Source organism: Orussus abietinus, unplaced genomic scaffold, assembly GCF_000612105.2.
Source record: "Orussus abietinus isolate OABI.00-Male unplaced genomic scaffold, Oabi_2.0 scaffold13, whole genome shotgun sequence".
NCBI classification, from domain to species: Eukaryota; Metazoa; Arthropoda; class Insecta; order Hymenoptera; family Orussidae; genus Orussus; species Orussus abietinus.
The window spans coordinates 947164-1084250 of record NW_019394887.1 but is presented as its reverse complement, the minus strand read 5'-3'; the positions used below and the strand labels follow the sequence as shown (position 1 = coordinate 1084250).

The 137087-nt window shown below is 47.0% G+C and overlaps 14 protein-coding genes across 31 annotated transcripts in view; 6 read left to right on the top strand and 8 right to left on the bottom strand.

Moving 5' to 3' along the window:
- The window catches only part of LOC105697344 (long-chain-fatty-acid--CoA ligase 5), a 7341-nt gene extending 1763 nt beyond the window's left edge, over window positions 1-5578 (bottom strand). Inside the window, exons 1-5 of the mRNA XM_012420594.1 lie at window positions 5299-5578; window positions 4512-4635; window positions 2633-2969; window positions 2021-2489; window positions 1466-1756 (exon numbers count right to left, since the gene is read on the bottom strand). Of these exons, the coding sequence (XP_012276017.1) occupies window positions 1466-1756; window positions 2021-2489; window positions 2633-2969; window positions 4512-4635; window positions 5299-5370 (1293 nt within the window). The 5' untranslated portion in view covers window positions 5371-5578. The remainder of the gene's footprint in view (window positions 1-1465; window positions 1757-2020; window positions 2490-2632; window positions 2970-4511; window positions 4636-5298) is intronic.
- Window positions 5579-5759: 181 nt separating this feature from the next.
- LOC105697350 (endoribonuclease LACTB2) lies at window positions 5760-7765 on the top strand. Of its 7 annotated transcripts, none has more exons than XM_012420615.2 (5): window positions 5917-6201; window positions 6327-6384; window positions 6456-6708; window positions 6832-7468; window positions 7546-7765. In XM_012420615.2, the coding sequence occupies exons 3-5, from the start codon at window positions 6581-6583 to the stop codon at window positions 7660-7662; spliced, it is 882 nt and encodes a 293-aa protein (XP_012276038.1). In that variant the 5' UTR covers window positions 5917-6201; window positions 6327-6384; window positions 6456-6580; the 3' UTR covers window positions 7663-7765. The 7 variants fall into 7 exon arrangements, with proteins under 7 accessions (XP_023289177.1, XP_012276064.1, XP_012276038.1 ...); XM_012420607.2 differs by having other exon boundaries at window positions 6310-6384; XM_023433409.1 differs by lacking the exons at window positions 5917-6201; window positions 6327-6384 and adding an exon at window positions 5760-5895.
- Window positions 7766-7853: 88 nt separating this feature from the next.
- On the bottom strand, window positions 7854-38174 carry LOC105697323 (nuclear factor of activated T-cells 5). 5 transcript variants are annotated; one of them, XM_012420564.1, is made up of 8 exons: window positions 26464-27091; window positions 17988-18289; window positions 16496-16790; window positions 14492-15010; window positions 13866-14327; window positions 12441-13280; window positions 11941-12356; window positions 7854-11800 (listed from the first exon to the last, which is right to left on the bottom strand). In XM_012420564.1, the coding sequence occupies exons 1-8, from the start codon at window positions 26615-26617 to the stop codon at window positions 10817-10819; spliced, it is 3972 nt and encodes a 1323-aa protein (XP_012275987.1). In that variant the 5' UTR covers window positions 26618-27091; the 3' UTR covers window positions 7854-10816. The 5 variants fall into 5 exon arrangements, with proteins under 5 accessions (XP_012275987.1, XP_012275978.1, XP_012275969.1 ...); XM_012420555.2 differs by lacking the exon at window positions 26464-27091 and adding an exon at window positions 37964-38174 and having other exon boundaries at window positions 11941-13280; XM_012420546.1 differs by having other exon boundaries at window positions 11941-13280.
- Window positions 38175-38578: 404 nt separating this feature from the next.
- On the bottom strand, window positions 38579-49613 carry LOC105698067 (stress response protein NST1). Of its 2 annotated transcripts, none has more exons than XM_012421968.2 (7): window positions 49487-49613; window positions 49014-49060; window positions 42714-43072; window positions 42156-42296; window positions 41844-41984; window positions 41328-41480; window positions 38579-40716 (listed from the first exon to the last, which is right to left on the bottom strand). In XM_012421968.2, exons 2-7 carry the CDS (start codon window positions 49048-49050, stop codon window positions 40606-40608), a joined length of 942 nt encoding a protein of 313 aa, XP_012277391.1. In that variant the 5' UTR covers window positions 49051-49060; window positions 49487-49613; the 3' UTR covers window positions 38579-40605. The 2 variants fall into 2 exon arrangements, with proteins under 2 accessions (XP_012277391.1, XP_012277401.1); XM_012421978.2 differs by lacking the exons at window positions 49014-49060; window positions 49487-49613 and adding exons at window positions 43878-43970; window positions 45996-46199.
- A 1602-nt stretch (window positions 49614-51215) lies between these two features.
- On the bottom strand, window positions 51216-62247 carry LOC105698057 (breast cancer anti-estrogen resistance protein 3). The gene is made up of 6 exons (XM_012421955.2): window positions 61727-62247; window positions 59173-59398; window positions 56076-56190; window positions 54277-54516; window positions 52674-54096; window positions 51216-52495 (listed from the first exon to the last, which is right to left on the bottom strand). The coding sequence occupies exons 1-6, from the start codon at window positions 61767-61769 to the stop codon at window positions 52164-52166; spliced, it is 2379 nt and encodes a 792-aa protein (XP_012277378.1). The 5' UTR covers window positions 61770-62247; the 3' UTR covers window positions 51216-52163.
- Window positions 62248-66489: 4242 nt separating this feature from the next.
- LOC105696490 lies at window positions 66490-69140 on the bottom strand. Its single transcript, XM_012418999.2, has 4 exons — window positions 69126-69140; window positions 68757-69020; window positions 66944-67204; window positions 66490-66643 (listed from the first exon to the last, which is right to left on the bottom strand). The coding sequence occupies exons 1-4, from the start codon at window positions 69138-69140 to the stop codon at window positions 66521-66523; spliced, it is 663 nt and encodes a 220-aa protein (XP_012274422.1). The 3' UTR covers window positions 66490-66520.
- A 6795-nt stretch (window positions 69141-75935) lies between these two features.
- LOC105698826 lies at window positions 75936-93788 on the top strand. Of its 2 annotated transcripts, XR_001103958.1 has the most exons (6): window positions 75936-76044; window positions 87717-88042; window positions 88113-88315; window positions 90079-90392; window positions 90887-91271; window positions 93740-93788. XR_001103958.1 is itself a non-coding variant. In XM_012423417.1 (5 exons), the coding sequence occupies exons 2-5, from the start codon at window positions 87718-87720 to the stop codon at window positions 91014-91016; spliced, it is 972 nt and encodes a 323-aa protein (XP_012278840.1). In that variant the 5' UTR covers window positions 75936-76044; window position 87717; the 3' UTR covers window positions 91017-91363. The 2 variants fall into 2 exon arrangements, 1 of the variants encoding a protein (XP_012278840.1); XM_012423417.1 differs by lacking the exon at window positions 93740-93788 and having other exon boundaries at window positions 90887-91363.
- A 59-nt stretch (window positions 93789-93847) lies between these two features.
- Window positions 93848-97112, top strand: LOC105697400 (zinc finger protein 341). Of its 2 annotated transcripts, XM_012420680.2 has the most exons (9): window positions 93851-94162; window positions 94294-94368; window positions 94513-94780; window positions 94863-95136; window positions 95254-95448; window positions 95527-96090; window positions 96168-96437; window positions 96500-96703; window positions 96797-97112. In XM_012420680.2, exons 1-8 carry the CDS (start codon window positions 94132-94134, stop codon window positions 96638-96640), a joined length of 1818 nt encoding a protein of 605 aa, XP_012276103.1. In that variant the 5' UTR covers window positions 93851-94131; the 3' UTR covers window positions 96641-96703; window positions 96797-97112. The 2 variants fall into 2 exon arrangements, with proteins under 2 accessions (XP_023289179.1, XP_012276103.1); XM_023433411.1 differs by having other exon boundaries at window positions 93848-94162; window positions 94863-95448.
- Window positions 97113-99123: 2011 nt separating this feature from the next.
- On the top strand, window positions 99124-104938 carry LOC105697376. Of its 3 annotated transcripts, XM_012420650.1 has the most exons (10): window positions 99124-99397; window positions 99516-102542; window positions 102628-102872; window positions 102946-103132; window positions 103195-103355; window positions 103507-103676; window positions 103782-103893; window positions 104176-104358; window positions 104446-104688; window positions 104802-104938. In XM_012420650.1, the coding sequence occupies exons 1-10, from the start codon at window positions 99148-99150 to the stop codon at window positions 104880-104882; spliced, it is 4659 nt and encodes a 1552-aa protein (XP_012276073.1). In that variant the 5' UTR covers window positions 99124-99147; the 3' UTR covers window positions 104883-104938. The 3 variants fall into 3 exon arrangements, 1 of the variants encoding a protein (XP_012276073.1); XR_001103824.1 differs by lacking the exons at window positions 104176-104358; window positions 104446-104688; window positions 104802-104938 and having other exon boundaries at window positions 103523-103676; XR_001103823.1 differs by lacking the exons at window positions 104176-104358; window positions 104446-104688; window positions 104802-104938 and having other exon boundaries at window positions 103195-103372.
- Window positions 104939-105059: 121 nt separating this feature from the next.
- Window positions 105060-110755, bottom strand: LOC105697425 (39S ribosomal protein L10, mitochondrial). The gene is made up of 3 exons (XM_012420737.1): window positions 110631-110755; window positions 105505-106017; window positions 105060-105432 (listed from the first exon to the last, which is right to left on the bottom strand). Exons 1-3 carry the CDS (start codon window positions 110650-110652, stop codon window positions 105185-105187), a joined length of 783 nt encoding a protein of 260 aa, XP_012276160.1. The 5' UTR covers window positions 110653-110755; the 3' UTR covers window positions 105060-105184.
- Window positions 106412-110284, bottom strand: LOC105697391 (partitioning defective 3 homolog). The gene has a single exon (XM_012420670.2). It carries the CDS (start codon window positions 109849-109851, stop codon window positions 106990-106992), a length of 2862 nt encoding a protein of 953 aa, XP_012276093.1. The 5' UTR covers window positions 109852-110284; the 3' UTR covers window positions 106412-106989.
- Window positions 110756-111038: 283 nt separating the features above from the next.
- Window positions 111039-114565, top strand: LOC105697406 (UBX domain-containing protein 4). The gene is made up of 7 exons (XM_012420695.2): window positions 111039-111503; window positions 111854-111988; window positions 112095-112525; window positions 112602-112874; window positions 112942-113253; window positions 113330-113556; window positions 113661-114565. The coding sequence occupies exons 1-7, from the start codon at window positions 111422-111424 to the stop codon at window positions 113785-113787; spliced, it is 1587 nt and encodes a 528-aa protein (XP_012276118.1). The 5' UTR covers window positions 111039-111421; the 3' UTR covers window positions 113788-114565.
- Window positions 114566-116368: 1803 nt separating this feature from the next.
- On the top strand, window positions 116369-123585 carry LOC105696482 (homeobox protein MSH-D). Its single transcript, XM_012418986.2, has 5 exons — window positions 116369-116546; window positions 116709-116813; window positions 120401-120633; window positions 123000-123136; window positions 123253-123585. Exons 1-5 carry the CDS (start codon window positions 116369-116371, stop codon window positions 123470-123472), a joined length of 873 nt encoding a protein of 290 aa, XP_012274409.1. The 3' UTR covers window positions 123473-123585.
- A 99-nt stretch (window positions 123586-123684) lies between these two features.
- Window positions 123685-125755, bottom strand: LOC105697411 (cyclin-H). 3 transcript variants are annotated; one of them, XM_012420717.2, is made up of 7 exons: window positions 125626-125755; window positions 125348-125450; window positions 124959-125183; window positions 124702-124875; window positions 124381-124606; window positions 124187-124298; window positions 123685-124102 (listed from the first exon to the last, which is right to left on the bottom strand). In XM_012420717.2, the coding sequence occupies exons 2-7, from the start codon at window positions 125429-125431 to the stop codon at window positions 123958-123960; spliced, it is 966 nt and encodes a 321-aa protein (XP_012276140.1). In that variant the 5' UTR covers window positions 125432-125450; window positions 125626-125755; the 3' UTR covers window positions 123685-123957. The 3 variants fall into 3 exon arrangements, with proteins under 3 accessions (XP_012276140.1, XP_012276148.1, XP_012276131.1); XM_012420725.2 differs by lacking the exon at window positions 125626-125755 and adding an exon at window positions 125532-125600; XM_012420708.2 differs by lacking the exon at window positions 125626-125755 and having other exon boundaries at window positions 125348-125525.
- Window positions 125756-137087: the final 11332 nt, after the last annotated feature.

The following is a 137087-nucleotide window of genomic DNA, read 5'->3' as shown; positions in this document are numbered from 1 at the left end:
ATCAACCTGTTCCCTCTTAATCGATGAGCTGGCACCGGCAGAGGTGGTTTCGTTTTCGTTTACTCGCGTCCACGTGGTCGAGCACGTGCTGTCATTTCTTTTTCAAGAGGGATTCCAACTACGAAGCGAGCGCGTGTTCCGTTCGATAACGCAACCGACATCACGGTGCTCGTCCCGAAAATAACTAGAGCACTCGATAAGCCGATTTACGAGCTAGGTGCGCAAATGCAATCGAAGTAGAGACTCGGACGAAGAGTCGAATCGCGAGGAGCTCCGCAAGGTCCTCTTCCTCTGCAATAACGAGAAATCCGCCCACGCGAATCTCGAGAACGGCACCGCTCTATTTCCGACGCGATCATACATCTCGTAACATGTAATAGCAATTACTCCTTGAAATTTCTCCTATTCCCAATCATAATTAATTGCCTAGATCACTGCCATTCGGTGTCTCAAACAATCGCGCATTTTTTTTTTAATTTTAAGATTACTTTTATTATCAACACCAACGCGATCATACATCTCGTAACATGTAACAGCAATTACTCCTTGAGATTTCTCCTATTCCCAATCATAATTAATTGCCTAGATCGCTGCCATTCGGTGTCTCAAACAATTGCGCATTTTTTTTTAATTTTAAGATCACTTTTATTATCAACACCAGCAGGGGAAAAATATATAAGCATTTTTCTGGATTTTCCTCGTATCCCCTTTTTTCCTGGTTTTTTTTTTTTAGACGGGTATAATTAGAAAATGCTTTCGTGATAACGTGATCCTCCCGAAAATAGACCTCTAGCGAGCGATAAACCGAGGTAAAGGGGAGTCGACAGGTTCCGGATAAAGAGATCGACGACAGGGAGGGCTCGGCAAGGTCCTCTTCGTCTCCAATAATCGGAGGTCGCGATCCGCCCACGCGAATGGCGAGACCGAGCTCTATTCCCGTCTCGTTTATCGGCTGCTGGGACATGTTTAGGGGCGCAACATGCAAACCCGAAATGCCGCCAAGGCGACGACACCTAGAGGACCGGTCACGAGGAAAGTCGATCTTGGTCTTGGACTGGAAAAAGTGCAAGTGCAAGACCAAAACTGAAGATTGGATCGTGCAGGATGAAGATTGGGCCATGTAAGATCAAAATCAAGGTGGGACCATGCAAGATCAAGACCAAGATTCGACCATACAAGATCAAGACCAAGATTTGACCATGCAAGATCAAGACCAAGATTCGACCATGCAAGATCAAGACCAAGATTCGACAATACAAGATCAAGACCAAGATTCGACCATGCAAGATCAAGACCAAGATTTGACCATGCAAGATCAAGACCAAGATTCGACCATGCAAGATCAAGACCAAGATTCGACAATACAAGATCAAGACCAAGATTCGACCATGCAAGATCAAGACCAAGATTCGACAATACAAGATCAAGACCAAGATTCGACGATAACAAGGTTGATATCGCGCACCTGGACAGTAAGGGTGATGGGAGCTGCACACTCGGTCTGCCCGTAGCCCTCGACGACCATGCACCCCAGGGTGCACCTGGCGAACGTCAGGACGTTCCCCGCGAGGGGGGCCGAGCCTACGATCATCAACCTGAGCCTGCCTCCCATGCTGTCCTGGATCTTCTTGAAGGCCACCCGGTCCCAGAAGCTGTTGTTCCTGATGATGCGCTTCTTGATCTCCGCCTCCTTGGCGCGCAGTCCCATCCCGAAGACCAGCCTCTTCAGGCAGGAGCTCTGGAGCTCCGTCGAGACCTGGATTAAAGCGAGGATAAATTAATTTACAGGATTAATCTCTCCATGATCCATCTCTTCGAGGTCCCCTTCGGCAATGGGGACTAGACTAGTGCGATAAAAAAATCCAACTCCACCGTGACAATGGGGCTCTCTTCGGCAATGCATAGGGTGCACGTTAAGAAATCCAGCTCTATGGTGGTAATGGCTCTACTTATCGCAATCTAAAGCTAGGTAAGGACATCCAAGAGATAGGGAGGATCCACTCCCTGAAGAGACGAAGACCTTGTCGTAGAGTCGATTGAGCAGTCGGGGCACGGCGGGCATGACGGTCGGCTTCAAGGCCTTCATGTCTTCGGTAAGTCTCTTAATGTTCCCGCTGTAAAACCCGACGGCCCCGCCGACCATGTACATCCCGTTTTCGCAACACCTCTCCAGCATGTGCGCCAACGGCAGGAAGCTGATCATGGTGTCCCTGAAGGTGGGTCTGTGTTCCCCCAGCTGGAGCACGACGGCGCTGATGCCTGCCATGACGTTCTGGTGGGTCAGCATCACTCCTTTGGGGTTCCCCGTGGTCCCGGAGGTGTAGCAGATGGTGCAGAGGTCGGTGCTCCTGGGCGGCATCTCAGGGTGGTCCTTCCTGGCCCCGACCCTCTCGACGTCGTCGAACCTGAGGAGCTCCACGCCGCGATTTTTCGCCCGCTGGTTCGTCGCCGGCCTCGTCTCCTTCACGACGATCAGCTTCCTGAGGCACCTGGAGAACATTTACACGGTATTAAAAAATTCTCGATAAAGCTATCGAAGACGTTCAATTTATTTATTATAAATTTTTTCCCCCCAGCACTGGTGGATCTCTTTGACCTTTCTTAAAGTCGGGGAAAAAGGATATCCGGTCACCTGGGGGCCTTGTCCAGCAGCAAGTTGCACTTCTTGTCGTCCTCGCAGACTACTAGATTAATCTCAGCCTGGTTGATGATGTAGGCACAGGCATCCGGCCCCAGGGTGTCGTACAGAGGAACCACCACCAAGGAGTAGGTGTAGCAAGCCTGCTCGGTGAGAATCCATTCTGGACAATTCTGACTGTAGAGACCGATTAATGTCTGCGGTCCAGGAGTCAATCCACAAGCGATTAGACCCGAGCCTAGATTTTTCGCCCTGAGGAGGGTCTCGTTGTAGTGCAGCCACTGATAAGGCTTTGTTGGCCCGTCCCTCCACCCCAAACACGGTCCATTATCTGTGGACCAGATAGAGAAAATCAATAACTAAAATCCTCTCCCCTACGCAATGATTTATGATACAAATTAGTAAAATAGAAAAAAAAAAGAAAATAGTACAAAAAAGTGGAGGCCATCGCGATGTTCTTTACAATTAATGGAATTCCTAAGAAATGTACGATTCAAGCATTTTCAATTTATTCGATCGCTTGTTTCTTAATAGAGATAGTGAATCGAGAAAAATTGTTAAGGGGACGATGGGGAAATCGGCGAAAAAAGAATTCATCTGTCGACGAAATCGTACTTGTTAATAGAACGATTAAGTCTGTTACGCGGCTCGAGAACGCGTAGGAAAAACAATTCGTTCGTTAACGCATCGTGGGTGTCTTGCGTGCAAAAATAGCCGGCACGCACGTCGTGTAAAACAATTTTCCGCGAGAACATAAAGCGTGTAGTAAATATCGACGTAATGACTCCCGAGAAGAGGGAAACGTAATTCGCAATTGTTGCTTCGACGTTAATGGGAACTAAGTGATGTCGTTGCGACGTCTATGTCAAATAATTGTCTTATATGAAAGGAAATAATATCCACCGAGATCTTCGCAATTCCCCCGGATCGTTTTATAAAATAATAGCTTCCGCTGATAATCCGGAAATATTTTTAAATCGACAGATCGTCGCGACTGTACATTTTTTTTTGCCTTTTAACATTTTCTGCAAAGTTACATTGCCCTCGTGAAATTGTATGACTATGTTCTGTACGTCAGTCGAACGATAGAAGAGTTACGATTTATCGTCAATGTACAATCGATGATAACGGTACGTTACTCGACTTAATTAAACAAATTACAAATCGCTGCGATTTATCGTCACGGTGCAGCCACCCATCCTTTATAAAAAAACGGCGCAAAGTTTATAATTCTCCCAATCTCAGGATTTATTTTGTGGAAATAATTAACGAGTGACGTTAGAGGGCTCGAATTAATTGTATAAATTCCAAATCGCTACGATTTGTCGTCACGGGTGCAGCCACCCATCCTTTATAAAAAAAACGGTGCAAAGTTTATAATTTTCTCTATCTCAAGATTAATTTTGTGGAAATAATTAACGAGTGACGTTAGAGGGCTCGAATTAATTGTATAAATTCCAAATCGCTACGATTTGTCGTCACGGGTGCAGCCACGCATCCTTTATAAAAAAAAACGGCGCAAAGTTTATAATTCTCCCAATCTCAGGATTTATTTTGTGGAAATAATTAACGAGTGACGTTAGAGGGCTCGAATTAATTGAATAAATTCCAAATCGTTACGATTTATCGCCACGGGTGCAGCCACCCATCCTTTACAGGATTACGGCTTAAAGTTTGGACGGCGCGTAATCTGCCCCATCTCGCGATTTATTGCGACGAAGTAATTGCTCGCGTCGGAGGAGGTTCTTTCGTCAGGTGATGCAAGCGAGTTATTCTCGTATAAATTTAAAGCGCATCTCTGCCAGCCGGAGCTCGCGGCCCGATCGGCGCGATCGGGCAGATCGATGGCCGATCGATCCCTCGAAGGACTCACTGGACTCTTTGGCTCCCTTCCTGAAAGACTCGTAGAGGGTCCTGGCGTCGTCATGGACGTAGCTGATGAACCTGCCGTCCTTGCAGTCCTTGAAGAATTTCGAGACCCTGATGATCTCGGCGCCCTGAAAACGGCGGCTGCTTAGGGCTCTCCTTGCGCACTTTTTTTTACCTTACATAAGCACTAAAGATAGCCGAACGACACCCCGAAGACGAGCTTCGAGAATTTACTTCAACCGCTCGCCACTAGCGTCTCTTTATCGTGACTTAAAAAAAAGGAAAAAAAATAAAGACTAAACTCATTTTTCATCCCCGGAAATCCACTCGCCCACGCGACACCACAGTTTACACATGTTTCACGAGGAATCTCGTTAATATGGGTCCACGCTGTCCATACAAAAAAATATAAGGAGCAGTCAAAGGAGCCGTAAACCGTAAACCTCGATCCGTAAACAAAGATATAAACAAAGCTATAAAAATTCCAGACCGCGAGTATTCGTGACTCCCATCTAGGTACCCCAGGTAATTACGAATTTCCCTCAAAACTACCGATGCCACAAAAAATCCCCCTCCAGGAAATATCTCGAGCATAACAAGCCGAACAATTTTCGTGACAACAATTTCTCGCTAGGAAGTACCATAGAGGCAGAAAATCGCGAATTCCCGAAGCGCTCGGGGCAGTTCCTCGAGGATCTCGCGCGATGTTTCCTTCGACCGTTTCTGATTATTCTTTTTTTTTTTCGTGTAAACATGGAGTGTATCGATTAACCGGAGGTTCTTAAACGAACCTTGAGTACTTCCGACTGCTCGTTAAGGTCTATCGGTAAGCGGAGCGACTCGTGAAAGAAACAGCCCGACATTTTGGAGGCTCCTTCGCCTCGGCGAAGGAGTCGGCGTCGTTTTCCAGGTGTTAGCGCCTGGCTGGGATTCCGCTTGCGATGCGACCGAGTAATTACAATATTTCCAAATATGGCGCAACAACGGACTAAACAAATGAACGATGATTCTATGAGATATCGAGGAACGAGCTCGGCGTGTTCGCACGCCCGTTTACGCCCGCTCGGGCAACACTGCGCTCTTCCGAGAGGTTTGGCTTTGGCCAAGCTTGTCACGAGGGTCGCGTTTTCGGTTCGCCTTCGCCGTAAGCTCGAGTAGACCAAGCGATTTAAATATAGAGAGCGGGCCGAAGGGAAGGACGCCTCGCGTCGCTCCTGATGGCAGTCGGCGACTCCCTTGGACGATGGCCAGCCAGCTGGTAAACATCCACTCTTCTCTACCGCAAACCATGACGGTGACGATTAAGCTTGGGAACGATCTCGACGCACTTTCCTAACTCCGGAACCTGAAATAGATGGATTACTCAGATTTTTCGCCAGTTCCTCGAGGTAGGAGGCTCATACGCTTTAATGGGACATATCGACGCTTCGTTGGTGCCATTTAAGGGTATTAGAAAGTGCCTTTGCGTAAAAAGTGGTTATTTTGAGATGGATGCATCAGAAAGCGAAAGTAGACTGTTATAGTTGTGTAGAGAGTTGGGGGTTTCGAATGATTCCCGCGGTCGATTCTATCCGCCAGTGACGCCATCTGTGAGCGTGCCTCGGAAACTGGTAGTGGTTTCAAGCTCCACGGGGAACGAGCGCGTCGGGTGTCATACAGAGCGCGGTGCGTCAACGCGTCGATTACAAGTGATGGTAAGTCAATTTGATCCTCGCCGCATAGACGCGCCGCGTTTTGTAGGACACTCGACGCGCTCTAAGGGGTCTTGGTCTGAATAATAATTTTATACAATTGATAACAAGGAATATTCTATGCTAAGTGTGGAATAATTTCGGTGCTAAACGACGACTTATACTGATTGTTGCGAAGTATGCAATGTAAGCGCTCTTTACTATTAAGTACACGTTATGTATGAATATACTAATCATGTTTATTTTTCTTACCAAAGTGCAGATCAAAGAACGTCGGAGAGTCACTGATTAGAGAAGTCATTATCATGCATTTCGGTGCAGTGGTATGCTGAGAGAGAACTGTAATAACATGTGCCGTCAAAATTATACGTAATTCCTGAAAATGACATCGCTTACTGTAATTCCATTGGTCACAAAGTTATCGAGCAAAGTCATTCGCATTCTAGGATGCAATCCAGGACCGATGACGTTACAAGGTACCAACACCTACCTCGTTGGCACTGGACACAGGTAATGACAATTCTATAAATAATTACAAACACAGTCATAGATTTACATAAAAAAACAAATACTCCGTAATCGTGCAATTTAATTTACATGGGTACACATTGAAAATAAGTGTCATTATTTCAGGAGGGTGCTAATCGATTCCGGAGACGAAGACACTGCACCACAGTACACTAAATTATTAGAAGACGTGCTTGAAAAGGAGAAGGCAACGATAGAGCACTTGATCGTGACGCACTGGCATCACGATCATATTGGTGGAATAGAACCGGTTCAGAAGCTACTGGCAAGCAAAGCGCAGACAAAATATCAATCCCTGAAAATCTGGAAATTACCCAGATCGTTAGCTGACAAAGAGAATAGCGAGAATGATTGCAATGAACAGTGGACTTCGCTACAGGATAATCAATTGATCGAAGTAGAAGGTGCCAAATTGGTCGTAAAACATACTCCTGGGCATACGACAGATCACGCGTGTCTTTTACTTCTGAATGATAATGTTTTGTTCAGCGGGGATTGTATTCTGGGAGAGGGTACTACCGTTTTTGAAGATTTGCATGATTACATGTTATCACTAGAAAACATTCTGAAGATGGCTCCGTATGTCATTTATCCTGGACATGGTCCTGTCGTAGAGGATCCGGATTCACGCATTCGACAGTATATCGAACATAGGCTCAAGAGGGAATCTGCGATTTTAAAAGTTCTTCAAGATTCTAAGAACCCTATGACTGAAATGGACATCGTCAAATGTATATATAAGGTAGCATCCTTAATTATCAAGTATCATTATTTCTACATAAAAAGGAAGTTCATTTTAAATAAGTAATTTGTCGTTAGGAAACTCCGGAGTACCTTTGGCAAGCAGCAGCTTCAAACGTGAACCATCATCTCCAAAAACTGTTAAAGGAACATAAAGTTCTAGGTGAAACTGGCAGTTGGTGCATAGTTACATGATCGAGACAAAAAGTGCTACCTAAACTGTGAAAATATATAAACATTGTTATATTGTATATATTTAAGGAAAGAATTGTAAATATAAATTCGTTGCTTCCTGAAATTTAGAATCAAACCGTGAATTGTTTTTATATTTTTATATTCTCGTCGAGCTGTTTGTCGATGAATTAGGACGTGATAGAATAGCAGAATTGCTGTGAAACATTTATTCAACTTATAGGATTAACGATGATACATGTTTACTCTTTCTGCAACAAATAGGCTGTAATATACCACTGACGTGTGCGTTATGGATGTTACAACAGATTGTTACGAAGTATTACAGAGTATACGTACACTACATGGCATAGCAAGTCTTTACTTCGGTAATGCATCGACCACATAACTAACAATTTCTTGGCCATCATATTTGTTATTTTTTGCAACTGTCCTGTCTGCACCACGATACACATCGAGCCAAAATACCTAAGTGCTTTGAGTATGGACAAATATAAAATCTATACGTTATGTATGCCTACGTACTTCATTACAAAGGTACAGTTCTGAATAATAGATGTTTTAATATTTCATATAAAATCTGTCTTCAACTAGTTAGACTTGGCGAGAATTTCGTACTCTTAGTCGGCCTTTTAGGTTACGGAGGTCTGTTGCGGAGCCTATAAAAAAATCATCGGTTTTTAATAAAACCACTGATATCAAAAGATGTTTAAACAGTCTTCGACGGTGACCTCGCTGTTTTGTCTTCAATATTTTTTATAGAACCGACGTAGATCTAAACGAGAGTAGTTTACCTCGACAGGTAATCGTAACGTTGTCAAGGACATGTCCTTCGGAGGACTCTGAATAATATAAGCTCGCTTTTACATATATATCTGAACGATTTTCTCTCTATCTCTGTTTCTCTCTTTGGGTACACGTAAAAAATATATATATATAGATTTATATATTTCTGCTTTGACGTATATAATATACTTTCATTTACTACTCTCCCTTTGTCTCGCATATAATATAATCTCTCTGTCGCGTTTCTACTTCTCTACTGTCGTTGATAGTATCAACATATAATCACATTAATCTGCACTCAGTTATCAGCATAATAATTAACAACAAATTTTTTAAACAAATAATATATATATATATATATGAAACAATTCATCATTTACGCTCAGAAAATACCATTGGAAACGGAGTCAAATTAATCATGATTCATTGCATTGAATGCAATCAAGTCAATGTGTTCATATGTATGTGTATGTATAAGTGTCGTGTACGTATGCGTATATATGTATACAAGTGTGAATATGTATGATCGATTAACAATTAATTCATAGTCATTATCCTTATAGGTACGATTAGCATGAAATGGCTGCAGGATTCAATTCTCTCTGGCTCTGGATTTTCCAGTAATTTTAATCCATTTACCTTTAATTAAGGCGAGTCATCAAGATCCATTCGTTACGATCAAAAGATACATCTTCGAATCGCCAAGAAGAGGACACATCTAACCTGTCGGAGCTCCTTTCCGTTTGGATCTTGAAAAAGACTTGAAAAAAAAATTGGCATTCAACCGTAATAACTTCCCCCATTCACGATCCGAAGCCTTCGCTCGTCCACTTTCATATTTATACAAATCTGTACAAAATCGATTACATTCCTTCTGCCAGCCAATTAATCAATTCAAAGCTGCGCAACACGAGGGCCTTATAAAAGCATTCGATTCCCAGTTTAAATTGCCTTGACGTTTGCTAATTAAAAGAAATTCATTACACTCATCCGGGATGAATTAATTCAGATTAACACCACGTAGGGACGTTGAAAATCCTTAAGCATCCAGCGGAGTCAATATTTCAATGACATTCCAGAAGCCATTTGAGGTTAGGTTGTTACCAAATTGTTGATTTTAAGTATTACAGTTTTGCGAAATCCTTTCCAGGGATCTCGTGACCAAATTTCTTGGATTTCTGGACTCTTCTTGACAATCTCGATACACAGGTGACAACGGATCTTCCAGTACGTGGTTAAACGAGCCTTCGTCCACACATCGGTAACAGGACACGTGAGACACTAATGAAACTAGTGAGCTCAGTCTTCCTGTTCTAGGAGAAGCGGAAGGAACCAGAGTTCGACACGGGTTACCACGAAGAAAGGCACTCTTTCACTCATCCCTGCTGCCCTGCCACCGAAGAAGATACATTACTCCGGTGTCCCGGTCTAACGAAGACAGAAGAAACATCTATACATTATACAAAAAGGAAATCTAATTGTCGCGCTCGCGTGCGTCCGTCCTGACTTACGAAAATATAGGGTGGTGCTCCTTTAGGGTCGCGCAGCACCGAGTCAATCGAGATCATGCCTTGAGATCTCACTGATCATCGATGAACAAGAGGGAGAAAGATGAAAGAAATCGCCCGGTAATTTCGAACACAGAGCGTATTAAAACACCCTGCGACATAAATATCAAGTCGCATCTCCGTCAGCCTCGGCGTCGGTAAGAATTTCCAAGACCTCCATTCTTAAAAAAAGGTTCGTAAAGAAATTTTTAATCTGCAGAAAATTTGGAGAAAAGTCTCAGAGTCCTTCGACAGGAATTTCATATCGCCTTAAGAGACTGTCTGCATTTTAGAAGACCTTCTACGAGGGGGGATTCAATTGGGAGGAAAATCCCACCGAGGCCAAGACCAAGATGGCGGCGAAGAAAAACCGTGTCCTCGTGATAACGCCTGATAAATCTCTCGCGTCCAAAAATCCGGGCGACATCCTGCATCTTCCCCTCGAGGAGTTAAGGAGACAGACGACCTGTACTCCCACATCATGAACCAGACACTGGCGGTTTTCCTGGTCCAAGAGTGGCCTCCGAAGAGTGCCACCGAAGGGGCCATATATCATAAAATACATAGCGTATAATAGATGAAGGCTTGCTCCTTGCATTTCCCTCCACACCGAAGAAGGTGGACAATCAGTCCTTCCCCCAAACAAGCCGTAGACAGGGGTTCCCCAAACATGATCGGTGATCCCCTAAAGCTACCACCCGCGAGAAGCGTCCCACCAAAAGGTGCGCCGTCATCGGCCAGGAAGTCTCCCAGGAAGCTGGTCTCCTCTGCTACCTCGTATCCAGCAGTTTCCCCATCACGCTTCAGGCGATGCCAGCTGGATACTACATGAGAAACCCGCCCTGGGGGTCGAAGCAGCTAGGATTAATGTAGCTGAGTAGGTCCTGCTCCGACATGTCGCTGAGTTCCTGAGGAAATATATCGGCCGAGTCTTCTGTCTTCCTGACGACCGGTGACCCGTTCGCGCCAGATGGATTGTTCGTGGTCAACGGTGGATTACCGGGCTGCCTATTGTTGGTGACGTTCATGGCGACGGACGGCGACTTATTGGCGACCTGTTCGACGATGTTCCCCTGACTGGAGGGACTCTTCGGCAAAATGCCCTCCATGGCGCTGTTCATGAGCTGGGCGCTCTGGGTGGCGACGCTGTTAAGTATGTTCTTCGTCGCGATGATGGCATGCGCGGTCGTGGTGGTGATGGGTCGGTTGTTCATGATGTCCTGGGTGGCGTTGGTGATGACGGAATTGATGGCCTGCTCGGCAGCATTGGTCAGTCGCTGCTGGCAGGGTTCCTGAGCGGCTCCACTGGCCAACGCGGAGCTGGCCTCGGCGACGAACCCTGCAGGTTGGTTCAGCATGGACCCGATATCCTGCTGCACCGCCTGCTGCATAGCCTGGGCCGCCTGCGCCTGCTGGACCGCCTGTTGGACGGCCTGGACCTGCTGCACCACCTCCTGCGTGGCCTGCTGGACCGCCTGCTGCACCACCTCCTGGGTCGCCTGCTGTACCGCCTGCTGCACCGCCGGCACCGCCTGGACCTGTTGCACCGCCTGGACCTGCTGCACCGCCTGCTGGACCACTTGGGCGTGCTGCACCACCTGCTGCATTACCTGTTGCTGGGCCTGCTGCACGGCCTGGACCGCTTGCTGCTGCGCCTGCGCCACCACCTGTTCTACCTGCTGCTGAGCATGCGCCACAACTTGCTCGACCTCGTGCACCTGTTGCTGGATCGCTGCGTCCGCCTCTTGCTGTGCCAGAGCCTGGATCTGCTGCATGTGCTCCGACCGAGAGATGCTCTCCGCCGGAACCTGGAAGAGAAGCGGACGTTGAAAATCGGCTCACGCCGTTCTAATTATCGCTACCCTGGCTATCCCAAGGTTTGCGCTCGCTAAGTCAATTCCAAACACGAGGAATAAGATTATCGGGTCCTGGAAATGCATCTAGATACCTGCATCTGCACGCCAGTGGGTGCAGTGACGCTGACACTGGGACTCGTGCTGGCCGCGCAAGCGGTCACGACGGGCGCGTCCTGCATGGCCGGCATCAGGGCAGCGTTTATGGTGGTCAGCAAGGAGTCCCCCGCGGAGGGCTCGGGCACGACCCCAGGGCCATTCGCCACGGCGGTTGCGGCAGTGCCGGGTATGCCGGGGACGGGGGCTGGAAGCAAGGCCTTCAGGAGCATGGTCTTAACGGGAATGGGCGGGGTGGTCCTGGTGGTCTGAGGACTGGCCATGCCACCGTCGTGCTCGGGCACCGAGGTCACGTGGCCCATGATGTCGTTGGGAGTCGCGCTAACGGCTGTCATCGGCGAAACGGGTATCTGGTGGGTGTCGGCGGCGGAATTGACCAGGGCGTCGAGTTTCACTGTAGCAGGCGTAGGCGCGAGTATGGCGGGTGTCGGGGCCTGCTGACGGCCGTTGGCAATAATGGAAGCTCTCTGTTGCATACCTACGAAGGCACTCTCCTGGTCCTCGGCGTCCTTCGAGGCCTGCGAGGACTCTATGTGGTTCAGGTACTTCTCCACGCTGTGGCCGCTCTGCGCAGGGAGCGGCTGGCCCGCAGGGGTCGCAGCAGGGGGAAAGTACTCCGACTGATGGTGCTTCATGCGTAGGTCGACGACCCCCGCACCCTGAAGAGCGCCACCGGCGGAGCCCTCGGAGGGAAGGATGGCCGAGGTGTCCTTGTTGATGTGGTGGGGGCTGAGGACCTTGACCTGGCCAGGCTCGTGTAGGCTGGCGAAGGGACCCTGGTGAGGGGGAGTCAGGCCCAGGGGGTGCTGGTTCCTCATCAGGTCGACCACCCCCAGCAGATTCGCGGCCTCCTGGCCCGGGGAGCCGTTCGACGCGACCGGGACCGAGCGGATCAAAGGCTGGGACTCTCGAGAGGTGTCGGAGACCAACTGTTGGAGAGGACTGGTACCCGAGGGTCCGCTGGGGGCCGAGCTGGGGAGGCCCTGGAGGCTGCTGTCGCTCAGCATGCTGCTCTCGCTGCTGTCGTCCAGCACCTCGGTCTTCAGGTTGTCGGGCAGGATCAGCTGGAGGTTCGACGAGGACCTGCGGTTCATCAGGGGGTTCGCCACCAGGGAGGGCGGTGGCATCATCACGTCGGCCGAGGACTCGGGGCAGTTCGTCGGCTGGGAGGTCCACATCATCACCGGGGTCACCTGGGGGGTCGCGGGGGCTGGTGGGGGGCTCGGCTCGCTCTTCAGGGACTCCGGGGACGTCTGAGGAGGGGGTTGCTGCAGACCCCGGAAACCGCTCGTGCCTGTCGTTGCTGCTGGGATCAGGGCTGGAAATTCGAACACGAGTTAACCTTCACGGGGATCTTCCTTCAAGGCCTCGATAAAAAAAAAACCGAATTTAGTCCAACGGAAATTAATGTACCCACGAGACATACGCGAAGGTTAATACCAAAGTGCAACTGCTGGGTAACAAAATCCTAGGTTATGGTTGCTCAAAATGACGTCTGTACCAAACGACGCGTTAAAAAAATCAGGGTTCAAGTTACTCTAAATGAAGCCACAACGAAGCATCACTTTGACGCAACGCGGTTGCGTTAATCTTAGTTAGGCGACAGCAAGTTTAATCAGGTGTCACGTCCACGTAATACCCCTGCGACCACGATTTGCACCTGAGCAATTACATGGTTACTTCACGCCATTGTTAATAAGTTATTCCCGAAACCGGGCGCTACGAGGGCATGTCACACTTAATAGATGTATCACGTCTATTTTTGGGCAGCTAAGTCCTCGGGAAGGCGTTCAAATAGTAAATCAAATGTAGAATCGTGTCCATGTCTCGTCGGGTCTTTCTCTTTTCTTTTACGTTTCTAATTTCTTTTTTTTAATTCCCTCTGTTCTATCAAATAACCCACCAGTACTGGTTACACCCGCCAGGGGGACAGCAGCCGCCGAGGACGAGAGGGCGCTGTCGCCGGCAGGGGTCGACAACGGTGGCGTCGAGGGTTCCACTTTCCCCACCGACGGCTCCGGCGGGGTGGAAGTCGCCGTGTAGAGGAAGGTGTGAGGCTCGCTCGTCTTCCCCGAGGAGACGGCGTAGAGTTTCACGCCGACCGACTCCGTAGGTGCCAGGTCTTGTCTTCTGTAGGGCGGTACCACGCACACGAGGTGCGTCTGCTGGAGGAATTCTTTGTCCGGAAGAACCGCGCACTCCCAGTGCGGTTCCAGACTGCTCGACAGGTCCTCGTTGTCCAGCTGAAAGACTATGCGAGTATCCTTCAGGAAGTTCTTCCCCAGGATGAAGAGCTCCAGCCCACCGGTGCAGGGGCAGGATGTCAGGGACTTCTTGCAGATCTCCGGGATCCCTGGGGGTTGCGCTGGGAAAACCAATCGTCTCATGAAAACTGCAAATTCTCTCCACGTGGTTAAGGACATGTTTCACCAACGCTTCAGTAAACATAACATTTGATAACTAAAATGCATTTTTTAATCGAATGTCGGTTGGTGGAACGAGTCGAAAATGTCAACGACAGAAACTAACTGCAGACGATTGGCTGCGAGCAGACTTGAAGAGTCTCGGTGGTGTTGTCGGGGTGCGTCAGGGTGGTTCTGAAGACCATGCGACACCTGGTGGACTTCTTTTTGCTGCGACCTTGAAGAATGCCAGCCTCCTGGGGGAATCTGTGCTCGACGTCCACGTTCCTCTCCTTCAGGATGCCGACACAGTCGCAGGTGACCAGCATGTCCTTAGACGGGTCCATGTCGACCTCGATGACGATGGTGCCGTCGATCTTCCTCTCTATACAGGGGGTGGAATTCTTCCCACTAACCCGACATGCCTGATAGAACATGTGCGGTGCAACGCGACCTAGGTCAGTCCCAATGAAGACCTGAAGAGTCGCCGGTTTCTCGTAGCCAACCAGACGAACTATAGGGAATCCGTTTCCTGTCCGGTCCTTGACTGCTCCTCTGGACCCTTCCGTTTGATATCTGGCTCGATGTTGCTGTTCCGGTTGACAAATTATCTGTAGCTGAGTCTTGCCGTCCCGAGAGACGCTGCCTGAAAGTATAAATACACTCATTAGCCCGGAAACTCGACATCCCCCGGTAACAATCGACACATATATTCCCTCTTACACGCCCAAATATAGAATTTATTGCACCGAAATAGGTCCAGAACGAAAGAGAAAGAAATTTCAGTGATACCGGAGCTGAATATCACGACATTCCGAAGTCTTATACAGGAATTCCACGCGTTTAAAGAAAGTTAGATGTCCATCACGGCTATAACTGACGTAAAGGGACTCGGTAGGCGAGGTCCGTGATCTTGCTCGAGACGCAACCGCGTCTTTCGGTAGAGTTAAATATTATCTTAATTTAAAATCGAAATAACCTATCGCGTGCCCCGAAGGAGAAGGTACGCATTTAATTCGTCCTTAAGGAGATTTAAAAAACGGCGCGACGTAGAAAATGGCGATATTTAAAATCGCGTGTCGCGATCGCCGAGCGATACGAGGGCAAAGGTTCTCGTCTCCGGTTATGAGGCGTAAATTCCCAGGCCCTGCGGATTGATGGGGGCCCGCAGGTGGAAAAAGAATAATCGCCGGTCATTAATTATAATTCAACCCGTCCAGTGGCGACGCACCTACTCCTCAACTACGCACTTCGAGGTCGGCGTTAAAGAGCGCCGGGAGAAGCGTAAACAGCGGACCGGGGGAATCAGCTGAAATCCCACCGAGGAATTATATGCAACTGGTGCAACAAGAGGAGATATTCCTCCGTGGAGGTATCAAGAGGACGGTCGAAAATGCCGAAGAAAGAAAACAACGGCCAAAGGATTCGTCTTTGGCCCGGAGGAGTCTTAAAACATGCGCAATCCTCCGGGTGACGTCAAGCCGGACACGTTCTCGCTCGAGATATGGAAACCATGGACCAGAAATGATATTTTTTTTTTCCGCCACGCAGGGGGAATCGCATCGGGATGGTCATTTTATTCCTCGGGACGCGACCTAGAACTCTGCTCGCAGTTTCCCAGGGGAAAAAATGGAGGAAAGCGGGAGATAAACCGCTATCGAGGAGGACTCTTCTTCGTTACCGTCCACCCGAGCGAGGAATAACAAACTATTATCTTTCTAAACAGATTAAAATTACATTTCTTAAAGGATTGCAATTTAACGGGGGTCAGTACCTTCCTCATAGCCTCCGCATTTACGTAATAAAGTTTCAAACGATTCGATACACTAGGCTCGAAGAAAAGCTTCACAAAGAGACTTCTTCGCCGCCACTTTCGTCCCACCTTAAGGGGATGCGAAAGTGCCATCCGAGGGGTCGATCGTCCATGACTTCTCCTCGAACAGGGTGTACCGAATCGTTTCAAACTTCACAACGCAAATCTGAAGACCATAAGGAAGGTCCTGACCCTCATGAAATTTCATTTCTTTTTTATAATAAATTGAAAAAAAATACCTATATATAATTTAAGAAATTTTAAAAATACCTATACACCTATAAATATGATTGGCCTTAAATACCGATATCAACGTACAGAGTTGCGAGGTAAGCGTGACGGGGCCCTGGTGAGCCGTAGGGGGCCTCTTGTGGAGGACGCCCATGGCCGGTCGGGGCCTGGTGACCCCGACGACCCTGCCGACCGAGCTGCCCCCGTTTCCGCTTCCGATTCTGCCGATGGGCCCCGCGATCCCATTGGCCGTGTTCCTGGAGCCGGTCTTCGACTCGCTGCCACGAGCCACCTCGGGGAACGCGAAGTTGGCGTCCTCGGACTCCAACTTGATGTCCATCTTCCGCCTCTTCGAGTCCTCCTCTCCGCCGGCGTTCCAGGCCTGCGAAAATAGGGCATCTTTTAGGTTAGTTATTAAAAAAAAAAAAAAATGGAGACTGGGAGAATACATACGAAAAAAAAAATAAAATATAATAATTGCAAGACATAAATATGTAAACAGGGTTTAGACGATTTAAAGGATGAGAACCAAGAAAATTAAATTCAATCGATTTTTATTTCCTTTTAGAGAAATTATTCCTATCGACCCTGTACGTTCGTTCACGTTTTCCTTATGAGTGTGTTATGAAGAAAAAAAAAAAACCACGAGAGATGCCGCATTCGAAGAGACTTGGGAATTTCTTTCCTTTCTACGGAATATATAGTCAGCCTTCGCAATACATATCTAGCGTTCTCGCGGTGTTCCTCGAGTCTTTGAGGAAGACTTGCTGTAACCGAGGGCGTAAACAGCGCACCAGGAGATACGGCTCCGGCGAGGAGGATAATAAGACTGCGTCTCCCCCACGTAGGAAAGGTACATCGGAAAGTCGGGCAGCGATTGGCTGGAGGGGTTTAGTCGTGCCCGACCCCCGAGATAACCCCAGAATGCAGCAGGGAGAAATAATCAGCTTCACTCGGCCATCCGAGAGGCCGCAGAGGATTAATATAATTCCCCGTAGTTAGAAATTGCCAATACAACGGATATAGTATACCGCGATATCTGTTCCCAAAACAAAAAGAAAAAAAAAAATCGGCACGCGGCAATTCCCGTCACGTGACCTCGCGCGTGGCCCAAAATGAAAAAAAAAAAACAGAGCTCCCAGCAACCTTTCGATTTTCCAGACTTTTTTTTCCTCCNCCCCCCGATCGTTAGATCATCTCGCCAGACTCTAAGATCGATATTTCGAAATCATCGCCACGATCGCGAGACTCCCGACGATTAATCTCCCTCACCTCCCTCTCTAATGTCAACATCCTCGGGAGATTCGTCCTCTCGCTTATCATCCCCTAGGTCATACTTTCCCCAGGTTCTCCAGTTCCATCCCTCTCCACGATCTCTCCTTATCGTCCTCTTAGTCATCAAACCAAATCCCGCTCTCCCGTTAAATTCCTTCCTATCCCGCTTTTAGACTTCCATAATCTCGACCTTAGGGGGAAGAAAGAAAAAGAAGAAAAAGAAAAAGAGAGACAATGAAGAAAAGTCCCGAGTAAGACTCGACAGAGGAGGGGGGTCGCTCTTTCGGGCCACCGGGATACTGACGGCGGTGGTGCTGCCGAGGTGTTGCTGACGCTCCTCGAAGCCGAGGCCCGAGTCGTTGGAGTTCTCGCAGCCGCCGTCCTGGTTCGACCTGGGCCCGAGTTCATCCGAGGCCCTGGAGGCCGCGGCGAGCGCCAGGGCGGCCTGGCGGTGTTGCTGGTGCTGGTGGTGGTGGTGTTGCTGGTGCCGGTGGTGGCGTTGCTGGCCGAGCCTGCGTGCCGAGTGCGGCCTGCTGCCGCTCGCTACGTTGCCTCGAGAGACCGTCGTCCCTGTCACCGAGGTTGACGCGCCGCCTGCCGTGCTTCCTGAAGAGAGAGATCGCAAGGTCAACCGGGTGCCGGCCTAACGTCGTTATCGCGATTGGTTCTAATCACCCGTCCCGGGGTGCAATGGAACCGTCTGAACGTTTATAACTCCCAGACTCTTTCCGATCTCTTCCGACCTGGGACAAAGAGCTGAACGAATTGTTGAAATTTTAAAAAAAATTTCAAAGTGTTTGGAGATTTTCGGGATGTCGGCCTAACTTCGTTATAACGACTGGTTCTAACCACCAGTCCCAAGGTACACTGGGAGACATCAATGCCCTCCCGTCCTGCACAGGCGATGTCGTATCTGCAGAGGAGGCATTCATGTCCGCCATTGTACAATGAAACCGTATGATCGTTTATGTCTTTCAGACTTTTTTCGATTTCTTCTGACCTGGGATAAACAGCTGAACGAATTGTTGAAATTTTGAGAATAATTTCAAAGTGTTTGGAGATTTTCGGGATATCGGCCTAACGTCGATATCGCGACTGGTTCTAATCCACCAGTCCTGGGGTACGACGAAACCCTTATTTTTTTTTTTAATGCCTCATGGTCGTTACATTTTTTTTATGCCTCATAGTCATTAAATACAGAAATGGTTAATATAACTAGGAATAATAGGTGTGCTTGCTGCGAAAGGCCGAAGAAGCGAACTCCCTCGAGTTGGAAAAAAGATGGGTAGGTTGCGGACGTGGAAAGAACGCGAAGAGGAGATCGACCGCAGTTCCCGTATAAACAAGTATTACACTTCCACCCGCGTTTCGCTTATTTTTAAGAAACCAGAGCAACAGGTTTCTCCTGGTCATAACCCACCTCCATTTCTGGCCGTATCGCGAAACAATGCGAGGAATAGTAAATCGGTCCCACGTGACTCTCGGTGACTCTCTTGGGTAAGGGGAAAAAAAAAAAACAAACTCAACAAAACTCTCAAGATCTTTTCGGAAATCATTTTCCACGCCCAATCGGAAAAACCCGACGTCCAAGAGAATTAAATTCCCGCGATCAACTGCGCAGTCCTTAATTCGAAAAATAAAAGAAAATGAGAGGAAAACAATCAGGACCTCGAAAAAAAAAAATATCCCCAGCTCAGGTGGAATCGAAACCGAGAAAAACGATCACATCGATCTCCCCCACCTGATTTTCCCGTTTGACATTTGGAACGACCATAAGTTTTATGTTTAACTACGCACCGAGGTTACTTGCAAATAAACAATAAGCGAGATAATGAAAAATGGCGGATCGAGATCCTTGGGATAACTCGGGCCGAAAATCGGGAAACAGGTGAGCACGGTATCAAGGTGACATGTATCTTGACAAGCGATCGCAACATTTGGAGTAACAACGAAACTTATGAATTACCCCCGAGAATTAATGTAATTATTGATTGCGAACAAAATCTCGCTCGTACGTACGAGTCGAGAATCTCGAGATCGAAGACCAACCAGACCTTCCGAAGGTGGAACACCTTGACACTCGAAGTATAATTATACAGAGAGCCGATGACTGATCAATCGAAAATGCCGTTCGTCCTTTTTTCAATGAATTTTCGAGGCATTAATTATTCCCGATGACGAGTAAACACTAGAATGTCGAAATAATGCTCCAAACGACATCGTCTAAATATTTCTACAGGTTGGCATGTTTTACATGTCTTTATTACATGTATACATATATAANTATATATAAAGAAATTCATGGAGCTCAAAGATCGATCCAATCGATTCCAGTTCCTGTTCCTTCAAGGTGGGACACTCGAGCCTTCCTAATTACCGTCGTCCATCCTTGCATTGGCCAACCCGAGCTCGGGTTGGGCAAGTCCGAGACATTCGAAATAAATCGATTACCCCGAAGGCAGTACTAATACTAACACGCCGCGGGGGGATTACGCGATATACCCCGGCGCGTGTATTTACAAATACAGCCGGAAGAGAGGGCCGACGAGCCACCTCGGGATTTTCGGTCGCGCTGCTCGGTTCCCCGGTCGTTAAAACTAAACGCGACAAAAACCAGAAGAAACCACGGGAGGGAGGAAGAGGAGATCTCCTCGGAAAAAGTGCGTCCCGACGCGAGGGACGGGAGAAAAGGAGTAAAAACGAGACGGCGCGGGTTATCCAAGATGGCGGCGGCCCCAGTGACGTACTGCCGCGGGTTCAAGGCCTCGGGGAAAAGGTCGGCGATTCTCCTTCCCGGTTTATTCCGGCTTTCGGAAAGTTTCTGCTTTATTTTCGTCCCGAAAACCGGACCTCGAATCGCAGTTGCGTCGCGTCCTTCCCTCGGCATGTTTTCCTCCATTAAGTCCTCGACGAAAGTGGCGTGAAAAAATAAAAAAAGAATAATAAAAAAATAGGGATATCTCTTTCACGACACTTTTCTCTCCGATCCAGGTGCACCGAACAATTTGAAATCCTACCACGCGAATCCGAAGGCCCCGGGAAAGGTCTTGACCCTCGTGTGATTTCATTTTTTTTTAAATTTCATTTATCAACCATTTGAAAGTCTGTTATAGTAAATGGGAATTTCAGAGAAAAAAAAATGGAGTGTCTCCGATAAACCCCGTTTTTGTATTCAACCGAGATTTCATTTAGCTTCGGATTTGAGCCCTCTTATCCGCTCTCGAGTGTTCAGTGTACCGAGGTTGTACACGTTGGATAATAACCGCGATACCAATGCAGAAATAACGCCGGTGGTGATTTACGATACGGACGGCTTACTCATCGATAGTTGTTATCGACCACCGCGGTCCTTGCTCGGCGAGTTATCCCGATTGCGGGCCGAAATATCATATCCGGTAAACAATAAATAAATTACTCTCAAGATAGGGCAGCAAGATCTCAAAGTGACCGTGTACCCCACAGGGGTAAAAAAAAAGAAAAAGAGTACTTTGAATTTCTTCAGCCCGAATTGTCATCCGGACCAAAGCCTCCACGTGGTAATTTCGATCGACGTCACGACAAACAAATATCGTCATTAATCGTGAAATTAAATTAATTAGGAGAAACATCCGCGACAACGAATTACACTCGGCAATAACGACGATAAATTTACCTAAAAAAATCGGTGGAATTAATTAAGAGGAAGATATTAATCAAGAAAAGATTTTCGTTTCTTCTCGTGATTTTTTTCCCTCACCCTCGGTAAATTGAACTTATCAATATTGTACAGAATCGGAGTTGAAACGGAGAGCGATCCTCTTTTGAAGATCACTCTTTCGGCTTTTGGCCGGAGTTTAGGGGTCGGGGGTCATAGGCCAACGTTCCACGAGCCGTTGACATGTAAACGACGCGTAATGCCCGGCGGCGTTATCGTCATGAATTAGTATCGCGTCATTCGCCTCGACGTCTATTCGCGTCTTTAAGGTCGCGTTATGCGAGCGAATCTCCGCTTCCGAGGGACTCTCCTCGAATCCAGATGAGTCCTTTACACCGACCCGCGTTATCTCGATTAACCCTTTCTACTATCAACGTCCATTATCCCAAGCGTCCCAAGTACGCCAATTGCGCTTACGGGCGTTTCAACTTTCGTTTCGCGTCCGCATAGATACAACCCATCTGACTTTTCTCGACATCCCAAGGCAGGTTTCGTCGCAAAGGGTCCGCCATCTTGTTTTGGCGCTCAAGACGCGAAATTCGACGTAGATCGAGTAAAATGGGAATTTTTCTCGACACCCCCCGGCAGATTCCCTCGCAAAGCTTCCGCCATCTTGTTTTCGCACCCAAGACGCGAAATTCGATATGAATTGACTAAATTGGGATTTTTTCTCGACATCCCCCGGCAGATCTTCTCACAAAGCTTCCGCCATCTTGTTTTCGCGCCCGAGACGCGAAATTCGACGTAAATCGAGTAAAATGGGAATTTTTCTCGACACCCCCCGGCAGATTCCCTCGCAAAGCTTCCGCCATCTTGTTTTCGCGCCCAAGACGTGAAATTCGATATGAATTGACTAAATTGGGAGTTTTTCCCGACACCCCCCGGCAGATTTCCGCCATCTTGTTTTCCCACCCAAGACACGAAATTCGACGTGAATCGAGTGGGGTGGAAAGTGGGAGGCGAGAGGGAGGAGAACCGTCCGTCGTTTCTAACTATAGAACGCCGACTACTGGGTGGAATAATTGCGTGGGCGAGGGCAGGGGTGCAGTTGCAATCGCGACGCGGGGGTGGGTGGCCCCAGGGGGTGGCGCACGGCGTAATGACCACATGCACGCCTGCAGGTGCATCGGTGTTAGCAGGGAGGAAAATCACGGGACGATGTCAACGACCGGGCCACGGAATTTTGCGACGAGTCCATCCGCATGAACAAATTTCAAATTTTTTTTCTCTTTAAAATCTGTACCTTACAATTGACCGCGACTATAAATAAAAATACCAGGATAAGAAGGGTCCATCGATCTAGCCATGAAAGAGTGACGCGCCATCTTGAACCCGCGTGCAAAAGTAAAGATTAATAAAGCGTTACCTCATATTTCCCCTCCTCCATCGAGGAGACACTTTTAGCGCATCTTCCTCGTCTTTCATAAAATCGATATATAAAATGAACGGGAGTAAAATAGAAGATGAGGTTTCGAGAGGGGCTTTCGCAATCCGTCGGCTGCGAGAGAGCTTTCGAGTTTCGAGAGTCCTCGAAGAGGTGACGAGTCGATAACGGCGACGATAAACAATGTATCGTCGAGCCCCGATAGCGATCGATAAACATCGATCCGTCAAAAATCGATCGTTAGATTCCCCGAGTGTCCTTAGAAATTCTACATAACCACAATTGCCCCACTCCGGACAAAATTGACATTTTTTAACTTTCAGGGTACACCGCACCTAGCTCGAGGAAATTATTAAATGACCTTTTTTTTTTTTCCTGAGATGGATCAGAAATTTCAATAATATTTTTTTTTTAATCTCATCGACTCGAGAGGAATAAAAGCTGGGCGGGAAATCTTACCCTGGGAATGTTCAATGTAATTGACGGGGAATCGGGCATTTCCAAAATCGAGGACGAGCACGGAAAGAGAAAAGGAGACACTCGTAGAGTGTTGCGACAGTCCCTCGTATCTTCGGGGTATCTCCTTAACGGTAGCCCGTGTATACTTAATGACATCGCTGATAGCCTACTTAAACTGGGTGATAACGAGAGAGGAGGATGTACAGAGGCCAGAGAGCCACACACACTCGCTTTCCTGAAAACATTTCGTCCCGGAGATGGTATCGCTCATTCGGAGACATTCCACGGTGCACTAACTGCCAATTGACACCCGATGATGTCAATGACGACTAACTGACACTCGTCAAATCGGCCAAAAAAATCTAACCACCCTCGTGTAAAATTCGCCTTTCCGCGATCGCCGCAAAAAGTGACGAGAACGAAATTCTCATTTTTATTTCATATAAAAACGTATAAGAACGTATTTTATTAAAATGACGATTAACTAATCGAGCTCGATTAAATCGGTAATTTTCGCGCTCATACTTTTGTCCAGCAATGTGGGATAAAAATTAGCCTCGACCGATAATTAATGAATTTAATTTCCGAGCGAATATCAAAGGCGGCGACCGATTGTAAAACGTGTATCTCGGGTTTACGCGTGTCCGGATATTTTGCGGCCTCTAAGACGCGGAATTACCAGCTACGCACGCGGGATTTAAAACACCCCGACTATCTAACAACAGGTTAATAAATATTCATGCCGGGCATCGGCTGCTCGTCGGAATTAGATTCCGCTCTGGCGTCGACTCGCGATTCGGATCGGAACGGCGGATGCTAAAAAAAGATCTCATTTATCCCGCGTCCCAATGAAGTGCACAGGTAAACGGATAAATAACCCCCTCTCCCTTATTCCCAAACCACCTCACAATAGCCGGCACAATCGAAATCAGAATCCACTTCACGACTTGGGATTTCGCCGTCGCAATTGTCTATCACTTAAGTTTAAAAAGAAAAAGAAAGAAAAAAAAAAAAACGCACTAAAATTCATCGACCACAAAATCTGGTAAGAAATTAAAATCGAGAAAAATTTAATAACAACATTTGGTAAGGAATTAAAATCCAGAAAAATTCGATGACCACAAAATCTGGTCGGAAATTAAAATCGAGAAAAATTCGATGACCACAAAATTTGGTAAGAAATTAAAATCGAGAAAAATTCGATGACCACAAAATTTGGTAAGGAATTAAAATCGAAAAAAATTCGATGACCACAAAATCGGGTCAGAAATTAAAATCGAGAAAAATTCGATGACCACAAAATCAGGTAAGGAATTAAAATCCCGGATAATTAAGAGAGATTTCCTAAGTTTCAATGTGAACGAAGGAAAATAGTCGCAATACGGGCTGACTAATTAGGCTTATTTCCTTCCCCCGGAAATCGGGACCCGGGGAAATATACTGAGTCGGTCGGATTCCAACCAGGAATTGAAAATCCGGCACGGAACGGCCGGACAATTTCTACGGGATAGTTGTGGAATGCGAGAAGCCGAAAGAGGGGATCCGAAAACTGGTACCAGGTGTAAGAGTGTAATGGTCCTACACGCGCGCATGTACGTACATTCCCACACACCCATACACACACACAGGACCTGAGCGATAAAGTCGAAGTCGGGTACTCGCTTTCGAAAATTCATTGCCGATCGCGCCTTCACGATATATCGGCTAAAAGCGGAGGTTCGATCGACCTTATCGATACTCGTGCGTACTTAGCGTACCAACGTACACCTATGCAGGCAGATAAAGTCAAAATACTCGCTTTCGAAAATTCGGGGCCGATCGAGCGTCCACAACAAAGGTTCCCCAAAAGCAAACGCGCCGATCGATCTTATCGATCCCCGGGATTCCGATCGATCCGAGCCCCGGGGCCGACGTGAAAAATTTCCTTAGAGTGTTCGCCCGGGAAAGAATCGACCAAAAAGAAAAAGACCGCCATCACATACACGTGTCAACATGCGCAGCAACAGGTTGTCGATAAGCCTCTTCCCGATTTTCGCAATCCTCCCAGGGGAAGTTTCTCCCTCCCGGAAATACCTTCCCAAAAAATAGGAAAAAAAAGGAAAAAAAAAACCTACGAGTCGATAACGAACCCTCGAATCGATATACCTTGATAGCCCCACGAGAAGAATTTTTCCACGGTTATTAATCGGTCAACAGATTTTAATTATTTCCTCGGGGTGATTACACGGCGGTGGAATCTGCGATTTAGATTATCTAGAGAGGTCTGGATCGATCGATCTACCAAGGTCGCTTAAAAAGAAAAAAAAGATCTGTTCCAAAATTAAACGGAACGTTTTTAATAAATCCCTCTTAGGAATTTAATGGAAAAAAAAAATCAGGCTTTACGGTTTGAACCCCTGGATGATTTAATGTTTCTGTAATGGGGCGTAAATAGTGAATACCACGAAATCGTATATAAAACCGTATATACTACGAAAGCATACATTGCAAACCGAAGACTACGGTGAACCGTGGATTTATTATCGGCACGTGCATACATTAATTCCCCATGATTACAGCCACGAGAGATACCGCCTAAAACCTTTTCTAAGTATTCGGATACAGACTCGAGATATACCTTCCCCTTGACGGTTTAACCTTTCGTAGTCACAACTCACAACCAGACAACTCGAATTGCCAAACGCAACAGGTATCTCGATTTCTCTGAAACGTCCCAGTCGAATGGAGTTTCGAGTAACGGGTTAAAAGACACATGTACCCGGTCTCAAAGATCATCGATGAAATAAATAAATAAAAGCAAAGAATCCAAAAAAAAAAATATTAACAGCTCCCCTCGCGACCCCAAACCCCTAAAAATGTAAATATCCCCCGCGGAACACCTGTTGCTCGTGGGCTCCCAATCGACCCTAGTACTCGATTCGATATAATCGATCGACGAATGGTAATCGAAGTCCCTCAGTTACCCTCATTTTACAGGTATACCCAACGCCATATGGCGACTGAGAGCAAAAAAAAAAAGAATAGGTTATCTCCTTTCATTTCCATCTCATCGATACGAAGGTTAGACTTATTATATGATATTTCCCACGAGTAGCGTTAAAAGAATAATCGCGTACTTATACAAAAGATTACATCGACAAGTATAGTCGGTGCCGTAATCAAGTCGTAGTTAGAGGCGTTAACAAGGTGTCCATACGTCCCAACGGGTATACAGGGTGGGGTGAATAAAAAATGCATATCTACCATGGCGATACAGATCCGTCAGCTGATCGGCGTGGCACCTCAGGAGGAGCATGCCCCCCGCGGGGGCGGCGTGGGGTAGGCAGTGGGTATTGGAAGTCGCAGAGGCGTAGCCAGGCCTCCGAGGGTCCCTCTTCTTCTCTAGGTCAGGTGCCATTCAATCCGCGGTTGATCCAGGGGGCGCTCGGAGCGAGAGGGACGGACGAAGGGGGCTCAGGCGCGCGGGAGAGAGAGGGCGCGACTGGGGCCACAGGGGCGGCGTAGATCGGCCATGCGGGTGTCGGCCACGAGGGCAGAGAACGAGTATAGAGGGGAAACCTCCTGATAGGGAACGAGAGGTCGATATCACGGATCCGTGAGCATGAGTATCGTAATGACACAGGTGGCACAGGTGAGACAGGGAGAAGGGGGGGCGCCTTCTCGTGCCAATCGGGAAACCAGGGCTTATCAGGACCGGGCAGGGGGCTTCGCTTCAGGTGGACGAGGTGCAGCGCCAGTCCGTTGCGCTTCTTCGGGTGCGCGGGAGATCCATCACGAGCGCCTTGACATAGCACGAACGTCCGCCGAGGAGAAACTGGCCACCGAGGGCCGTTGCGCGGGACGCGAGAGAGAGAGATGCTTACCGCGCGACCGCCGGACACCGACTGACGGTCCCGCGCGGCCGCGCGGCCTGCGCGCCGAGTAAACAACCCCCCCCACTCCGCCGCCCCTCCTTCCCCGCCGAGGGAAGGTGACCAATCAGCGCGGATAATTAGCGCACTTCGACGCGACGGGAGGGTGGAATTCCAAGAGAGGGAGACGTTCAATGGACAGGACCCTCCGTATTTTCTCCTATCCTCGAAACCCTATTACACATTATTGCCGCCACTTTCATGGTACTCAAATGCGCGTGGGCATAAAAAATGTATTATTATCAATTAAATGGCGTATCACTTAATCGTTGGAAATTGGACTTAACGTCCTGCGAAATATTTAATACGATGCGGGGGTAGAGGTTTATCCGCAGAAATGGCGCCGAAGGATGGTGGGATATTATGGGAAACGATCGGTCCAGATCGAACCAGCGCAGAACCGGTCGGGATATCAGCGCGAGGCATATCAGTAGGATAGAGGAGTTCGCGACTTCGGCTCGACAATTCCCTCTGACGCGATTAATATGTTAATGCCATGCTGATAAACTCCGATCCGTCCTTCCTAACGAGACACATTGTACCCCGACCGTGGACTTCGACGAGCGATCCTCGCGGTGCACTGCGTCACTCTGGATTTCCGCACGCGGACGGAAATAGTTATTAAGGTGACATGAAAGTGTCCTATATATATACATATAAACATCAAAATGTTAATAATACTTTTCCCCAAACAGAGTGCACCGAATAACTTGAAACTTCTGCATGTGATTATGGAGACCCCGAGGAAGAACGCGACCCTGGTGAAATTTCATTTTTCCACCCAAAACATGTGTCCAGGATACATTAAAATTAAAAAAAAAAAAGTTTCTTCGACATTATTCACAAGTTCGCATTTTTACAGGGAATAAAATCCACCGTTGCCTTTCCTGGCCCTGGTGTAACAATCCCAGGCACTATATTTAGGAATCCATGGACCCATCTACTTAGGAAGATTGTTATCTCTGCTCCGAAAATATCAGCACCTCCCCCCGACCCTGGCGTGTTGATAATGAAGAAAAGCCGTACATCTCAAAACCTCGGAGCGGACGCACACACGCGTGACATGATTCACCCGGTGCCATGCGTGTGCGTCACGTGCGTAGGCACGTAGGCTTTCAGTTGATGCATTGCGTAAGCGGAGGGAATTCGCGGTGAGGTTAGGTTCGCGGTCGATCGCGGACGCGGGACGTCGAGACGTTCCTTCCCCTGATATCTCGCTTAGGTGTGATTTCTGAGAGAAATTCGGAGGTATTGAAAAAAGAAAAAAAAATTCAGACCAAACTCCGTAAAAAGTATTTGCCGCTGAGAGAATTGCGAAAAAAACACATTTCGACCCTCTCGTCGATCAGTGCAGGTCGGAGATAATTTTTTTTATGACAAATTTGCATGCAGCGTATTTTCCTATCGGAGAGGCCGTGATAAGAAATGAGAAATAGGGATAACAAAAAAAAATAAATTCATCCCCTTGATGGGCAGAAAATCATGTTTAGAGGTTAGGTTCGACCTGTCGCAGCGCTAAAGGTGGCAAAGGGAGGAAAACTATGTATAAAATAAAAAATAAAAAAGAGAGTATTTTGCATCGTGCTCGTTCTTGTTAAGTTTCAAAATTACGGCGGCCATGACAGTTCTTTGAAATATCCGTGGCGACCGGTCCTTGACGTCGCGACAGGCACGCGTGAATTTTGAGAGGCACGCATCCGTGCACGTTACCAACGCACGTGATATCGGATACGCGTGGTGTAAACGGAATCGAGCCAATCAGGAGCCGTGAAAAAGAGAAATCACTTATTGGTGCCAGTTCTCTCACGTGGCGCCCTGGCGTCACTCGATCTCCGGTGAAAGAAGGAGAGAAAAAGAGAGGGAGAGAGAGAGAGGAAACGAGGCCGAAAAAAGGAATCCCACGAATGCAAGTATCTCGTCCGAAAGTGTACCGAACGAGGTCGTAATAATACCCCATAGAACGGAAATATCGCTGCGATAATTAAGCGAAGGGAATTCAAGATGGCGTCGTCCCGGAAGAGAGTCCAAAGCGAAGTACATATGTCCCATTTACTGGCACATGTACTACAAGGTGAGGTAGAGTCCCGCGCCAAGTCCACACACCCCCGAGTAATGTGATATAAAAATCAGGAATGACAGAGGTTTAACGTAACGCTTCTTGCGCAAGACCGGACATGTGACTTTTTTTTTTTTATTCCTTCGAGACGGAGAACCCCTGTCGGCATTAGATAATCGTACGTAGCAAGGATCAATTAGCGTACAGGTAACGCGGCATAATTCCTACTGTCAATCGTGACGTCACGGCCGTGGGTGCGCGCGCATCGGCCGCGGACCTACCTCGCCTAACCCTCCCCACGCGGATCCGTCGCGATCCAGGCGAGATTGGATTACGTCGGCAATTAAATATTGAAAGGGAAATGGAGAACAAAAGTCGCTCTCTTACGTTACGCCAATATTTCGGCACTCCAGTGGGCGATGCGGATACTCTGCGCCGATGCGATAGGTACGTTCGGATCGGCGAATCTCGCGCTCGGGCGCTACACCTGACGATCGCCCGGGTGTAAACGAGAACTAGACGAGCCTCGCGATTCCACATACTCGGCCGCGTCGCGCACCTGCCCGCGGGCCGCGCTGATTGGCTCCCGGCCGCGTCCACGTGACCGGCCCAGAGCCAATCAGAGCGCGCCTAGCTTGGGAATTCCGCGATGGAATTGCATCGATCGACGAGATAAAAACGATCGAGACATCTAATCTCCCTCCTCTCGTCTATACGTGTTTATATGCTCGGGGTGATCGAAAAAAAGGTGCGATAATATGCGCGCCGGCCGCCGAGAAGAATTGCCTCGCCTGGGCCGTCTCGTCCGTTTTTTTGAAAAATCGTTCCCGAGAGAATTGCGCGGAATATCGATATCTGTAGATCTTTCCTACGGGACTTTTCTGTAGGATCGATAGATGCGGAGTTATGAGGGAAAGTTGTCAAAATATGCACGGTGGCGCTCGCCCGGGCGGCCATCTTGGTTTTCTCGTCGCGTCAGTGCGGGCATTTAATTCACCGCTGTTATTAGCGATTATATCGCGCCGTAGTTTTCGGACTTCGTTGGAACTAAATCTGCACACCAGACGTACGACCCGGCACCGGATGACTCCACTTTTTGCACATCTTAATTCGAGATAAAACGAGTTATCTGTCGCGGGATTCTACGTAACATTTACATGGTCGGTTTTTCCGCGAATTCCGGAGTTTCGCGGGAAAATATATCTACTACGCATCGGCGCTCGGATATCGCTTCTTGTCGAGATAATCCACGGGGAGGTACTTCGGCTTCGTAAATGGTTTCGAATCCGCCATTTGAAATTATTTACAAAGAAGAGAAACACGGCTTAGCCGGAAAAACAATCGAGCTTTATTATTTGACTCGCGACGCGGTTACACTTTATCGATGTTTCGTCGAATTAAAAAAATTCAGGGGAAAGGGGACACCCGTCGAGCTCGGGAACAATCGAGACACTTAATATCCCTCCCATTGTACTTGTTTACATGTTCGACATGATCGCTAAAAATGTGCGAGATAGTGCGCGGCCGGTCGCTGCACTCGGGCCTGCACCGGCGGCCACTGATTGCACTTTTCCTCGGAACCGACGAACATGTCGAAAAATACACCTTAACAAAAATTCTTCACCGGGAATCGCTGGCGAGATCGTCTCCTATAAAGTTTTCCCAGAAATCGACGCATCGCGAGATAAGGAGGAATGTTCGAAAAATAAAAACCGCCTGGATTCCGATTACCTACTTAGCGTTTTTATTCGCCGTATTCGAGGGAACTCGCGAGGGGAGAAAAAAAATTATCTACTAGGAACAGATTTTGCAGAAAGTAATACCCTCGAGATAATATCGGTGTCTCGTCGATGGAAATAATTTCATTCCGTTTTTTTTTTCTTCTGCCATTTACTGGACGCGCGCTCGAGGAGGAATTCCGACTGCGGATCGTTGAATTAATTTTTCCCCACTCCGCGAATTCAGAAATCGCACAGTACGGGAGAAAAATCGAAACGTGCAATCTCCCTCGGCCATTCCATTTGTTCGATTGTTCCAGATCGAGAAAAAATGGCCGCGATAGTGCCGCTCGAAGCTCCTCGATTGAACACGTGGAAATGTATCGATCAACAACGACTCATTCAAATGTATCGATCAACAACGACCGATGACCACGATGACGGTCATTATTTGTCGTTCGGTTGACTAACACTGTTATTTAGTAATCTCTGTCTCTCAACGGTATCTGGCTCCAGATTTATGGCAGCCTACCTTTAGTCATCCCCTAGGAGAAAGGGACTAAATGGTTATCGCTCCTCCCGAAACTCTCGAATAATGCCCGAGAATGCGCGCGACCGGCTCTAAGATAAATAAATAAACGATAAAGGTAATCGGGCCGCCGAGTCACTGGGCCGTTAATTACGGGGCTCTTAACGAGGCAAGAGTCAAGGAAGAGGTCGATATAAAAAGAGCGACCGTGTATAAAAGAGGTAAACGGCGTACAAAGGTCCGTGGCCTTCTATTGTCTCGCCGCGGAAATGTTCTCGTGGCGTTTCGACTTATTGAAAAAGAAAGAAAATAAAAAAAAAAAAATAAACCAACGAAAAAATGCCGAATTCTAATCCCCTATCATGTCGATGTGAAAAAAGAAAAACTCCAGATTTATCCCGTAACACGCCGACCGGTAGTCGATCGAAACGACAATCGGTCTCTTATCGCGGTCGACTCGATTTTCTATTGACATTAGCCGTGCACGTTCCTCGGCGATACCCGAAAGAGACCTGCCCGTCGTTGTATCGCGCCCTGCTTCTCGGCTCGCATAAGCATTAATGCGAGCGTAATTTAATAAAATTAACGAAGACAAGCGGGGGTTAAAGTCCGCCCGCCATGTCGAGCGAGGGCTCGAAGAGAGGCGAGAATCGGCCGGCGGTGTCGTTGTACTCGGATTGGTCCGCGATCGCGCCGGACGTTATCACTGGGTGGACGGCCGACTATCGCCGTGGTTCTCATTGTTCGGCGATTGCGGGCTGAAAGCCGATTTCCGACGTATTAACAAGAATATCGGACCAACCAAACGTATACCGAGAGCGTGAAACATTTCAAACTTCCACCTCCGGCGCGGGAAAGATGGTCTCTTGGAGGTTATGCATGGGCAGAGGGTCATAAAGCATGCCATGAAAAATTAAAAATGGCGTTAAAGTAATCGATTCCCATATGGAGAGTGCGATTCCACACCTCTATACGGTTCCACTTTCAAATTGGCGCGCGCCAGCAGGGGGACCGCATCTCGCGCCGGCGAGCCACGTGATTGGTCGAGCGCGAGGCGCCACGTGATTGGTCGAGCGCGGCGCGTCACGTGACTGGTCGAGCGCGACGCGCCACGTGATTGGTCGAGCTCGGGCGCTCCAACGGCCGCAGCCAATAGGCGTCCTCCTGCCGTCGCGCGCACCACGAGGCGCGCAATCGCGGGAACATCTATAAGCGATACTCGACCCCTCGACTCCTCGACCTATCGAATGCTTGCACAGGTTATCATCGGTTCAAACGACACCAGGGCAAACACGGAGCCTTAACGGTGAGCCTTGGAATGTGCTACGGAGCTATCAGCCCGAAGAACCCTAACCTCTTTTATCGGCACGAAGTATGGTAATCGTCCATCTCGATTTGAATTTCAAAACTAGACGTGAAGAATAATACGGTACAGGGTTTTATCGATGATTCCGTATATAAGAATAAATTAATCGCGCTTTAATAACGTGGCAGAGAAATCGGTCGCATGTCCCCAACGTGTCGTGTCACATGACAGGCGTTAAAAGACGGACTCCTCTGGCGAGTCCTCCGGTTTCGCCGCGTTTGTTTACGCCTCTCGTTGCGTCAAACGTCGTTTCCACCGCGTCATAGAATCGCTTAACCCCGGGGATATATCGCGTGCACCCCGATTCCGATCGTCTCGACTCGAGTCGATCGATTCGAGACCGGTTTCCCGATCGATTCTCCCAGGGAATCGACATGTATCGCGGCAATAAATACGAACGCATTGACGCCGGCCATTTCGCGCCTACCACCGATTTGCATGACCGACTTGCATGCATTTCAATAATCGCAAGAAGTACCGCTTCGGAGAAAATCTTCGTAGATTTCGAGAGAGAGAGAGAGAGAGAAAGTTTCGATTTTTTTTGTTTTATTTATTTATTTTTTTTCATTTTATTCTTTCTGAAGCAGAACTCGCGCCTCGAGGTTCTTCGGGCTTAACGATTAGGGATGCCCCCTTCGCGACCTCAGAATTTCATTAAGGCCTAGGAAAGGGACTCAGGCCCTGAGGAGGAATTAACTTCGATCAAGCCGATTTCCACAGAGCCGATGTCGAAATCCATCCGGCGAGGCCTCGACCTCTCTAAACTCGAACGAATCGCTTTTCGAGAGACGGGAACGCCCGAAGATGCTTCATTTTTTTTTTTTTTTTTCAATCGTTCTAAGTAGTCGATAACAAAAGAATTAGAATGATAACGAGAAAAAAGCACCCTTATGACCGACCAAAATCCAAAGAAATTGACCCCGAAGGCGATAATAATAATAATATATAATAATAAAAAAACCGCTTCAGAGTGAAGAAAAACCGAAGAAATTCCCACCGCAAACAATGGTTAAAAAAATCTCTTCGGGACGAAAAGATCTTTCGGGGAGAAAATTTGCCGTCGAAATAGGTAAAGGATAGAAAGAAATTCAAAGCGCATCGTTATCAGACCATTTTTGTAATTATCGCCTCGAATTAAAAATCGCTCTCCTTATCGGTGATCACCCTGAATCTATATCTGTTCTAGGGGACAAAAAAGGCGCCTTTTCAAGGTACTCCCGATTCCGAATAGCCCGTTAAACGGAAAGAGAGTAACCTTCCGCGAAATCCTAACGCAAACGTTGCGTAAGGGCACGTCCCGGCGAACGACCGGAATTTATTTCGCCGGCTGTACCGTCGCGTCTCGTTTCGTGCGTTTGTTTCAATTAATCAAATCCATCGGCGTATACGCGGTCGCAGGGACGTGCCTCGGAATTACAGGGCCCGAGTGGTCTCGATAGATTCCCAGTCCCTTAAGAGAAAAGGTGGCCCTTGGGCCTAAAAATGTGGAAAAACTCCGAAAGTGTCTATACGAGATATATCAATCCAGTATGATAAGTGATTATCACCCTGACATGTGTGATCGAAAGTGCGACCGCGACATACGGGCGAGATTCGCCCGACCGTGCAGGCAATATTGGACCGAACGTCTCATAGTAGCCAAGGGTGAAAATAGGAAGGAAGGTAAACGCCCCCGAAGATGAGCCTCGAGGGAAATAAAAATAAAAACGTGCAGACACGTGACCGGGCCGCAACCGCGGGACAAAGCGACCGAATAAGAAAAGTAACGAGCCCGGCCCGAGTGAAAAGAGTAAAATCAACCGAGTCGCTCGTTGTCAATGGACAATTAAGCCCGAGTTATCGCGCTCCGCGAAATCGAAGCGCGCGCCGTGTCGGCGCGTCTCTCTCACCTTCCCTGATTGGTCCTGGAATATTTCCCACCTTTCACGTGGAAAACTCCCGAGACCTGGGGCCCCTCTACATACATATCCCCGGGATATCCCGGTCGCCTTTAATCGCCATAAAAATCGCGATATATATTGTTAAAAGGTCCCCTAAATTTCCCTGGCCCTAGCGGCAGTCATACCACTGTAAACTAAAATACACGGCCAGAGTAAGGTTATGTTCCCAGGTAACAAAAAAATAAATAAATAAATAAATAAAAAAAATAAAAAAGAAAATTCCACATAAAAGTTAGAGGATAAAGTAACGCTCTAACTTCGGATATACGAAATCACGACCCTTTTCCTTCGCTCCGAAATGCCGATTGTCCCTGGGGATAACTAGTCGGCGACAAATGAGTTTTCCGGAGGCGGGCGCGCGTAATGAAGGGGGCGGGCTTCCGAAAAAAAATGTCGGAATTGGAGTGGCGATAATTGCGCGTGTCGACGCGAAATACGACAATGTTAACGGGAGGCGATGGGACGGTGGCGGGCGTCGCGGCGCCAGGCGCCACCCCCTTCACCGACCGACGACCGAAAACTACCCCTACTGTTCGACCTCGCCATTGAGTTTACCCCTTTTACGCACAATTAGGACCACGACTACCGATCCTGGGAATTGAAGACAAAAGAGGGCAAAAAGGGTATAAAAATAAAAAAAAAAGATAAGAGACCGCGATACTGGTTAATAGTAAAGGGGAAAAAAAAAAAGGGAAATTCTATCGGAAAAAGGCTTTAACCTCGAATTAAGAAATTCCCTCTCCGTGGAAATGATAATTCCAAGCATATAGTACGTGTATAATATGTAAATAGGGATGCAAACGACCCCTTTATTCCTATCTCGTCCGCCCCGATGCACACCTCGGTTTCTTAGAGTGGCGCATTAAGGGGATGTGAAAATGGCATCCGAAAGCTGAATCGTTCATAAAACATTTCATAGAACTGGGTGTCTCAAATCGTAATCGTCTCAAAAGTTTTATAAACAAAACCTCTTCGATGCCACTTTCTGTTCACCTTAAGGGCAGGTTCACACAGAGAGGCCCCACTAAAACCGTGGCCCACGATAAATCGGCGTTAAAGTACGAGTAGATTGGCGGTGATTGGACGTACATTGTAAAGGCCTTGAGACGTTTAATGTCGGCTAACAGTGCCGTCGAACTCGTTTCCCAGGAGTCAGACCACCGCGGGGAACAATTCCTCGTGAAAAGTAACGCCACTCGGTCTCTACTAATTGCAAAGTGTACAGCATCACCGGTGTACCCGAATACTCTGTGTACCCAACGTCTGGACCGAAAGGGAGTCAAGGGAAGCCGAATAAATCTTCGCCCCGGTCGAGCAAGCCTTGAAATTTAATTTTTTTTTTTTTTTATTTTAAACATCCGCATCTCCCTCAACGCGAATAAAATATCCTATTAAATAACACCACCTCCTAATCATTAAACCGTGCCCAAAAAATATTCCAGGTTCAATTCAGAGGTCGAAAAATTCATTTTCCTTTTTTTTTTCTCTCTCCAATCCGCCACGTCGCAAATGTGTTTTTTAGAGATATTCCACGTAACCTCGTAATCATTAAACCGTGAAAAAAATTCCAAGTTGGATTCATAGGGGCTCAAGAATTATTTTTTCTTTTTTTTTTTCAGGCTTTTAAATACATTTGCCGCGAAATCCCTCGAAAGATCTCTTCCTGGTCCGATTTCTTATCAGCGCTCTGCAGAAGACTCGAGGCCCTCTCGTCGCCGACCTAACCTCTTTTCGATCTTACGTAACGATCGATACCGGCACTTCCTCCCTCTTCGAGGAAGCCGCTTCCCCCTTCCCCCCCGCTTCTACGCATAAATTTAGTTTAATCGCGGAACCGCGAATCGCGAGCGTTGAACCGTCGTTACATAATCGCCGAGTGAAAAGGCCTAAGCCCGGTTTCCATACGAAGAATCGCATCGGCGATAATTTCTGACATTTCTTCTATTCCCCAGCCTTGGGGGGCACTTTTCCATGGACCCTTTATCATTGTAAACAATCCTAGACCTTTTTTTCCGGAAAAAACGCGCCGCAATTCGCTGTAAAAATCGAATCTTTTCCCGCCCCCAAACTTGGCCGTCTGAAAAACAAGATGGCGGCCGCGGGGGGTCACGTGACGCGCGCGGGAGTCTCGCCCGGCGATTCTGAAATATCTGCGAGGATATCCCCGAGAATTCGGGTGCACCGACCTCGATCAAACGTACGAATACGAGAGAGAGACCGTAACCCCGGCACCTTAACCCGCGAGGGTCGAGTAATTAATCTCCTAATCGGTATCGTTCGGTATCGATTATACAACCGCGATGTACCATCGGCATCACCGACATTCATAATTGCACCGCTAAGCGGTAACCGCTTGACTGACGATATCTCCCGCGATGCATGTTTAGCGCGATAACGTCGCAAGTAAACAGAATAGATAAACGGTGCATTGCGAAATTCATGGCTGACACGCGTAGATAAGAATCTTTTCGCTATTATGCCAGGAGAAGTGATAAAAAAAAAATAGAGAAGAGGGTTGAAAAGAGCTTCGATCGGCGGGAGTACCACGGCGCAGCCGCGACGCGCAGGGCCCGACATTCCGATCGGGTTTAAATAGGAGACTCGCGAGAGAGAGAGAGAAAGAGAGAGAGGGAAATAAAAAGCAAAAGGAGTCGAATAATAGCGTGGCAACGACTTACGTCCTCCTAGCGACTGTCGCCGAATTACCGTCGTATCCTAACGTAAACATCGCTATCGGGGCGCGAGGTCACATGACTACGGCTCGCCACCGAAATAGCCGGCGGCCGTTAACCTAAAAATCTTCGATGACTGCAGTCACGCGATTAAGTGCGCCGCCCCGCCAAGGTCGTTCGAAAGAGAGAGACGGGTCGCGAAACCGACACGCGATGTCGCCTCTACCCCGGGTATGCGTTCTCGGGCGTGTAGAAAGAGAGAGATGGAGGGAGAGAGAGCGGTCGTTCTATCGAGTCGCATAGGCACGGGTCCCGACCGCTCCAAAGTCCCCGGTCGAAGTTTAGCGCGACCTAACCTAGACGGGCCGTCGGCTGGCCCCGAAAAGTAGATGCGTCGAGAGATGCGTGATGCCGGCTTAAACGTTAACGGGCACCTCCCCTCGTGCATCGAGTATGCGCGTCTACGAAGGCGAGCGCCGACATTTTCTCGGGCCCGCTCCCACCTGCGCGCTCCGCGGTCGAAAGATTCGCTCTATCGATGCTTCACTTACCGGCCGTGGCCTTGGCGTCTTTTCCATGGTGCCTGCGTGCCTTCCTCTCGCCGGTCCGGCCCTTCAGTAACATCTTTGGCGGGTCGCGTCGCGTGGTCAAGCCCATACGGCGGGACGGTTGCGCATTATTATTCACTCGCGACCGGCAGCCATGTTACCGCGAGCACCTTCGCGGTGCGACTTCGCCGGACCTCCTTCCCAGGCTGGCGGCCATCTTTGTTGAGGCGCGACGCCATTGGCCGAGAGGCTCGCCGAGTGCCAGTGGGTGCCCCGGTTGGTCGCCGAGCCTCGTCTCGGAGGGTAGGTCGTATCAACGGACGCTCCTTCTTGCTTATTTTCCTTGTTTACCTTCTTCGGTAACCGGGTCTGCCGGCTTTTCCCGAATTATGAGGCTTTGATCCGCTCTGACCGCGAGCCCGACTACATCGAGTACGCGACAGAGGCAACTGGCGCCATCTGTCGGGGAAGTTTAGAAATACGAGCTACGCTAATTTATGACATCGACGGTGGATAATGGATACCCTATACAGAAACTGTTTAACCCGCAGGTTAAACTTTGGACATGTAATGACATGGTTATATATGAAATGTTGTCGCAAAAAAATCCCACCTTGATCTGGTTTTATCATAAATCCATTTATTACGAGGCTGGCCCAAAAATGCACAAGGAAATGACGTCATGTTCACCGTCTGGTAAGTTGTAACCGATGCAGTCATACCAGAGATGAGTCGCCCGATAGCATCTTGTGCTGTCTTCTGGTTTAGTATGTTAACTTTCACTGTTTTTTGCCCCCAAGCGGAGTAACTTTCAATTTGACTCTTCAATTATGACCATTAAAAGAAAAGAGATATCCTATTCAATTTTGATACGGTAATTAGGAGATAGGCTTACAACGCAGGTTTAAATCTCAATCGTATCACCCGACAGCCAATCAAAATTGAAAGTCACCGCTGTACAATTGAATTGTCATTCCCTAGTAACCAAGTCTTGTTCCTTTAAAACGATCAATCTATTTCAGACTTCGGTAGAAGGCCCACCTCATAAATAGACTCGAACGGTGCAAAGGAGTTTAGTGACGTTTCTCCTGTTCGACACATTCTGTCAGAAGTAATTAGTTCCATTATTATTGAGTAACCACCCGGTGACCAAATTAGCAATATAGTAATCGCTTAGGTACTAACATCTCGCCAGACAATGAAATCGATCACAGAAGCATCGTGTTATCATATTAGATTAGACTACATATCTCATCTCCTTTAATCTTGCTCGGTTAGCGCAGTAATAATCACGACAATCGAGTATAAAATGGTTTTCTTGTAAGATTCCTCAAGCCTAGTATAAAGCACTGATATATAATATCGTGTGATCACGCTTCTTTATATGTGCCCAAATATCATATGCATGTAATCGCCCAGACACGCTTATGATCTGCGCATATATATACGAAGCAATTGCGGTACATGGTTCCTTAAACTCTAATTATAGCGATAGTAATATAATTTTCTTTAACCCTAATCAACGAGTAATTTCACCGAGGATAGATGCGTTCGTAGAAAAATTTCATGACCCTCTCAATTGAGACGACCGCGAGTGGCCATTTTTTTTAAAGAAATCGCAACGATACTCCGCAAAACCACGTTCGCCATTTTATATCGCGAGAAACTTCTCATACTTTTAAAGCCGACGACAACATTTCACTAACACTTGTTTGTAGTTATGTTATTAAAGTAAATGGGGGAAAAAACAAAAAAAAGGTAATATAAAGGCCCGACAAGGGAACGCATTAAATTAACGAGATGAATTACTGTAAAAAGAAATAAACAAGATAATAAATGTAATCAAAAAAAAAAAGATAATAGTAATCGAGACCAACGTCTCGAGATCGTTAGTCATGGATTCGCAAGATATTCGGGAATCTACTCGAATTCTTTATCCAAGGAGAACCTTAAAACAATTATGTATGGTTATTAAAAACGAATAAATGCAAACTCTCGGACTTTGAACATATAGCAGTCTTCGGGACATCTTGGAATCGATCGAAAAGCTTAGGAATAGATTCTTTTTACTAAGAGCCTTCAGTCAGGGTCGCAAGCCGACGAAGCGTAACTCCAGTAATAACGATATGCGATATTAGTACAGAAATAAATGAATCTACATGACTTAGCCGTTAAAATGACCCGAGGTTTCCGTGAAATCATCAAATTGTCTCGACATTCCCGCTGGTACTTTTCGAGCCATACATGTATTTATGTACTAATACCTGATTAGAATACGAGGTGGGTGGAATACAAGGTACGGTGGAAAAAGGGGATAACCGGCGCGATTCGCGTAAATTAAGGAAAACTAAGATCCGCAAAAAATCTAAGGGGTGAATTAAAATGTACGTAATGGCACGATGCAATCATCGAGGACCCCGAGAAAGGCGCGGGCTCGATTTCAATTTTTTCTACCGAGCGCTTCGATATTGACGTTTGATAAATGGCAAAAGCTGTGCACACGTCGCACGAGGCTGTGAAGATGTCCGCCTTCGTATCTTCCGCCCCGTGACGTCTCCCATTAATTGCGATGGCGAGTTTTTCTTCTTTTTTTTTTTCTCTCGGAAAGGAGGTCCCGAGAATCGAGAGGCATCCGATGGAGTTTCTTATCCGGAGCTGGCGGTTTCGTTCTCGAGGGGGGCATCCTTTTCGCCATCCTCCTGGCTGTCCGAAGAGACTTTGTTCCTGTTCTGCCTCACCATCTCGATGCGTTTCTCCTACAAGAAACGAAAAGACTCATGACTTCTAGGTAAAACCGGAAAAAATGACCGAAGGACGCGACGAAGGATAGGCGTCGCCCGAATCCCGCCATCTTTCGTCGTTCCCTCTTCTCTCCTAGCGTAATGATTAAATGAAATAAAGAAAAAACTGAATCTCCCAGAAAACCGAGCCAGGGTGTACGAAAAGTGTTAACTGCAATTAAAGTCGCATGACCGATGGGCTGCAAATTAAATGGGGGGGGGGTAAGTGCAGGAGTCGCGAAATTTCGGCACTCAATCTCTTTGGCACGATCGACTCTTCGGGGTTAAATATCGCCCTGCATTATTTCTTTCCGCAATGAAATATATCGTTAATTTAACAATCGTGCCGAAGAGCCTGACCATGAACCTAATAAGCAGGTGTCGCAAAATTAGCGATACAAGTTATCCATAGTGGCCGGTTTCTCAGGCAAGCCATGGAGAAACCCCATTTTACACATTAATTATTACCAGCTGATAGTGTTTACGGCCACCTGCCGCATAAGTATCATGTCACCGATAACGCTAAGAAGCCAACATACGATAACGATCGGGGATGACAACGACGAACTTGATAAATGTTAAATTACATGCTGCCGTATAGCTTGTAAGCGACGTTGAATCTCCCGTTGTCGGTTCAGCTCCGCGATGGCGACCTTCGTGTCAAATTCGTGCTTTTTCGCCTCTAGCTCCTTCATGCTCACGTCGACGGTCTGGCGGACCTGTGCGATCTTGACGGTGTTCTGAACGAACACGATTTCAGAGATTTTATTTTATCATTTGCCGGTAACGGTCACCCCCAAAAATCATTCTCCGCATCGTTACTAATCCTACGACATTCGTTTGCATTCCCATCTTTCTTTCCTTTTGTTCAGAAATACCGCATCAAAGTCGGCGAAAAAATAAATCAATGTTCAAACGACCCCGAGGAGATCGGTCACTTTGGTCGGAGATTAATAATATATTTATTTGCTTATTCTTCACCTTATCGGAATGACCAGGAAATAAAGGGAACCCGATCACAGACCTCGATCGCAAACGTTTTACGGCGGCGGCTATCTGACCGGAAGTTACACCAACAACTCAACGCTTTTTTGCCGACTTACATGATTGCGAAGCTTCTCTTTTTGCTCGCGTTCGATCGTCTCGCGACGTTCCCGAGCTTGGTCGAGTCTTCCCTGAATCTGGGTCTCCAACTTGTTAACGCGCTCCAGCATGGTGCTGCGAACACGAGCAACTTGTTCCTCCTGAAACGTAGACAGTAATACATGTTTCGAATTGCGATTATACCCAAAAAGGAAAAAAAAAAAGTTCAACGAGGAGAGTCTCACGGTCGACAATTAAAACCATTTAATTATATCCTACTATATATAACTAAAAACATTAAAACTATTTAAATCGCAGGTGGTGCAACTAACGTGTTCCTTAAGCCGCTCCACCATCATCTTGATGTTCTCGTCGCGCTGTGCAGTAGCCGTCAGCAACTTGGCCTCGACGTCGTTCCTCACCTTCTGGGTCTGTTGCTCGAGACTCAGACGGATCCTCTCGATGCTCTCGAACTGGAAACAAGTAACGCCGTCGGTCATGTTCTCGAGTGGCAGGATGCAAGTCGAGTTGCACGAGTAACTCGACCCGCAAAGGGGGGTAAAAAAAAAATAAAAATAAAAATAAAAAACGAGGGACAGTCGGACCTCTCGCGAACCTTCCGATATATCCCGTTTAAGGGATTCGTTTATATTAGGAAAAATCGAGAAAAAGAAAAGATCCGCCGATAGTTCCAGGGTTAAACTCAGACGAATTTTAAACTCCATCCACCGTAAGCGGCCCTTTAAACGCGGAGGCATTTCGACGTATGGGCGAAATTCCCCTGACCGTGCAGGCAATATTGGACCAAACGTCGACCGCCTTTTGGCGCTCTTGGTAGCCAAGGGTTAAATAATTATGATATCGTTGTAACGTCGACATAAAGGACTCACGTGCTCCTTCAGCCTGTTCTTAAGCTCCGCGATGTGCGCTTCTCTCTTCTCCTCAGTATTGTTCATCTTCGCGTCGAGGGACTTCCGGGTCGCCGCGACGAAGGCCGCGCTGAGCTCGTCCTTCTTCCGGGCCGCTTCCTCGATCTTCTGGAGCTTGGCGGCGACCTGGGAAAGCTTCTCGGCCTCCAAGGACTGCCTTCTTTCCTCGGCGGCTTTCAGCTTGTTCTCGACCGGTATCGATTGCTGGGTAGGACTTCGCTGAGCCGGATATGACGATCTCCTCTCCGCCGTGGGCTCAGCCAGGATCACGTCGTAACGCAATCCTCCCTTGGTCTTCTCCTGGCATCGGATTTCCGTGGCTGGGGGATTAATTAAACTCACTTTAGGACGGTGAACGCTTGCCCCGGCTAAAAAACAGCTAAGCCGATCGCGAGAAGCGATCGAAATGAAACCCCACCTTAAAATCCTGATCTTTAGAATTATCCCAATTAATTGGAATTATTTAAACAATCGCCTGGTTTAATTTATAGGTATTGGGTTATTTTTTTAACGTTACGCCGATCTCGGGTCGGCCGATATTTATCATGGACTGGCTGTTGTCGAGGGAATTAATTTAATTGATTTGTAGGAATTAAAAAGAGATCCTACGATTAAGGGGGGTCGAGACTTTAAGGGCGGAAGCTTTCTGCCCTGCTTTCCGGGTTTTTCTCTTTTTCGATCGGGCCAAGAGAGCTTACATAAGCCACCAGTATGAGTCAGAGGCTCGCGAGGGATCGATCTGACCAAGGGACGATTGTCTCTAGGCGCCACGACGTCTAGCGTCGGCTCACGCACGGCGTCGCCACCCACCGCCACCCACCGCCACCCACCTCGCCCCTCTCGTTCTTTTTTCCCCCTCTGCAAAATCATCTTTTCCAGCTCTCTCGGCCGACTTGCTTAAATAATTCGACCCCATTTCTACCAGCTGCGAAAATTAACATTTCGCACGTTTCTCACCTTTTGCAGAAATTCACAATTCGTACGTGTCGCGCACCTTCGGGGAGAATAAGGGAAAAAAATTCTCACACCTCGTGGACAAGTACGAAAATAATAAAAGCGAGCGAGCTGCATTCAGGTAGGATATATTTCACATTTGCTGAAAAGGTAAATCGTTCGAGTACTTACTGATGAACTTCACCTTTTTCGGCTGTTTGGTTCGGGGTTTGCCTTTTCCAGCAGGCTTCTTCTTCAGGGGTCCCGTGCCCCTGCGCTGACCAGCTTCAAAAGAATCGTTTGCAACTCGATTATCGTTTCCCTTAGACTTCATAAAAATTTAGGAGATCGCAGGTGCACTCTTATAATGAGAATACCTTCTCGAGGGAGTCACGTTTAACCGATAAAGTGTTATCCCCGGGAGCTAAAATTCCGTACATAAATCAAGGTAGCCGGAATAAAAGTTTCCTCGGTAATGATTCTCCATTTTAGGGGAGAAAAGGGCGAAATACCTTTTCAAGGGAGTCCACGGTGGCCATCTTGGGCGGAACCCTTAATCGAACGTCAGCTGCCGAACACGTGGCGACGCTAACCGAAATTAAATCCCCTCGAAATTTCAGACGGACACCCTAGACCTCATAAAAGAAAGACTAAAGAGTAATATACCAGAACTCTGGTCATAGGAACGAATGGGACGGCTAGAATCTGCGAACGCGCCGAATCTGCGAGAGAAAACGAAGAACCGTCCACCCAATCTCAAGAACTTCCATAATTTCCACGGCAAACCTTTCTAAAAAAAAAAAAAAAAATTCTTTAAGAAAAAAAAAAGGGAAAATCAAAAGAGACCAATGAAAGCCTCGTCGCCTCTATTTATTTCATAATTAATGTGAAAGGAAATGTGGGAGGGATCCGAGCCCGACACCTCTAATAAGCTAAGGTCCCACTTATCGCTGCTTATCAGCGACATCCAATCGCGATTTCCACTCCGGATCCACTTTCCACAGATATATCAAAACCTTTACAAGGTCTCCCCGATCGATATCTCGCGAATTAATCGACAAAGTGCATCGGATAATTGGAAAGGGCGATGGAAACATATACGGCCGCGCGAAGCCAAAGGTCGCGTACTTGGATAATGTCCCGACATGAATTTAATATAAAGCTCGATCGAAGCTCGGCTAATAAATCCCGGGGACTTTTACCGGATCGATCCCGCTTCGATTTCGGGATTACCCGGAAGTGGGGTTCGAGTAGCCTTTAAAATAGAATTGCCGATAAATCGATGCATCCCGCAAATGCCTTCGCTCCGAAAATAGACCCTCGAGAGTTGCCAATTGGAATTAAATCGCTAAAAAAAAAAAGGGAAGGTAAACGCAACCTAACCTTAAAAACATCTTTAAATGAAACATTTCGGCGTCCTTTTCCTCGCGCTATATGAAGTTAAAACGATGTCATAAAATATTTGGAAAATTATTAGACGGCGATATATAGTTAATTGTGTACGCCAAAGGGGTATAGTCGAGAAGACTATTAAACGAGATGAGAGCGACTCCGTTCACCTGTGAGGACCCGGCAAGGTGACGAACCGCCCTTGAAGAGCCACCGGGTATGAAATCGGCTCCTTCCACTAGGAGGGCTGTGATAAAGAGACGATCTGGAAAGTCTCTTAACACCCTGGGTGTCCATCTTGTCCCGGGCAACGATCGGAGCGAACCGGCGAATTTACCGACCGAGGCGCTTGGCGACAGCGCTACCGAGAGATTAAATAATTAATGCGATGCTTCAAATACTTTTCTCCGGTATATAAAGATATAACATGCTTAGATATATCCGAGATAATCCAGGGGGAACCGAGTAAAATCGACCGGGTCGCCCCGGGAGAACCCGGCAAGGTGAAGGTGCACCACCCTTTGTAAGTTACGGAGAGCTTACGTTTGTTTCGAAAATAAATAAAAAAAAAAATGGTAATTAAATCAATTCAATAAATCCCCTTAAAAAAATCCAGAAACTCCTCGTGCGTGTCTTCGACGATGGCAAATAGAATCTAGCACCAGGGTAACGACCGCTTGAGCTTGCACCACCCCGGAGTAGGAACGAAGGGTGCGTTAGCTCCGAAATGAAAAAAATTCGAAAAATTGTCCAAAAAAAAAAAAAAAAGAAACTAAAAATTCGACCCCAGGAATACCCGGTAGGGTAACGACTCCTCGAGAAGGTACGAGGAGAGTAACCTCCGAAATGAAGAATTGGGGGAAATGAGACGTAAGAAAATTTCGCAACCCATCAAGGGGTAGCCGATAATCGGTCACTCACCTGCAAGGCTAATGGGGGCCTTGCAACTATGGCAGAAGCACTGCAGCATGGATTCGCGTACGAGTTCTATCAGCATGGCTGCAGTCGGGGTGTCTCTCAGTCTCCGGGCCCGTGACCGATGGGTTCCGGTTGGACCAGCGTGGGACGTAGGCGGGACGTCCTCGAGGCCGCGGGACGGAGATAGAGAGAGGAGAGAGAAAAAGAGAGAGAGAGAGAGAGAGGTAGGAGAGGACCCGGAAGAGACGGCGTCGGGGTCGTGGGAGTCCGGGGCGGTGGCTAGTGGACGACTGATACCCGTTACCGGCGCGCCACGGCGCCCGGCGTCGCTCAATATCCGCCCTGCTCTCTTCTCGCCCCCTTCGGGGCCACCCGCCCCCGCCCACTCCCACCCACCTCCCACCCACCCTATCCACCCTGGCGACGAGACGGCCGCCACCCGGAGATGCGTCGAGAGGCGGCTAAGAGCCGGACCACGTGCGCCGGTCACGAGAGTCTCTTCTGGGGAAGCCTTAAGGAGATACGAAAGGGTTCTTTTCTATATATACACATATGCTCAGCACAGTAAGGACTCGTTTCTCCTTGAACTTCGATGCACTTAGAATGAGTAAGGTGGATTGAACAATATGGACTTAGTACGCGATCTGGTAATTTTTCTTTTTTTTTTAATCGGCTCGAAAAGTGCATCGATCTCCGGCAAGCAATTCGGTATTCAAGGGGCGATGCAAAATCTTGAAGAGTGATCGGAGTAACGTGAAAGCGTCCGGAGGAGTGTCCAGGATGTCGTTACCGACAACACGAGTCCTTCCCACGCGAGTATCTTCGATGTCAACGGGACTGCAGGCCACCGTGACCGGAGCCACGGGGAGTGCAGCGGGATGCGCCGGGATGCAGCTGGATGCATTCGAGCGGTCCTCGATCGGGAAAAAAAGAGGGGAAAAAAAGAAGAAGAAGAAGAGGCACCATTGACGAGTTTCCGTCGCGTCGAAGGTTACGTGGAGAGGATCGATCGGCTCTTGAGCCGGCAAGGGGCTTAAAAAATGTTTAAAAATTCACCTCCCCTGCTAAATTAAATTCTGAATTTCTAGAATGAGACCTCCCATTGTCTGAGACATAATTCACGTACCACGGCGCCATCGTAGTCGGAGATTTGGAATAAAACGATTTTTTTTAACATCTTTAGAATTGAAGACGTCACTACATTTCACGAGTAATAAAATTGAATCGTGATTGTTTTAAATGCAACAACACGGTTACCTGTTTTTCTTTTTCGAGCATGCAAGATAAAGTAAAGGCGGTTTCCCCCCTCGCCGACGGCGGTTAAACAAAGACGCGAAGAAAATACTCGCTACGATAAGGACATTGCACTCCTTATCGGGCCGGCCGTCCTTCAGCTATGAATAAGTGAAAGAGGAATATCATTATCGAGGAACAAAGTGGAGTAAGGATCGGTTCCTTGCACGTGGCTAATCTGGAGCGTTCCAGGAACGACTCCGTCCTATTATCCATATAATAAGCACGTCCGGTCAATTACACCATTAAAATTGACCTCAACAATATACATTCCCAAATACGCTTATCTATAAATCGAATTTCCCTTTGGTACCCCAACCTAAGACCCACGTTAAAAAAAACCCCAATCCCCTCCCTCAAAAAGATACCAATATAATAAAATAATTAAAAAAAATTAAGGAAAGTAAAAATTGCAATTCCTGCTTGAGGCTTAATTGTGCAATTAGAATTGATGGTCATTATGCAGGTTGGCCGAAGATTTTGATCTGGTATTGTCAAACGATCTCTTCTAAGATTCTCGTTTAAAATATCAGAAAAAAAAAAAATTATCAATTTAGTGGGATATGGAATTAAAAAAAAATGTTTAGAGTAAAAGTGCAATTTCTTTCCGACGTTGCTATCGACGCGGAGTCACGACGCCGTCGACGCTGCAGTCGAGTCGCGTTGCAGTCTTCGGGCATGCAGTGCAGCATTGCACCTCGCAGAGGGCTCTGACCTCTCGTCGCCGCTCGCCTGCATCTCCGCTGCAATTTAGGGTGTGTTCCCCGCCACCATTCCTGCCCCGTGCCAGCCAAATATCCTGCCAATCTGCATTACCTACAGATACTGGTTAACGTTTCCAAGTACCCTTTTTTTTTTTCCCACGACGATAATAAACCTGACGGTCTATCTCCAATGGAGAGGTCGGCATTTATCACTGTTTAGTACACTTATCAACTGCACGTGTTCGATAGCAATAACGTGTTATGCAGTTCACCCGTGCGAAGTAGTAAGGTCGATTTTCCCGAGACCGGGCACGGGAATTTCGCCTAAATGGAATTTAGGGGGTCCTATGTACGTGGTCGAATATTCCTGGAATTGGTGTATTACTTACTGCAGCTGTTGACATGACCAAGTGCACTTTTCGCAACGCACGACGGACGAATCGATTATTTTCGGCTGGGCTAAATTCACTCAACGGAACAGGAAATAAGCTAAATGGTTTGCCCCGTCATTATGATTGTTATGTCGCTCGCTTTCCCATGGGAAGGGCTTGCAAATTTCATTCGTGGTGAAACGAGTCGCTTGGAAACAATAACTGAATTTATCGAAAGAATATAAGGAACCAGTTTTGTCATATTTTTTTCCTCTCTCGGATTAAATCATCGAATCTTTATGGTTCATAAATTAAAAAAAAGCAACTAAATATGGGTTTTTAATATACATTCTTGACAAATAAATTCAATTTAAATTGTCTCTGTATTATTTCATACACTTTTGGAGTTCGTATAACTCTCGATATTTTTTTAGGATATTTATATTTGAATGCAGCTCGCTCGCGCTTCCTTATTCTAATACTCGTCCACTAGTTCCAGTCCAGATAACCTACGCTTCGCTAATCCTCGCAGCTTGCAAAGTTTTTTTATATTAGAAGCACTGCTTAAATTTCTTAATGTAATAAATAACTTTGATGTCAGGCTTTGCTACATAGCAAGAGTGTTGGAAAAATTATTTTTACTGTTTACTCACATTCATTCGCAAGAGGTACCTCCGTAGCTGTTGCCATCTCGAACGATCTGAGAACGATAATTTTGAGGTTTCATTTTCCATCTCAAGGATTACATAAATAAATTGTCCCTACATTAAAAAAAATCCTACCTAAAAGATCCATTAGCAACAACTGATAACTGACATCGCCCCATCATTGAAATAATTTCCCATGAATTTACCCAAAGAACAAAGGCACTTGCCCCTAAACAAGACACCTCCTTGCAAACAATGAGTTGAATAACATCACTTTTCTTCACTAATCAAGATCCCCGAATCAACGAATCTCGCCACAATCACAAAGCACCATTTTAAATCTTTATTTCGAACGTCGAAGGTACGAGTGGCGTCTTCCTTTGTTCGTTAACTCCGCGTGCTCGCGATACCTTTTCCCCCTAACCTACATTCCTCCCCAAATAATCGTCGTATATTGACAAAACAGTCAGAGTACTTACTGCTTATCCGTCGACAAGGACCTGATAGAACAGACCGCAAGGTCCAGTTGGTTGGAAGTCGAATTCGAAACGCTACAGAAGCACAAAGCTCAAAGACGCTCACACCTCTCCGTACAGCGATCTTCCGTTGTTTGGCTCGCTCGTTCCTCGCCGGTTGCTTTTATGCCCCGCGTGCCGCTGGGAGCACGACCAATGGCGTCCGCGCTCCTGATTGGTCGGCGCGGCCGAGGCGGCTCCTGATTGGTCCGCGCGGTCTGGCGCAAGCGCTCTGATTGGTCCGTTCGAATTTTCAACCATCGCTCGCGGCGAGCGTCGCGTGCGCGCGCCGCCCTGCGGATGACTCTCGGAACTTTCCCACCAAGGTTGTGGAATTGCTTTGTTTTTCTTTTTTCTTTTACCGAGGAATCTAAGGTTTGCCAAGTCGCCTAGTGACTCCGAATCCCGAATCGCGATTCCTTCTCCTCTTACGCGTCCATTTGTAATTTAATTAGAGCTCGGTAAGTGAGTTTAATTTAATTCTCGTTTTTCCTTATCCGCAGGAGGTCCCAGACGACCAACGGGTGGATTCTCGACTGCGGTTCTTTTTTTTTTCCCTCGTCATATATACAGGGTGTGAACGAGCAATGCGTGGGAAGTAAGACCTGGATAAGGAATGTTTATAAACACATAAAACCGAGTACTCCAGGTTTCGTCAGAGACGCAAGGGGATATATGACACCTTAGATATCTAGAGTTTATTTCAACTCTGTTAATAACTGCCACTGATTGTTTATTGGTAACTGTCACATTAATTGTCTGTCTTTATCTTCACAGGGAGATAAGAACAAGATATGCGGACTCGCGCCGAAACCTGCAGACCAGATGTGACCAGTGAAAAACCGACCTTTTCATCCGAAACTCAGGGTTCCCATTCCACACAACAGCCGCTTCTCCATCTTTTCAGAAAATCGCCCTCAAACTGGCCGTTAAGTCTCCAAATTTATGCGCGGGACTTCCTCATTATCTCAAGCCACGTCTCCAGGTCCTCGCAATTCGACAGCGCGTAATGGAAAAGAAAAAAAAAAAAAAGAAATCTGCTACAACGTTTTCGCTCATCGCGACCTGCAGAACAAGAACCCAGGAAGGTTCAGTTATTAATAAAAAAAATATCCCGTGGGGTGTATAAGATATTCCAGCGATACATGGAATTTTCTTGTTGCAGGCTCGCCATGTGAGATTACAGTTACGAGGGAACTGTAAATCGCAATCGACGTTATTTCCCTCAGAAATGCGAGCGACCTCCGAATACTCGTCATTGTCTTTTTGCGGCAGGAGCGACAAGAGGCGTCGTTAAAAATACAACGCCCAAACCGTCTTTTCGTGGTAACGGTGATTCGCCAGGAGAATGAAGAAAAGTCCGTTGGGTGATTCAGATGCGCCAGTAGATCCTGCTACGATGCTAGAACGTGTGGGACGACGTTGGATACAAAAATATAAATCTGATCCAAATATGGAAGAACCGCTCCGACTGGTTTCGGCGATTAATGTCAGTCACCGAGGGCCTCGAATGCTTTGTTATAAATCTAAACGTACTTTTGTACAGTTTCCAACGCGACTAGAAACTCTATATGCGTGTTACGTATCTAAACGATGCGGCAAAATGTTAGCTCTGCAGGCCGATAACGCCGAATAAATTTGGCCGGCATTTTAGGAATCGGAAATTAAGGGAATAATCAATAAAACGTAGAGGTCTTTTATACCGATATATATATTTACGAACAAACATGAACAACATGTACAACACAGTTATTGGTCGAATATACAGTTCAATTAGTTAATTAAGTACGCGCAATTACTTGTAGGTAACTATCGTATGTTTCTCTACTCTTTGGACGTGCCTTACATCGTTTTCCGTTTAACATTTCCTTCGTCGCACCTCTTGCTTTCTTTCCCTCATATCTCTGTATTGTCACGGGTCAGGGGGTCTAGTCGGAAAATCTAGGGTATTTCGATAACTTTTTCTAGTTTCTTCCCACGGGGTCTTACATGCGAACCCTGGCCATTGGGAATACTTTCTCCATCACACGTGATAAGGATTTCGAGACACTTTGGAAACTTACAAATCACAAAGTTCAGTTAAGGTACAAATTGGAATTACCAGCCGTTATTGCTCCCGTGTGTACGTTTCACTAATCGTTAATTCCCTCGTATTGCGGACGAACTTTGTAACTAATAAGCGTCTTAGAATATTTATAATTCAAGCTCCACTGGAGAAAAGTATCCCCGATGACCAACGGTCGTGACTTTCGTCGCGAGACTAGCTTAAATCCTTTTTGAAAAAAATGATACCAATTAAGTCAAGTGCCCAAACACTGGATAAAAAGCCATACAGCCCTATCGCACATAGTTTCGCATCTTTGGGCACTCTATACCGAGAAGAAGGAAATTTAGATTGACTCTCTCTTCCCAACGAAATAAAATTGTCCTTTGCAATGGCATATGATTAAGACAATAATATAAGATTTGTTTAAGTCAATCAATATCTTCCCTCGGTATAGTGCACGAAGAAGTATCATTTCCTTCATAAAGTTGTCCCAAGGACAAGGTTGCGCAAAGAGAAGTCGACAAAGTCCCATTAAAAAATGGTCCTCCGAGAGTCTCCATTCCTAGGCCGGACTTTCTCGATTTCTTTCCAAGTTTACGCGGCGGCTTCGGTTGCCGAACATTTCTCGAACATCGCGTCGAGGACTTGAGTGAACTTGAGATGTCTTTCCTCGGGCGCGACCGCGGCGCCTCTGCTTCCCCATAAGAATTTAATATGAAATTCCGTTCTAAAAGCGTCGGAGAGCAGTTCGTCACACCTTGACCCCTCCAGGGCGATTTCTGCATTCCTCCGGAAAAGGGGTAAGCTCTCGGCGAGCTTTCGAGTGGCTTCGAGGTGTGTCCAGACGATGGAGAGTCCGCAATCCGGAGCAGAAGTCTCCCACGAGGAAAGAATCGCAGCGGTGAGCCCGGAAGGTGCGGCAGTTCCTAAAAGAAACCATAAAGAAAAACATTAAAACCCCTCACGCGGTTTCGCGCAAGTTTTGTAATTAACAGAGGAGTTGAATATACATTAATCTAAATTTCTATCCACCACGGGTATATTCCGTGGAGTCATTTCCGACTTTGTCATATGTCGCAGGTCTGCCAAGTAGACTTTCAATACCTAAGACATCCTCGGGGCCTCTTTCTCCCAGCAGAGCAAGTGGCAACAAATGCGGCAGGGTGGTATTCGGAGCTTGGGGGTTGGTGCACTCGTTCATGGCCCTGAGAGTAGGTTTGAGCTTGGCCTCGAAACTGAAAGCCTCATCGGTGTGCTTCTGCCTGAGCAAATGCCAAGTATTAGCGAGCCTCTGTATCTGGGGAAGACAGAGGCCCAGCATCACTCCGCAAAACCCATAAAGGTTCCCCAGAGCAGTCTTGGTATCGACGGCAACTTTGATCCACTTGCTGATAGTAGCAGCCCTTTCTATCGCGGTAGCCCCAGCGAGCACGGTGACGGCGACCAGGAGTTTCAGGCATTCCGACCTCTCGATCAGATCCAACCTGGCCTGTCTGCCATGAGGAAGAGTGGCCAATTCGAGGCCGCTGAGACCACTCCTGGTCCCCATGCCAGGATGGAGAGCGATCTCAAGGTCGATGCGAGTGAGATGAGAGGCCAGGACCCTGGGAGCGGAGTCATGCAGCATACCGGAAACCCCTCTAAGAGCGGTCGGGTCCAAGGGCCTGTGTTCCCCAGCAGGGAGCAACAAGGTGGAGAACCCTTCGACATCCAACACCGTAACGATTTCCAGGGATGGCGCGGCAACGACCAGCTGTTCCTCGGCGGAGAGCTCGTAGTCGCTGCCATTGCTGGCAGTGGGTTCGTTAACGTTATGATGACTGCGGATGATGACGCCCTTTATAGGTAGGGATGGATTGTTGCCGCCGGAATTGTTGGTCTCGAATTCGCTGTCCCCGGATCCGTTGCCGCTGTCGCTTCCGGAGGCTTGGTAGCCCTGATGGTGATGATGGTGATGGTGGTGATGGTGGTGATGATGCTGGTGGTTGGGGACGTAAGGGACCCTGGGAGGCTTCGGCGGAGCCGGGGTAGCCCCTTGATGGTTCGCGACCAGGTGAGGCTGTTGCTGCTGCTGCTGAAGAGCCGGGTCCGAGATCACCCTGGTGATCTTCTGGCGACCCAGGGACAAGGAACACGATGGAGGCTGGCTCTGGATGGGAGGTACTCGAGGCAAGGTACTCGAGTGCACCGGGAGGTTGGAGGTCATCGAGGTGTTCGGTACCGAGTGCTGGTCCGAGTGCTGCTGGGGGGTCAAGGAGTGACTCCGTTGCTGCTTCCTGGGAAGCCGAGGTGGAGAACCCGTGGATAAGGTCGAAGACGGACTGGAGCCGTGTTGGGTGCTCGGAGTCGGCATGCATGTCAATGGGACCGATCTTGGCCTAGGGTGCACTATCCGTGCCCCGCTGGCTTGACTTATGGGTCTGCCACTTCCCACGTAGAACGTTATCAGGTCGGCGACCGTATCAAAAGCCTCGTCCTCGAATTGATACTGGGCCCGCTCGTACACCGTGTCTGGCTGGATAACCACCTACAAAGAGATACAGAAATTAATGCCGCGTCTAATATTAATAACTTTCTCATGTACATATCCATCGTCCTTAACATCCCCTGAGAATTTTTTTCCACCAGTTCTCGGTCCCGATGCATCTACCTAATGATAAGGTCATACCGAAAATCGGATTCAGAGTTCTAAAAAAAATTAGCCAACCCTATTGATGACGAAGTGCAGGGCCTGGCCCTTCCACCGGACCGTGAGGACGTAGTTCCCGGGCTGGGAGGCGCAATCTCGCACCAGGAAGTCGCCATCGTTCGGAACCTCGGTCTCGGCACCTTTGCGACCACCCCGAAGAGTGCTTCCGTGGTACCAGGCGTGAGATCGCAGATCCCTCGGGTCCAGAAGACGGAGTTCTCGCTCCAGGAGCTTCCGGGTCGACTCCTCGGGCTGCTCCTGAGAAGGAAAATTATGTTAATAAAATGTTAATAATTTGCGATTTAATCGTTAAAGTAGACGATACAAATCCGCGACCTTACGGTCAAAGTGGACGGTTCAATTTGAGCGTATCGCGGTAATCGGGTCCGTGGCTCTAATTTGCATATCTGGACATTAATGTGTACTCTCGAGGTCAATTGATTTTTTAGGAAATATCGGTAATAACGTTTTAACAAATTCTTCCAAGGATGTCGATCCTCGACGAAGATTCATGTGCGCGCCGACTTTCCGGGTAAGAGTCGCGCAATTGTGCCCATCGGAGACGCGCAAGTAATTGGCTTAATGAGAGTAGCCTTGACTGTTAATCCGGTCGCCTTCATCATTGTCGGCAACCGTGCTTCAAAAATTGAGCCATGATACGGCGATCGATCTCTTATCAACCGTCGTAAATACCCTCCTCCTAAAAGTCGACTTTGCAATCACCGACATTCCATTGTTTCCAGGAGTACCAAGTTGCGGCGGGTGTGACAATGTAAACTAGCATGAAAAAAAAAAAAAAAAAATTATGAAAATTATCAACCACCGGGTATCGGCACCTGCAACAGGTGTGCAGATAGGTTGCCCAAGGTGGAGGTGCTTACAACTTACGAAGGTGCGAAAGGTCAAGCGCCGGTTCCTGGGAAGTATAAATGCTACCTGCGGGTGAAAGTGCAGGTGAGAATGGAAACTCGTGAAGCTTCTCCGGTGCTATTGGATACTAACACGGTTAATGAGTACCCGTTGTTTATCCTCCCGAGCTTAATTACTTCATCTACTAATCTCCGATACGTGTAAATAATTAGTATTTTTTTTTATTTTTCATTTTTTAGGGACAAGGAGTGGCTTCAGGTTTTCCATCCACCTGCTATTAGAAGAGTTCTCGAAGACGTTCCAGTTCGACTTTCGGTCGTCGACCCGTAAGAAACCACCACGTGACAACCTCGGTCTATGAATATCCATCTTTGTACGTCGAACGGCTCTCGGCACGAGTACATATAAACTCTTCTTGAAAAAATCCTAAATTAATATCACGCGGCCCCCTTGGCACCTCTCCTATTTCAGGTTTCCTCCATATTATCGATCTCACCCTCCACGGCGAAACGCCATGATTCATGGTGGAGAGGTCAAGGTTGCCTCCTCTTTTTCCGTATAAAAATCGCCCCGAATCTCCCGGGCTTTCCCCATGGAACCTTTTTTTTCGACCCTGTCGACGTCCAATGGTGGTTCACCATATTTCCACGGGTTCCTATGATCAAGCTTCGAGTACCATACAATTTCTATCACCTCTACATCCCCCATGAAACATCCCCAGGAACTCGAGAACCACCCACTCGCTCGTGTCCACCTCCTTTTGATTTTTTTTTGTTTTTTTTTTTCACCTCATCCTGCGAATGGCTGCTGGATGAATTGTATCGAACCGAGTATCCCCATAAAAATCCGCCCTTCCTCCGTCTCCCAGAGATGGATGATATTTTTTTCCTTTTTCCTTCCTGTCGAATCATATTTATGGGGAGGAGGAGTTTCGAGTTGACACTCACCATGGACAGGTCGAGGTTGTTGTTCCTCTCGGGGTCTCCTGGTCGCAGGTCGGTCCGAGGACTCGCGTCCACCAGGTCGGTCGACTCTTCCTGGTCCTGGCCTTGAACCGCCACCCTGAGATTAAAAGTGATCGTCACTCCCGTGGTCCATCCCGAGATGGGGATTTTCCTTTTTCGAGTTCCTCTGTCTCGGACCCTCGACTTAGGGTTTGGCTCGCGACGAGCGCGCGCACCCCACTGAGAGAGCGAGCCTCTCGTCGGTCCCTGTACTCCTCAGGGCCGTGCCACCTGGGGCACCCAGATGCCCCTAAAAAATCGAGAAAGTCGAGAAACTCACCGAACACCCATCGGAAATAAATATAATCCATGAACTCATTTAAAGGACCGAAACTGTTAGAATGAAAAAAAAAAAAAGAAAAATCGACACCCTCCTCGAAAATCGAGAAAATCCACAAACCCACCCTAGAAAATCGAGAAACTCACCGAACACCCATCGGAAATAAATATAATCCATGAACTCATTTAAAGGACCGAAACTGTTAGAATGAAAAAAAAAAAGAAAAATCGACACCCTCCTCGAAAATCGAGAAAATCCACTTGAACCCTCAAAACCGGCGGACATATCAATTTCTTTTATCCTCCCTCCCAACAATAGGACTTAATCGAAATTACCCAGGACGAGTTAGTAGGAAAATAAAATATGCCCAAAACTAGTCAGGGCTAAATGTCTCACTTTTGAAAACGGTCATATAACCCTAAAACCGAGGTGCGAATGAGTCTATGGGGTGCAGCCCTAAAGCCAAAGGTGCATGCATATCAATGAGGTATTCCTGTGGGCCTGGATAATCCTGTTTAGTCGGCGACTCGAGCTCGTGAAATAGGATTTCCGGGGGTTCCATCTCCGCCCCTGGGCACCTGGTTCCCCACTCCATGTAGATGGCCGAATGCACGGTGCATATTTCCATTCTCGCCCCGCCATGCACCCTTTTTCAGGGGTCGTCTCGCCGGGTGGAAAACCGGATCGATTCGCCCCCCCGAATGACTTCTTCCCGAGGGTTTGGGCTGCTTTTTTTTCCTTTTAGTTCCTCTGGGAGCGGTTCTTCGGTAGGACCTGCGTAGAGAATTATCGATCTGGACGAGGCCCCTCGACAGGGGCGCAGCCCGCGAGGGGTAGGCCGAGAATGCACTCTGCGCGTGTCCGCGCGGCGATGCGCTCGATAGGGCCGGGACGGATGCACTTTTTCCCCCGGATCTGCACCCCGGCGACATGATATTCGATCGTCTCCTAGGAAGACGTGGAAACTAACGAGAGGAACGACTCACACCTGGAGACCCGCCTCCTTGATCATCTAACCGAGGTCCAGCTTTCCAAGTGCAATCGTGAAAAATTCTAATATCAGAGAATCCCATGAAACCAAAATGTAATTTCGAAATAATTCAGGGGAAAAAAAACGAGGTTTCTCATTTAACAGTGATATGAATTTTCCTGAGCCTACCCTGACAGATAGAGAACTCATTGAGCCTTCGTTAACTCTCAAAGAAATTTTTCCTCGTTCCAAAGAGATAATTAATAAAATGTCCCCACCGTTCGAGAAAACATCTCTTTCCTTCTTCATGGCGTGAAATTATATTCTATGTACAAAATGAAATTGTTGTGAACGAATTTGAAAGGAGATGGAAGTCTCGGGGTCTTTTCTGTCCACGTGGAAAAATGTCGTTTGAAAAATGACATTTTTTTACACATACATTTCGGAGTTAAGTTTCATAAACGAGATCACTTTCGCGTCGCCTTAAGATGCAATTGTATGCAATTGTCCATGGCGGATTGGTATGCATCGCTACGGCGATGCATCTGCGATAGGGGGATGAAAACAATTCGTGGAAGGCTTTAATGCCGTCTTGATTATTCCTCTCCTCGGGTTGCATCGATAACGTTGCATACGCACGTCCGCGCCCGTTGGTGCAACGAGAGCTGCAGGTGCAGCAAAGTGCAGGGGACGAGGTCTGGCGAAGAAATTCATTCGCAGAAGAGAATACTACCTTTCGCGACGGCGTCTCTGATTAAAACTGCTATCACTAGCAATTCTCCGTGATGGCAGGGGAGCGCGTCAAGGCGGCCATCTTGAAGAGGCGAGGAGAAAAAGAATTAAAAACGAAGACAAAATAAGAAACAAAGACAAAATACGAAACGGAAACTGCACCACCTCTGTAAACGATCGGGAATACAATTATCAAATGATAAATTCAATTAATATAAATAAATTCAATTAATCTCCCGGTGAAATCCTGAAAGGGAATTTCTTGAAGAGATCTTCCTAATTAAAAATGGAGATCCCATGAATTTCCCGTTTAATAAGGAATTAAAAGGATGTTAATAAAGAAATCGAAGGAAGGTTAAATCCCACGGACGTGGTGACCTTCCTTAGGGTCTCTAGAATCACCTGGTGAGATTTTAGTCCATTCGATACATCCAACATTCATACCACCTTAAAGTCCTGAATGTCCTTACAGTGTCGAGGTGGAGGAAGAGTACGAGAAAACGATTCGCCCTCGTCCTCGGCGAGCTCGTAAAAAGGGAATAAAGGGTGCAGTTCTCGTCCACCATAGATGGGTCATAATTAGGGAACACTGATCCCGGATTCTCATCCCGGATATATCTGCAGACTGGCCAAAAAAGGCCGCGTTTTCTGCGCCATGCCTGTGCAAGCTGGCGTCATTTTAAGTACACGTGCACATGCAATTTTATGCATGAATTCTCATTATTAACGCCAATTATTACCACACTAATTTGACTATCGATTTTCAGACGACTTAGATATTATTCCCAAATTGGCTGGTAAGTCAAATGAAATTTAATTGCAGCGTACTTTTTGCTCGAGGAAGTACACAGATACCGAAAGCGAATAAACCATGGTAGAGAGGATCTGGGATTGAATATCTCAAAATGAGATTTGAGAAATAAGGTATGAAAAATCGGACCTTCGATTGATCTTCAAATTAGCTTATGAATAAGTCCTCGGGGATTTCCTTTCTAAACGGGTTGCCAAATCGGCCTGGAAGTCGCCACCTTGTAATAATCTGGGGGAATCATAATTACCGGTGTCCTCGTCTATTGAACACTTCTGGAGAAGGCGGAGTGACGACCAGGGTCGGTTCGTTCCTAAGCACGACTTCCGGTTGGAGGTGGATCGTGTGTCTCTTCGAGCGAAGATCCCTGCTGGATTCGGCGCCAGGGAGGCCGTCTCGTTTCCGGCGCCGGCCATTTCCGGTGCCCAAATTTTGGAGAGTGCCCACCGAGGGGAACCGGAAGCTCCACGCGATGCCTGAATAAGTGAATAAACCGCGCACCGGATGCGGAAATTAGGAGACGTTCCATAAATTCGCAATCACATTTCTCGCAGAAATTAATAAAACAATCGATACTCGGCATGAATAAAAAAAGAAATAATATCCACTGGAGATAAAACTCATTAGGATAAAAAATGGAGGTGGGATTTCACGCTCGTACAAGATTGCCAGGAGTTTGAAAAAAAAATCGATCAGCCTTAGAATTCATAATCGATCGATATAGGGTTATTACTCGTCGGCAAAAAATTCCTCAGTCTTTACAAATTGAATCGAAAATTTTTGTTAAACGATTTATTCCTCTCTCGAGCCGCTGAAAGCAAGATCCAAATACTCCGTTTAGTGCGCGACGATGCTTTCGGCGTTATAAAGATAATAAAAGGAAAATCATAAATAAAGAAGACAGTCAAAAAAAAAAAAAATACCGGGCGGAATGCAGATGTGCGTGGCCGTATAACTATCCGGCAACCAACGTAACGCCGGCGATAAAGCCGTTTATGCCGAGATAAGTATGCGCACTTAACCTCGGCTATCGCGCATATTTTCCACCTGGAGCGGCCTCGAAAATTCAGAACAAACCGTTGCCTTGTTCCCTGCACTTCTGGTACCCTCTGAAATAATAAAAAAAAACCAAAAAAACAAATCCCGTGTCGCGTAACTCGAAAAAAAAAAAATTCGGAAATCTCGACGCGCGAAAACGCCTCCCTTCAAATTGCACCGAGTAAAATATAACAATTGAACGAATCATTCATTCTTAAATGAGCGTTAATATGCATCATGTATATTTAACGCTTTTAGAACGTGTCATGTAAATAACGCTTCGAAAATTATGTGAAAAAAAAAAAAAAGAAAGAGTAAACGTCGGGATCGTTTGGACGCGTTGTTTAATGGCGCGCTTGCATCCCGATGCAAGATGCAGTCGAGGCGTCGTGTAAATTTATTTTCCATTTCCCTAAAGTCAACAAACACGGGGACGTGGCGAGTCGTTCCGAGAAAAGGAACGGCCTGGGAATAATATTTATAAGAGCGGCCAAACTCGAGCGAACTCGAGCCAGATTTCGCGGGGAGATCCGATTAAGCGTCCAATTATAATTCGCCTCGATATCAATTCGACATAAACCCCCCTCCCATGAGATTAAAAATGGCAGGCGGGCATTCCTCTTCTCTCATCGCTCTTCAACGGTGAGAAATGTAAAGGAAAGAGGTCGGATAAAAAGTTCTTTCGTATCCACGGAGAGAATCGATACGGGAGACCAGCCGATCGATTCGGCTCCCACCTCTTGCCTATCTATGTTGACGTTCTTGATAACGATATATACCCAGGTAACATATTCGGGCAGAAAACCGAGTCGAGCCACTCTCCCTTACCAAGTATTTAAACATATACATAAACAATAAAACATATACATAAATTGCCATCCCATCCTTCCGGCGGGAAATTCAAAAGAAAGGAGATAAAAGGAAAGCATGGAAAAAAAAAAAATAGAAAAAAATTCAATCTCGCCGATTTCGCGATTCTCGCAGATTCCCGGTTGTTGTAGTTACTTTCCAAAGGATTGCAATGAATTTCCTCCTGGTAATTAAAAATCTAAGTACATCGAAATTATTTCGGATTTTCGGAATTTCCTGGTCGACGGGTTGACTTTTTTTTTTTTCTTCTTCCTGGGGGGATCGAACTTGATTATTGTTTTATCCAAGTAATAGAGACATTTCGGAGGTGGACTTTAACTACTCGCAACATGACGTTTGTCGTTCCGATTCCTGTCCGGTTCCAGGATCGACGTGGAACTAGTAGGACTCGTTGGAATGTCGCGTATGACACTGCTACGGTCGTGTGGACACCGATCACGTTTCGGCAGTGCGACTAAAGAGATAGTTGTCCTCCGGACATGAAATAGCAACGTCCAAATCTCGCGTAATATTTCTTTTCCCCGAAATCTCGACGAAAAACGGCATAATTTGAAATACACGCTCTGGATAGATCCAAGGACTAAATTAAGAAAATTCCTAGCCCTCGTCATGAGGTTTCGGCGTAACAAATAAAATAAGAAAATAGAATGAAAAAAGTGAGAATGAAAAATTTAACCCAAAAATACTGGCACGTAGTCCTCCCCAATATATGTCACCATGAAAATTCAGGATTACGGAACGATAAAGGAATAGGGTGTCCTTCCTCGTGCCTAACATTCAAGGCTAAAAGACGTCTAGTCGCTGAAAGACAGATAACGGATACGCAACTGGCAATCTATGTACGAGGTAATGAGGCAGGGACATTAAGAAATGAAAGCGTAAAATATTGCACTAACTCTGACTACGTCGAGATTTGAGTTTGCTGGCCGTCTTCCCCATTTCCGGCGAACCTCTCGATCAGCATGGGAGGGGCAAAAACGGCCGGAGTATCGACAGACGATGGCGACCTCGCGGCGGTCTTACGGACACTGCCGTAGTCCGGCAACGTGACTGGAGAAATAGCCGTGCTGGGTCCGGCATGGCGGAGCGGGGTGGGGGAAGGGCCCGCATGGCCGCAGCCGAGAGAGAAGGCACGATGCGGGCCCATGTGGGTTAGAGAGAGAAAGAAGGAGGCCGGGGAGGGGATACGCGATGCAGGTAGCGGAGAGATAGAGAAACGCGGGTAAAGGCGCCCGCATACGCGCGTAAGTGCGACGGAGAGCGACGTATCGCCAAGCCACGAGAGGAAGGGAGACGGAGACAGGTGACCAGAGCGACTCGGCAAGAGAGGAAGAGAGATCTGCCACGTGACCGGAGGGAGAGAAACGAAAGTACCTAGAGAAACGTTAACTCATAAAGTTACGACTTTTTGAAGCTTGGAAATGAATATCCATTTTTTTTTTATAGGTATGAGGAGATCATTGTGAGAGAGCAATGGTGAAGGTTTGTCGGGAGGAGCTTATTACCGTGGAAGAGAGAAAGAGAGAGAAAGACCGTCGGCGAATTACGGAAATAGTATCGGAGGAAGAGAGGGACATGGAGATGTGCAAGTAGTATGTGTTGCATCGCGTTCGATTGATACGTAATACTAATACGGCCACGTGAGCAGAGCGTGACGTCAGAGTAATGCAGAGATGCAGGAGTGCATACTGCACGACTCCCAGTGATTCGCAGTCATTGAGGTCGAGCGGAAAGAATTAGCATCTCTTGAACCTCTCCTCTCAAAACGTGTCATTACTTAAGTGGACTCGTTTTAAGGTACCGCACTTATCTTCCATATCGATTTTAAATAATTATTCATTCATAATAATTCACTCGTCACCGTTAAGCTGAAAAGCTCCGAAACTAATCCTCTAAAAAGTGTTTCAGACCGTATATCCGCACGTCGTTTCGACTTGGCGTCCCTGTAAACGCAAGAAACCGAAGAGGAATGCGCTTTGTTTAGGATCACAAGAGTACCTGGCCTCTAGAGGCCCAAGACTCGCCATTACGACTGCGAGACCTTGCTTGCAAGAAAATAAAAATATCCAACCTCAAGCTGCCGTCGTAATTGTAACGGGAACTCTTCCCCACGTTGTTGGGATTTTTCCTCGGACGTCGATTATATTCTACATAGGTTATACCGCAGAAACACGAAACACCTGTTGAACCTCCGAGGGAATGCGTCTACGCGGTCTACCTTTAACTTTACTTTCTAACTCCCTTCGACCTATCACGCCGCAAGAATGCGAAGCATAAGTGCTTAACAGTGGACTCTTTCTAAGTGAAAGCGCCATAAATTCCTCCCGAAATTTACCCAATTTAATGTCAATTTAATGCCGTCACCGCTCGAGGAAGATCGAATCGCCGTTTCCCTGTAAAAAAAAAAAAAAAATGCCAAAATAAACCGAGCCGCTCCCTCGGGCGCGATTATGTAAACCTCGATTTACGATTAAACACGCGTGTAATGCGTTTAGGCCTTCTTTATTACTGCCGTTTGTTATATTACATCGACGTGCAAAGACTCGCCTTCTCTCCACCTCTTGCGCCATTGTATTCACATTGTTTTCTTAAACATTAGAAATTAATGCACCATCTACGCGCACGTGTATCCAGGCACGCATATTGAGGGGCACGCACGCGTGCGTTTCTGCATTTTTTTTGTTTCCCCGGCCGTGGCAAAGTAGAACAAGAAAACAAAAAGAGATTCAGCTGAGCTGCAACAACGTAGTGATTTTTAATCATCCCCAAAATTATTCCCAGGAGAAGAGTTAACGGTGAAAGTGAGATTAACGAGAAATAATGACATCTCGACATTGGATGTTGGGAATGATCAATTAACGCGTTATAAAGGCCGTCAATTAGTTTGCGGTTCTGTTCTCGATGCATTAATGAGTGCACCTAAAATTAAGATAATTAGAATAAAAAGGAAGTTCTCTCTAGGCTTATGGTTTTCTCTTAGGCCTGGCTTGTGAAGTCTCGTTAGGAACGGTTCCAGTGTAGTATAAAATCAGACAGTTGTCTTGTAATTAAGGTAAACAATTATACGTAAAGGCACGCATTGCGTTTCCAGCGAGTGGCGCTCTTTACCTAATTTGACATTCGCGTTTCATTCTATTCTGATCACCTTCCTTCGAAACACTTTCTTCAAAAAGAACCGACCTGCCGTTGAACACGAATGCTTTTGGCGAGATGTATATAAAAATAGGCGTGATGTAAAAAAAGAGTCAACGATGCAGGACTCCTTGAAAAAAGGCGTTTCAAAGGATGGCTCGTAAAGGACACGTCAATGAAGATGTTATTCAGATTCTCCTCGTTGAAACGTATTAAAGGTAAAGTTTCGGCAAAACTTGAATCGTAGAAATGGAGGAAAATTTCAAGAGGTCCTAGAATTCCTTCTTCTTTTTTTTTTTTTTTTTCTTTTGGTCCGCCTTGTGCATACGAACGCCCATCACCGGAAAATCCAGAGAAGAAAAAAGTCATTCGCTGTCGATCGCTTCGATAAGTCGTATCTACCTAGTACTTGTGCGACACTTTACTTAGGTTTAACATTACTGTGCGACATCCACATGGTCGAAGCCACCCTAGGTCGTTTCGACGTTAATTGATCGATGGATTAATACTTTCATACGTTTTCGAGTAACCATCCCCTACGGCGGTATGGTGCCTTTCCTCTCGTCGACATCCACGTAATCTATCTAGATGTTCTACGGTACCAAACTGTAGAGCAACGAATTCGATTAGGACCATCGAGGGAGAACGATTCAGTTAGAAAATAGACTAAATTAGGCGACCGATTCTAAAGAAATTATCGATAACTACCAATCAGAGTGGGTCACCTCACCGATGACTTTGTACAGAGATTTCACATTAAGTTGTTCCATGATCTCATAAAATCTCTAAAGGATCTATCATTGATAACAAAGCGCAAACCAGGTGTAGATTAATAACAAACGTAAGATTCTCTATTGATATGACATTTAAGAGAAAGAAGTTAACCGCGATAAGAGTCTTTAGGAAATCATGGGACAACTCGAGAACCTCCCCCGTAGCCAACTACAGTCTTCCGGTTAGTCCTTAGAGCTAGGATCGTAGTTATAAATTGACGCTATATATCTAATTCCGTGTACAATATCGAGGAAGAATCGCCAAAATCGTGTAACAGCTCTTCGAATAGTAGGAACGATTTCGTAATTGTACCACAGTCGGTGTGAACGTTACCTTTAAGAATTAAATGGTAACCCGAGCACGATTTCGGCTATTTTTCTATACACGTGTTAGGCTACTCAGACTAGAAATAGTTTTAGTCCTCGTTTCGCAAAATTTCACGTACACTTCGCAGTCAGCTGATCGCGACGATACTCTCTACGATCAAAACTGTCACTCGGCGAGGATAACCTAATTTCGTGGAGGGTGCCACTCGGTTAGGCACATTTTTCACCACAATTAACATTTACGCGTTACCGCTTACCTAAACAAACACACACGACATCGTTTTGGGACGTGACTATATGGACTATTTCGACTAATTCGCCATCGAGATATATGTTACACCATGCGCGCCATTGTCGCTGTTCCCATGTTAAGTTTTGAAAAAAAAAAATCTTTACAATCGTCCAGTGGACCTTGGGGATTTTTCTCATCCGGAAGTACGACCCTCGATGTCTTCCAATCGAGAGAAAAAATTCCTCGAAGACCCCGCGACATTCCTGGAATATTCCATATAATTCTTGGAACACTCCGTCAAATTCCTGGACAGAGAGCGGTTAGGCTCGTTCGCCGTGATTTGCTTAGATGCTTTTAGAAAAATAACGGCGACTTTTCAACGAGATTGCAATATCAAGTTATGTCACTGCTTCGACGGATACCGTAGGAATATATATATCGCGTTATATAGACATAACCTCGCAGTAAATGTAAATACGGGGTAAACGAGGGACTCCGCAATTTCGGAGCTACCGACGAAATTGTAGATTACTTTGATTAAATTAGTATCCGTTGGTCGGTGTAGTATTAGAAAATGAAAAACTCCTCTCTACCCTCTCGCGAGGGGAAAAGAAACCAAGTGGAAAAAAAAAAAATAAAAAACAAATTCCAATGCCATCTCCACTCCTCCTTGGACATACAAAACTTTCGACATACAAAATATATAATCTGCTATAATTCTATCGTTAATTCAGTCGAAGCGAAGCTCCATAATTCCGTAGTCACACGACTATACAGCTCGCTTTAAAATTCACTCAAAGGGTTAAATTAAAATCAGAAGAAAAAAAAGAAGAATTGAATTGATTAGAAAATCTGCTTCCCTTCTGTCCTTCCATCAAAGGCAAAGTTTCCCCCATAGCGTCGCCTTTCTTCGGCATAAAATACACAGTATGTATGATTAATATACTCGAGATGTCTCAGTAGAAAAAAAAAAAAAAAAAAGGAAAGAGAGTGAAACACCTCGCAAAACTTCCTCGACGTCGAGATGCGACTCCTCAGGGTCTACCTTATGTTTGTGCACGTTATCGGAGTGTCGACATCGATTAGCGATCGCGCGAAAGTAATTCCCGATTTCGCCTCTCCCTTATCCGAAAAGTCGAGACCTTATCAGCTCCTTGCCGAGGCATCGTCCTGGAGTCTTCCTCCAGGGATTTTCGATAACAGTCAAGATCATTCCCTTCGATGACTTACAAGATGACACAAGTTGCCCCATGCATCATTTCAGAGATGAACATAGGTGTCCCAGCCCCGAGTCCGCCATCCGTCTTCTCCTGCTCGTCCTTTTCGTACTCGCAGTCGAAATAATGACTCTATAAGCAGTTCAAACCCTAAACTAAATTAAATGATAACAACAAACACACCGATCAACACCCTAAATCCACCCTTCCGACGTATCATAAACGTATCATAACCAAAAACGTGATCATACATCCACCTTCGACTTGCTCCCCTCTTATGGGATTCTCAATAATGCAACCTTCCATTCTTTCATTTGTTCGCGAATATGATTTTTTTTTTGAGATAGGATACTTAAATAAAACCGCTGGAGGGGTGGCAAAGGGTGGTCGGGCGTTTTTTTTTTGTTTTTGTATCGACGAAACAATATTCACCTGGCAGTCGAGGCATCTGCAATGATCGCTCATCTTACAAGTGATTCCCCATTGTTTTGCCACGGCTCTGTACAGTTCTTTGCTGGATTTGTGCAGGATTTCTGGACCCTTCGCAGGGGTTCTTATCGTCGCTCCAGGACCTCCTCCACTTCCTGTGCTACTTTCTCGAATCGCCATTCTTTCCTGTCTCATCTGCTCCTCCATCTCCTCGTCCTGTTCCTCCGTTTCTTGCGTGTTGCTGGTCGACTGTACAAGTCGCGTCTGCGATCAATTAAAGTGGCACTTATTAATGTTTAACCGCGAAATAAAGAAAAGTACGAAAACTAAAAATAAGATAACAGGCCGTGAGGTGAAATAAATCCACGAGAATTTAAAGGAAACTCCTGTTATCAATATTATCGCACTGACAAAAATGACCATGTATATTTAAATTAATTATTTCGATGCCGCAATAAATTGCAGTAAAATCACATTATCTCCGTAATATCCACCCCTAATTGAAGTGAAAGAAAATTATAACGTAACGTTACATTTAATTCAAGTTAAAGTGCACCAATGCATTTATTTGTATTTCTATATTTGGTAATTTCTAATCCTCTCACTTTTACGTTTTGCAACGTCAAACTTCAGCTTACGAGGTGTGTAAATAATTTCATCGTAAATTTCCATCGATTTTTATCAGTGCGGGAAATTGCAATTGGTCGCAAGCAGGTTTCTTCTTTTATTTGTCGAGATCGCACGGATGTCACGAGAGAAGATTTTGAAAGGCTGACAGTGACGAGATCAACCTGTCCACGGTGTACATGTGCACTTTATAAAATTGAGGGGAACGCCGGTGAGAATGTTCAATCGACGGGGTAATTTTATGCAAAAAGAGCCCGGTGAATGCCGAAGGCTGGGAATGATAATTGATTGCTGCACAAGTGGATAAATTAAATAGGCGATCCTGTACGCGTGGATTAATTTTTTGCTAAACTGAAGTGTGCACGGGGATTGCGTGTCCGAGTAATTACACGCGCAATGAGTCGTACGTACGGTTAATTGTACACATGGTCGATCATGCGCGGAGTCAATTGCGTATACGGTCGGTCGTACACACGATTTCTAATCGGATTCTGTCCAATTGGAACTGTCCCGTATTCCAACTGATCGAGGTGGACGCAATTAATTAGCCTAAAACCCGTAACATTTATATTATACTGTTCACCGTATCAAGTAGCCATAAATATTCTCCTAATCGATAATAAAGGACCTTGCTTATGCTTATGCAATCATTTAAACACGTAATCAGGGATATACAATTCGTGGAAAATAATTAAATTGAATTTGACAAAAATTATCCTTATGGCAGGAAGTCGGAAATTTTAACGTGCCCCTGAAAGTATACTACCGCGCTTTACGGAGCTGTATAACTGGTCACCTGTACTTACGGCGCCAGAAGTATATAAAAAAATCTATATTCTTTCTAGGCACCCAAACTGCGTTTACTTTAAAATATTGGTCATAATTTGCATCTACGAGACTCGGCTTAACGATGGCTGGATAACATTTCATCAATGCCCGCGACTCAAGGTTTATGGCGACTTCAATCAGCCGAAAATAGTTAACTGCTGCAGAATGTGCCGAAGATGCCCGCTGACGTCAATGCAAATTTGTAACCGGTGTACATGTCGTATTGTCTGAGTCGTAACATGTTAGCATCCCGCCATGACACCCTGCATGTAATCCACGTTAAATATGATCGCGTCAAAGGCGATACTCCACAATGGACAACCCCAATTTCTGAATAAGGGTCAACTCCACGTTTCCTTACTTCTTCGAGAACGTGCTCGTAAGATGGCGGCGGCGAGTTGGGAATCGCGTTTCCGGTGGTAACAAGATTCCCTTCCGTGGCTGGAGTTCCTGGTCTACTATTAGAATTGACCAGCGATTGAACGGGTTCGACTTGTTGCTGATTAGTTTCCTCGCACTCCACGCTGTTGCTGCGACTCGCTTCGCCCTCTCCGCGCGACTTCGTGCGCTTCGCGAAGCGCAGCTTGAAAGGAGCCAGCTTGAAAATCTTCCCTCCCGACTTCTGCTGAAACAGCAAAGCATAAATTCTACCCTCAAATCAGTGCATTTCTAATTAATCAACTAAATTCTCTGAAATATTTCAAACCAGACGTTATTATTCCCCTCCAACCGAAAAGACTGTCATCGCTCGGACGGAACTGATGGGACGGTCAATTGCTACGAATATGGACAGCTTTTAATTAAAATACTAGCAAACACCGAGGTCGACGGAAATTAAATAGCATTCATCCGTAATTTCGTCAATCACAAATCCATTGAGGAAAGGGGCTGCTGCTTCGTGCTGGAAATTGGAAATGAGGATTTTGAAGGTCCCTTGGCACTATACAGCTTCCGGTATCAGGGTAAACAAAGTATTCCATAAAACTGCACAGTTAAAATTTAATCCTAATAACTAATTACAGGTAATCGCAATATCCCCCCAAAAAATCCCCGCGGTATTAAAAAACCAAGAATTAATACCAGAATATCATTTTTTTCTTGGCCTTTCCCATAAACCAGAATTTATACGTCGCTTATACGTATCGTATACGTATATGATTTGTTTCCGTAGCCCTTGCCTCTTCTTTCCTTCCTTAGAAGAGAATCGAGTCTCGAATAACGACGAAGTTAAGGGCAAGTTTTCCCGTAATTCGCAGGGGGTGGTCCATAGTCGGGACGTTGTCGCCCTGGAAACTGCAGCTGCATCTGCATGTCGACCCAGTGACCGAGTTCCCAGGATGCACGACCACGATGCACCGCCGTCGGAGCTTTAAGCTCGACTTGCGTGACAGTAACGAGAGCTTACCCTCAAAGGAACGAGGAAACGCACAAGCCATGGGGAGTGAGCGAAAGAGGTGGCTTCATCCCCATAAATTTTCCCCGTAAGACATATCCCTGGGAAATGATCCGTCCTCTCCGTCTTTAACGTCAGATTCGGTCCAGAGGAGATGAAAAAAGAGAAATCACGTCGATCCCATTCGCGATGCGGCGTTCGATCGGTCGAAACTGCCGTGGAAAAAGGAGCTCTCCTCACCGGGGTGAAACACGACTTTTCCATTAGACTTTCCCAGCTAATTGGGGCATGATTTATGGCAGCAGTTTCGCAGTTGCAGCCGCGCAGGAATTTTTTAAGAATTTAATGGAACGCTCCAACGGTTGTCAAGTATTCGGCCGGGTTATTGGTTATCATTTTGGAGGGTTATGGTGGCTTTTACATGTATATTGAATTAATATTTATAGATAAAACCGGGAATTTCAGATATTTGTTATCCCCAGCGAGCAGGTTTACGCATCCCACCTGTTCCATTTCCACCTGTACCGTCCTCTGGATTCTTCTCTCCTCCAATCTCCTTCTCGTTTCCCCTCCTTCGAGGACTTCTCCGTCTGCAGCTGGCTTCCCCCAATCCCCATCTCCCTGGAAGTGGACGATCCCGAGTCACTGGCCCCAGCCAGGGCAACCCATCTCCCTCGTCCTAGTTTCTCTCCCCTTTCATCCATACAATCTCCGAATCTCCATCCTCCTCTCTCCGATTCGGCCTTCCGAGTTTCTAGCCTCATCGAACCGCTGGAAATTGAAAAGGAGCCATTGTTTCGCCCTGAAGATCCTCGCAGTGGCCACTTCATCCCTAGGCCTCGTCCATGACCATTGTTCCCCATTGACCATGTTACGGTGTATCGCTATATTTTTATTTTCTTATTTTTTTTTTATTACACTTTCTACATTTTATCTTCAGAGTTATAGATCTTGGCATTGTTTTGGCATCGTTTTGCCAAGTGCAGGCCTCGGTACGTAGTGCAATCGGTTTCGCTGATGGAGTGCGGCCATTCCGCCTCCGGCTCGAAGCGGAAAATAATTCGGGGATAAAATACTGGGCGCCATTACCGGATCCACCGGAACCTCGGGAAGGAAATCCGATCTTGACGAAGGTTCTCCTACCCGTAGGTTGTAGGTGGGCTTTTCTAGGTCAGCCCAGAACTGGATGGACACGTTCGCGACTCGTCCGGACTTGGGGAGTGATTGGCACCCTTTCACGAGTCGATTCGCGACTGATCAATAAATGTTTCCGCGGTCCCCAGGACGATATAGCGATACCGGATGTCGACCCTCCGACACACCTACTCGATGACATCGGCTGACCTAAAAGCTCGAGCTTTCCCATTTTCGCGGTGTCCCCTTGCCCGGCCATCGCCGGAGCGATGGACGACGATCCGAGAGACGTTTCCATCCCCCAGGAGATCTGGATTCGCGATATCCCGTCCTTCAGAAAATCATTCCACCCCTTGGGTGACGAAGTGGACCCCGAAGAGTCTTCGCTAAATGCAGGGCAAAATTTTTGGTTTTGCCCTGTGCAGGTTTTGAAGATGCACGAAAAGATGTATTAATCCAACCGGATGACTTTCCGTATCTTCGTCCCGAAAATTGGCAAAAGACGTCACGCCGTTTCCATCGAGGTCCTAGAATGAGAATCGTCCACGGGGTGCGTGGGGTGGTCCGCGTATAGACAGGTCGATATGGATTAGAGAGCCCCCAGGAGTTGGTTCCCCCAAGAACGTCGATGATGAGGACCACCATTTGGACCAGAGTGGCGTTTCTCCCGTTTCTCTTCCAATTCAAGGGAGATACGCCGGACCATTGTTACCGAGAATTCGATGACGAACAATTCTTCCTCTGGTGGAGGGCCTCCGTCAAGCTCCGCGGCTGTTATCACCCTGATGGTCCAGAGATCCAGTTCCAGAAAATCTAGCACTTCTCTTCGCGAACAATGGCCTGGATGTTTCCTCATTTTCTGGAAATTTTTCAGGTATTCTCTGGTCTTGCAATTCTTCTGATCGGACACAGGGGAAGGTAGAAAAATGTAGGTAAGCGAATTCGAGAAAAAGCCGACATGGGAGTTCGGGAACTGTTTCTCTTTCGCGGAAACCCGAGTGTCCCTCTTCGGGGGTCTCAAAGCTCACGTTTCCGTTAAAGCCATTATGAATGGAGGAACACTCGAGTCGCAAAGAGGTCCACCTGGAGAAGGAGTTAGCGCAACCGGAAGTGGCGGGGCCAGTCAGTAAGTGGTCCCACAGTCCACCTTCCTCTCCCTCGATAAATTCTCTTAAAGCTCCCCGGAGTGCCGGGCCGAGGGGCGAAAAGTGGAGGAAAAACTGTAAATGCACCTCGCCCGGAGGAAAATGAAGGTTTTCATCGCTTTTACCTGCGCCGAGGGGAAACGTAAGTGCGACGGATGCGAGTACTAAAAGTACCCATTTATCGGGTCGTTCCGTAAGTTCGCGAGGAAAAAATTTCGCTCGCGGAAAATCTTCATTCTCCTCCTGGAGGTACTCCCACGTTTACCCGAAACTGCACGAAAATGGGATATTGATTAATAAAGTGCAGAAACTACGGTACGGATAACGTTACTCCACTTTCAGCAATGTTACCGAACTCCGTCGAACGGTTCAAGCTCCCGTCTCGCGAAATCTTTTCCAGGTCAGTGTTTACGGGGAAATAAAAACAAGCTAGGCGGGAATCGCAATGACACCGGTAGAAATATAGGTCAGTAGGGTATCCGGGAACTAAATGCGAAGTTACCCGGGTAGGAAGTTCAGCCGGACATCTCGGAGTTTAGGGAACCAGCAGGCAGCCGAGAACATCGCCATTAATCCAGTAACCTCATTTGACCTCTTCCCCGATCTGGCCGAGTAAACTTCTACCTTGGCAAACGCCCATTCCACCAAGAGCCTGACCTTGAGGATGCCTACCATCGAAACGTGGAAAAGCCTGCCTAAACACCTGGATAAAAATCGAAAATCAATTTACCTGCCTTGGAACTCCGCCACGAACCTCGACGTACGTCGCGCATTCCCGGGTGTACATGACGCGAGACTCTACCCTCGAGTGCCTGATAAGAGAGCCCTCTTGACAAACATTATCACGAGGCATCGATTTACGCCTTTTCGGCGGCATAAGTAGGCACACGCATACACGGTCAAAACATTTCAGCTCGTCGGGGTATTGATCCGAGCCGAAAGCCGTGTGCCGGCACGTCGGTCGTTCCGGTTGACTTTTCTTACACTTACCGACGCCACAGGGTCGAATTACCCGCGTTGCGGTTTCCGCGTGAACTTCCGAGTTAATTTGGGCCTGACTTACGTGCAGTCGGCGAGTCGGGGTGCGTCAGAGATGCGTAGATCCGTGCTCGGGAAGCGGCGAGGTGCACGGCCGAAGTGGTGTCACGGGGCGGCGGCCATATTGGATCGCGGAGCAGGCTCGCAGCGCCGCCACGCGGCGGGCGCTAGAACCTCCGCCACCCCCGCGCGAGTTCGACCGACCCTGACTCCCACACGAAGGCGCACCTAGAGATGAACGGTGATGCAAGTAAATGCGAGCATTTGCTCGATACTTTCACTTAGATAACAAGCACTTTTGGCATCGATACCCAAGGGCTGGATGCTCACTTCTTATTTCATTTTAACACAATTTATCCAGTTTTTAAACCTGACAACTTTTTTTCTTTTTAACAACGTGTTCGGCAAAAGTGTCCGATTTCATTGCTCCTGCGCGATTAATCCCTGCTTTGCAGGCAGGTTTACATTGAATGGACCTTTAGGAAAGGACGTATTTGGCGCAAGTGGTTCTTTCTTTTTTTTTTAGGATTTAACGGGAAGTACGTGTACTTTTTAGAACGTTCATTTCGGAGCTTCTAGGGAGCTCACGGAGAGATTGAAATGCAGCGCTTTGTAGATAAAATCGTTTGTAGGATCACTTTATGGGGGGCAAACATGCTTCACGCTTGCATGCTACGTATGAATACTGGTCTGCTGGCTTTTAAATTGAACCTCCGGACATTCGATGTTTGTGATTTCAATCACCCTTTTTTTATCCCCCCGTGCTTTTCAAATGTACCCGATGTCCAACAATGTGTTCAACAACGCGTCCCTCGGCTTCGCAAAAATGCAAACGACAGCTCGCTATCCGCAAAACTGGGAATTAGTTACAGGGAAACCTGTAGAATAATTACAATATAAACATGATAGATATTAAAAGTATTATTAATTCTTTCACGGGTATTAACGTAGAATTTAATTAAAATTTCGTTACGAGAGATAGATGAGTTAAAGAAGCCATTTACCAATTTCAGGAAGGATTTTTCCCTTCCCCACGTGCGCATCCGTGTATTCGTTAATTAGCAATTAATATAGATACTAGGGTGCTCATAATTAATCATAATCACCGTCGAGGTTAGGCGGATTAAGCCTCTGGAGCATGTAACCCTCGGGATAAGTTATCGGATATGTACGAGAGGATTTACCGCGTACCGAGAACCGCGAATCCCGATGGTACACGAAATCCTTATTACAGAGGCGATAAGTCCCTCGGTAATGCTCGTTAAGAGTCGATCGCCGCAGAAAGTGTAGTATCGGTGCTCGAACCGAAGACGAGGGGACTTCTCGATTATTATAATGAATTATAATGAATTATAATTAATACAGATCCATCGATCTTCCCCTGAAGGGCGGCATCCTCGAGGAACGTCGCAGATCCGCGAGAATGTCTCTCGAAAGTGGGAAAAAAGGCCCCAGGAAATAATCGAGGAAATTAATTGCCCATGGAGATATTAAGAGTTATTAATGGGGGCAGCTTTTAGTAGATAGGCTCGTGATCGTATAAATCCGAGATTGGGCACGAGCTGCGTTCCCACGGGAGTTGACCCCGTGGGGCTGTAAAACGTATCCAGGCCGATAAACACGGGAAATGCATTGCGCCCCGGCAATTACAGTGTCAAAAAATCCGGATGATTCCGTTCGACTCGACCATGCGACCCGGAAAAAAAAAAGGGAAAAAATCAGGCTCACTGGACCGCCAAATAAAAAAAGAATCCCATCTCCGTCCCCAGCGATCTGGATCTCTTCTATCAATTTATTCTCTTTTTGTTTCCCCAACGAAATCGTAGTACTTAAGGTGATATGAAATGGAAATTGTGCGCGAACTTATGGAACGACTCGGTAATGTTGCAGGTATAATGAGCAATTGAGGATTGAACATTTTCCTCAGAGAGGAAGAAATGGAGTATCGAAAGTCGGAGCCGAGTTCGGGCGAGTTCGAAAGGTCGGAAGCTTCATTGTTCGAGGAGTATATAGAGTCGTCCCCATCGAACGCAATTTTGAAGCCCATTGTGCATAGATTTGACAAAGGAGTGAAACAGCGGCATGGAAGGGCACGAAGAATGAGAAAGAGGGCCGAGGGGAGTCGAAGGGCCGGGGAGGGAGAAATGTCTCGAAACGCAAGCACGTCTGAGCCAGGAGCCGCGCAAGCTCGGCGACGTGCTTGCGAGGCACGATTCGCTTTGAGGCCTTTCGAGTGCGCTCACCGGTCCTGACGTTAACAATATTAATTAATGCGTCCCGCAAAGGTGAGCTACGACGTCTCGAGGGCGCCGCGATTTCCCTGGATCGCGGAACTCGGAAGTCTCGCCATGTCTGAATCGTCGAAAAAAAATGTTATAAAATTATATTTTTAATAACAGGAGTGGGGTATCGTTCGCTTTCCCGGTTTTTCCTTTCTCGATTAATTTCCCGGTATTCTCCGGTTTCGGGACGTGGATCCGGGTATTCCGGAACTCGGGGCTTCGGAAGCCGTTGATCAGTTCTCTGGGAAGTCGGAGGTTGGATTTCTCGCGCGTTTCCCTCCGACTCTTTACCTGTCTTACCAGGGCGTTCGTCGTCTCTCTCCATCTTCTTCGTCGGCTGCCGGGCTCCTTTTCCGTCTCTCTCGCTCCCGCGGGTGCCGCCTCGCTCCGTCTCTCTCGCTCCTCCGCCCGCTTCCCCCACCACCGGCCTCGCCACTTCGGCGGCCTTATCATCCCTGCGCATGCGCGACGCCCGGCTCGCGCCCGCATTGGTTCGGCGGAGTTCGGTTCGGGCTCACGTGTCGCCGCGAGCTCAGTCGCCGCCCGCATCCCGAAGGAGCAACGCTGGGATACCTGTGAGGGAGGAGGAAGGGGTCGACCCGAGGACTGCTTTCACCCTCGATGAGTATCCGGCACGTGGCCTAGTCCCTTCTCAAGGTACCACCTTTGCATCCCCTTTCTTCGGGCTTACGACGCATCTCGTCTCTTCGTTCGACACTCGGAAACTCGGGCGGTGATTGGCCGCGCGTATCTCCGACGACGCGGCCAGAACTATCGCGCGTCGCTTTCATTGAGCTTGCGAGCCGGTCGATAAGTAACCACCCCCTGGTGAATGAAAAGCTCTCGTGCACCCGGCGACGTTACTCCCCCGGTTTTCGACAGTCGAATGGAGTTAGGTTAGGTTTATGCGAGGCTGATTAATAATTCTAAGGGAAAACTCGGCCCGACAACCTGGGACATTTCGTTCCGGTAATTATGAAATCCGGAATACTGAAATTCTGGTCAGTCCGATAAGACGTGGAAAATTCAATGAAATTATATATATATATATATATATATGTGTAAAATATGGATATGTCATAAATGATCGTCACTGTCCCAGAATTTCTGCACGCAGCGGAAACATTCGAGTGGGATAAGGGGTGAGGATGGCAGACAGGGGGAAGGGATTAAAAGGGTTAGAGGGCGATGGCAAGTGGGAAGAGGGAGAAGTGCAGGGGAGAGAAAAAAAAGAAGAAATGGGGATAAAATGTCTCGGTTGGGAAATATTGAAGCCGCGTTCCGTTCCCCGTCGCGGTGTGTTGTGAATGCGAAACGACGTGGAATTTTAATTAACGCTCTCTGTCAAGAATAGACACGGCCTCTCTCTTCTTCCCTGGGGAAAAAAAAAGAAAAGAAAAAACAGTCTCCCCCTAATTACTGATTCGGGAAACACATGCACGAATGCACCCTGCACTCGTGCACATGCACCCCTCGAGAGGACCGGAAGAGTCGGATATCGAAAACTCGAAGGGCCATTATCGCCACTTATTAATATGTTAATAAACTTTGTGCACTTGGTTTTATATCCACGAAACGTGGTGATATATTTTTTATTAACATATTTCAGAGGACAGTGCGCGCACTTGTTCTTACACCTCGGTGTACTTGTCATTGCATCATGAGTTACGAGGATGGAGACTTCGGGTTTTAATTTTCTTTTTTTTCCTTTTCATGTTTTAATAAGATTCATGGAGTAGACTCGAATTAATTGAGATGTCGGCGTAATGTCGACTGCGAGTACGTGGAAGCTCAGTTTTTTTTTTTTCCCCCTAGCCTAATTCCCGCGAAGATCCTGATTGCAATTAGCAGAGCTTTGGTGGAGCCAATTAGGAGCTGCCGAAAAGCTGGGGCATCGATTTTTAATCAACCTACCTTTTTACTCGGAAATCAGTGAAATACGAATCGGCGAGCGTTACACTCATTATGGGTGGTCGAAGCTCCGAAAGCTTTCGGGGTAAATTCCGGTCGTCTCGTACCTTCATCCGTATGCGTTTAGTCGATTGCACGCTGAATTGTTTATTGAGCCGTCTTTAGTGCAAATGGGATGTAAACCGTCTTCCGGGTCGACGAACTCTCGAGGCCCAAGTCGCGATGCACGGTGCACGCGAGCTCGTCCCACTGGTGGAGTGCAAGCTCCCGTGTCAAAGCCTTGCACTCGTGCGTTGCACTCCGGCTAGGTGGGTGACAAAGCTTGCGCTGCACTAATTGCCGGCTCAAAAGTAATTACCAGTTTCGCCGAGGCACTCCCGAGTGCTGTAATGCTGGTTTTCTGCAGCTTGAGATTACGGAGAGTGAGAGAGAGGCTAGAAGATACCGCGCCAAGATTTCGGACCTACTTGAAATTTCATTTACCAATTAGGGATTCCGACAGCGCCTTAAATTATTTACCACGACTAAATCGTCATTTTATCTGAACGTATCAATTTTTTCCAAGTCAATCCTGGGGCTGGTTGGCGGTCAAAAAAATTCGAATATGTAATTTCCCTCGTGGAAAAAAAAAAAATAGAACAAATAAACGAAAAGTGATCCTAGACGTCGTTTCGCTCGATTTCATCTCGCGAATGAAATATGCACCAGGGAAACGAAAGGACCCGGAAATTGTGGCGGGGGGGGAGGATACGTTTTTTACAGGGGACATATAAAATCTCTCCGTGTTGTTTCTCCCCTCGGCGTGAATAAAAAATCCGCTAAACGTCCCGCGCCAAAAATAGGGAAATAAAGGGGGCAGGAAAAATAAAGAGATCCTCTGTACAGTTCCCCTCCCACCGTGTGAATAAAAAATACACTAAACGCCCGGGGCGCATAACGCGGTTTGGCTCGACCCGGACGGGTACACCCGAGTACGCCCGAGTATGCCCGAACGCTCCCGACTACCCTCATCCCCAATCGCGACGGGCACTTGAGCCCGTTAACAAACATCACCGCAATCCAAACAGTGTACACGGAGAGGTCGACTCGACCGGTCCGGCTGCGATTGGAGGGGCCGGTGCATCGTCGGGGTGCAATTGCCATTAATTATATTTATAATTAATTCGCGGACCTCCTCCACGGGCGGCTCCAGGGTGGATTTCTCGTCGGGTTTGTTTGTCGGCATGGAGCTCAGTGACCCGCTACTGACCTAGTTTGCCCCCGGCCCCCCACCTCGTGACCTCCGACCCGGTTCAGACCCAATTCCGGGTTTCCCTCCCCTTTTCCTCCTCCCGCCCCAGATATCCCACCCCCTCCCCCCTCGCGGACCGATCCTCCACCGATTCCTTTACTCGTTGATACGTGCTGAATTTTCGGGTTAACCTTCGGATTTTGAGGTAGTTGAGGCTGATGGGAGGGGGGAAATCGGATATCCGGGAAAAATGGACCATGCAGTTGCATGCATGTGCAGTTATGCCGAGTCGCGGAGGAGGGGTTGGATCGTCGAGTCGAGAGTAATTAGCCTCGTTAGAGGCATTGTATCTTGAACCGGAGGAGGGTGGCTGTGCATTTTTTAAAATCTAGTTTCGCTTGGGATTTTTTGCCCGACCAGCACTTTCTTTTGTCCTTCGACGGTCGATGCACCGGGGTGCATCGGATCCTTTGCAGAATTTCTCCCGGGGGCGGGATATCATCCCTGCGCGAAGTGCAAGAGAAAACCAATTACCGCTCAAAATTGACTTTCCAAAAAAAAAAAGGGAATAATCGTCCTTTTCCTGCCCCGCAGTTCGGCGAACCGCCGAATGCAATTCCGGCATTGGCGAAATGCATAACGGGTCAGCCTGGTGCACAAATTCGATCGGGTCATTAAACCCCCCGACAATGGCGACGAGGGGGGGGAGACGGAGAGGGTTCAATCGCGATTGGTCAAATCGAGAGCCGCCTCGAAGCCGATATTCGATATCGGCGGAGTCGACGACTTCGCCTCATTGGCGAGGCTCGAGACTCGATGAAATGCCGAGACGACGACTTCCGGAAAACCCCGGGAAGGCGGAAGTGCGGAATCGACTCTGTCCTCTTTCGCTCTCCCCCCCCTGAGTCTCGTTCAGGCCTTTTGTCTACCTTCGAAAGCCGCTTGGCAAACGTTCATTTACTGCGGCTTCCCCGATTCCTGCTCTTTCGGGATTTCGGGCTGGACCCGCCCCTCGAGTTCCTGGCTGCAGCTGCAACTGCACCAGGAAACGGAAATCCGTTTCGCAAAGCTCACCGTCAGCGAGACGACGTGATTTTATGCCCGTTACTGGCGAACGGCAACTTTCCCTCTAGTGTAACATTTCTTCCCACAGATGATAGAATTATGCTTCTGATGCATCGGACGGAATTATTAAATTATTAAATTATTAAATTATTATATAAAAAAAAATATGGAATGACGCTTCTAAGTTTCATACATCTTTAGTGCACAAAGTCGTACCGAGTGCGGCATAAAAAAGAGCATTAAATGAGGTTGGTTTCAATCAATGCTCGTTGTTTGTGTATATTTGTCGATAGAGGAAAAGTGACCGCCGACGTGGCGGAAAATCGGAGGGGGCGAAGAGGCGGGAAAAACGGTTCTCGCAGAAACGGAGACCGCGTAAAAAGCCGGAATAATTGAGTTCCCTAACAAACTCGAATGGCCGGCGACAAAAAGGAGGGTGCACAGAGCGCATTCATTTCCTTCGGGAAATAAAGCCCGTCCGTTTCGACTCGATCGATCTCTCTCTCTCTCGGCCCTCGTTTTTCTTCTTTTCCCGCGATTTTTTACTCCGTTTTTTTTTTTCCCCCTCCTCGGTCAGGATATCGCAAGGAACTAATCCTGAGAGTCCCGACGAGGAGGTATCAAATGGCCGCTTTCGGGAAGTTAAAAGGAATCGGGAACTCTGACTTCCTGGGCCACTCGATCCAGGAAGGAAACTTCAACTTATTAGGTCCTGGAAGTTCGGAAAGTCCCTTTGACTTCTCTGGCTCTGAACTGATAGCGCCGATATTTGCATGGAGGAGAGTTCCGAAATGACGTTTTCTCAGAATGAGGATTTTCGGATCTTGTAAGGGTGGAATTAATTCCTGCCGAATTAAATTATATTCCTGGCGGAAGGAATTAATTCCTGGCGTAAGGAATTAATTTCTGCGGAATTTTTCTTCCCGTTTAGTTTAATTCTCATTCGCATCCTTAACTCGGTGTCCTGGCGTGGCATATCTCGCAGGAAATTCTCCTTAATTGACCCCAAAAGTCGGAGCGAATTTCCGGAGATCCTTATCCTTCCTTACCCGGCAAGGACTCCCGCGAAGGAACTTCGGAAATTCTCGGCAGGATCTCAAGAGCGAGAATTTGCGTGGAAATAACTTCACACCTCGTCGCCCGCCAAATGAGGTCCTTTCGGTCTCCTCCTCCTTAAGGAACTAATAGATTTATGCAGATCGTCCTCTTGGAGATTTTCCAGAAAACTCCTCGGTGTCGGAAACTAGATCCCTCGCATAATTACACCTGCAGGATCGGTCGTTTAATCCTGATTGCGAGTCAGACGAGAGCTAATGAAGCCGGAGTTCCTTGAGGTCCTTTTCCTGATCCTCCTCCGTCCATGAAACCCCATTTAAAATCCTTTCGATTTAGAAGTACCCCAATTTGATCCTTGCATTAAATAAAAGGAGAAGCCAAACAATCATAAATAATTTCTTTAATCGACAATTTGTTTTTTGACGGATCGGTACATCGCGTCCTGGAAATCTGGGCGATTAAATCCTCGGATGAGAAATATCGGTAACACTTAGGGACAGTCCTTGTTAGACGCGACAGCAGGCTGGGTGCATTTAATTTGTCAGGTGCACCCTGGTGCCAAAACTGCCGTCCGGGAAATGGAGCGCCGAGGTGAAGAGGTCGATCGACTGGGATGCGACCTCGATTCGAGGGAGTTGGATTACCCGAATCCCGGGTACGGTCAGGACCTCTTTTTATCATCCAATATTCTTAATCCCGGCTTATCCCTTTTGATTAGCCGCACCGATCTCCGAGACTCTCCTTGCCGGCATATTTTCTCTGTCCGTCTCTCTTGAACAATTTTTTTATTAGATACATATTTCTGACCTATACCAGATAGTAGATTAAACCCGACCATTAATAAATAAATCATATCGTCGACTTTATCAAGGATATGGTGGCGACCAGAGATTAATCCATCAAAGGCACGGAGAAAATGGGCATAATTAATTAGGGATTTATTCAGGTATTAATTATTAATACGGGAATTGCGGTCATATGAGGTAATCGAGCGGGCTTTTTTTACTCCTGTGTTATGGGGCGGCATGCCTCAAAGGTCCTCGAGTGACAGATTCCTGCAAACAAACGTCCCGGATCGTTTAATCGTCCTTGCAAACGCTTGCAACCGGCGACTGCATCCGAGGAGCCGAGTGCATCAAATGCAGCCCAGCTTTGCTCGCGCGAAAGTAATTTGTCACTCGCAGGCCGATTGTGGGGCTATAACAGAAGTTGCGATACGCCATTCGAGTAATCGATTCGTAGTTATCCTCTGCTATTTAGACACGCCCACGGGCTCGTAATGTACATTAAACGTGATCGCACTTGAGCGTTTTCCGATACTTCCTCTCTCGGACATTCTCTCATTCAAATGTTCGGAAAACGTGACAAACTTTTTTACCAACGATTCGCGTGCCATTTTGAGATACATCGAAGACATTCTTCATTGAGGAGTAAATAAAAAGGTCTCCTACAGAAGGAAGGAAAAATGGAAAAATCTTGAGGGTGGCAATTTTTTTTTCAACTCGTGCAAAAATTATGGTATTCCGAAATGTCATTATTTTTACCCTGTTCCCTGCATCCAGAATATTTTCGGTATGCACCGCAACTAGTGCATCGAAGAAATTCTTCATTGAGCAGGAAATAAAAAAGGCCTCCTCATGCGAGAGAAAAGAAAAATGGAAAAATCTTGAGGGTGGCAATTTTTTTTTTAAAGTCGTGAAAAAATCACGGCATTCCGAAATGTCTGCCAACTGGTGTACCATGGACATAGCTGGGAATCCTCGTATCACATGAATTTTCTGCAAAGGGGGAGTCCGGATATCCTGGGATGTTCGTCAGAGGCGCCTCGTGAAACTATTTTAGCGGCGCCTACGTCCACGAGAAGTAAATTATGGAAATTCTGGATTCGCGAAATGCCGGGCCTCTCTCTCCTCTCTTCTTCCGCGAGCTCTTTTAATTATCTTGGAATTGCTCCCGCCTCTGTTTGCGATATTAATAAATGGCACTCGGGCGTCCCGTCGGTCCGACTTTCTACGCATCGTCGACGGAAATGGCCCGCGAATCTCGTTTGCAGAGCCGGATTCGCTAATCCGAGCAAAGTAATCCAATTATCATCGTAATCGCGTCCAACAAATTCCCGCGATGCTCGATGCGCTAGTTTCGAGCGGAAGGAACCTTTTTTTCCGATGCATCGAGAAGTTCCTTTGCGCGGTGGACAATAAAAGTCTCCTTATCGAAGAGAATAGATAAAAATGATCGAACGTATGAGTTTGTATAATTTCCACGGTATAAAACCCTTCCCTCGGAGTATCGGCAAGTTTTGGCCGGAAAAGAGGTCCTCGGCTTTAAAGGGGAGCCACTTTCGACCCAGTTCGTCGCTTCTTCGAGTCGACGAATTGGGTCGATGCCTCGAGAGGGGTCTCAAGGGAGAACCAGAAGACGCGCAAAAGGGAGCTCGTAAATCATCCTCGACATATTCGAATTATCGATACCCTCGAGGAGGTGGGAAAAAGATTACGGATAATTTAAGATCGCCGGGGGAAAAACTCGAAGTTAGGAAAACCCACCCTAACCGAAAGTCCCCCTATCCTTTCCCCCAAATGACCCCGTATTAAAGAAAAGGTACCTAAAGAAAAATGAGACCTGAGAAACTCAGCCAAAAGACGCATCATGATAACGTGATAACAAATCAGGGCGCGGGTATCCCAAGTATGGATAACGAGTGTGGGGTAAAAAATATCAATATACCAAAAATAAAATCGCCCGATTCCTTGAGAATTATCATGCCGAAAGGGATTTACATAAAATGAAAGCGTGGAAAATTTAGAATAATTCATTTTAAATACGCGAATTAGGAAGAATAATCGCGAACCGAGTCGCAGATACTGGAGGATATATCGTGGAAAAATGATAAGGAACCCTTTGAGCCTGGAAGAGGAGAAGATAGGAAGGAGGAGTCGGGAATAGGTGCATGCCCGTGGGATCGGCGTTCGAGGGGTCGAAGAGGGGCGAAGAGGGAGGGCAAAAGGTGACCCAGTTGCAGGGGTGGGTCGGGGGTGGACGATGCCCCGGTGTCACTGGTTCGAGGCCCGGTATGACCCGGTTTTCCGGCTGGTCTTTGCCCTCCTCCCGACCCACCCTCGGTGACACACGGGGCCGGTAATGGCAGAGCCCTGCGATACCTACCCCTCTAGGAGCTAATAAGCCCTCCCCTGATTCCACCCCTCTCGGGGTTTCTAATAAAATATGCCATGCATTATGCAACGGCCCCGGGAATCCGCACCTAGGAGGGGGAGCTTTCGTTTAAATTCGGCCCCCGGCCCTTTCGATTGAGCTTTTCGGTGCCGCCGAGAGGGGCGCTAATTTCCGAAGCGGCTGGCTAACGTCACGGAGAGGGCGGGGGTTCGCGCTTTTTACTGGGACCATTACGGAGCGAGGGGGCTAATTTGATGCATTGGCTCTCGGTTTTTGATGTCTCAGTTTCCAGGCTCGGGTTTTCCTTACCCCGAGGAGAGCTTTCCAAGGGCCGGGAGAATTAAATCGAGCCCGAGAGACCGGCGTGGCACGAGACGCGGATAAAGAGCCTTAACCTATCAAACGCGCGACAGCCGGAAAAAGCAGCCGGGGGATTCAATTCGGGCACAGTTTATGCAATTCCCATTAATCAAAAGGACCCCTGCGATTTATCGGGAAACGCGGAATATGCATCGCCGCGGTCGTAAAGTGGAACTCGGCCCGCTTCCCGGGACGCGAGCTTGTTATCCCGAGTGCAAAACGCGAGCTGGATTGCAAAAACGATGGGCGGGAACAAATACCAGCCGAAACTCTGATCCCGGGCCAAATGGACCGACTCTCGGGGTCTGTAATTGCCTGGGATTAAACCCGATTGGAAAACGACGCGTTTTCGGGCGTCTTTTCTTACCCTCGGAAGAGACAAGATGGCGGGCGGCCTATCACGTGACCTAAACGCTCTTAGTAGCCAAAGGGTTAAGGGAATACGAAAGTGCCATCTGAACAATGTCGAGACGATTCGGTACACCCAATTCGGAGGGGAAAAAAAAAGCTTCGTAAACGATCGACCTCGTAAACTCCTCGGATGGCACTTTCGTATCGCCTTGATAACGAAAATCGTAACCTCGCGGAAGCGTTCCTCCGAACGGAATACAGGATCACTTTTTACGCGACGAGTCGCTGCCTCGTCAGGATTTAATTGCGGTAGCTGGCGGCAATTAATTCAAAGGGAAATCCGGAGCGAGGCAACAAAGAGAGGAAGCTTTCGAGATATCCCGAGTGGGCCGACAAAGGCGAGAGAAGTCTCTCCTCTATTCACGTCGGTGTTACCGGGCGATAACGATAAATACCGACCTAGCCTTTGTTGTCACGATAGATAAAGGTGGCGCAGGAGTGGCGACCTGGACTCGAAATTCCGCCTCCTCAAAGGACCTCCGAAGAAGAGGATACGCGATTCTTCCATCGTTTTTTTTTCCAATTTTTTTTCTCCCTCGCTAGATTTAACAATCCTTGACGACGAGACGCGTCCCGATCATAAGGACCGCGTCCTGACTCCTTCGACAAAAGGATCGGAATCCTTCCTCGGGATGCTCTCTGAGATGCTAATTCCACTTTTTTCCGGCTGGTCCTCGGAAAAGAGATCGGGAAACTTTTTAACTTCTCGCTGGGGTAGGGGGGCGCCGAAATTAAAATCTTAAAATCCCGGAGGGGTGGAGGAGGTCCTTTCGTCCTTTATTCCTTTATTCCTCCCCATTATCTTCGCCCGCTGGAGCGCGGCGGCCATTTAACCGAGAGCTGGGAGGGTAAAGTTTCTTATCGATGCATTCGTAATCCCAATTTTCACGTCGAGGACGAAATTGCGATTTCAGGACTCGGGGAAAGCCTTTCGGCATATCCTCGGGATTAATAGTCTCGTCCTATCTGGAATATAAAAATCGTTGAATAACGCCGCTTCCCTTTGTGAGAAGGGAGGATCGCTAAAAAAGGACCCTTAAGTTGGAAGCCGTTCTCGGGGACGGTGCTTGAGACATTGTCAAAGGACCTTCCGGATAAGATGGAGGAAATGTAATTCCCCAAAATTTCTTCCCCGATCCCGAGCGCGTTTATCGATTTAGTTATAATAAATACATGTCGCGTAGACGTCCGATAACTTTGTGCTAAAAGAAACAAATACGACTCCACCTCAAATTGATGAAATCCAGGGAAATTTCAGAGATTAGAATTCCAGCGCCATTTTGGATTTTTTTTTTTTTTTTGTGAGAAGGTTCTTGGTTGCCTTCAAAGATATCATTTTTTATTTTCAAGCCGACCGACACGAGTCACTTATCCTTTGCGCGAATGGGAGGGAGGAAAATCGATGTCGTAATTCCCGCCGAGCGGGAAACCGACGCGGAATTTCGGAGTCAATGTCGAAGAGGACGCCGAAGAAGTTATACTCGCAGAAGCGAGTCGAGGAGAACACCCTCGCTCATTTAGCAACGGGGCACGTAATTCAATTTCCATGTCGCGTTTCCCCCCCTAGCCTTGGGGCGTGAGGAAAATGCCGGCGCTTTTCCGACCTCGTCCTCTTCTGGAGGTCCCCGGAGTCCCTCCTCGAGGTGGGAAATTCTCGGCGGAAACCCTCGACGGGGACGAAACCGCGAAACGTCCGGGGCGCGCCTCCCTTGTGGGACTTCCGTTTTCCCCGGGGAAAATTTCCTCGATATTCCGCGGATTTCCGGAAGACGCCGTGAACCTCTACCTTCGTCCTACCCTTAAACCAGTTACAAGGAAATTGAACGTCCAGGGTGGGGAAAGGGAACCGCCGGATAGCCCTCGCACTTTGCGGCGAGTAAAAAAGTTATCGCCCCTCGTTATCCCGGACAAACGTCGTTAGGTTTATTCTCCGGTACATTAATTTCTCCCCCCTCCAGCCCCCTCCCTTAACTTCGTTTCCCTCTCGTTCCTTTTATTTCGAGTCTTCGCGTTAATCCTTTGATTTCCCCCAACGCTACGAGATGAACTCATTCGCCCTCCGAAGAGAACGTTTAATTAAAGTCCGCGACTTTACGACCTACCTATCCTAAAGTTGCTTTATTTATTATTCCCTCCCTTCGGAGAATTTTTCTTTACCAGGGAATTTCTTCATCAGACGATCACGCGTCTAAGTAAAATCCCTTGGTACGTAATTTTACGGGTATTATTATTATTCTTTTTTTTTTGGCGATTACATCCCCAAGTAAAATTACCTGACAAGTGACCAGGGCACCGGATTATTAATTAAAACGAGATTATTTTCGTCGGAGAAATTAAATTCATGAATTGTATATTGTAGATTTATTATAGATTTTTGGGAAGGTGTGAAATATTTTCTCGGACTTTTTTTGTGGGGGGTAAATTTGGGAAAGGGTGATATAAATTTGGTGGGTCATCGAGGTTGATATCACGGGTGGCGTAATCTTCGATATAACGAAGCTTCGTATCATATTGCTTATACGTTCAACCCCTTCCTCCCTATGCAGATATTATATCTCTCTGGCTCTCTAAAGTCTCGGGGCAGATTCAATTACGCGTCCCGGGGCAACTAACGGGAATCGAGGCGCAATATCCATTTTATCGTTGCGAAATGGCTCCCACTAAGAGCCATTATAATGTCATTATTATTAGAATCCAACGTGGCCGTGTATCGACGTCTGCCCATGGAAAATGGCCCTAACCGAGTAATACGTCATTACTTAATTTCATACAGCAGTCGTAAAAATTCCCTGGTGTTACGAAAGTATATATGCAAAAATGGCGAAAGGTTGATTTACGCCATTTTTAGAATCCAACGTGGAAAATGGTCTTGACTTAATAAAACGGTATTATTCATCTTCAAATCATTTTATCCGGATAGTCGTAATGAAAATCGCTGGATTGAATAATTTCTATAATTAAAAGTTGGTTTGTCTCGTTGAGACCCTTTAAACGTGGCATATGTCAAATCACTAGATTTTCCGAGCATACTATTTATTGGATGATTGGTTTTCTTTATAGACTCGAATTTAATTAAATATTCATTAATTAAATATTCTCGCTTTTTTTTTTTTCATTCCAGAATGCCTAACGAAGCTAGGCCGGTGTGCGAGTGCGCGCAGGTGCCCCAAAAGTCTTGCATCGGGATGAACATCCCGAGCAAGAGCATGGCGACTCCGAAGAACTCGAGGGGTTCAAAGACCGAGAGGGCCCCGAAAAAATTATCCGAGGACTCCGTCAGGATCCCGAAGCCTAGGCCACCGGAAACCGGAAGCAGCACTTCCGTGGCGGAACAGAGACGGCCGGGGAAAAACGGAAGCAAACAAGAGAAGCGCTTGAACGCCTCGAGGAGGACTCGAAGCGCCGACAGGACGGACTCGCATTACACCTCTCATTACACGTACATTGGTAATTCCCATTTTTTTTTTATAGTTCAATCATAAATAGGAACATTTTGGGAAATGACAATACCTTGCAGACTCCGGCTCGAGCATACTCGGAGGCAACATTCGAGAAGACACGATAACGGAAGCGATCTACACGACTATTCAGGACTCGCCGAACAGGAACGTTAATGGCACTACCGGAAGTCAAGTCAATGGACACAGCCGGTCACAGCCGGTACACGCTATTCCTTCGATGACTTCGCCACCACCTACCTACGATGTTGCTATGTGGCAGGTAAGAGAAAATTATTCATTTAGGCGCAGTGGAAAAATCTCTGTGGCTCTTCGACGCGTCTCGGAAGATTTTCAAGATGGCGCCCGGGAAGGATAGATGTCGAGTAAAGATTTCTTAGCGAGGGATCGAATACTAATTCCAGCACTATCTAATGATACATTTGCCTTGTAAATAGTGATGGAAAGTGAAGATACATTTTTTGTTACCTTTAACATATGCATACGTCGAAAAGCGATTCGGCTCCCGAAGAGCCGCGACTTCCTCGACTTTGCTGTTTTCCAAAGAGTGGCCGCGGTTCATCATTCTGTCAGAAAGACAAGCCCTCGATAAATCTGGGGATCTCGAAGTTCTGTTTACAACAATTTCCCTCGGCCAGGCGAAATCGCGATATCCCAGAGACGTTTCGGAATATACGGACGCTCTCGCGATATATGATAAGACGTAAGTCGATATCTCTGTCCAAATCGAGATGGAGTAGTTCGATCTTATTTCCTCGGCATGCACGATGGGATTTAAAGGTTTAAGGAATTTTTCACATTTTTAACTTGATCCATCCCGGACGGAGCATTGACGTCCTAGAATGCCCGAAAGGATTCTACGACGCTATCGCCAACGTTTTACAGGAAATGATTATAAATTGAATCTGGCCCACTTTCCATTTAGGGAGACCTTCTCCTCGGTGACTCAATTTCCACCTTGAGAAAAGGAAAATTTATGTTTAATTTCGCGTCAAATTAGACGTGCCATAGCGGGGGCCTGGAGGACGCCCAGGGCGTATTTTATGAACCCTTTTAGTGGCTCTTTCCATTCATGAAGAGCTTCGCTTAATTTGAATAACGGCCGGTTTGAAATTTTCCCTGCGCCGCGGGAATTTTCACGAGCCTTTGATTCATGGTCTCTGTTATGTGAGTTAAGTTTTTAACCTGGCTCGATGAAGGGAAGGACCTGGGAAAAAAGGGATACTCCCCAGGACAATGCCGAGGTGGGGTCTTCCTCGAGGGGTTACTTCAGGGACGTGATTAATCTCTCATGCCTTCGACGTCAACTCCCGAAAGTTTCCCCCGATCGATACCCTTAATACAGTTTAATACAGCTTAATACGCCCTCGCAGGAAATTTCCAAACGCATCCTAACGTCAATGTCATCCGAAATTCGGGGAATTTAATTTCCACCCTTTGAGCCGGGAGATAGAAAATCCGCGCTCGGTAAACGCGCCTCAAATCTGTACATATGCATAGCGGCACTTTGTACCACCTGTATGCAAATTCGGCGGCCCGATAATTGAATATGCATTACACGTATGTACATGCAAATACTCGAATATCGGTCAGGTTTAATCTAACGCGTTAATGAAAATATCGAATAGATTTATTACAAGGCATAATTGAATCGCCAGTCTCGAGGGCCCCACGTCGATTAATCTACCGAATTAATGGTGTAATCGATCCTTGCAATTTGTAAGAACCCGACGACAAGTCGAATAATTAAACACCGCCGATATATTCCTTAACCCTATGGCTCCTAAGAGCGCCTAAAGGCGCCCGACGTTTGGTCCAGTATTGCCTGCCCGGTCAGAGGAATTTCGCCCATATGTCGAAATGGCTCCGCGTTGAAAGGGTTAAAGAAGAACAAGGAAAGAGCAAATGGGACTGCAAAATCGGGAAATTATTTACCGGTAGGGTCGTAATCTTCGCTGGGAACCTGAAAATCGTTAGATAATCGGTTAAAGGCCTCTTTGGGACTAATTCTCACCTGGGGATCAGTTTTCGATGTTGCAGTCGGGTTTACCGCCGTCCTACGAGGAATATCTCTGCCACAAGTATGCGGCGATCTCGCGATCGCACACACCTCCACCTCCGTGGTCAGACTCGACGAGCAACATCCACCAGGTGCGAAGAGACCTCCTGGCCAGCCAGCCGGAGCTGCGAGAGTACCTGAACCAGCTGGCCCTGGCCCACAACGTCGACCAGGGGGCACATCATCAGCAACTCCTGAGGGACTCTACTTCCAGCAACCAGCAGCCCCCCAGGAAGCAGCAACCCGCCAGGATCCAGCGAACCCGGCCCATGCCCCCCAGGTGAGCCCCTGTCAATTAATTCATCCCCTCAATGATACAGGTGATAAAAATATTTCCTTACATCGGAAATATTGTTTATAAGCGCGGGAAAAAACGACATTTGAATTTTTCAACATATTTCTATATACTTAAGATTTCTAATTAAATTAAATTACCATTTTTACGGGGCGCTCTTTAATGGGAATGCACGAGAGGGGGCGATTAATTGTTTAAAAACATTTTTCCACATGAAATTCCTTTGGCGATAATTGAGAAATTTCAAATGTGGAGCCTTGTTGGGATGTGCTAAAAGCGGAGGGGATCTGTTTGGCGTTTGTCTTGACAAAAGTGCAAGAGGAGGACCAACTTCGATTTCGAACGGCGGACGCGAGTCGCTTTCCGATGGAGCTTGAATTTTGCTGATGCGACAATCGACTCGCGGCCTTATTTTATTACTTTCGAACTTTCGAGGGGATGGTAGAGGAAGGCATTACCGCAGGTAATTTACTTTTCAGGTCGCAGAGCGAAAGTCGTGCCCAGCAACAGCGAATCGCGACCATGTACGAGGACGGAGCCTTCTGCATGGAGACCACGGCCATACAATCGGCGTTTGATAACGGCGTGGCCTTTTGCAGTGTCATGTAAACCCCCCTGAAGTTCCACCCCGACTACCAGACTCCGATTTGTCAATGAAGAATTTTGTCAGGATGTAACAAAACGCGGGAGTCTCTAGTCGATGTCAAAAGTCGAGAATAAGTCTAAGTACACGATCTATGAGGAGGATGATCTCGTGGATCTCCGTAGCCTCGACGGGGCGAGGATTTTCGTTTCTTCGTTTCCTTCCTGGCTGGCCCAGGACCTCTCGTTTCCGGTCTGGACGCACTTCCGGTACAGCGCCTGGTAATTAATTATTATCTCTCGGTAATCGACGCACCTTTTACGCGAGACATCACGGTGATAAAGATTACTGTGTCTATTGTAAACTCTTTCTTTTTTTTAATTATCATGTTAGATCGAAGTCGAGATATCGCGACCGCTATTTATTTATATTATATTAATCGCAGTTTAATCGGCAAAGCCCGTTGGTGTTCTTTCCGAAGGTGAAAGAGAAAAGCACAATTTCTTAAGAATTATTAATGGTCCCCTGGAGATCTTGTTGGAAACCACTGGTAACTGCTATTGTTTATCGATTTACGTCGATATTCCCATGGGACCGTTAATACCTTCCTCGTGGCGACCTTCGATTACGCAACTTGTCGAGTAAAAAGACCCTCCTCCCTGTCACGTAACTTCAATGTCGGTTTCGAAGGTTTCTCGGGGGGTGAGATCTGAAACGCGCATCATTCAAAATGGCGACTACTTTTTCAACCTTAGACGTACCTCGACCTTCGCTCGGATAGCGATAACTCAAATTACGGATCGAGGCGCACTGATAAAAATGCCCGTGTAAATTGACATACATAGATAATTGGCAATGAATTGCAGTAAAATTACATTGTCTCTGCAATATTACATTTTCCTTTTTTCCCTCACAGGTGAAACTTGAGTTACGGGGTGTGTGGAAAGATGTATGCAAATTTCAATACATTTTTATCAGTGCGCAGCCAAGGTAAACCTAACGATACTATGAACGTATATCGTCGTACCGTACTTTATTCAACCGTATTACATACATATATATATTTGATATATACATGCATATATGCGTACAAATGTATGGTATTAAGTAAATAGCGGCGCTCAACGGCGTTAGGTCGCCCTGCCGGAATAGAAGAGGCTAATCGACCTAGACTGTCCTAATTGCATAAGAGAAAGCATTACAAGTAGATCCAATAATGTCGATGTTTAACACACGATGTCGTCTAGCATAGTGTTATCGTCGCGGGAACTGGACACACGATTAGAAAATGCATAAATTGCAAAAATTGCAAAAATTGCAAATTTGCAAATGCAAAAGCAGTCATCGAGAAGTTATCGATAGGCTGATAGATATTTCACGTCTAAGCGCACATAATGAAAAAAGAAAAAAAAAAGAAAGTCGCGGATACACTTCGACGGGGTGTAAAGGGTCACCGAAAAGCGGAAAGTAAAATAACAGTGCGGTAAAAGGAGTTAGGAGAGAGAAAAAAAAAAAAGATATGCAGCGCGCGACTTTGTGAAGGGAAATTGAAAACTCGTGGAACAGTCAGGACTGCCAAGAGCGAGAAACTTCTAAAAAAATTTGTCGAGAGGGCCAGGTCTTCACCTGATGATGATAAACGAAGACGACGATTGTTAACGCTTAGCGAAGTAAAGGGGAAAAAAAAAAAGAAAAAAAAGGGAGATAATTAAATGAGGCGCTGTCTTCGTTAATTGTTACTTGGCTCGACGTTCTCCAGTTTTCAGAAGGTCGAGTCGTTCGGGCTCGTCACGGAGATATATTTCGTAACACTGAAGAAACTGATGTTAATCGTGTAATAATAATTAACTCGACGAGAGGTACTAAGTGGGATATATTAACGTTAAGGTGTAACGCGAGTTTCGTTAATCTGCTGTCCTCGAGGATCATTGGGAACTTTTTTTAGACTCGTCCCCCGACTCTGTTGTGTAAATTCGTAAATGAGTCTTAGAAGAGCGATCGTCGCGAGAAAAAAAGCGGTAATCGATTAACAATAGCAAACTGGTCTGACTGTTTTTTCTTTTTTTTTTTTTCCCCGATAAGTCCCTGAGAAATATTTTACGTGCATTCTGAGAGGGAGAGTGTGCGAGAGAACGAGTGCGAGAGAGAGAGAGAAATAAATATATAATCGACATATCTCGAAGTCGATAATTCATGTATGTGTAAATGTCAATTTGTTAAGCGGTAACCGATAGAGTAAATGCGGGAGAAAGGCGCGATGTACTCGAAATGTGAAGTTTGCGCGAAAAAGCGTTAAAGTGAACAACGCCCGGGAATTAATTACTTAATATCGAACAAGCGCTTCGACTCGAAATTGAACCGAGAGGTCTAATAGAAAATATGAGATATTTCATGGATTCGTATTTTTGCAAACTCGCATCAAAGTTGCAGAAATAATCAATTGGAATGATTCTCGGGAGACCGAAAAATATGCCAACGACGTCGATGGGTAAAGGGCACTTTAATTACGCCGGATGCCAAATTTATTATCGATGACATTGTCAGGTTATTAAGTAATGCTATATAAACATATTGTACTGTACTGTATGTTGTGTATATTATAAATGTTTAGAGGACCAAGAAATATAATCTATCGCTACGGGAAAGTCTTTACGTGCCATTACCAGCCCCAGAACTAAATTAACAAAGTATTCTATTTATCAAAGTAGGGGTTAGATAAGATAATATTAATAATTTTTGTTTTCTTTAGGAAGTCCATTCTACCCCTTGGGCGATTGAAATTCCGCGCTGCTCCCGCCGCTAGTACGCTGCGCGTATGCAGAGGGCAGTAGGTTCGTGAGGAAACCATTGATGAATGTGTACGTTAGTCGTCCGCATCCTTCATTGGGGGCAGCACAGGACATGATCGCGTAACCCTGCCCGTGAGCAATCTCCCAACTCATCTCTGTCTTCCGTCTGTTTTCTTTTACCGTTCTTGACATTCGTTAATCATGTCGGCAGTATGCTGGTGAATTGTTTCTTCCGTTCGAAACATCGTCGGTTAATAAATGAGGATATTTTAGAAGCATTTTATCGTGATCGAGTCGCGAACGGTATTTGTCTTCTCCTCGAGCAAAATGTTAGGTTAAGTCATCGGTCACTATGGCTCAGTATATGTTCGATTCTCTAACAGGTGAGTGTTGCAACACTTGAGGTTAATTACTCGCGCACTATTGCTGGCTGGCTTGATTTTCTTGAATTTGAATTGTAATTACGGAGCGTTTATATTCGCAAGAAATATGTAGAGTGCTTATTGTTATCTAGGAGTCTCGCTCTACAGTCCTATGGTGCAGTCTCTGTTGGAATCTCAAACTCTGATCACGGAAGTGGAACAGTCTGGTAAAATATCTTTTGTTATCAAGAAATTTCTCTGGATCCCATTTTTATACGTTTTACCATTACGTTGATTATTACTGGTCGTTATAAGTTGAAGAATTAATGTGTAGACAGTGACGGAGTAATGTTTGTAATTCTTTTGTTTAGCCATTGACCAGGAAGAAGATGATTTGTTTCAATGTGGCAAGTGCAAGTGTCAATTCACATCTCTACATATGTTTGTACTACACAAACGGGAACACCTAAAAGTATTGGAACAGACCGTCGATCTCAGGCAGTATTTGGTCAGTGATGAAAGTCCGACAACCCAGAACTCTGACCAAAATATAACACAATATGATCCCCAACAGCCGTTTGATCCAGGGGATCCTACCGGAGGATCGATCATAGTCGAAGAAACGGACATGTTGTTCAAGTTTGTTACGATCATTTTATGTAAAAATGCCATTTTTATATATACATTGCCTTAGATCTAATTTAAACACTTCTTCTTTTAGTATGGACCAAGAAAGTGCTAACTATTTAACTCCTGAGTCAGGGTTTAACGTACCTATCATTTTAAACACAGAAAATTTAGAACCCTTTGCAAATTCCACTATGAAAATGGACAACGATCTGTCCGATGGAAAAACTGATTATGATCCAAATTTACAAAATGAAGTCTCTCAGGAGAAATCAGTAACTAGTACACCCCCCAGTACTGACTTGCAAGACGATGCCTGCAATACCAGTGACCAAGAAAGTAGTTTGAATCAAACTCAAAATTTAAAGGTGATTCGACATTTTCAACTCTTTTACATTTTACATCCATACCTGTGTTATTTAAAATTCTTTTTAAGACCATTTTTTAATACTTCCTGTAACGCTAACCTTCATTCCTTGATTCAGTACAAGTGCAGCTACTGCAAGAAGCAGTTTTCAAAAAAGTTTTACTGGCAGCAGCACGAACGCTCGCATACCGGAGAGAAGCCGTATCAGTGTGTGGTGTGCGGTCGAGCGTTCGCCCAAAAGTCCAACGTGAAAAAGCACATGTCTTCGCACAAAGTTTGGCCCGGGACTTCCATCCACACGCTGCCCCCCGAGGTACCTCTGTCCGAGCTTTTCGAAGAAGATACACCAATAGCTCCTTCCTCCTAATTGTGGATATTCCACCCTCCGCAGGCACCACCCGATGGTAGCATAGATCGCACATACCACTGCCAGTTCTGTAAGGAGATCTTCGATTCGTACAAGGCTCTCAAGGGCCACCTGATAGTCTCTCACCTGACCCTGAAAGTGTATAAGTGCGTGCAAACCAGTTGTAGCATGATGTTCTCCGAGTTGGACGACTTTCTTGAGCACACCCGCAGTCATAAGCGATCCGAGTACCGCTGTCATGTTTGCGGTCAAGTTTTTGACACCCTCTCAGACCTCGGTCTCCACCAGTACACCCACTCTGTCCAAAAGCAGAAAACTACGGAGAAGTATTACTGCTGCTCGGTCTGCAAGTCGTCTTTTTCTAACCTCGAAGCTCTTCAGCATCACGTCGACACGACCACTCACGATTACACGTGCACTCACTGTGGCAAAAGTTTCCTCATCGAGAGGTTCTTGCGAAGGCATTTAAAAACTCACGTTTCCTTAGCTCGCTTTGCTTGCGAAGATTGTGGGAAAGCCTTCAAGACGGAACAGTATCTGGCCAATCACAAGCTGATACACAGCGAAGAGACACCGTTTACATGCCCAGTACGTTATCGATAAGTGTGTGAAAAAAGGAATTCTTTATAAATTAATCGGTGCCTTAATCTGTGAATTTTGTGCAGAGTTGTCCGGCAAGATTCAAGAGGAAAGATCGTCTTGGGCGACACATGTTGATCCATGACTTGACGAAGAGGCTGAAATGTCCTTTCAGAGGATATTTAGGATGCATGAGTGAATTCTCGAGGCCGGACAAGTTGAAACGACATCTCCTCACGCATAGTAACATTAAACGTTTTAGTTGTGGCCATTGTAACAGGAACTTTCATCGTGCCCAGGCTCTGAAACATCACGAGATCAATAAGCACAGCGTCAAGTGCGAGATTTGTTCACATGTACGTCTAATCACGATCAATAAGTGTTTCGGTGCGGGACAATTGATGAGATTGATTTTCAGGCTTTCAAAACTAAGGAACAGCTGATCACTCACAACTGCGATCAGGTTGAAACGAAAAAGCACACGAGCTCTCAACTGCCCAGGAAAGCTTCGGGTACATTTAAGCCAAAAAGGCCAGCACCAAAAAGGCAGATAACATAAGAAATGATTATCAGTGATAAGGAGAAATCCCAGAAATTAAAATACAACAAACTGCCTCGGACGGTAAACATTAATGTATCTGTATAAGACAAATCTTCCACCGTGAACTAGTTAAACATCAGTTACTTAGTATCTTACTAATTCCAATTTTTCCAGATCATGTCCGATGTACCGAGAGCTAATACTTCCATACGGAGATAAGTTACTTCACCTGGTAAACGACCTTACGATTCAAGCTATCACGAATTCGATACAACGCACCTGCGAATAGAACGTCTATGAGCATATATTTTTATCAAACGATACTTAATTTATACGTAGATTATACTTTAAGTAGGCTGAGGAAACGCGAGTGCAAGAATCGCATTATATTATATATATTAACGTACGATATATACATATACCTGTGTAGCTTACACATCTGTGATAATTGTATTATAAAATCGACGTAACTTATACGTATTTAACATATCGCCGGTATGGTTTTTAATATCCTTCGAGTAGCTTATTTTTTCATATACGAATTTTCGTTTAATTTCCTAGATTCGAGGGTTGATCAATCGTGCACTTTAATCTTACGCCAGCTTGTGAGAAAGTTTCCGATGAGGCTGTATAAAAGGAAGCTGTTATCAGGACCACATCCGGCTTTTCTGCAACGGGCTTCACTCGCCAGTTCAAAGTAGCTTCGCTTGGACGTATGAAATCCCATAAAACGTATTATTTCTTAACACGAAAAAGTGAGAAGTATTTCTTGAATTCTTCCGAGTGATAGTTTACCATATCCGCGATAATTAGCGAGATAATGCGCTCTTACGAAATTTCAAATCGAGTGAAAGGCGAGATTGTAGAGCGAGACCTTTCCTTCAGGAATTGTGTTTTCACCTTGCTCGTTTTCCTTCTAATCTGCACATTTTTTATCATGTCGACCTGGTTGTGGAAAACCGGAGAGCTGTCTTGCCAGCGGAGATACAAGGCTCAGGTGAAGATTGTTAATAAATAATTTATAAGCCGATGTTACGAGGGCTCTAATATCAACGAAACGTGCGAAACTCTATTCTACTTTCGTTTCAAGCAGCCGAAGACTGGGGAATTTTTAAATACGGATAAATTGGAAGGAAATGCCGAGGATGTTCGGTCCACGTCAGAAGATTACATCTCGAGTACCGTGACGGATGAAAATTCCACATTAAATCTAACCGATGTAGCAATTACGGAATTTACAACAGACCCCGTAATGTCTAAATCTACGATTACACTTAGCGAAGACGATTCATTGCGCCTCGAAAATGCGACGGAGGAATACCTGATAGTTTTGTGATTTTTCACGACCATAAGAAATAATTAGAATACGCTGCGACATACATAAGTCAGTGCGCGTGGATTAATAACATGGGATATTTTAAATGTAATTATAAATAAAACGGAGAAGAACAGCTTCCTGCGACAATTAGACGTTTCGGGCATTTCCTTCAGAGAAAAGAAAAGGAAAAAAAAAAATAAAAAAAACTCAAAACCAATGTATTCACGGGTGTTCCCCTGTTTTGATTCCATTGGCCGCGGAGGCACAGGGTGCGGACTTGAAAATAACCAGCGGTAGGAGGACGCGCCTTCTATTAATAGTAGTCACTAGTGTATCTTTGTCAAGAGTTCGGACAAGTGTCGGGAGCGCGTTCTCCCGAAATCGCGAGATTTCCTCCGTCCGCACCTTGTCCCTCCTAGGGGCGAAGAGAAGATGGCGAGGGCGCCGGTCGTCTTCCTCGCAGACCGGCGAAGGGACCTCTTCGAGGTCTTCTACGTAGACCGATCGCCCGCTACTAGCTCGTCTTCGTCTAGGAAGTAGAGCTCAGCCACAAGACTCGAAGACCCCAGGCAAGAAGAGACTCTTCGGGAACTCCACCTCCACCTATATCCGCATCGTGGCGAAATCTTCAGTATCTGCGACGAAGAAGAAGAAGTAGAAGAAGAGTTTGACGAGCAGCGAACACCTGAAACCGAGGAAGGCATTAAGAGACCGGATAGAGTAGACCTATCTTGAAGATGAACCCGAAGAGTACCTTCAAAGTGCTCCCCGAAGACATCCCAGCGAGCGGTAGAATCCTGGATAATGTAGTAGAAGAAAGAGCAGGACGATAAAAAATCTGGCCCAAGGAACCTGATGTAAATCGAGGGAGAGACTGGCCACGTCTCGTCGGGACGCCTCTAAGTGATTCTAAATAGAGAGGCTGACTAATCGCGACCAGGACTTATTGATGTACCCGAAGAAAGGAGAGTCCGTCAAGACTCTCGAAGATTGGAGAAAGATTCATTGACAAGGAGATAATCTAGGTGCACCTCGAGGAGAACGCCCGGCTCTCGACTAGAAGATAGGGTTTCCTCCCCAGGTGGAGGAACGACTCGTTTGGCAAAACTCCCGCTCCTGGAAGGAGGTAGAAAGGCTCTAAGTGAATCTAAATAAAGAGAACGACGACGGATAAAGGCTCGACCGCTGGCGCGGTGGGGATGCGAGGATGGTGAAGAAGCCCAACGGGAACGTGGAGCTCGAGGCGTCTCTGAATGGCGCCGGGTCGGCCCAAGCCGCTCGGGAGGTCCCGAGGATCGGCTCGGTGTTGTCCACCGGGGACGAGGAGTCCTCCTTGGAACGCAGAAGTAGGTTCTCGCTCTTCAAGTGGTTCCGCAGAGGGTCTTCGATTTCAAGAGGGCACTCTGTCGAGGTGGCCGACGTCAAGGCAGCCGTCGAGGGGGTCGACAGGTCGCAAGGTACGGTCCCTCCGGAGCTGGAAGAACGTCGCGTTAATTCGCATCCTTAATTCTGGGGCTACCTCGCGTTCTTCCTACTTCAACTACTAATTCGCATTACCTTCCTACTAATTCTCAGGAAGCGTCTGCTCGAGCAACGACAGCGTCGACACTCTGTGCAGCACCACGACGGTGAGGAGTTTCGCGTTCCACGCGGGTGCCCCGTCTCACCTTCAAGGTCTGGACGGATTTTCGCTAGGTCTGGTGAGCCAGGGCGGAGAGGTCGGTCCGTTCGCCCCCGGGGCGTCCAAAGTGCTGGGGAAGAACGGCATCGAGAGTTGCAACACCTTGCCTAACGTGAACAGCGGTCGCGGGGACATCGGTACCAGGTACTCCCTCCAGACGTACAGCTTCAACTCCTGCGGGAGCTTGGCGAGGGTGAGGGAGCCTCGAAGAGCCGACACCGACACCGGGTCCAGGGGCAGGAGGGTACACGTGAAGGGGAAACGCAGAGCGCCGAACCCGCCGATCCCCAGGTCGAGAAACCCCGTCAATGTCGAGGTCTCCACCAGAAATAGAGGCAGCGCTCGGCGCAAACGGCCCGCCCCTCCTCCTCCGGACAGGAACTCGACGACCTCCCAGGGGAGTCCTGAAGATAAGAAATTCAACACCTCGGACATGGCGGACCTCTTCAAGGACGACAAGCTGCCCTCGATAAGTAACGATACCTTAGTCCTGAAGGGAGGGGTCCTCCTGTCGAAGAGGGAGGCGAGGTCGCCCTCTTTGCAGGACTCTTCGGCATCCTCTTCGATAGAGAAGACCCAGGGGAATAAAGCAACCGCGACGCCCAGGAACGGTGCCATGCTTCGTCCTTGGTACAAGCGCAGCGTGTTCGAGCACTCCAGGGATCCTGGAATTAACAGAAGAGGTGACATCCTGAGGAGTCCAACGAACCTGGAGCAGGTGGCGACGAGTAAAACCTCCTCCTCGCGACCCCAGGAGAAAACCAGCTCTGATTCCACCTTGTCCAGGTTGAACTTCTTCCACCGGGACCGGCAGACCGAAGAGCGCCGTAGAGAGGCTAAAAGGAAATCCGGATTGTCCATCCTGGCCAACATCAGCGAGCTGGACAAAGAAGCCGCCGCCATCGTCCAGGAGGAGCAGGCCAGGGCGAGAGCCTCGATGCTGCTGCAGTGCGCCAAGTTTTCGGAACAGGAGAAACGTCCCGATAACCAGGAAGTCGTTCAGGAGCTCGTGACCTCGGCGATGGAGAGTTCCCCTAGAAGGGGCACCCGGGCGTTGATATCGAAGTTTAACGCCATCAGCAACATCACCAAGGTCACGGTCAACACGAGCTTCTTCTCGAAGACGGGTCAGGAGGACTCGAAGACCGAAGGTGCACCAGGTGAGCGCCAGGACGACTGGAGGTGCAGGTATCCTCTGTCCAGCAGCCCTGGAAGAACCTCCAGGGTCGACAGGGACCTCTCCAGGTACTTCCTCCCGCAGCCTCGGACGCCTAAAAATGAAACGCCGAATTTAGAGGAGAAGAAGAAAATCACCGAGGATGCCGACGCCATGAAGGAGGTCAAGTATCAAGCAGGAACCTCTCGAAACGGAGTGACCTCTTCGGGGCCCGATTTTCAGAGCATATTCGACCTGAAGACCCTGGACACGAGGCACGCGAAGAAGACCCCGAAAGCCGAAGAGTCTACCAAGGATGGGAAATTAGTCGAGGTCAAAGTGGAAGGTAATAAAATATTAAGTAGCCTCGCGAGGGCCGAAGCGTCTCCAAAAATCGACGCGCCGAGGTCGCCGATTTCCCGGTATACGAGGAAAATCGAAGAAGTCGAGGAGGCGTCGAAAGTAGAGAACAAAGGAGGAGTGAAGTCGACTCGGTCGAATGAGAGCAACGAACCGAAATCGGAGCCGAGGGGTCTGGAGGCGACGCAGAAGGAATTTTTAGACATCTTCAACGAGATGAACCGACCTCTGCGCGCAAGGGGAATCCAAGATGGCGGAAAGGTGGAAGGTAAGCCCGATGAGAAATTGAAAATAGGAAAGAGGAACGCCGAAGGGACGCCGAAAATAGATCGGAGGAGAAACGAGGGGGTAAAAATAGACGGCAGGAACGAGGAGCGGCAGACTATCAAGAAGGTGGAGAAGCGAAGAGAAGCGAGGAACGATGAAGAGTCAAGAACGGACGCCAGGAAGGAGGAATTCCCGAGGGTCGTGGAAAATGAAAGCGGGACCGTCCAGGAATTCGAGAAAAAGGAGAAGAAGAGGCCGAAGACGACGCTGAAGACGACGGAGGACCCCGCGACGACGGACTTGAAGGAGATGCTGAAGGAGATGAAGCATTCCCTGCCGAAGAGGCCGAAGCCGAAGAGGTCCTCGAGCGAGGATGCCGGGGGGCCAAAATCGTCGTCCTCTTCTAGTAGCAGCATCGCCGAGAGCAGGATGAATTTCCTGAGTGCTGTGCTGACTGCGCATCCTCCGGAGATTCGGGTGATGAATGAGCCCCTGCTCTTCAGGAACGATATTAAAAAGGATATTAAGAGCGATATCAAGGACGTACCTCTGATCCCGAAGAGTGAACCAGTCCCCAAATCCGACTCCCCTGTTTTCAGGCCTGAAATGAAATTAATTCAGGGTGAACCGGTGGTTAAGGATAAGACAACGTTGATAAAAAATCAGTCTTCGATTAAAGACGACCTGGCGTTGCCGAAGAGCGACAGAGAAGACAGGCAGAAGGTGTCCTCGGCAGTGCAGACCAGTGGAAACGTGAGAAGAGTTAACCAGGGAGCCTCCACCTCATGGAAACTCGAAGACGTGCTTTACACCACGGGTAGAAAGAGCCAGGGTGCCCCAGGACTCGTCAAGAACACCTTCCAGCTGATAAGGCCGCGAGACTTTGCCAGGATAGAGGCGGCGAAAATGTCAAAAGACAAGAAAGAGAACACTTACGCAAACGTGATGGACCAGTCGTTGTATGCCAACGCTCTTGTCCTCCCCTCTAAAAAGGACGCGTCGAATGTCATTCCTTCCGTGGAGCGTGATAAGGATCTTAGAGATGATAAGGATAATAACAGCGCCAAGGACGTCAAGGAGGTACCTGAAGCGGCGAAGTATATCGAGGCGCCTTCGGGACGACCTGAGCCGGTAGAAGGTACGTTAAATATACATTAAATATACATTCATTGACTTTTTGTATGAATAAAAATTACACACAATGTCGTGGTACTTTTTCCCAGACGACGAGGACCATTCTACCCTGCAGGACATGAACACATTGGCTGTGAATCGGTTGCTGAAGAGGTTGGAGGCGGCCATCGCGTCCGGTCGTCATCAGCAAGCCGCAGGCCTTGCCAAGGAGTTGGCGAGGTTGAAAATACACTGTTCCGTGATTCGACAGAGATTTACAAACGTTAAGAATATTGTAAACGTGAACATGTACGTGGAGGACAAGCTGGCTCACCAAGGGCCTATTCCGTTGTTGGTGAGTCTTCGGGTTGCCGAGTAAACGGATCTTTGGGCTCTCTGGGAAAATAAGCGCCCGTTGTCGATTTCAGCTTCAAAGGAACATGACGGTGGCGCAATTGAAGAACAAAGTCTTCGCGGAATTGGAGATCCCGACGAGCGTGCAGCGGTGGATAATCGGCAACAACCTGGCGAACGACGAGGCCACCCTCGAAGAGCTGCAGATCAGCGAGGGCGCACCTGTCTTCGTCTACCTCGTCGCGCCTGACAAGGTCGAAGGTACATCGAGTGCGCATTATCTCACGTTACAATTAGTTATTAACAATCAGTGCTCCTATCAGAACCGCAAAACGAAGGCGCAGGGGGCAGAGCCCTTGAGGTCGACCAAGCCCCGGTCGCAGGGGTAGGCAAAGCCCCCGAGGAAGTCGAGAAACCCGGAGACGAGCATCGGCACCGTGAAGAGGTACCCGAGGAGATCGAAGTACCGCAACGAGTGCTCGAGGTACATTTCAACTTAACGTAAGATATAAATATTAATTTAACAAGGTTGGACGACTAGACTAGGTGTAGCGGTCGCGACCGATAATTGAATTAGCATCTCCCTAAGCCTTATTGTCATTAATGTACGCGATTCTGAATAATCGAATACGAAGGAGGAATGCACTCCAGAAAAGTCGAGGATGGTGGAGTACGAGGAGCTGATGTCTCTGGAGAACTGCGACGTGATTCCAAACTCGGAGGAGATCGAGTGTCCTGTGTGTTTCGTCACTTATGGACCTCGCGAGGGTGTCATCCTGAGGGACTGCCTCCACATGTTCTGCAGGTACCTTGTAACATGATATTAAAGGACATTAACTTAAGAAACAATTAAATATCTAATTATACAGAATTGGATAATAATCAGTGTTGAAAATCATTTCTCACCTAGACCTTGCATCGCTAACACGATTCTGTACTGCGAAGAAGCGGAGGTAAAGTGTCCTTTCCGAAACACTGAGTACTCCTGCGACAGTACTCTTCAAGAACGGGAAATCAAAGCGGTAAGCGTGGCCATCGCAACCCGAGATACCTTGTGATAAGGTATCAGGGACATTCTCGGTACATTATCAGCCCTCCAAAATCTCCAGACATAGGACGTTGACCAAACATTAACTGAACATACATCTAAGCCTACAAAGATACGAGTTACCCTAAACACTATTACGCAAGACCCGACCTAATCATTAACTAGATGTAAATATTCCTAGGGTCGGTTTTCTCCGGATTTACGAGCGCGGTAAAGCGGTCCTTTCGCGTCTCTAAGTCCTCTTCCTTTGCCATAGTTGGTCTCGCCGGAAGTCTACCAACAACACCTGGACAAGTCAATAGCCCAGGCAGAGAATAACGCCGGAAACGCGGCGTTCCATTGCAAAACTCCGGATTGCCCCGGCTGGTGCATTTACGACGATAACGTCAACAATTTCCTGTGCCCGGTGTGCAACGTGAACAACTGCCTGACGTGCCAGGTGAGTCGATGGATTCCCATGGGAGGGTCCCATGGTGTTCCATTCCATTGGTATCTATTCTATTCCTCTTGACGTCCTCTTGAGCAGGCGATCCATACGGGGAAGAATTGCCGGGAGTACCAGGAGGAGCTCAGGTACTCCAAGGAGACGGACCAGGAGTCAAAGATGACGGCAGCCATGTTGGAGAAAATGGTTGACCAAGGAGAGGCCTTGTCCTGTCCGACCTGTGCGGTCGTTCTTATGAAGAAGTGGGGCTGCGACTGGCTTCGTTGCTCCATGTGCAGGACCGAGATCTGCTGGGTGACCAGAGGCCCGCGATGGGGTCCCGGGGTGGGTACAAAGAAATTCAGGAAAATCGCTCTTGGTCCCGCAAAAAATGGCTATTCGCTTAGAAACCTGCGAAAACGATTGAACCTTATTTTAGCACAATTTTGACATTACAGGGAAGAGGCGACATGTCCGGAGGGTGCCGATGCGGAGAGAACGGCGTGAAGTGCCACCCTCGTTGCAATTACTGTCACTGAAGGTGCATCCATTGTGCACATTAGGATCCAGGGCGTTCCTTCCCTCGATTCCACGGAGGAATCGAGTCGAGAGTGTGATATCGTCGGCAGACAGTGCTTGGACTTCCGCCGCTCTTTCTAGACGGTCCGATTAAGTTCTTATCGCATGTTACGCAATAAAGGCGACGGCAGGGAGCATTTAAAATCGATCTCTTTAATCCTATGTGTTTATCTCGCGATAAAGGTGGGACAGGTTGCTCGGTCGTAATTTATTTAAGGCCTCCGGCGTTGAATAAATTACGATTACTCGTCGCTAAGATAGATCAGGCTGGCGCTGGTTGTTCGTCCTTATCGTCCTGCTGGTCGGTCTTATCGGTCGGTGTCTCCGGTGTAGCGATTTGGTTCAGACGAGACACCAGGGTCGTCTGGTGGTAGGTGAGCTGATGATTCAAGGAGCCACCTGCTGCACTCTGCAGCACCTGCACCAGACCGACCTGCGTCGACTGAAGGTCCATTTTCCCATAGCGCAGGAAATCGTTCAGGTGCAACAGCTTTCCCTCCAGGATCCCAGCTGTAAAATAAAATCCCTGATACATGGACCATCCCGATGTCGCGACGGTCTCGTGGGGCACCTTGTGCTCACCCAGGAGGATATATTGAGGTGCCCTCTTCAAGGTCTTCTCCAGCTGCGCCACCGGAGTTCCCGTCGTACAGAATGCAAGCATATTTTCCGAACAGTACACGGACAGTATCGCCTCGAATCTCGTGCCCATAACGGCTTCTTCCATTGTCTTCCTGCCGTAGCTCTTCAGGTAGATATTGTGCTTCCTGAGAGCCACCATCAGATCGAACGTGTCGGACTTGCTGATGGAGTTCTGGTGGAGGAACGCGACCATCTTCGAATTGTCCAGCCAGTTCTTCGCGATGCGAGCCACGACGCTTCTGTAGGGGTTCTCCGTACTTTCGCGTTCGACCTGTTTCGATTTCCTGCATTTCTCCCAGAGAGGGATGTCCAGGTTCGGGCTGCGATAAAATGGCGTCACGAAGTCCATCACCTTCTGCCGCTCGAAGTGCAGTTTCTGGGGTCTCTGGATATTGATCTTCCCTCGGAACCTCTTCTGCTGGGCGAACCCATGTCGCTTCACTTCTCTGAGCACTGTAACAACAGAAACCCCCAAGAAATGTACAAGCACTCGGCCTAGTTTCTAAAGGTTTAATTATCCCCCTCGGCCCTGGGAAATGTATCAATAAATATAAAATCCATTAAAAAAAAAAAAATTATGATAGTAATACCAGAGAGACACTTTGTAACTGTATTACTAATTTCTTGCTAATCGTTTGGCAAAAATTTCCCAACAATTCATAATTAGCAACCTTTCCGTTATGATATCGATTTATTGTACAGAAATAATATTCAGGGGCGAACGGGTTAAAAGTACTTCCATCATTGCACGTACCAGTGGATTATTCGATAATGTCAATCCTGGAAAATTAATTCCCAGCTGGCATCGCGGGTAGTAGTCGTAGAATATTATGTACAAACCAGGACCTCGCTTATCGACCATATTTATTCCTTCGACAGATACACCAGTCGGTACTGGTCGGAGACAAGTAAAAAATTATATACCGTATATACAGAATTGTTTATCGTTATTACAGGTCTTGCGGTTATAAGGCACTTTGGAGGACGCAATAGAACGACGTTCCTAGGAGCTTCGCCAGCTGTCACAGACCACGTGGGGCAGCGCGCACGAATTATACTGATACGAGAAAAACGCATAATTGTATATATATATATAGAGTGTAACAAAATTCGAGGCTTAACATATGAAAGAATGGAATAAAAAAAGTCCCGTAGGACTTTCTTCTACGATGCACAGTTCGCTCACAATTAATTCATGTTTCACAAATCGATGCACCTGGTTGTTTGCTTCTTCGATTAATTACTACAGGCAATTTAGACACTGCAGAAAAAAATTCCCCAGGACTCGAGTATATTTTTAAGAAGGTTAGTGACGTGCAGACCGTAGCCACGAATTTTGTAACACTCTGTACAATTTATCTAAACGCAGAGTCTCCTCTTTCGTTCACTTTGTTCCTAACCGAGAGACGATTCCGTGCCTCGCGATCATGCGATGTAATTAATCGTTCCGCTGCAATAATTCCCAGACTCGTGGCGAGCCTCGATGTTGTCACCGAAGTTCAAGGACTTCCTGTTCTTCCCCAGCCTGAGCATGGACCGGATGCCACCCTTCTTTCTGGAACGTTTGTAGCGGTCGTCCAGGGCAGAATTTAAGGAAGCCTGCTTGACGTCTCCCCTGGAGTTGGAAAATCCATCCTGTTCCTCCTTGAAATTGTTGCCGTTGGATATGTCAGTATGTACGTCATCGACGAGCCAGTGTTTCCTGGGGGAAACGAATTTCTCCTCACATCCTGAAATAGTGTAAGTGTATTCAGGCTGAACAGGGTCGACAGACTTTTCGTAGTGCTTCCTGTTGTCGAAGGAAGCACTCTCCCCACTAGTGGATTTGAGATTAGGTTTCTCAAAGGCCTCCTGCTTGCAGGTCCTCTTCTCGGACATCTCGGAGTGACCTTTCGAGTCCACGTTTTTGTTCTCCCTGCCCTCTCGTAGCTTCTTGTTCCTTTTGTAGGTATCGGTGTTCTTGGCATCCAGAGCTGCGTGTCTTTTCTCCGACATGCTTTGCCTGCCAAGGGCGTCGCGAGAGAATTTATTCGTAGAAGAGTTGAACTCCTCTAATGATAGTTGGCTATCGTACGTAGGATCCCCAGAGTACTGACTGTCCTTGTCATCGGTGCTCTTCTTACCATCGGTGCAATGCGAGCCTTCGTTAGACTCCTCCAAAAGAACACCTTCCGTCCGGTCGTCCCTCCCCAGGGACAATTTCTTGATATTGCTCGTAGGCTCGATCCAAGTTTTGTTGGTAGCTAGACAGTAGCTTTCGTTTCGAAGACTATTTTTATTATACTGCTCGGTGAGCCTGTCGATCACTGGATTCCAAGGTGAGGCCGTAGCAGTGGGTAGCAACGCACCGTTATCCAGGATATCCACAGGACTGTTCAGACCATTCTTCTCCTTAACTCTACCTTCGGATTGCTTCGATGTATCTGAAATATACACTGTATTAGCTGATTCGAGCTTGCATCGGGAAGACACGTTGTCCAGGAAGTTCTTCTCGCATGTGTCATAAGTCGACACCCTCCTCGCTATCGTCAGGGTAATAACACCCGTGATGGAACTGTTCGTGTTCAGCATAGCTCGTCGTAGAGTTTCCATTGCATCGGAATTGGACAATCCCAGGAGGGACACTCCGTTAACATTCAACAGCTGATCGTTAGTTTGTAGACGACCATCTCTAGAGGCAGCTCCGCCGTGGAGCACGCTTTTTATAAATATTCCTAAGTCGACATTAGTATTGTCATCCGCACTGCTAGTCTTCCCCTTAACGCTAACCCCCAGGCCAGCCTTTTCGGAGTCGTGCACCGGTATATCCAGAGTGAGAATCATGCGATTCTTTCGTGGAGACAATACGACTTCCTCCGAAGGCTTGACCGCTTTGAAATTAACCTTATCGTAACTCTGGTTATTATCTAGTTTCTCTGGAATGTCGTTATTATTGTTCTTCTTGGTCGGTGATCGGTGTAAAGAGTCCCAGTATCGCTGGTTATCGGTAGACTCCGGAGCAGCGGTGCTGGATACACCGAAGTGTGACTCCGACGCGTTGGAAGGCACTTCTTCTTGTCTCGACACGACCATTCTGACTTTACCACCAGGTGGAATGCTTCTGAGCAGGGAGACAACTTCGGCTTGACTTTTGCCAGTCATCTCCAAGTTATTCACTTCGAGCAATCGATCCCCAGGCCTCAGTCTACCGTCCTCCACTGCAGCACCTTTCGGTAAAATATTCTTTATGTAGATCGGACAATGACCCCCGGCAGGGTTGTCTCGAGTAGTAACGCTAAACCCCAGACCGTTGCTGCCCTTTGTGAGCTCGATCTCGATCATTCTCCCAATTTTCCGAGTGTTGGCCGTCTGCAAGAGATTATAATTACTACACTGCAGCCTTTTGATACTGTCATCGGTTTCGTTCTTTCCGCTACTCCTGATGTTCCCAAGACTTTTGGAAACCTGCTTCTCGTTCTGCCTCTTCTTATGCTTAAGTATAGAAATCCGCAAGCAAGGCTCGCTCATACAGGTTCTAAAAATATCCTGCACTTTGGAAAAGGGCATGTGCAGGAGATTATGCCCATTTATCTTGATTATCTTATCGTGCAGCCCGATTTGCCCATCCTTGGCAATCCGCCCATTCGGTTCGATTCCTTCTACCCTGAGGCCTTGGTCGTTTCCCGAAAGATCGTAGCAAGGCACCACGTGAAGACCCAGCGGTCCAGCCTCGTTCTTAATAATTATCTCCCTGACCTCTCCTCGTTCCGCAGGGTCGGTGCTCAAGCCAGAGAACTCGTAAGAAGCCTTTGCATCCTGACCCAGCGGCTCCTTTCTCCTCGACTCTCTTGGCAAAGACTGAGCCGAATACGTCGCGAGATAAGGCTCTCTGCTCGAAAGAGCGTGCATAGACAGTCTCTTGGTACTCTCCCTCTTGATACTGCTGGTTGAAACTCCGAGTTGCATGTCAATGGCATACCGGGGCTCCCTACCATCGACCTGGAAGAAGTCCGGGCTATTGGTGCCTACCGAACTGGCTCCGTCTCCTCCAGCATGTGGTCCGTCTCCCACGAAATGTGCGACGATCTGCTCTCTGTCATCGGCCACGTCGCAGAGGCGATCATCCGGGTCCAGAATGCCTCCTCCGGTCAGCGACGACAGGCTGCCGATGGTGGGCCCTGCGTCGCTCTTGCCCGTTGCCTTCTTGTACCTGAGGATGGCCTCGTGCATGAGGTCCCTGACGAGGAGGGTCCCATCGCCGCAAGGCACGACGACCCTCACGTTGTCAAAGCACACGGTTACCTTCATGCTCCAAGGCCAGGGCTCATATTACCACAGCGTTTCTGGGCGCGCGTCGGTCCGACGTCCCTCCTTTCGGTCCCTGCAACCTGACCTCCCGAGTGTTCTCCTGGTGATAACGGACCGGCGAGCTCTCCTCGGTACGGCTGCGATTATCATGTATTATTTGTATCGTTCACTCCCATGCTCCTCGGACATGAATCACTGACACGCTACCGTCGCAGGTGCGCGCACCGAAGACGCGAGGGCCGCTCATTAGCGCGACGCTCTCACGCTCGGCACACGTGACGTTGCCTGACGCTTTTCCCCAACAGACGGCCCACGCCGTGGCGACGAGGACCTCAGAAACTTTCTATCGCCACTCAGGAATGCGACACTGACGCACTCGCCATTACGACGTTCCTCGTCCGCGTTCCGGAGCGTCGAAATCACGCGCATGCCTCTACCATATCGTAAATCAAGATGGCGGCCAAGATGGCCGCCGCGCACGCGCAGGTACGTGTTTGGAAGCACGGTCGCTTGGGAGCGATCGCGTCGGTTGATCTCCCGGGGATAAAAAATGATGCGGTTGTTTTACAAATCGCGCGACCATTGTTTTTTAACGTGTTCTTAGGAGTTAAATTAAAGCGATCGATGTACTCGCAGGAATTTCGTCTGCTTAATAAATTGAGATGGCTACCGCTACAGGCCGGCCAATCGTATACGGGACGATGTATGCCTCTGAGAATTAGTTTTTCAGGAGAATTATCCACTGATTCGAGATGCCAATTTGAATGACTAGTTCGTACCTCTATTCAGGATCAGCGACATTCTTTAGACAGTCTGTGGGTCGAGGGGCTTTTGAAAAATCCTCTTCTTACGAGGTGTAAACGGACTTCTCACGTCCGATGCTGCATCCTTATTTACCTTTGCATGGTAGACAGGGTTGCCAACTTTAGCACGAATAAATACATGCAGTTCAATTAAAATCAGTTAATTTACGGGTCACCGATGGCGAGAACATCTGGAATCAATAGCATTTCATTTACTTTGAGAAATTAAACAGTATTTGTACGACAGCTCAGCAAATCTGAATTTTATTTGCCATATCTTGCTTCCGGCCTTGATATCTGATTAAATATGTAGAAATGGCAACACTGGATTGGCGAAAACGTGGTTCAGATTCCGGTGTTCCTATGTTTAATACGTGAAGGTTTATAGCCCTGTTCACAATGTTAAATAGTTCTACGTGACCAAATTCGAAGCTGCATAAAAATCTCTATGGTGAGATTAAACTACCCGTGATATCAGAGTTAGAAAAGTAGTGGGGTTAGAATTAGTTCCGACGGGTATTGAATGGACATTCTGGGCGATTTATTAAGCTTTTAATGCAAACACCTGTTCCGAATTCGTGCAGGTGATCGTCGACTCCATTGTGGCGAGAGCTTTCGATCGTCTATTGGAGAGCTTGGTATAAAAACTTGATACGTCAATCGGCAGGACAAATTTCCAGTGAATTAAAATCATTTTACATTACGTCATCCGAGGAGGATTTTCGTGAAAGTTTTCGAGCGGGGTAGAAGGTGACATTTCTTCGAAGATGAAGTGGTTCGAGGGAAGCATCAACGAAGCTGTGGCCACGTCAAAATCAAGGAAGGCGATTTTCGTTGTATTTGTCGAGGGTGTGTAACTTGTCCTTAGAGGTTATGTCAATCTATATTGCTGACTTTCCGAACTACTCCTATTGATTTGTCGCGCTTGTCTTATTCGTTTCGCACGAATGTCGCAGAATATCTTATTCGCTCGTTACTTTGGAAATCTCCACAAATGTTGTCATTAACGTGGCCATTGCAATGACGTTATGAATCATCAACCGTGATTATGGTTTTATGCTTATTCACTGTAGGTCATTCACTTTGAGAAAAGCTTTTAATTGTCCTTTTGCGTCACAGACTTCCGTTAATCATATTATGCGTACTTACCTTATGTTTGTTATATCGTTTATTAATAAGAACTTTTCTATTTAAATTAGGTAAACAAGATGCGTCGGTTCAATTCGCTGCAGCCATCGATGCGGAGGAGGTTTCTTCGCGTTTGGGAACTGAGAATTTTGTAGCTATCAAACTGGAGAGTACTTCCGATGCTTATAGATTCTTCTCACAAATTTGTATCCTTTTGAACGTTTTATACTTGTGGGAAAATTTTTTCTACAATAATTTAAAATTTTGTTCTAATTCAGACAATTCTGTATGAGCCTTTACGCTTGTATTTAGATCAACTGGTTCCTGTACCGTCAATATTTTTCATTGGTGAGAATGGTACGCCCTTGGAAATTGTTGCTGGCAGTGTCACGGCATCAGAGCTTGCTTCCAAAATTGATTCTATTCTCAGTAAATCTGGTAGAATAGCTAAAGATTCATCGGTTAACTTGATAAAAGCTGAGCAGCGGAACAGCGACATATCCAGTGGTAGTTCGAGCTCTGAAGTTCATGCAGGTTCTGAAGTTGTTCCAGATGAAATTAAAAAGAATTTAAGCGTAGACATAGCGTCTACAACATCTAAACCAGAAGAAGTTGCAGCGATTGCAGAAGTTACCGCAGGGTCGTCAGAAGTCGCAAAGATAGAAGCATTAGGAAATGCTGTGAATCAGGATCCAAGTACAAGTGATAGTAATATAAATGAACAAGTAGAGCTGACGCCAGAGGTACTTGGATTGTTTTTAGTAATGCGTTTATCAATAAGATTTTTATAAAGATTTTGTACCTAGTATCAACTTGCAGGAAAAATTGGAACGGGTCAAGCAGTTGATCCAGTTGCAAAAGAAGCAACGAGCAGAAGAAGAACAGCGAAAATCAATTGAATGTGAGATTAAACGAAGAAAAATAGGACAAGATGTGCTAAAGATGCGGCGAAAGCAACAGGATATAGAAATCAAACAGGCTCATGAGGAGAGAATAAAAGAAAAGGCTGCCGAAGCGGCTGCTAGAGAGAAAGTTCGACAGCAGATTGCCCAAGACAAATTAGAGCGGAAAGAGCGAGAATTGGCATTGCAGGTAATTGTTTCAAGACGGCGATTTCTACATGTTTGAATTAACGCTAAATATTTTTTTTATTAAACAGCAACAGACCAGTCAGCAACAACCGCCACAACAGCAATCGGCACCACCTCCACCGATGAATGTCAATGCAACAGTAACTAGAATTCAATTTCGTTTGCCAGCCGGCAATCCACACATGGGCCAATTTGAACCAATGAACACTCTTGGAAGTTTGAGAAATTACGTAGTGCAGAACATTCAATTGCCATTTCAACAATTTACTATGTCTACAACGTTTCCAAGGAGAGATCTTACTTCCGAAGACGAGTCCAAGACTCTCCTGGATTTGGGGCTGGTTCCGACTGCTGTTATTTTGATTTTACCATTAAAGAATGTAAGTGAAAAACATGGAATAATAATTGTACGTTAATTTTCTTACGTGTTCATAAATGTATACTTTATACTTTCAGACTGTTAATGCCACATCTTTGACGTCAGGTCAAGATGTCGGTTTCTTTTCACGATTTATGTGGACCTTCGTTGCACCTATCTTAGGAATTTATAATTATTTCATGGGATATTTCTTTGGAGAACCACGAAGAATTTCAAGTAGGCCCAGTAATAGTTCTTCGGAGACATCAACCAATGCCGAAGGTTCTGGATATTCTGAAGTTCAATCGATGGGTCAGCCTACGACGTAAGAGTATTAAACATTACTCATATCACGAGCATTCATTCTGATAATTTTTCCGTTATTGCGCAAATTTGCAGTTAAATGTTCTATATTATTTTGTCTGGCAGGGTATTTCGAAGAAACTTAGGAACAACAACAATTCGATCCCAAGGCAATATTCATAGACTTCATTCCGGTGGTAGCGATAACGACGAGAATAATACCTGGAATGGAAATTCTACACAGCAAATGTAAAACACAAACTGCTTAGTTAAGAATTGAACAAAAGGTATAATGTCAAAAGATTAAAGTAACGTCACCTGAAATCAAAACAAATCAGGTTACACTTGAGTCGCATAAGCGATATAAAATCCACGTATTCAAACTTCAAAGTCGATTTGAAAATTCTCTACACTGCATTAAATTTGCACTTTCATTTCTTTATTATCCTGAATGTCTTAGAAATCTTAAGACATAATCGGAGTTACGAAATATCATTTTCTTTATTTCCGAATCATAAGATTCGCGTTTGAGATTGAATCCTAGAACCTTCAAAGTGGCAATAAAACAATCGAGTGGTATAACGAGTTCACTTTGGGATTGTAAATTGTAAGATTAAGCTTTGATCTCTAGTAAGTTATGAATAAATATTTAGTCGTAGGATTATTGGGTTTCGTCCAGATTGAAGAGATAAACTTGAACGCGTTCTTTTACGGAACGTTTAAGCCGTACCCACGTGATACTTTCCGGAGCCCGGAAAAAGAAAAAGATCGCACATTCGCACCTTAGAGTCCCCGTTAATTTCTCAAAGGATCAACTGTAATTATAACTAATAGTTAACGATGTCGTAGTTAAGACCACTAATATTTTACGGTAAAGTTGACTGCACTGTTAAAAATATCTGTTTCTGGTTTTAGTATACATTTGTAATCGAGAGTGCTCGAGAGATAACGAAACGTTTTTAACAGTGTACGCTGCGCACGAGAGCATGTACTTTTCTTGGTTGCAAATAAAACGCAGAAGTTCGGTTAATCGTTTCGGCATTGTTTTTAGTGGGAAAAAAGGAAAGGCATAAATCTTCGTCGGCAGAGTCCTCAAGCGACGACACGGGACGTGGCCATTAAACAAGGCGTGAACAAGGAATCGAAGAAAGGCCATGCGAAATGTGATTCCAAAAGCATGGCGGCTTTCCGAGAGAAACCAAGAGCTCTGTTTCCGTGACTCGTCACACGTGCTGCAAGTTCACGCCTTAAGGTCGAGGCCCGACATTAATAAAGCGTAAAATAATTATTAAACACTGCGGTCATCCCCAGTCTCGAGTTTCAGAGTCTCGTGCTTTCGAGGTCTACCAGAACCCCAGAAATGCTTGTTCGTGTAAACTGACCCTCTGCTGATTTACATATGCTCTCGGATGCAACGCAAGTGCACGTAAATCTTTTATTCCACGTTAAAAGTACAGAATGACACCGTTTCTAAAATATCCCATTTTCCTCCTAGATCCACGGCATGAAATCAATTTATCGGAAGCGGTACAGTATCGGTGACAATCAGAAATTCGAGTCCATTGTGTGCCTGATATTCTAGTGATCTCCATAAAAACCATCCCTGGCTTAAGGTGTTGCGAAAATGGCGTGGATCCTTTCATACTCAACAACGTGAACGTGGAGGCTATAAGTAAGGTCCCGACACCAGATTTCAATGTTTAGAAAATTTCTTTACTGACGTTATAAAGATTTGTTGTTAAAAGTGAAATCTTATGGGTGTCGGGAACTTTCTTACAGCCTTCTTATTCATGTTGTCAAGTTTGAAACGGCACACCTAGTTAAGAGACAAGTTTCATGAACGAATGGCATCCCCTCAAACAAAGGAGATTCATTGTATAGAGAATACACAAAGGTGAGCGCCTAAAATTTGTACGTTTCCCAATGATCGAGAGCCGGTCGGCCATGCGACAGTATGTCGTCGTTTCCCGTGTTATACGCCCATAAATAATCCGGTGGGGAGCTCGTTACCACCGTTTAGCAAGCAGGGCCGAGCTCGTCCGACGAGATCATTAAAGGGGTCCTTTTTACGAAAACGCACGTGCGTTGCCAAGAACCGCCCAGCCTCGACCGGGATTGGTCCTGGGGGTTGGTACGTCACGAGCACGTGGCTTTTTCGGCGACGCCTCGTCCCCGAAGAATTTCACTGGGCTGCCAAAAAAAATCCGAGCCTCAAGAGCCATCTCGAAGCAGCCTCCGAACTCCGCCAAATCTGAGAACGAGGAACACCGATCAGTTTGGTGCCAGAGTCAATAGTAGTTGACAGCAAGGTCGCTCTCGTGGCTCCGAATTTCCCGAAAGACCCTTCCAAGCGAGACCTGGGACCCAGAAGTGTACTTTAACGTGGACGAAAGACTTTAATTAATGAATTTCAAATTGTCAATTTCATTCGTAGCGGGAATTTATTTGGTCGGTTCTTTTGTTTACGCGGGTAAATAATTTCTCGAATTGCGCCGTGGCTTTTTTAAGCGGGGCATAATCCCTCGATTTATGCGGTTGGAAGATATGTAAAACTAGTGTTTGTTGAATTTATTGTAGGTCTGGGAGAGGGATTTTCAACTAATTGTTGTAATTGCGTCGTTTTCATCTCTTTGGTACATCTGTGGTGAAGTGAACTCGCTCGCATGAATGAGAGAGCGAAGTTGCGGGGATCTTTGTTTCTTAATTTGAAGTCTCGGTGGATTGTATTAATGTGTAATTATATTATCGTGGCATAACGAGAAGGGATATCGTTGGAAGTGCCGATGTCGATGAAGACTACAGGGATCCAAGAGAAAAGGTCTCTTCTCGCGAAAATGGAGAAGGAAGACTCGAGAGCGTCGGAAGAGTCAAAATTGGGATACCAGAGCTCGAAAGTTTCGGCTTTCAGCATCGAAAGACTCCTCGCTCCAAATTCGAGATCGACAGAAGAGGAAGGGAAATCCTGTCGACAGACCATTGTTCCCTTATCGGATACTTACTCCGGGCACGAGGGTAAGTACACCGTTAAAAATGATTTCCAAGCGATATTTTAAATAGTGCGTTAAATTACCTCATTGACGTTCCCATTTTTGGCTTATGTTTCTTTATAAAAAATTCTGTCAGCGACACCGGGTTGCATAACTAATTATATTTAATTTTATGACATCGCGTTAGAAGGAGAGTCGCGCCTCTCGGTCGTTCCTGACTCCTCCATGGCGGAAGAAACCGAAGATTCCGACTTTGTTTGCTCCACGTCCCCGGAACCGGAAATCAGTTACGGTAAATTGTAATTTGTTTTATTAATCTTGCACTTGAACGACGACTTTTAGTCGGTATGTGGTTCAGTGAAGCGATTTTAGTTTTATGAATGGCGAGCGAGGCGGCCATGACTGTTACGCCTCATTTGGATGAACTTCACTATCGTTAAGAATTTTATTCTTAATATCTTTCTAGCGTGCAAAAATACATGGAATATTATAAGGCTATAATTTTGTAGAGGGTACCGAAGCCTATGTAGTTGCTTAAGTAAGTTCGTGTGATTCACCCGAGACTTTAATTCGTGATGATTTCGACGAGACGCGGAGCGTCGTTGAGAACACGCAAAGATGAGAATTATTTTCAACATGGCGTCACGCGAGGCTCGGATAACGCTACCCTCTGGTACTTCTGGACATATTGAAATCGAAGGGTGTAATTATTCTTGATGTTAGGAGGCACCCGGTGTCCCTTGCCCCTGAAGGCCCCGGTAGGTGCTCGTGGACGCCTCGGTGAGTTTGATCCATTACTTCCTGCAGGCTCCACGCCCACTCAATGTTCCTGGCTCCTCGTCCACTATTTATCTGTCTCTCGCTAATTCTGCCCTGGAAATGCAGCAAAACGTTAGCTCCCCGCTACGGGAGGCAGAAAGGAAGAAAACCCGAGGAAACTCCGACCATCCTGGACGTTTTTCTCCTTCGCGAAGGTGCCGAGGGCTAATTCGACCCATCTGCAGCGCCCGCCATTTTGGATTCTCCGCGGCGTCTTTTCTGTTCCGATCCTTGGGAAAATCAGGATACGTTTTGAGCCTGAAGAACGTATCTTAAAATTGTACCTTGGAAGATCTTTAATGAAATTTCCCCCATTTTCCCACGTCGCGGAGTAAGAGTCTCCGCTCGCAATTTATTTTCGCAACGAGTCGACCCATCTGCAGCGTCCGCCATTTTGGATTATACGAGTGATACGATTTGAACCTCGAGAGTTTGTCCTAAAATTCCATCTGGGAATAAATTGAGGGGAATTTCTCGCATTTTCCCAAGTCGCGGTACCGGAGCAACGTCTCTTATAAGTAATTTACTTTCCCGACCGTCCGAAATCCGGTATGGTTAGCTGGACAGGTCGGGGCTGTCGGAGTTACGCGATTCCCATGAAAATTAGTGTCTCCGCAACGAAGCGAATCCTCGCGAGTCATCTCTCAGGATGTCCCGCTTCCTCGTAGGGACATTAATCACGGAATAATTAGGAGACAAGTTCGGCGTAGCTCGCGGCAATTAGGTAAACTAGAAGGCGTGGTGTTCTATTCCTGCAGCCTCGTCCGTTCCTCGGGGTTCCCCTCTTTGGGTTCCCTGCCCATCGGCCACTTCGAGTCTGGCTTCTCGTCGCACTTTCGGTGCTCTCTTTGCCCTCGGGGTTGCTTCAACCCTTTCGCTCCCCTCCCCCGAATCCGAAATGCACGATCCGCGACTGCACCGACTCGGAAACGTGCCGACAAATTACCTCGCCGACGTCTTCGGGAACATCCGGCGACGAGGAGCTCCTTTGTGTTGGAAAGAATTATTATTTATTCCCTGGAACTAAACGGTTCTGATAAATTAACAAAGACGCGAAACGTTTGTTTAATTTATTCCTGTTACCTTAAGTAGCTTTAGCGAGATCCTGAAATGAATTTTCATAATTTAAGTGATATCTCACCCTTAGGGAGTTTATGAAATTACTGGAGACGTGATGTATTCGGAAGTCAAATGTATTGATAGGTGTCTTGTGGATTATGTCCTCGGTAATGGATATTCCAGGGTCTTCGACTACTTCTTCTTCTTCTGCTCGACTCGGTACCGTTTTAGCTCGGCGACGCTCGTCGGGGCGAAGTTAAGAAAAAAGCCGAGAAACGCGACAATTACGTCGGCTTCTGACAATTAGTAGCCGGTAAACGCTTCTTCGTGGTCCTCGCGGTCCCTCCACAAATAGTTTTTCGGGATATTTATCGCCTTGGCGAGCGCGACGGAGAGCCACCTGAAACTTCTCCCATCGGCTTACCATCGGCTCGACGTAGTCAGGGATTTTCGAAATTTGATTTCCCCCTGTCGATTCTTAAGTTCGGAAATAACCCGCTCTTTCGTTGGGGAGGAACTCTAAGGACGACAGGAAAAGAAAGATGGCGGCGGAGATGGAGTGGAGAACCACCTGGAACACATTTCACTGCAACGAGAAATGTATCCAGGAATTTTCGAAAATAACTCCTTTCTTATAACAGTGTTCGTCCTAACCAACATTTATATATAAAATAAATTCGTTAGGGACGTAACTCTAAGGACGATGCAAAAAGAAAGATGGCGGCCAAGATGTAGGAATAGGTGTAGGTGTCTAGGAATTTTCGAAATAGTCTTCCTCCTCCATTTTTCTTCCCGAAAATAACTCCTAATAACGAATGGTTAAACATGCGTGTTTAAACATTATCCCAGGTCTAATAATAACGTTCGGTTTTTAATAATCACGTAAATTCGCCATTCGATACGTTTATACGACGCTCGTCAGTTTTCGTTCCGTCCGTCGAAATGTTAATGGAAGAGTCACCTCGTGAAAAGAAGCGACGAGTGGAACATCAGGAAGAAATTTAGCCCGGGAACGTTTCCGCAGTTGACTAATGGCCGGATAATTAAAAGATGATCCGGAGAGCTTAAAAGCTCGACACGGTTTTCAACGGAACAAGACGGGAGACCAAAAGGCGTCTCCGAGGTTCGCTCTGACTTGCAAGCTCGGGATAAATATAAATATAAACAAGCATACGAAAGAAAAAAAAACTCCGAAGATTAATGACTCTCTACCTCGGTGGTGACATTACTCTCGCGAATTTTTTAGAAATAAAGCCATCGGAAAATGTTCAAGCCGTCTAATAAATATCATTAATTAAAATTCTATCTTCTATCGTCGCTCGATTTAATTATCGAGGAGATCATTCCTTGCGGTGTTAATTCCTGCGTTCGAAATCGGCATTGAAGGTTTTATTCCTGTACATTAGTCGATAAATGAAATTTTGACAGGGAGTACCGAGAGAAATATTGATTTAATGTACATTTCTATCTAGCGAGCCGATTTGTTGCCGGTCGTTGATGTATGAGAGTCATCGCGCATACCGATGAATTATTGAATCGATCGGATCAATATGTTGATTCGATTGTCGAGTGACTTATTCGATGATAATGCGATGCGCCATTCAGGAGCGTTATTACTCGAGCCACGAGACCGTCATTGAATAATTCCCCGGTAAATTATTGAACGTATTCATTGGGTATATCGATTCAACCGTGAATCGAGTTACTCCCCGATGACCGGATGTAATGTTCATCCGGTCTAATGACATCGCTCGAACTTACCCTCGATACACTCTTAAAAAAACATTAACAAATGCACCTTCCTCGGCGAAGATCCTAGTAAAATTAGATGCCCTAAAACCGAACCAGCGAATTTATAAATCCGTAATAAACGTCTACTGATTTATCTTCAAATCATACAATTGATAATAAACAAACAGAATATCGTCGAGTTGGCCGAAAGGTCCTGCGACATTATGATTGAATTTAATTGTTTAATTAATTAATTTATTTATTTTCCAGAGGCCTGCACTAGCAGCAGCGGTACCAACTCTTCCTCTAGCCTGGACTCCAGGGAAAAGGACATTCCAGGACGAAGCGACCTCGGAAGTGACGACGACCGGAAGAAGCGTCCAAGAACGGCGTTCACGGCGTCGCAGATAAAATCCTTGGAAGCCGAATTCGAGAGGAACAAGTACCTCAGCGTGGCCAAAAGGTTGCAGCTGAGCAAGACCCTGAAGTTAACGGAAACGCAGGTGAACATCCGGCATACAATTCCATCTCTCTCACCCTTGGAGATCATTAACGTCCCCTGAGATCGACGACGACATCTTGGAGGGGGTCGTCGATCTCCCCGAAATCACCCCGAAGAAGGAAGTCTTCTCTCCCGCGTCGACCAGATTTTTTTTTCTCCTCTTCCGCATCTAGAAATATTCCTTACAAGTAATCGAATCTATCCCACGCATAATACGCAGTAACATGCAAAAGAGCTTAATGTCATCATTAGCAAGCACTCTGTAATCACCTCGGTTTTTATAAGCATGCATTTATCTACATTTATATCTGCATTTATTTACATCTACTTAACGCCAGTTCTTTTTTTTTCACACAGAGATTTATGGGGATTAGATGCAATCAAGCGACATTTTTTTTAATCCCTAAACATTGAGAGTTGTTAGAAGTATTGTTTGGAGCTGGAATTGAGTAAGGTCAAGGTTCGAAAGACGTGGTTTCTTTACTTACGTGGGATCGTTCGATCGAAACGCGCATCAGCTTTTTAATCCAGTTTTCCTGATAAATCCCGACGATAGTTGGCTTCCGCAGATGCAGGCATCGTCACCTGAAATAGTTTGAGTTCCTGTCAGCCTGGGTCCCCATGACCCCAGGGGTCAACAGGGCTTGAATTATGAGCTCCGATGCACCACATGTGGAGGCGCCTCTTGGTGGCGCCGAGAGGGCGGATTCCCTTGCAGGACCAATTACCACGTACACATCTTTCGCTTCTACACATGCATTAAAATCGCAAGCGCTTCTCGAAGAGACTCCACACTGCTCATCGGAAGAAGCAGTCGATGCCTCATCGTGCCTCATCAAACATCAGGATGCAAGGAAGCAATTAATTCCGAAATTGAAGAGCCACCTGAAAGAAGAAATTTACGATTACCTTAAGGCGACATGAAAGTGGCGTTAAAGAACTCTACGGAGCTTTTTTTTTCCGAACTGAGCGTACCGAATCATTTCAAAGTTTACAGCGCGAATATGGAGGCTAGGACGAAGGTCCGAACACCCATAGAATATTGGTTATTAAAAAATGTCAATATAGTAATTAGAGACAAAAATTGTCAGGACCTTTTTTAAAGCTTGCATGTTCAGGCGGTGGAGTTTCAAACGGTAGGGAGAAAAGGATTTTCTCGAATGGCACTTTACCTTAATTGAGGAGACAGTACTTGGTTTCTAAGCGTTTCAAGTCTTAATTCCGTGGATAGGTCTTCGAGGGTCCACGGAAGTGCCCTTGCAGACAATTCGGCAGCGCAATTAGAGTGGCTATTTACACCGCGAGGAACCCTGGCCGAAGACGGGTGTACTCGAGGAGGGGTAATCGTCCCTGTGATCTTGTCACGGGATCAAAATACCCCAGGCTGAGGAGTAATTATCCACCGCGGATCGCAGCATCCGAAAGGGGTGCCGGCGCGTCCCAAGCTGGACCACGGGAGAGGCAGATCAGAGAGAAGGGGACACGTCGTGCTGCGGACATAACTGTCACGATATTTCTCGGAGTTAACGAGCCGCGGCATCCAGAAGTCCCCTGTTCTTCGGCCTGCTCTTCGTCTTCGCGTTCCACGGCGTCTCCGAGGACAGACGGGAGAGAGAAGTGAGGAAGAACCGAAGAAGAAATGCACCCTCGAAGTCGTCTCCACTCTGCAGATGATCTATCCACATCAACAATTTTTTCTATTATTTATGAAAATGGTATTAAACTGAAGGATAGTCCTCGCGCTCCCCAACAGCTGTTTTTATATGAAGAAGAGGAAGATTCCGATATTCGAAAGAGACGAAGAGGGGTCCTCCGGAGAGACGAGAAACGAAGGAAAGGGAGGAGCGAGTTCTCCGGTTTCCTCCTCGGCCGCTCGTACCACGGTTTCCTGGAGGCGTGCAAGACCAAAAGGGAGAAAAGGAGGCGTCGAGGGGGCCGCCAGGGAGAGGACCGGCGTCGAGGCGACGGACCGAGGAGGCGTCGATTTTTTAATTAGGATATATTGCGCCAGCCGCCTATTTGGACCGCGCAAATTTCTCGAGAAGTCCCCGGGAAGACACGTGCTCTCTTTCTCTTTCTCTCTCCTCTTCTCCGCGATTATGGCTCCGCACCTCGTATGCCGCCTTAATGGAGATTAAGAGATTAACCGCGTTGTCGGACAGCCGCTTCGGAAACGAGATTTAATGGACGATCTCGTGTACAATTACGCTCTTATACCCGACATTTATTTCCGAGGGAAAGCACCCTTGCACGATCCGCGTAAAAAAATACTAATTATAACGATACACCGGTAATATTAATTATAAGAATATTTACAGGCATCGTAGGGCACTTTTTTCTAACCACCTCGGGTTTATTTTCTTACAGATCAAGATCTGGTTTCAAAATCGGCGGACCAAGTGGAAGCGAAAGTACACCAACGATGTGGAATTGCTGGCCCAGCAGTATTACTCCAGTTTGGGCATTCCAGCACCTCGGCCCATTTTCGTTGGTGATCGACTATGGTACCGTTTTTTCCCCTTTAAGGCGTACCCTAGTTAGTGCATTCCGGTGCAGTTACATGTAGCTTCTCGGAAGCTCTCTTGGGATGTTTTAAATGAGCTATGAATTTATGCCGCAGGTTTTTCAACTATCCCGGCCAACTGCAGCCGGGGTCGCCGTTGCTTCCGGCACATTTAACGCCGCTTCCTTTGCCGCCTTCTCTGCCGATCGTCCAACCCTTGCCGAGCAATTTGGGAGTCGTCCAACAGGGCTCGATTTTTCAAAACACCCCCGCCAGTCATCCTCCGAGGCATCTAACCCAAAGACTGGATTTCAGGCACCACCAGGAAGCGCCGTGAATTTTTCTCCGCTCTTCGACCACGAGTGCTCTAAAAAATCTCCTGCTTGCCGACGAAAGTCACGAGGGGAGGAATTTCTAGTCCGAAAGTATATCTAAGGTTCATTAAGGAATTTCAGGATTTTTTTTTAAAGCGCTTTTCGAACTGCTGATCTGAGGTGTATGATAGCGTGGAGTCGAGAGGAGGAAATCTCATATTAAGCCGATAAGGAGAATGGGTACTTACTAATGTTAATGCATTTATAATAAGGATACATTGTATGCGTATTAATCAATAATTCAGGTATGATTAGAACGATCGATTTGACGGAACGGCTTGCTTGGTTTTTTGGGATTATGAATTGCAGTTGTTCCGGAGTGAATTTCATTTGTACCTATATCTGATGAGAGTAAGATTATGTTTAATAAATGATTTGGAGGTAATTTTAGAGATCAGGAAACGGTAGGCACTGGAAGGTGCGATGCAGGAGAGATGTTGAGTGTTTATTATAAAAACGAGAGGGAGTCAGGAACTTTGCTAACACCCAGGATTTTCTCATCGTGAGCTGCTTGGTCTTGAATGATCTTTGCATATTTTTCGTTGTCCCGCAAGTCCTCTTCGTCTAGCATCTCCTGCATGCGTTGCTTGTAACTGTCATTTCAAGAACATCCATTATTACGTAATAGATATAAAAGTAGATTCTTGAACTTGTAGAAATAATCGTGGAATATTTACATCTCACTGTCGGGATTGTTTTCCTGGTTTCTGCATTTGTCGAGCTTCTTTTCGAGAGCTCTGACCGTTTCCTTTGGTGGTTGATCCAGAAATTTAACCATCGATCTTATTTCTGAAAGGTTATTAAAATTTTATATACGTGACATTGGATTAAGGGTACTGTAGAATAGATGTGAAAAAATTGCAGGACTTACTTCTGACGGCTTCGATTATTCCTACTAACTTGTCTCGTGAAAATAGGGTGTCCGTCACGTAATTATCCAAATTTGCTGCAGCTCTAGAAGCAGCATGTAAAGTAGCTGCTAATGCTATTTGACTAGGTGCATAGAGTAAAATGCTGTCGGTTAAGAAAATCCTCTCTAAGAACTCGTCTATGTCTGGTCTGAGTTTTTCTGGGTTTTCCAATAAGGTATATCGAGTCTGAAAATATAAGTCACAAGGGTACGGTGCCAATAATCTCTGCATAAACAAACATAGTAATAATGAAAGGATAAAGAAGCTAAAATAGTTCCTACCTTCATATCGATCATGAGACCTTCAACAGGTCTGAATGGATTATGTACCGTTAGATTATAGTTCAACTGCTGCATCAGTAATAATTCATTGTTGAGAATAATGTCAGAGGCTTTTTCCCTATCTCCTTTAATATTTGCCACGAACTGAGATATCGAAACATTAAATTCTTCAACCTAACAGAATATTTTTTTTCAAATTAACACATTATGGAGCATCCCTTTTCGTTCTGCAGATACATAAAATTTAATGAAATTACCTTGCATGCTAAATAAACGCATGTAACTAGAATTTCTTTTGGATGGTAATCCATGACGCTATTTCTAAGATAAAATCTCTTGAAATAATGCAAAGCAGTTGCTACGGTGGTACGTGGCATCGGTGGAGTAAAACGTCGACAAAAGTCTCGTAACTGTAGTTCATATTGACGAAGAAGCATGCGCTCATCCGAGACTGAAAGAAAATATTCCTTTCGCTGTTCCTCCTGTATAAAGGGTATCAAGATAAGTCAATTTTATCCATTAAATATTAAGTTTTAAGCTACCTATTGAAGCACAATTAGATTATTTCTCAACAGACTCTAATGTAGACACCAATCTCACAACAAAATTAGCTGTAGAATGCAATATTTATACATAACCTACATACCGTCATGCCAGTTCCATGTTTTTCGATAAATTCTGCATTAGTCTTTTCCCGCAGGGCTGTCAACTCGTTCTCATCGCGGAACATCCAATGTTTCTTTTGCGTACTTAAAGGAAACATGTTATCTCATAATTGTTCCCGTTTAATAATTAAAACAATAACTTAACGTCTTTAAAGTCTTACCGACCAGCAAGAAAGCCAGTTGCAAGTTTTCCTCGCGAGAGTTCGTTAATATTCAGATTACCTAAAACTGCAATGAAAATATTTCTCCGAATACTCACATTAAATGACATTTCAGTTCCAGAGTTTCTATCCCTAGTAGAGATCACTATAATGTTTATATTTATACTTAAACATATCAGATTTGTTAGTATTTTTATGAAAAAACGTGGCGATGGAAACGGAATGTTGTTTCCACCTGTCGGGAAATCGTAGAACTCAGTAATTATAACTCATTGTCGATAAAATCGAGATTTACAAGAGGAGTGGTAGAAGTTCTCACGCGCCCTCCGAGATGGCGCCGCCGTCGCGAAACGCCGCACAAAGGAGGGAACGGTTCGCCACGCGAGACGGGGAAAATATTGCCGACTTTACCCGCTATCCCCTATTCTACCAATACCAGTAATAACCGAGCTTAGTATTAGTTCATAATCGGGTAAAAATAAAGCGAAACCTCTTTAAATTCTCAGGAGTTCCGATCGTTTACCTCGCTGGGAGTCAAGAGCGTCGACACGGGGCAAACCGGCGACATTACGATTAGCGCAATAACACGAGGAGTCGCACCGACACGTAATAATTCACCGTGGAAGTCGGCGCGGCGTGGTAAGTAAACGCATGAATATTCCCGAGGGAAGGGCGGCTACTTATTCATTTAAATTTATGGAGCAAGAACACCAACGTCGACAAAGTTTAAAATTCCCGGGGCGGAGGGGCGCGCTCCCGGCAGGCGGTTCCGCGTATCGTTAGAATTTATTATTTAAATGATTTTGGTTAAAAGCCGATTTTGCAGGGGCCGCTCGCTCGCGGGCCCGGCGCAATAAACAAGGCTTAACGCGGTGCGGCCGGACGGCAGGAGGGTGCTTGCTCGATTTTAATATGTACGCCCCCGCGAGCGGTTGCAAGTCCGATCTAAAGGGGCGTTCCTCCGGCCCTTTGTCAACCGACAACCGACGCCGCTGCATCTGATCACGATCGCAAGGATACCGCCGCCATCTTGTGCCCCGAGGCTCGGAGTATCCGCCGCTGCGAGTTCTTGCGATGCCTCGCCACGGCGTTCGCCGTTTCCCCGAGAACCACCACGAAGAATACTCGGTGAAAAAATCGCCGCATGGTGAGGCAGGATTAAATCCCGAAAAAAATTATCTCCCTAACGTGAGCGCAAGAAATTACCGCGTGTTTCTTTGTTTCAGAGGGCCTCGCCGTGTCGTTCAATCGATGCACCTACGCTCTACAGCCTGCTGAGGAATCTTAAATCGACGTGTCCACGGTATCGATGCACAGGGAGTTACGTAATGTCCACATGCAAACCAGGTTGGTCGTGAAAAATTCCTGGACGCCTGCTTTTTCTGCCGAACCGTGATCGTTAGCGCGGGGTGGTAAAAATTCCTTTGTCATTCCCAGACAAACCTGGCTGTCTTTTATACTTGTTATTTTCCGCGAGTAATAGGGCACTAAAGCGTAAGATTGCCCAAGTAGTGGTTACCGTTCTATGGGTAACCGATAACGCTATTTCTAAAACACGTCGTTTATGCCCCGCGGTGACCGAAGGTAAAAACCGCGAAGAAACGTATTTTGTAAGGTCAGCTGTTATTAATATTAGGGTTTTAATTACTTCAGGCCTCGTGGACCGAGATGTACCAACGATGAGGATTCTTTCTCTTCGTGGGTGTGGAACTCCTCCGTGAGTTAAAAGAATTATTTCCCCCAAAACCGCGCGGTACCACCTTCCGTTTCCATTGGCGTTCCCCATTAATCCAATATTGCGGTTTCCCTCCACCCTTCGAGGGCTCGCGTGCCGAACTCTTCCACCTTATGGCGCTAACTTTGCAAACGTGCCCTTCCTCCAGGTTTACCCTGGCCCACGAGGTTGCAAGGCATGCAACCCCCGGCAAGCTGGCTCGGCGTTCTACCTTCACGGCGTGCACGCGTTACACGGCGAAGGGGAAACGGAAGAGGCACCAGGGTGTCGGTCTACTAATGCGAAATCAATGCCGGTGGTTTAGCCACGAGGTGTGACGGATAAAGTGGATTACCACACGCCCTCTCGACGGATGGCTCGCCGCAATCAAGAGGAACTTTCCTCCGAGTACTGCGGACGTCGCTCTAATAAATTGCTCGAGCTCCTCCAGGTTCGTGTTAACGCGTCAGACGGCGTTCCCTCGACATCGAGAGAAGTCTGCGAGGCCCTCGATTTATCGTTACAAACTACTTCCGACCAATCGCCTCGATACTGCCAGAGCCATTACGAATCCACGATCGTACGGTTACGATATGACGCTTTTTGTTAATTCAGTTTATGAGTTCTCGCGGAATTTCTATGGGACATGTCGTTGCAGTCACGGAGGTTTAAGGTGATATCGTTTATGAGACTTTTCCCAGAGCTGAAATCTAATAGTCTGAAGTTTTGCCGCCTAAATGCCCAGGCCTTAAATTTTCGAAAAGATTGAAACGAAGATTATTACGGACTAGGGATTTAATTTTTTGTTGTGGGGATATTTTTCCTAGGGTTAAATCGTGCCGAATTGCGGATCTCTGTGAATCGTCCCGAAGGGTTTCATGTCACTTGTTTTTATCCACTTCCGGCCATTCCGCGGCGTCCCGGAAATTGTAAGAATTCCGCCTTGAGAAGACACGCGACGTCACGGAACGGATTGATTATTCATGAGAATTCGTCAAATCGTGACTCGTCATCTATGGATATTATTAGTTTTAGAGACGGTGCATGAAATAGGGTAGATTGGAAAACGACAAATTAATTCAGGTTCCGGAAAATGCGACGTTGGGTCAAGAATGAATACCTGCGAGGTTGAGAAAAAGTGCACCTTGTGAAAATATTCCTTGCCAAAATATTGCAAAGCCACGTATTGTTTCAACGTCGGTTGAGCAGGAAAATGATTTAAGGATTTAAGAAATGAACGCGTTTAATGTCCGATTTTTTTTTTTATTAAGCTCGCAAGATCCGCTGTGAGATCTCCGAGGGAAATGACAAATTGCAAGTTGCACTCGCGATAACAGGCAATATTTTATATCTCGGTAATCGGCCGTCGCATAATGGCGCTCATTAGCTCGTGAAAGGATTGCACGTATCGTACAAAATGTTTGACGCCGTGCACGCGTCCTTAACGTAATAAAATACAATAAATCTCGGGTTCAGGGGAGCGTATAGGCACGCAGCTGCAGGAACGGATTTTCCGCCTCCTGGTGGATATATTTTAATCGAACCCGCCGACAACGAGCTAGGAGATCGACCGCGATACCAGGTTGCCCAGGAATTAGTACTCGAGAGTACTCGGCAATTAAGAGGTCCCCGAAGTGCAAGTGACCAGAAAACACGAGAAACAAGGAAAGGAGGTAGAAGTCAGAGGGAAGAGTGATTGCGAAATAGCTCTTAACTTGCGCAAAATTTAATTCCACGGTGGAAAACCATTAGATCTTTAAGCGGCCCCCCGATAATACAGTTTACAGTGGCCGATCGTTAAGTGAATTCTAATTGCGAGGTACGGAGTAATTAAATGGTGTTTAAGTACTGCAAAGGAAGTACCGAAGCGCCGGGCAGTGAAACACCATTCAATTAGGGTAGAAGTAACCTCCGTAATCGATTAGTACTCGGGGAAGAAAAGGTCGGATCGGGACTCGGGATTTCGAGGGGTTCTTCGGGAAGGCAAGAAGTCGGTTCCTAAAGGTCATTCACTGATTTCAGGAGCGAAAGGGTTGCCGTTAAAAATGCAGAGACTGGCCCTGGGCGGGAACACCGAGAGCACGCGGGGCAAGAGAAGAGAGTCCCGGCAACAAGAAGAGTCCCGAGGGAGGTCGAGGATAGCCGATGGCTCCAGGAGGAGGCGTAAGGCAGGACAAGGAGATGGACCAAGAGGAGCAGAGGAGGCTGCGTACGGGATAATTACAGAGAAGAGAGCGGTGGCTAGACCCACCGAGGCAAGCGTCGCCCAGGGCGCCCTGGAGCACTCCGAATCGCCGGGCCCAGCCTCCGCAGGACCAGGATACTAATTCGTATTCCTGCCCCTTCTGGCCCTCCAAGGGCCCAAGGAGACCCGAAAGGGTTCGGGGCTCTTGCGAGGGCGGAAAGAGAGTAGCAGGCCTCGACTTCGACGGACTACCAGGTCGCGATTTATGCTCCTCGTTCGGTCTGGTGCAACGACTCATTTGGTACATTAGTCGGACTACATACATTTGCATCTTGCACTGTTCGCAAAACCGAATGTACTCGTCACCGTGACTCGAGCGCAATCGCATTCAGTCTGTATACCGATCTAGTACTTCTGAGTATATACCACGTATGTTGGTACTCGTTGGACTAGAAAGGTGCGCTGGATGTTCCCTCCGCGAGTAATTATGCTAACCACGTTCGCACGATAATTAACGTATCGTAATCAGCGGCTACTTCGCGTAACGCGACGTAACGCACTCGACTATGCAACCGGTCCAGATCTCGTCGGCTACCCTGAGGGCTTTGGGCAGGAACGCTAAGGCTCGTGTACCCTGGCGACGACCTCGCATGTGTGCAGTACTACGACGACGGTACTAGCACACCCATTCGAGCGCATAAAGCATTTTGTTCGTTGTAATTATATGGTAGTCGCGAGGCGGCAACGGGAGCCGGCGACCTTGCGTGCTGCGCGAGGGTGAGATCGGGAGGAAGACTCCATGTCGATCCGAGATTCCCTCTGCAGATGTAAAGGGTTGAGTCTCTCGGTTGATCGATATCGCTGGGACCTAGGAAAGAAATAGTTCTTCAACTACCGCGAGTTCCAGCCACTTACTGTAATTGCGAAGTCGACGTTTTCTGAAATTAAGGTCACTCGATAATACCTATAAGACTTTATCCCGAACTGGGTACCGATTCATTTGAAATTTCACCAACCGAATATCATGTCTACTTGCAAATTTATTTATAAATAGTTTCTTTAGTTTTGATGAAACGTTACATTTCATGGGCGAAGGGACTTTCCCTAGGGCCTCCACATTCGCGTGGTGAAATTTCGAACGATCTGGTACACAGTGCCACCTTAATCGGTTTTAGATTTGTAGAATTTTGGGGGAAAACGTGATTTGGAGGGAAGATTTAAAGAGGCATCTCGATTCGGATCTTTGGAGGCCTCGAAGAGGTCCGGTCGACCGACAGATCGCGAATAAGCCGGTAGAAAGCGAGCGGCCGGATTATCCACTTTTGCGGTAATTCGAGGCTGCCATTGCGCAAGCTGCACTGCGCAAGATGGCCGCCGCCCGGCGCGTCCTCCTATTGGCGGACGCGGGGCGCGCTATTTGAGCGCCGGTTGGCGGTACCGCGGCGCGAGTAATTTTGATCGTGATTATACTAATTTCATAGTATGCCCCTCTCTGGACGCTTAAGCACCGGGTGAGTTCACTCGAGCAGCCAGTCGAGGCCGCGCCAACGTGCAGCCCGCAAAATCCGCGGGAATTTCGAAAGGACATCCGAAAAGCACGAGAACGCCTCTCGCTCGAGCAACCAACCGACGGGAAAAATGTGAAAAAGTACCCCAACCTGGAAGAAACGCCGATAATTACCCGAAATATCATCCAGGACTTTTGGGAGACTATATTAACCACGAGGAGGAAATCTGCCTGGAGAAATTTACGACTTCAGGGAGTTCAGGGTTCATCAAAATGGCGAGGATTGGGACTGGCGGCCATCTTGGAAAGGGACAGAAATTCCGGATTAGAGTGGAAACCACTTCGAGGGATGTTTCGTATCGATGGTGGCCAGAGTCGACACGGGACGTGACCTCGACTGTTGATACGAACCTCGGGTATATCGAACGGTAATTGTCTCGCGTTGGTGCGGCGTATTCGCGAGCAAGAGGGTCCCTCCCTCGCCGGTCGGTCGGTCGGTCCGTCTCTCTCTTCCGCGCATAAGTCGCCTCGCTCCCTCTCACTCGGCCTGCCCCGCGAATCCTCCGTGGCCTCGATGCCCAAGTCCGCCCGTGCGGCCGCCTCCTCCGGGTGGGGGACTAAATTACCACAATTTCGTACTTTTTTATCCTGAAAAAGGAGGATCATTTTTGGTGGAAACGCAACAATTTTATCGGCCGTTGTTATGTGAGATCAGTTGGTGCCTACTGCCGCTACGCGTTGCACCTGCCTCGTCGCTCTCTCGGAGAGGAGCAGCTCCCGGGAGCAAGGACTCCACGTAGGACTCTTCGGGACGCCGCTTCGCGAAGACGAGACCCTATGGCCGCCATCTTAGCCACCGGAGAAGAGAAGAAGCGACCCCTGCCTATTACAGATACCAGAAGACGGTGGACCGGGGTAAAACGAGAATGTCGCTGGACTTTCGAGAGGAGTCGCCATCTTGGAAATCGCGAGAAGAGACGTCGCGTCGTTGCGTCATACTTATTCGGTGGTTGCACTCGGTGGCCGCCATCTTGGAGGGTGCAGAAGACCCGGAACGGTTGTAACGAATCTGGCCGTTGTTTTGGCAGTCCTGAAGAGTGAAGATAACAAGAGGGAGGATAGAATATATCGATTTGAAAGTGAGATCCCGTGGTTGCACCCTACTTATTCGCTGGTTGCACTCAGTGGCCGCCATCTTGGATCCAGAAGTGACCTTGCGATGGAACTTCCAACAACAATCTCAGACCTGAAAAACATTCCCCAGATCAACCCTAACTCCAACGAGATAACCCCAACACCCTCGAAATCGGTGTAATTAGTGCCGGAAGAAATTCACAACAACGGCGTCGCCTTAATCCCGAAGACCCGAAGAAACTGTTCATCGTTTCAACCCTTCCAGACACGTCCCACCTTTACGTGAGTAAAGCCATTTAAAATTTCTTTCCTCGTTAGTTTTAGAAATACAAAATACCGACGAAAGCTGAATTCCGCCTTGTCGCAGGAATTTTGCAGCGCCCTGAAGCCTCGTTTCCAGAATGTCTGAGATCAATTTTTTACGTTCATGGAAACGAGGTTCCCTGGATACGAATACCTTCTTAACGTACAATTACGACGCCATATTACGTTGGGGAGGGATTTTTATTTCTTGATCTCATCTATGGATCGATCTGGTTCCCATATCGCGCTTCGAGCGTCGGTAGCGCATTTCGGGGAGCTGCTCAAGGGCTCGCTTTAATAAGCGGCTGTTTTAATTAGCAGTGAAAAGTCCGCGGAGCTTCTCGCCACGCCCGCCATCCTCCACTCCCAGCTTCCTCCCGGGTCCATCTCTTGGTCCATCTCTCGGAGATCCGAGATCTCGCTGCGCCCTGGGGCACCCTCGAAGTACCGGACATCACTGGCACTCCCGGAAGATTTATACGCTTCGAAGGGCCTCGTTCCCTCTTGCCAACCTTCCTGCGACGTCAGCCTGCTCGTTTATCCCTTTTTCTTACCGACTTCTCAGCTAAAACACACCCCGAGGTGGCGACTACCACGCGAGAGAATGCGAATTCTCTCTTGAACTCGGGCTAGGGATATATTTTTGTGACTGATTAACAGATATTTAGAACATGTGATCGTTGATCGAGGTTCATACATTATGGTATAAACGCGTAAGATATAAAATAGTTATATCAGCTGAATAGATAAAATGCGCCCTGAGGTGGAGAACATATTTTTTAACGAAATTTGAGGATCATCGCGATTTACCTACAAATCGATGGAGACTAATACACTTTTCGATAAACGTGCACTGTAAAATGAAATTACATCGAGGGAAACTGTAACATTACCGTTGGTTTACGTTTTAAAAAGTGACCGTAATAAGCGTACCGTAGAAAATCCGAGGTTATTGGACGGTCGCTTAAATTTCCGACGAGAAAGAAGAAAAAAAAAAACTCGAAGGGCCATCAACAATTTCATGCAAGAAGTAATTACTCGGGTAGAATGTCTTCGGCTCCACTTTATTAAGATACTCGTCGGAGAACGACGCCGTCGACAAAAACCGTCGAAGAGTCGAACTCGTAAGATGGTTCCTTCATTTCGGCGCGGAGAGGATCCATCGCTGCCGGGAAAAGGGGTTAAAAAAGGACGCCACGGAGGAAGGAAGACCGCAAGGGCGAAGAGAGGACGAAAATGAAATAACGAAGAGCGAGGAGAGAAGGACGAGGCTCCGGGGGAGGCGTGGCCGGGAGGATATGCGGCTCTCTCAAAGCGCTCTTCCCTGGGGATAAGGCCCTAAAGAGGCTCCAGGAACGAGAGGCGTCGAAACTGGAAGCCTCGAGATAAGATCCCCTAGTTATCGACAGGACTCCCGTTTCTCGATCGAGCCTTCTCCTCGAGGATTAAATCCCGAGTCTCGAGCAACCTCGTAAATCCTTAATAAACCAGGACTCAAGGACGGCCCGGGAGGGCCGAAACCTGGAAACCCAAATCCGGACCGTCGGGATCCCGAGCGGAGTCGGAAAGGACCTCGAGGACTCCTTTTAAGGACGCGGGAGCGTTCTCGTTTCTCGAATTTGCCCTAAAAACAGGAGCAGGACGTCACGTTTCCTCATCTTTCTTGGTTATGGGTGTAGTCTCCTTTATCGGGACCGATTATAAAAAAGTCCTCTCATCCGGTCTTCCACTCTTTCGGGAGGGCAAAGGACCTCGGCGGGAGATCAAAGAGGCGCCACGTCGAGGTCCCTTTTCCGGGGATATATATCTCGATGGGGTAAATTTCGATAGGTCGATCGAACTACCAGTGCCAACCTCCCCGGAGGGCACGGAAACGAAGGGGCTCGACGCGGAAAGGAACGGAATACGGCATTTAGGCTTGTAATTACAGCCTTACTCGGCCGTAGAAGCCGGCAGATGCGGATAATGATACCCCGAGAGGATGTCTCCTGGACCGGGCCCAGACTCCGGGCCCGGCGCCAGAAATCCCGGATTTCGACCACCTACGTGCCCCGGAGGAGGCGTCGGCGTCGACGTCGGCGTCGTTCTCGTAAATAGTCCCGCGGAGGAAAGAGACCGGGGCCGATTGGCTGATTTATAATCGACGCCGCCGATAGGTGTTCCCTCGACACGATTGCTCTTGTCGCGGGACTCTGTCATTATCCGGAAACCGGCGGGCCTTATTAACGACGTCGCACTCCTTTCACAGGGCGAGGCACGAATCGATTCGATGATTGCCGGGTATCCGGGGAATGATCCTGCTTACACGCGGGGAATTGAGATTTCGATCCACGTACCGGCTGATCTTTGAATTAAGATGATGCGAAAGGCGCTGAGAAATTTAATCGAGGTCGGTCGATTAATATTCATGTACGCCCTTTTTGGCGGTAACGTTATTTTAAACACGAAAATGGTAACACAAGCCGACGCGTCACGTTACCGATCTCTATACTTATGTTGAAGTCTTTTACAGTGCACGTTGAGAAGTATACGTATTAAACTCGTTTCCCTTTTTCGACGTTTCGGAGTAAACATTGTAAATTTCCCGTACTCTCTTAATATCTAATCTGTCATTAATGATTTAATAATATTTAACAATTCGTTCCCTCGGGTCTCTATCTGGCCGGAGGTCTATCTAAATGCAGATGATAGGGATTCGGTACCGTGTGCAGTGAAAGAAACAATTTCCCCGGTTTTTGCCGCAGCTTTCGGGGGGACGCCGCGCGGTAGAAGAAGCCGAAACGCCCCGCGGCCATGGCGGCCTCTAATTACCAAAAACTTTACGATCCGCTCGTCCCGTGCTGTCATTTGTTTGCTTAAGCACGCCGGAAGTGCTGGCTAATTGATTCCCCGCTAATTTGTAACGTTGCCCGAGTAAAGGTGGCCTCATGCCGAGTCTCGGACGCCATTAGCTAATTCCCTGCGGGATTCGTCATCGGCTGAGTTTCGGAGATAACCTCACTTTTTGCCCCGACTTTGTCCTTTCTTCCGCCGCTGATGGATGCTAATTTGCGGCCCTCTTCTTCCGCTGCACTATAAACCACATTCACTGAAAAAAAAGTGACGTCAGTCTAATGAATTTATTAATTGAAAAAATGACCGTCACTAAACCGGATTTCCTTCGTGAGATTTGTTATCAATCTGTAGCCAATGTATCTTAACGAAGGAGGAAGCATTGTTAAAATTAATAAATTCATGCTTTGGCACGATCAGATTTAAATCACCTATTTTATGTGGTGAGTGAAATCCAGGTTTCTTATAATGTACTTGGCGCGAAACTCTATCGAGTTTTTTGGTATAAATAATAGGAGGGATTTTTTTCTTTTTTCAACTTTTTCATATGCGAATAAAGTGGCTCTGTCTATGTTTAATTATGGAAACTTCGGATTGGGCCTTATGTCGGTTGTTTTTTGAGATAAAATCCGCTGGGCCATATCGACCGTCGAATCGATTGGTCGATCAGTGAGGCCCCGCGGTGTCGAAAATTCTGGCAAGGCCCAGCTGCTTTCCTACAAACGCGTAACGTGCAGCCTGGGCCCTCGCAGTCCCCGGAGTCGAGAAACGAGTCCCAGCTTCAGGGCCTTAAATTTCGATTTCGCATACTCCGCATGACAGGTGGTCCCTCCGTTGAGTTTTCGGGCCTTAAATCGAAGAGGCGATTAGCATGCCGCGAGGTTACCGGGTTTCCGTCGGGGCCCGATATTCCTCATAAGGCCCAAAATCGAAAAGTCGATCAGCGACGGCCGCGGACCCATAAGAAGTCCCGCGTCGATTAGACTCGCGTTTTCGGGATTCGGCCAATGGGGCCCAAGTGAGGTCCCGGAGATAAGGCCGGTGTGTAGCGTTCCATCCCCATAAGGCCCAAAATCGAAAAGTCGATCTGCGACGGCTGTGGACCCATAAGAGGTCCCGCGTCGATTAGACTCGCGTTTTTGGGAATCGACCAATGGGGCCCTCGTGAGGCCCCGGAGATAGGGCCCACTCCAGGGGCGAGAGAAAGAGGGACCCAGAGAGGGGTAATAACATGGCACCGCACGAAACAAACCGACGAATTACTATCGATGCCGAGGCCGCGGGTTCTGCGAAAGCGCTCGACAGACGGACGGACAGACAGCTAGCGCAGGGCCGTACGGCGGCGGGCCCCGAAAAGAAGGCCCGGGGCCTCCGCTGGTGCAATTACGAGGGCCCGCCGGCCCCGGCAACCCCGACATTATCCCCAATTATCCGCGTACGTTTGAGGTTAGGTTTTCGAGCCCGGGGCCCGGTGAGCCCGCGCGAAGGCATCGCGCCCGTGGGCCCCGGTTCGGCGCGACCGCCGGCAAACTTCACGGGGCCCAAACGGAGGGGGCCCAAGGCCCGAGGGAGGGGGAACGGGGACAGCCAGAGTCGGCCCCTCGGGGGAGGACCATTATGTGGCGTCTGGCGTCAGGGCCGATTCGCTTCGCGACTTGGAACCTCCCGATCGCGAAATCGACCCGCAAACTGGGCCCAGGAATCCAATTACCCTGCCTAGGGCAAGGGGGACTTCAAATTCGAACCTCTCGATGTCTTCCATTGATTCGATCGACACGGAAGCATAACGAATTATCCGCAAACATTTTATTTGAAAATATGTTATAGAATTATAATATTCACTTTTTTTTACAGTGTGTAAATCCAAGTCGATATTTAGTTTACG

What these genes read in the sequence shown, in the direction of transcription:
- LOC105697350 (XM_023433409.1), top strand. Translation starts at nt 6,581, where the DNA reads ATGACATCGCTTACTGTAATTCCATTGGTCACAAAGTTATCGAGCAAA. An exon ending in CTCGTTGGCACTGGACACAG is followed by an intron (nt 6,709 to 6,831) that starts GTAATGACAATT and finishes TCATTATTTCAG; the next exon opens with GAGGGTGCTAATCGATTCCG. An exon ending in TCGTCAAATGTATATATAAG is followed by an intron (nt 7,469 to 7,545) that starts GTAGCATCCTTA and finishes ATTTGTCGTTAG; the next exon opens with GAAACTCCGGAGTACCTTTG.
- LOC105697323 (XM_012420546.1), bottom strand. Translation starts at nt 26,617, where the DNA reads ATGGCACCTGACCTAGAGAAGAAGAGGGACCCTCGGAGGCCTGGCTAC. An exon ending in GACGGATCTGTATCGCCATG is followed by an intron (nt 18,290 to 26,463) that starts GTAGATATGCAT and finishes CTCTCTCTTCAG; the next exon opens with GAAGCACGGCAGGCGGCGCG. An exon ending in GGCGGGTGTAACCAGTACTG is followed by an intron (nt 13,281 to 13,865) that starts GTGGGTTATTTG and finishes TCGAATTTCCAG; the next exon opens with CCCTGATCCCAGCAGCAACG.
- LOC105698067 (XM_012421978.2), bottom strand. Translation starts at nt 46,071, where the DNA reads ATGCTGATAGAACTCGTACGCGAATCCATGCTGCAGTGCTTCTGCCAT. An exon ending in GGCCCCCATTAGCCTTGCAG is followed by an intron (nt 43,971 to 45,995) that starts GTGAGTGACCGA and finishes ATTCTTTTGAAG; the next exon opens with CTGGTCAGCGCAGGGGCACG. An exon ending in TGGAGCGGCTTAAGGAACAC is followed by an intron (nt 41,985 to 42,155) that starts GTTAGTTGCACC and finishes TCTACGTTTCAG; the next exon opens with GAGGAACAAGTTGCTCGTGT.
- LOC105698057 (XM_012421955.2), bottom strand. Translation starts at nt 61,769, where the DNA reads ATGGGGAAGACGGCCAGCAAACTCAAATCTCGACGTAGTCAGA. An exon ending in CAAATCTCGACGTAGTCAGA is followed by an intron (nt 59,399 to 61,726) that starts GTTAGTGCAATA and finishes TCACTTATTCAG; the next exon opens with GCATCGCGTGGAGCTTCCGG. An exon ending in ACAACCTCGACCTGTCCATG is followed by an intron (nt 54,517 to 56,075) that starts GTGAGTGTCAAC and finishes TTTCCTTCTCAG; the next exon opens with GAGCAGCCCGAGGAGTCGAC.
- LOC105696490 (XM_012418999.2), bottom strand. An exon ending in ACGAGCACGTTCTCGAAGAA is followed by an intron (nt 67,205 to 68,756) that starts GTAAGGAAACGT and finishes AATTGATCGCAG; the next exon opens with ACGCGACTTGTACAGTCGAC. An exon ending in GCAGATGCCTCGACTGCCAG is followed by an intron (nt 66,644 to 66,943) that starts GTGAATATTGTT and finishes AACTGCTTATAG; the next exon opens with AGTCATTATTTCGACTGCGA.
- LOC105698826 (XM_012423417.1), top strand. Translation starts at nt 87,718, where the DNA reads ATGCCTAACGAAGCTAGGCCGGTGTGCGAGTGCGCGCAGGTGCCCCAA. An exon ending in CTCTCATTACACGTACATTG is followed by an intron (nt 88,043 to 88,112) that starts GTAATTCCCATT and finishes AATACCTTGCAG; the next exon opens with ACTCCGGCTCGAGCATACTC. An exon ending in ACCCGGCCCATGCCCCCCAG is followed by an intron (nt 90,393 to 90,886) that starts GTGAGCCCCTGT and finishes TTTACTTTTCAG; the next exon opens with GTCGCAGAGCGAAAGTCGTG.
- LOC105697400 (XM_023433411.1), top strand. Translation starts at nt 94,132, where the DNA reads ATGGCTCAGTATATGTTCGATTCTCTAACAG. An exon ending in CACGGAAGTGGAACAGTCTG is followed by an intron (nt 94,369 to 94,512) that starts GTAAAATATCTT and finishes TCTTTTGTTTAG; the next exon opens with CCATTGACCAGGAAGAAGAT. An exon ending in AGTGCGAGATTTGTTCACAT is followed by an intron (nt 96,438 to 96,499) that starts GTACGTCTAATC and finishes ATTGATTTTCAG; the next exon opens with GCTTTCAAAACTAAGGAACA.
- LOC105697376 (XM_012420650.1), top strand. Translation starts at nt 99,148, where the DNA reads ATGGTGAAGAAGCCCAACGGGAACGTGGAGCTCGAGGCGTCTCTGAAT. An exon ending in GGGGGTCGACAGGTCGCAAG is followed by an intron (nt 99,398 to 99,515) that starts GTACGGTCCCTC and finishes ACTAATTCTCAG; the next exon opens with GAAGCGTCTGCTCGAGCAAC. An exon ending in GCCCGCGATGGGGTCCCGGG is followed by an intron (nt 104,689 to 104,801) that starts GTGGGTACAAAG and finishes TTGACATTACAG; the next exon opens with GGAAGAGGCGACATGTCCGG.
- LOC105697391 (XM_012420670.2), bottom strand. Translation starts at nt 109,851, where the DNA reads ATGAAGGTAACCGTGTGCTTTGACAACGTGAGGGTCGTCGTGCCTTGC.
- LOC105697425 (XM_012420737.1), bottom strand. Translation starts at nt 110,652, where the DNA reads ATGTCGCTGATCCTGAATAGAG. An exon ending in GTCGCTGATCCTGAATAGAG is followed by an intron (nt 106,018 to 110,630) that starts GTACGAACTAGT and finishes CTGTTGTTACAG; the next exon opens with TGCTCAGAGAAGTGAAGCGA. An exon ending in ACCTCAATATATCCTCCTGG is followed by an intron (nt 105,433 to 105,504) that starts GTGAGCACAAGG and finishes TTTATTTTACAG; the next exon opens with CTGGGATCCTGGAGGGAAAG.
- LOC105697406 (XM_012420695.2), top strand. Translation starts at nt 111,422, where the DNA reads ATGAAGTGGTTCGAGGGAAGCATCAACGAAGCTGTGGCCACGTCAAAA. An exon ending in AGCGAGAATTGGCATTGCAG is followed by an intron (nt 112,875 to 112,941) that starts GTAATTGTTTCA and finishes TTTATTAAACAG; the next exon opens with CAACAGACCAGTCAGCAACA. An exon ending in TCGATGGGTCAGCCTACGAC is followed by an intron (nt 113,557 to 113,660) that starts GTAAGAGTATTA and finishes TTTGTCTGGCAG; the next exon opens with GGTATTTCGAAGAAACTTAG.
- LOC105696482 (XM_012418986.2), top strand. Translation starts at nt 116,369, where the DNA reads ATGGAGAAGGAAGACTCGAGAGCGTCGGAAGAGTCAAAATTGGGATAC. An exon ending in TACTTACTCCGGGCACGAGG is followed by an intron (nt 116,547 to 116,708) that starts GTAAGTACACCG and finishes ACATCGCGTTAG; the next exon opens with AAGGAGAGTCGCGCCTCTCG. An exon ending in TTCGTTGGTGATCGACTATG is followed by an intron (nt 123,137 to 123,252) that starts GTACCGTTTTTT and finishes TTTATGCCGCAG; the next exon opens with GTTTTTCAACTATCCCGGCC.
- LOC105697411 (XM_012420708.2), bottom strand. Translation starts at nt 125,464, where the DNA reads ATGTTTCCTTTAAGTACGCAAAAGAAACATTGGATGTTCCGCGATGAG. An exon ending in GCGTTTATTTAGCATGCAAG is followed by an intron (nt 124,876 to 124,958) that starts GTAATTTCATTA and finishes ATATTCTGTTAG; the next exon opens with GTTGAAGAATTTAATGTTTC. An exon ending in GTCTCATGATCGATATGAAG is followed by an intron (nt 124,607 to 124,701) that starts GTAGGAACTATT and finishes TTATATTTTCAG; the next exon opens with ACTCGATATACCTTATTGGA.